The 139,874-nt window shown below is 55.4% G+C and overlaps 4 protein-coding genes and 1 long non-coding RNA gene across 7 annotated transcripts; 3 read left to right on the top strand and 2 right to left on the bottom strand.

Moving 5' to 3' along the window:
• Nucleotides 1-24,440: 24,440 nt before the first annotated feature.
• On the top strand, nt 24,441-31,955 carry LOC139440581 (E3 SUMO-protein ligase ZBED1-like). 2 transcript variants are annotated; one of them, XM_071220376.1, is made up of 2 exons: nt 24,441-24,574; nt 29,280-31,955. In XM_071220376.1, exon 2 carries the CDS (start codon nt 29,335-29,337, stop codon nt 31,423-31,425), a length of 2,091 nt encoding a protein of 696 aa, XP_071076477.1. In that variant the 5' UTR covers nt 24,441-24,574; nt 29,280-29,334; the 3' UTR covers nt 31,426-31,955. The 2 variants fall into 2 exon arrangements, with proteins under 2 accessions (XP_071076477.1, XP_071076478.1); XM_071220377.1 differs by having other exon boundaries at nt 24,442-24,574; nt 29,283-31,955.
• LOC139440582 (polyprenol dehydrogenase-like) lies at nt 24,443-77,154 on the top strand. Its single transcript, XM_071220378.1, has 7 exons — nt 24,443-24,574; nt 35,111-35,218; nt 37,237-37,305; nt 66,379-66,480; nt 71,042-71,249; nt 75,198-75,405; nt 76,891-77,154. Exons 1-7 carry the CDS (start codon nt 24,466-24,468, stop codon nt 77,146-77,148), a joined length of 1,062 nt encoding a protein of 353 aa, XP_071076479.1. The 5' UTR covers nt 24,443-24,465; the 3' UTR covers nt 77,149-77,154.
• Nucleotides 77,155-77,259: 105 nt separating this feature from the next.
• LOC139440580 (uncharacterized) lies at nt 77,260-91,693 on the top strand. Its single transcript, XR_011650815.1, has 5 exons — nt 77,260-79,183; nt 85,763-86,805; nt 88,095-88,262; nt 88,885-89,033; nt 89,169-91,693. It is a non-coding gene; the product is annotated as an uncharacterized lncRNA (long non-coding RNA).
• Nucleotides 91,694-112,191: 20,498 nt separating this feature from the next.
• On the bottom strand, nt 112,192-122,438 carry LOC139440568 (acetylserotonin O-methyltransferase-like). 2 transcript variants are annotated; one of them, XM_071220357.1, is made up of 8 exons: nt 122,253-122,438; nt 119,646-119,820; nt 118,297-118,426; nt 117,317-117,385; nt 115,860-115,982; nt 114,361-114,581; nt 112,902-113,024; nt 112,192-112,569 (listed from the first exon to the last, which is right to left on the bottom strand). In XM_071220357.1, exons 1-8 carry the CDS (start codon nt 122,322-122,324, stop codon nt 112,358-112,360), a joined length of 1,125 nt encoding a protein of 374 aa, XP_071076458.1. In that variant the 5' UTR covers nt 122,325-122,438; the 3' UTR covers nt 112,192-112,357. The 2 variants fall into 2 exon arrangements, with proteins under 2 accessions (XP_071076458.1, XP_071076459.1); XM_071220358.1 differs by having other exon boundaries at nt 114,361-114,501; nt 115,864-115,982.
• A 7,885-nt stretch (nt 122,439-130,323) lies between these two features.
• Nucleotides 130,324-139,005, bottom strand: LOC139440579 (A-kinase anchor protein 17A-like). Its single transcript, XM_071220375.1, has 5 exons — nt 138,865-139,005; nt 136,557-137,334; nt 135,647-135,795; nt 133,195-133,435; nt 130,324-132,191 (listed from the first exon to the last, which is right to left on the bottom strand). The coding sequence occupies exons 2-5, from the start codon at nt 137,316-137,318 to the stop codon at nt 131,256-131,258; spliced, it is 2,088 nt and encodes a 695-aa protein (XP_071076476.1). The 5' UTR covers nt 137,319-137,334; nt 138,865-139,005; the 3' UTR covers nt 130,324-131,255.
• Nucleotides 139,006-139,874: the final 869 nt, after the last annotated feature.

The following is a 139,874-nucleotide window of genomic DNA, read 5'->3' as shown; positions in this document are numbered from 1 at the left end:
CGGGGCCCGGCCCGTAGGATTGCCGCTGCGGCCCCTGCCTAAGCATCGCCCCGAACAGCCCCAGCCCAGGGCTTCCGGGGTCCCCCAAGCGCTCCAGGGAAGACACGCAGGGACCCACCCCGATGTTCGTAGGATCATGTGGACGCCAGAAGACGCCGTGTTCTGCCATCGATGAGTAACCCTACACAATGCGGACTGAGAGCTGGGTGCGTGGAACCAGAGCACTGTGGAAAGTTCTAGAAACACACCCAGCTCAACTGTAAACCATGCCTCGGGCGCTTCCTAAACTGCATCGCGAGTGACAGCGGCCTTGTTGCCAAGGACCCTCGGGCTGGGTTTCCTGAGCTCTGTTGAAAATCCCAAGGGACGCGGTGGGGCTCTGGGTGGGCCCTGCGGGGTGGGGTGGGGGTGGGGGGCGCGAACGTCTCGGTGAGTGTGTGCCTGTGCTGTGCAGCCACCCCCCCATCCCATTTTGTACACGCTCCTGAGCCCGGCCGTCCTTCTGTCCCGCAGGCCTGTCTGTCCTCTCATGGCTTCTGCCTCTCCATCCGCGAGAGGCCCTCCAGTTGGAGCTGACTCATTATGGCTAGTCCAGAAAATAAAATATTTTTGAAACCGCCCGGCTCCGGAGTGGCTCTCTGTCTCGTGCGTATCAGGTGCTGTCCGCAGGCGTGGGGACACGGCGTTTGTACAAGATCACCAACAACTGAGACGCAAAGGCAAAGGTTGATGACGCTTTTCACGCCAGAGCTGTTCTGAGGTCCTATTCTCCTCCACCAGGGGTGGCTCCCGCCTCACAGCGGGCCTTGGGGTGGGGCGACCCCCACCCCGCACTGGAGCCCTCTCCACCTCGCGGTTCCTGGTCTCAGGTGTCCTGGGCACCTGCCCCAGCTCCGAGCTGCCCCGCTCAGCAGAGGCACGTCCCAAAAGGTGCAGGGAACTCTGTGGACCGAGCCCTGGACAGGGTTGAGGGGCTAAGGCTCCCAGTTGGAAAGCGCATGTTTAATACACACACTTTAATCGGATAAATCAAAGATATCCATTGTGCTGATAAGGCACTTATTTTAATATTGATTGCAAGCAGGAAAACAGGGGGACATAGGGCTCAGGGGTTGCTTGGGTGCCTACTTCCCAACGAGAGCAATCTGTGTTCAGGGGGCTGGGGGGGGGCTGCCAGATCCCCTGGAAAGCAGGCGGCAGCATCTTGGGGTGCAGTGGGTCATCGGAGGGACCAGGGGCTGGTCAAGACGCAGTTGTCTAGGTGGGGACATAGGTGGGCTCAGGGCCGGGAGCCCATGCCGCGGTGGGGAAGCACCCTGAGGTGGCCAGCCCCTGCTCCGCTTTGGGAGCGTGCATTTCACTGAGACCCCTGGCAGGCAGGAGCCCCCTGTGTGTCCCCAACACCTGATGACCACATTGCAGACCAGACGCCCCTGCTTTCCAAGGCTCTGGGAGGAGCTGGGCGCAGGCCTTGGTAGAGGGGGGTGGGCAGGGTTCCCCTAGCAGAGTAGACCCCCATCTGCGGTCCTGTCCCCGAGAGTCCAGGTTTGAGTCGCTCATCCCTGGGCCACAGGGGGCCGCCCGGCTCAAACACGGACGGTACCGGGGACCAGACACCTATGGCCCGAGGCCGTTGGGGATGCCGAATGTGTTCAAACAATCACTACGTGCTATACGCCCTCCACCCACACCGCACACGCCGCTATGACGAATATTTCCACCTCACCAGGGAACCAGGTGAGGACCACGTAGATGTGCGTGCGCCCTCAGTGGGAGCCCCGTGGAAGGAAGACGCAGGGTGTCTCGTTAAGTCACGGGCTGTGAACACATCCTGCAGCGCTAGCCAACAAGATCAGTACGGACGCTCTTCCAGGAGACTTACGTTTAAAAAAGAAAAGATCGTGGAAGCTAACACGAGACAAAGGGGCGTTCCTCTGTTGAAATTGAAAAGGCCAGGTCGGAGGTTGGAGGTTTATGTCTTGTGGGAGCTGGACAAGCTGGGAACGTGTGAGAGGCGTGTGAAAGCCCGGCACATGAATAGAAAATGCACACCTTTCTACCTTCAGCAACTCATGCCCGGTGATCAGGGCTGTGCAGAAATCCACCCTCATCCCCAAACTGTCCCAGTGAACCATTCCTTGTTTGGGGGGACCCCCCCGCATCCACAGGGCTACAACCTACTCAGTATTCTTGCCACCGGCTTGAGAAATGACCAAAGGCTCAACAGAAATGTTTAAGGTGGCTCTTGGTGAGCCTTTGGTGCCCATGGGGCTGGCCTGGAGAAGCCTGCTTCCAGCCAAAGGGATTTAGTACCTTTTTACCCTGGCCGAAGGGTTTCAGTTGGTTGGAGAGTTGTCCTGTGCGCTGAATGTTGTAGGTTCGATCCCCGGTCGGGATGCATGCGGGAGGCAACTGGAGGGCATTTCTGACATTAATATTATTCTCTCTCTTGCTCTCTCTCTGAAAGCAATGAAAAAAATATCCTTGGGCGAAGACAAAAAACAATTTAGTGCCTCTTGAAAAAACTTTGTATTGGGGGAAAACCTAAGACAACACCCGCTAGCATACTCCTCATTTCCTTGCAGATAATAATCTGCTGATAATAATTTCCTTGCGGAAAACTCCTCTTCCTGGAAGGCAGTGGATGAGGCACTGATCTGGCATAGACATAGCAACTCAAAGATGTAACAGTCAGACAGCAGGTGTCACTCACTGAGTCCCTGTCACCGCAGCAAGTCCCAGAGGGAGGGTGGTTAGTGGTTGTGCACAGACTGAGGAGCTGATGCCTGTGAGGTGTGTGGCCCCGGTGAGCACAGCCGGGACTCAAACAGCAGGGTGCCCACCTGCAGGAGGCGGGTGTTAACACTCACGGCGTAGGCACGGGCTCGCCGGTCTGTTTTGGTCATCGGTCTGCGTAGACATGGGCATCAGTCCTCTCGTGGCTTGTACGGCATCATTCACCTTCTCTGTTTTGGCGGACGTGTCTGCGTTTTTGTGACATGCCTTATTTTTATGGTTTAATCCTCACCCCAGGATATGTTTATTGATTTGAGAGAGAGAGGAAGGCGGAGGAGACAGATTGAGAGGGAGAGAGAGAGAGAGAGAGCGAGAGGGAAACATCAGTCAAGACATCATGTGTCTTATCGTTGCAGAGAACCGTGGGCTCCAGTTTCTCCTGGTGGAAGACATGCACATTTCAAATTGGGGTCATTTTCTTTCACACCAACAGCTAATTCACAGTTCTCAGTCGCGAAATACCTGACCTAGTTTCGGGGCCACTTGAAGAGCGTCCCCAAATACACTGGTGGGGACACGTGGAACGACCGTCTCTCCATTGTAGTATCACGTATCATTGTCTCAGGATGTCACCTGGACCCTATTTCCACACAAAATCCCCATAACAGTCTCGTGGGGCGGGCACAATGCGTTTCTCCGCTTTGGGGTTATTAGGGTGGAAAGGAGGTGATGGCAAGCCAGGAAGTTGAGAATCTTGCATTCATCTATCCCTCTAGCTTCCACCTCTCTATCCACCCGTCTACCCATCCATCTAGCTAGCTATGAATTCATTCGTTAACCCACCCATTAACGTATCTGTGCATTCATCTATTCATGTAGTAATTGATTCATTAACCTATCCATCTACCCATCCATACATCCACCTATTCACTCATTAATCCCTTCATTAATGTACCCATCCATTTATCTATGTTTTCATCTACACATTCATGCATCTACCTGTTAACTAAGGTATTCATCAATCCATCTATTAAGGTATCCGTCCATTCATCCATCATCCATTTATCCATCCATCCATCCATCCATCCACCCAACCACCCATTAATCCATTCACTTATATATCCATTTTTCCCCCATCCATCCACCCATCCATCCATCCATCCATCCACCCATCCACCCATCCATCCATCCATCCATCCATGCACCCATTAATCCAGTCACTTATATATCCATTTTTCCCCATCCATCCATCCATCCATCCATCCATCCATGCACCCATTAATCCACTCACTTATATATCCATTTTTCCCCATCCATCCACCCATCCATCCATCCATCCATCCATCCATCCATCCACTCACCACCCATCCATCCATTTGACCGTTTCTTCACCAGCCACCCATTATGTTCTGAGATCCAACGTCGGCCCCCATGCACGTTCAGACCTTCCTGCCTTCCTGGCCCAGCCCAAGGAGCCAGCGTTCATTCAATAACTGAACACAGTCAAGAATGGATGCGTTGCCGTTGTCGGGACCGTTCCGCAGATGCACGACGAGGCGATTCTTAGTGTCACCGAGACATCAAGCCGAGGGACAGAGATAATTACGTCGCAGGGAGTCTCCACGACTCTGTGTAGGAGAGACTGAACGCCGAGCATGTGTAATGGTAACACGGACGAAATTACAATTAATTTCTGCTTCGTGAGCCACACTAAACAGGAGGAGTATATTCTCCTCATGGCTCGGGAAGTGGGAAATGGCAGGCGGCTGTATTGCTGCTCCATCCGAGCCCCGTTCTCAACAATCACAACGCATTTCCCTCTACACATTTGGAAAATAGAGGAGTAATGCTCATTCTTATCCGCTGGCAAACATTTGAGCAGGGCTGTGGTAGGTTATATTGTAAACACTGCCTGGGAGATCTCCAGTCTGCCTGTCTTTTTCATACATATAAAAGGCATCTTATATCACAATAATTTTTTTTTAGAATCAACACCGTAATAAACCTTTGACCATGGATAACCAAGTAACGCTGAATACCCACGCTATGCCTCCCATACGTGAGGGGAATATCAGTGCTGAACAGAATCACCTGTTTTGAGAAAGAATATCAGAACTCTATCGCCATTTCTACCCTTGGGCTTTTTTGTCTTTTAAGAAGCATCTCCAGCCCCCAAGGTTTCCTGAGGCTCGGGATCCCGGGGCCTCAGCGCCGCCCTCAGCCCCCGACTGCCTCCGTGGGGAGTTGGCTGAGGTCCGAGAAAACGGTCACCGTTTTCCAACACGAGCCGATGTTCCCAGGAGAGGCTGTGCCGGACTCCCCTGCTCATTGGAGTTGTAGACAGATCCCGGCGAGTAGTACAATTAGAAAGTTAATAATTATCGGAGGTTCCCCTTGGCTGCCGTCTACAACCATCCGAGCAAGTATCGTGTTTCCAAATGTAATGTCTCACAAAGACAGAGGCACGGTGGGATTTTCATTCGCCGGCGTCCTTTGGAGAAATTCGAGGCCTCGGAGAACAAGGTAAAGCACCAAAAGGAGGTGCGTGTTCAAGGAATCTTTCCTGGGAGGTGCATGTGGATTAAAGGGAAGCCCCTAAGCTCCTCTTGTATCTATTGTCCCGTTAATTTAATGGCCAACTGTATGTGAATGAGCACCACGCTTTTCCTGGAAGGGAACTGCAGTGGTGAACATTTTAGTTGCAAGCCCTTGGTTCTGGGCTGACCAAGCAGCAGATGGTTCCGGAACCTCCCTGGGTGTGAACAGCGGGTGGACACCTCCTATCACTTTGTTGAAGATTTGGCACTTGGGCTGAGCTACGAGAAGGTTCTAAAGATGTTTTCGTAGACGAGAGACAAGATTTTGTCACAGGAAAAAGGAAGGGCATTGGTTCAGGGGACACGTCAGTCTCCATAAACGCAAGCTTTTAGCACGTGAAAAAGTTCGCATACATAACATATTATCATGTTATCCCATTAAATGCCAGGATTGTGAGACAATGTTATATTCCACATACCCGTTTGCCTCTCGAACAACCCGGTTTGAACGGTGCAGGTCCACAAACATGCGTGTATTTTCAGTAAATACTGTAAATGCATCTTGTCTATTCTGTGATATCCTTAATAACACGTTCTCCTCTCTAGGCTACTTTAGTGTAAGAACACAGTACATAATACACATAACCCACAAAATAGGTATTAATTGACTCTTTATGGGATCGGTCAGGCTTCCAGTCAACGGCAGGCTGCTCATAGTTACCTTACAGGGAGTCAAGATATGTGGATTTTTCACTGTGTGCAGAGTTGGGGCCCATGCCCCTTTTTAATTACAAAACCTTTTCTTACGAAATCAGAAGCATGTCGTTCGGTAACAGAACACTGTCACCCTGTTCACCGTAGCACATTTTTGGTGAACTGTTCAAATGAGAACATATTTGTATACATAAAATGTAACCCTCCCACTGTGAGTGAGGGCGCCTGCCCCATTTCTATCCCCCTAGCGGTCCCGCCAGCCCAAAATGAGGGCGTTTGGGTCCACGTTTGGAGCAAAGGTACCGTTTTGATTCCGAAATAATGTTTACAAGGTTGGAGAGCAGACACTTCATGGCGAAGGGTATCTAAGTTTGCCGAAACGGGGTGTCAAGAATTATATGCTTGCTCTGAAACTTAGGAAGGAAGTGAGGAGAAGCCATGCATGAGACACGCAGCTCTCAGACCGGGATGAACTGTGGAAAACAGGGACGTGGGCTGAAGGTGGACAGTCACGCGTTGAGATTTCCTGTCGGGTGTGTGTGTGATCTGTGCATGAAGGCGCACCAGCAGGCTGTGTGATTCACGGTGAGGATTAAAGTTCGGAAGGCGGGGGCAAATGAAACAAATAAAACTGTTTGGAGGGGGCTGCTCACCAGTGAAACGGGAGCTCCCTAAACACAGAAAGATGTGGGACACCGTGCAGGTGGGTAAGTTAAACAGCAGAGAGAGAGAGAGAGAGAGAGAGAGAGAGAGAGAGAGAGAGAGAGAGGAGAGGGAGAATTCTGGGTTAAAAAAATGACACCAAATTCATCACTCCCAAGAGCTGGCTTTCAAAGAATCAATCAGAAATACAGGTCAATGACTCAAGGACCCTATGTCTACGGGTCGGCCTCTGTTCTGTTTCTCTATTTTGCTCATCACACTCCGCATGTGAGGGAGACCCGATGGGACCTGCCTGTCCCTGTCTGCCTCACTTCACCTCAGCGCGATGCTCTCTAGGTCCACCCGCGTTGTCCGAGATGGTAAGACTTCATCCTCTTTCCTTGGGGGGGAGTCACTTGGCAAATTATATGGTTGTCTCACCACTATGGGGTACACCTGAAACAAAAATAATATAATAATGGATGTCAGCTGTACTTGAACAATAAAATTAAAAATAAAAATACACACGCACACAACAAAACAACACAGCTGCAAAAACGAGAAAAGCAGCCTGAGGGAAATGTCCCTTTGTTGTCCAGTGGTAGCCTCTGTGTATGGTTTGTGAGTATAAAACATGCAGGAGAGCAATGCTTGGCTCTGCGGCAAGAACGATACCGGCTCCTTTCAGCTGCCACTTTAATTTTCTTGAAGGCGCAGCTGTTGGAACAAATCTCCAGTATTATTCTTCGATTCCGATTAAACAAGCTGTAACTAATTCAACACGGTGACTCATAAAAATGAGCCTGGCTTTCAGGATGGAATGTGTATTAGCAGCTATCTCCCATCTACCACCCAAATTACATTTTAGAAGCTGTTATTAGCAGTCAAACTCCGTGACTAATTGTCCTCGGGTGGGGGGCCAACCACACGGGATCCTGACAGGTGACTTGGGAGCCCGACCCTGGCGGGAAATTGGCAGCCGGTCGCTACACACGGAGCTTTCGACGTTGTTTCTGAGGTTTGCTGTGTTTAACCTCGCCCTGGTCTCTCGGGAGTTTGTCCCTAGAAAACGTATGGGTTTCAGAAAGCAAACTTTCTGAGTGTTTTCTCTTCAGAAAACAAGGGCCAGCTTCAGGTGGCTTGTTTGGTTCAACCAGCTGCCTGGTCCCAAATCGCTCACCATACCAAAAAAAAAAATTATTGTAGCACAACCTACATCATCAGGGGTGGGCAAATGAGGGCTCAGAGCAAACCCAGAATGAGGAAAGGTTTATCTTGAAGTATTTTTTTCAGGAGGTGAAATTGCAACAGGGTCCAAATGCCCACAGTCACTTTCACATTTTTAAACGGGTCCTGCGTGCAATCCCTCATTTTCTCTCTGAGTCTCTAAACGGGAAGATTTGCTATGTGGTTCTCTTAGAAAAAAAGGAGTATCTCGTGTGCCCTGGGGGAGCGGTGATTCGTGCGGTTCTTGGGAAGTTTTTATTTCCCCGAAGTTGTGTTTATGTTCTGTGATCTCGCACTGCGCGTTTAGAGAAACACCATAAGGCTGTCCCTCCTGTTGGAATCCGTCTGAGAAACAGGGTAGGAGAGAAGCACGCTGGAGCCAAACGAGGCGGCAGGCTCCGTGGGCTGGGCGGGGGGCCGCTGTGCAGAGTGGGGAGTCTCCAGAAATCAGCTGGCGAGCAAGTGGTTGCTGCTTGTGCTTGAGGGCTGGACGGGGTCTCAGACAATGAATCGGAGACAAGGAAGTGGCGAGATGAAGGGGTAGGGGGCAGCGGTTGCTTGCGAAGTTTTATGCTAGATGCCTAAAGAACGGGAAAGGCTGGGGGCCATGTGGAAGATTTATAAGCAAAATGGTGTGTTCGTCCCAGTTGTCCAGAGAAGAGAAAATGCAGGATAGATAAAGGACTGACTGGCAGATGGATAGAAAGAAAGAATAAGGAGTTGACTCCTACGATTCGGAGGCTGAAGAGTCCCACAGCTGGTACAAGCTGCAGACTCAGGGTAGCCGCTACCGTGCGTGCTTTCTGCGGCAGGGCGGGGCAGAAGCCCCAGCTCCAGCAGCCAGGCTGGCCGAGAGAATTCTCCCCTTCTATCTTCTTGTTCTAGGCCGACCCTCCAGGGACTGGACAAGGCCCGCCCACACTGGCGGGCATGCTGCTTGACCCAGTCCACCCACCCACTCAACTGCTGCTCTCGGCCACACGCGCCCTCCCAGACGCACCCAGAAATACTGCTTCGCCACATGGCGGGGCTCCCTGGGACCCACTCACCTGGGCACCTGTGCCCCGCCATCTCCGAAGGAAACAGAAGAGTGTTCAGGGGAAGGTGTGCTTCTGTTTGGTGACTTTGCGGGGGCAGCACAATGGTGTGGGGCTTCCAATCATGGTTTGGCGGGAGCTGGTCGAGCCCACAGGAAGGGTCCCATCTTGCAGGGACACGGGGAGAGGGGTGGAGGGTTGGACCAGCTCCATGCCAGGGTGCCGCTGGTGAGGGGGCGTGGACCCCCCTGTCTCGTCTTTCATGGACCGACGCATCCCTCCCCCGATGCTCGGAGCGTCCACTGTGCGATTCCCAGAGCTGGGCTTGCGGCAATGAAGAGCCCAGCTCACCCATGCCCACCCTGGGGTAGCCAGCAGTCAACGCACTGTCCACTATATATGACCCGTTGTGCAGAAGACCCGCTCAGGGCCGCCACGCGGAGCTCCTGAGGGGCAGTCCTGCAGACACTCGGCCTTGCCAGACTCTCCCCTGCCCCGTCCCCCAAACTCTCCTTGGAGCCCCAGAACGCCAGAGACCAACCAAGGTAGGAGCATGATTGGATCCCCGGCAATGGGCCCGTCCACCCCTGCACCTGGCAGACAGAGCCGGGCGCACACACACCGAGCTGCGTGTGGGGGGGTCTCCTCCCTGGGTCCCTCCCTCTATGGCTGCAGTGCAGTGCTGTGTGCGTCTGCAGGAATTTTCCACTTGCAAAATGTGCCACCTCTTCTGTCTAACATTTTTTTAACCAATGCCAAAAAAAAAAAAAGGAAGTTAACCCGTGAGTGTTAATGAGATGCCACATTCAATTTGTCTGCTCCAGAGACATCTGCGTGTTCCGGGCCCGGTGGGGGTGGGGGGCGGGGCACAGATGCGTTCCCCAAGCATCCTTGTCTGTGACCACAGGCTGGGGCTGGCCGGCCGCGGACACCACGTCTCCCGGGACGTCTGCTGGCGAGGAGACAGCTGACTCTGCAAAGAGGCCCGTAGAGATCACACTCATGTTAAAGGGACCTACACAGGCACAAGGAAGACGTGTTGACCCGAGTGTCTGCCTTGGGCCGTGGCGCCCAGGATGCGCTCGGAAAAGCCTTGAGAAATTGGGGCGGGGCGGCGGGCAGCGTGGGCCAGCATCGTCCAGAGACCACTCTGCTCCAAAAGCTTTGTGCCTTCAGGAAAGTTTAACCCAGCCACGAACTCTTCTTGGGGATCTCCTGGGGCACGTTAACCTAATACGAGGCGCCAACCCTCCCCACCCAATACTGTGCGCGTCCTGCTGTTCATATCCGTCACGCAGCATTAAAAAATTCCTGAAACTCGTTTCAAAAGCAACACGCATGTTACAACCTTAGGCACCAGCCGTGAATGGGACTTGCTAGCATCACGGCCGTACTGTACCAGCAGAAGCCACAGCTTCTGACTATTCCCAGGGCAGGGGTGACACAGGGCATGGGTGTTAAGGGGCAGGGTGGCCCAAGGAGCCCGTCCGCCTCCAGAAAACCCCACGCCCCCCGTCTCGGGCAGACCCCTCTCTGCAGAGAGGGTATGGAGGATTCCATGACTACCGTGTTTCGGAGAGTCCCTCAGCAATGTTCTGAGAGCTAACGATGGGATGGAGAAACAGTGAACTTGCTTTATCTTTCCGAAATTTATTATTTTTTAACTTCCAAGTACAGTGGACATCCAGTCATATTTTACTTTCCGGTGTACAAGATCAATTAGCCATAAGTTACGAATTCTACCCCACTAATTCTAGTGCCCGCCTGGCCCCACACACAATTACCACAATATTTTTGCCTGTGTTCCCCGTGCTGGACTTCCCACCCTGGACTGCTGTGTAACTGCCATCCGGGCTTCTCAGTCCCTTCACCTTTCCCCCCCATCTCCCCGCCCCCGTCCCTTCCAGCAGCTGTCAGTCTGCTCTCTGCGTCTGGGAGTCTGTTTCTGTTTTCTTTGCTTATTTAGTTTGTTTTGTAGATCCCACATTGAAGTGAAATCATATGACATTTGTTTTTTTGGTCTGACTTATTTTACAGAGCATAATACCCTCTAGGTCCATTCATGCTGCAAATGGTAGGAATTCATTCGGCTTAATGGCCAAGAAGATGTTCACAAATGGTACATCTGAGGAGGGGTTAGTATCCAAAATTTATAAAGACCTTATAAAGTGCAATACCACAAAAGCAAACAATCCCAATTAAAAAAACGGGCAAAGGACCTGAATAGACACTTTCCCACACCTAAAGATGAGCAATAGACATACGAAAACCTCCTCAGCATCACCAGCCATCAGAGAGATGCAAATTAAAACCACAATGAGATACCACCTCACACCAGTCAGAGTGGCCGTCACCAGTCAATCCATCAACAGGTGCTGGCGAGGACGTGGAGAGAGGGGACCCTCGTGCCCCGTGGGAGGGAACGCAGACTGGGGCGGGCACCGTGGAGAGCGGTACGGAGACTCCTCAGAAAACTACAAGTGGAACGGCCTTTCCACCCAGCACTCCAACTTCTGGAAATACATCTGAAGGACCCGGAAACACTAATTTCAAAGAACACATGGACCCCTATGTTCACGGCAGCGTTATTTACGATCGCCGAGATCTGGAAGCCGCCTACGTGCCTGCCAGTACACAGGTCGATGAAAAGTAACTGGGACGTATGTGCAATGGAATACTACTCGGCCACAAAAGCAATGCGTGGCTTCCCTTGGCCGTGAGCTAACGAGGCAGCCGCCCCGAAGAGAAGGCGGCAGGCCGCTCAGAAGGACAGACGGAAGCGGCAGGGCGCTGGCCACGCGGGCTGTGATCCCCCGTCCTGCTCTCTTGCGCGGGCTTCTGCAGGAAGGAAAAAATGAATTTCCTCACTGTAAAAATGAATGAGAGACGCCACACCCCTGTGTCTTTGTGTGGGTTCAGGTCAAATATTTATACCTCAGCAGGCTGCGTTCCCAGTTCCCACTGCTCTGCTGCTGCTTCTAGTGAGAAAGAGAGAGAGAGATGGAGGGAGAGAGAGAGGAAGGAAGGGAGGGAGGGAGGGAGGGAGGGAGGGAGGAAGGAAGGAAGGAAAAGTAAAGAAAGACAGAAGAAAGAAAAAAGAAAGAGAAAGAAAGAAAAGAAGGAAGGAAGGAAAGAAGGAAGGAAGGAAAAGTAAAGAAAGACAGAAAGAAAGAAAAAGGAAGGAAGGAAGGAAGGAAGGAAGGAAGGAAGGAAGGAAGGAAGGAAGGAAGGAAAAGTAAAGAAAGACAGAAGAAAGAAAAAAGAAAGAGAAAGAAAGAAAAGAAGGAAGGAAGGAAAAGTAAAGAAAGACAGAAAGAAAAAGAAAGGAAAGGAAGGAAAGAAAGAAGGAAGGAAGAATGGAGGGAGGGAGGAAGGGAGGGAGGGAGGGAGGAAAGAAGGAAAGAAGGAAGAAAGAAAGGAAAGAACAGAGGAAGGAAGGGAGGGAGGGAGGAAAGAAGGAAGGAAGGAAGGAAGGAAGGAAGGAAGGAAGGAAGGAAGGGAGGGAGGGAGGGAGGGAGGGAGGGAGGGAGGGAGGGAGGGAGGAAGGAAAGAACAGAGGAAGGAAGGAAGGAAGGAAGGAAGGAAGGAAGGAAGGAAGGAAGGAAGGGAAGGCTGATTTGAGGGGGACGGGGTCAGGGCTCCCCAGCAGAACAAGAAGCAGCGGGATGGGAAGTTGCATCTGGAGCAGGCAGGCAGGTCCAGGACGCGGTCAGAGGCGGACTCCCAGTGGTGAGGGTGGAACGGAGCCCGGAGCACACGTAGACACCAGCATCCCCCTGGGCAGCCGCAGACTTGCCCGAGGGTGACAGAGAGCTGCGTGCGCACCCTGTGGGGCCGGGGCTTCGGAAGGATGTATCCTCACAAAGCAAATGCTCCTGCAAAGAGAATCGAGTGAGAAAAACCCAGCTTCTGGGTGGAAAATGGACAAGAAGGATGAAAAGCAACACGAATTCTGGATATGACAGAGAAGGGTACCAGTCCAGGAAAAACTCAAGAGATCTTAGAGAATTACTTTTTTCTAACTTTAGAGAGAGGGAAAGGGAGGGAGAAAGAGAGGGAGACAAACATGGATTGGTTGCCTCTCCTACACCTTAACTGTAGACCAAACCCAAAACCCAGGCCTGTGCCCTGACCGGGAATCGAACCGGTGACTTTTCTGTGTGCAGGAAAATGCCCAACCAACTGACCAACTGAGCCACACCAGCCAGGGCAGGAATTACTTTTTATATTTAAAAAAAGGAAAAAAAAAAAAAGAGGACCCAGGCAAATATAAAAATCCCTCCTATTTGAAGAAAAAGCACAAACAGATCCCATCAAAGGATTTCACTTGTTGGGGTTTATTCAATGTCAAGCTTTATATTGTAAAGGTTTAAAAAGTGGAATTATTATTGGACTCAAAAGGCAAAGCTCTAGGAAAGTACTGATACCTAGCGGGCCAACAGGGACCTTGTTCAGTTAGTAGGAAAAATGAGTTATAATTAGCTTTCCCAAGACGGTCTCCTCCTGGTGAACACACCGATTTTTTTTTTCTCTAAAGAGTGTATAACTCAGGTAGGTAATTTGACCTCTCTCTCCTACCTGTTGCAAATCCGATGGAGGCTTTATTCTCTCCACACCAACAGGTTCTTGGAATAACGATGAATTTTCCTCAACGCACCAGGACTGGTGTTGGGAATAAGAACAGGCGTGGCCAGGGCGGCTCAGCTGGTTGGAGTGTTGGCCCATACATCAGAAGGTTGCAGGTTTGATTCCCGATCAGGCCACAAGCCTAGGTCGTAGGTTTGATCCCTCATTGTTTCTCTCTCTCTAAAATCAATTGACGTATTCTCGGGGGAGGATAAAACAGATAAAAATAAAATTCAGGCATCGTGTAGAAATTTCCATGGGATTTTGTAAACTTTGCAGAGCAAAGTGCCTGAGTTTGTCGTTACCAGGCAAAAAGCTGAACACCCCGTTCTGATTCCAGCGGCGTGAGGAGAGGAGGGCCCCCAGCTCAGCCTTGGGGGGCCCATGCTGCCCAAACTATGTGTGAGCAGTGGCAGATACGAGACAGCAGACGTCTCCCGAGGAGGAGATAACGTTGAGAACATGATGCGCACAGCACAAACATCCCTTCCACGTGACTGCACAGCGGGACCGCCGGAAATAAGGAGACAGAGGCAGCCAAGCGGGGGGGCATGCGGTCACCGTCGAAATCATCAACGGGGTTCTCCCTCTCTTTGGTCCTCTGGTATGTCATTTAAAAAAAATTTTTAATTGTTCAATGACAGGTGACATTTAGTATTATTTTATATTTGTTTCAGGTGTACAGCATAGTAATTAGACATTGATATGCCTTCCAAAATGCTCCTCCCCGATATTTCCGATACCCACCTGGCCCCATACAGAGGTATTACAATATTCTTTTTCTTTTAAAGATTTTATTTGTTTATTTTTAGAGAGAAGGGAAGGAAAGGAGAACGAGAGGGAGAGAAACAGCTATGTGTGGTTGCCTCTTACACACCCTGTACACCCCCCACTGCGGACCTGCCCCGCAACCCGGGCACGTGCCCGGACTGGGGATCGAACCAGCAACCCTTTGGTTCGCAGGCCTGCACTCAGTCCACTGAGCCACACCAGCCAGGGAGGCCATTACACAATATTACTGACTCTATTCCCTGTGCTGGACTGTCCACCCCTGTGACTCTTCTGTAACTGCCAGTCTGTGCTTCTCAGTCCCGTCACCTTCTCACCAGCCCCCCAAAACCCCCACCCCTCTGGCCCCCATCAGTCTGCTCTCTGTGTGTACGAGCCTGTCTCTATTTTATCTCCTTATTTATTTTGGTCATTAGATCCCCCATGTAAGGGAAATCATACGGTGTCTGTCTGCCCCTGTCTGACTCATTTCGCTGAGCATAGTACCCTCTAGGTCACACGCGGTGAGATTTCATTCGTTTTTATGGCTGATGAAAATTGCTTGTATATACACGGATGCCCCATTTCTTCCTTCTCCCTCACCAGTTGACGAGGAGCAGGAAAGGACACAAGATTGGTGACCCAAACCTTGGGGAGAAGTTGAAAAAAAAACCATGGCAGACCACGTGGGGTTTTTGGCACGTTGGCGGCTTTGGGGTGAGCGGTGCCTGGTGTGTGGCCTTGGGGACCCTCTTCAGGTCCTGGAGACCTGGGCCAGGTGTGTCCTCGGACAACGGGGAAGCTGGAGGAACCCTGTGCAGCACCAGCCTTGTGCCCCTCACGCTGCCATATCGTAATCACCCGAGTGTGTCACCTCCGCTGGACGCCCACCTGCTTTTGGTGCCGGAAGATGCTGGCCGCTTGGGGAGCATGCAAAGGGCTTGTGGAGGAATGTGGCCCCGATGTGTAGGTCCTGTGGGGGCGGATACCACACCCTTCTGTCCAGACGCATTGTGCCCGCCTGGGTCTGGGGCTCCTTCAGAGACACGACTGGGGAATTCTCTTGCATCTTCAGCCAAGTCACAGAGCTGAAACCCCTGCCCTGGCTGCTGCTCTCCGTCAAGAGGATGCTGACGTCTCAGGTCCTCAGTATCTTCTCCTCCTCCTCCTCCTCACAATCGGCTTATCAGCAACCAGGCCCCAGGGGAGCCCGAGGAGCCCCAACAGCCCAAGACCTCTCCTGCGGGGACCGGGTGTCAACGTGACCTCCAGCAAAACAGAACCAGCCCGACCCAAAGTGACGAGTCAGCACCGTCATCTGATAATTGGGAAACAAGCCACACTCCGGAAAATGTTCTCATTCTAAACCACGCGAGGGTTTTAAGGCACACTGGCCTTATTTTTTTTCCTCTTTTTTCTTTAACAGAAGGAAGTACACAAGCAGGAAGCCGCTTTCAGGATGTCAAAATATTTCTGTAGCTTTCCTATGAGCAACAGAACCTTGAAAAAATGTTCCATTGAGTGCCTGGCTGCGCCGCGGGGTAACGTGCCAGGGTTCGTTGCCAAAGACACAGGCTTGGATGTGCCTTCGGCACCCAGGAGGAAACGTCTTCCAGCCCAGAATCCTTCAGGAACGAGAGGGGCGGGCCGGCGCGGGCCGCGAGGGAGAGCATCAGAAAGCACACAGATGTGTCTGGAGTCGTTCCTGATCTCTGTAAACACACAGCCGTTCCAAACAGAAGGCGTAAATGTGCAGGCACACGGGCAGAAACCGAGTTGGGGCTTGCCGCGTTAACCGGAAGGCAGCTACGTGGGCAGACTACCGATCGGTCCTGTGTCATCTGTCCTACGAATCAGCCCTCGTCTGCGTCCGTAAGAACGGTCAGGACTGGAAATAAGATGGATAATTTATTTGTGCAATTCAGAAAAACTCAGGGCCTCTCCACGCACGCCCCAGAGACTGAGCTCCGATAATGAACCCACTGATCAGGAGGGAAATGTAATAAGAAAGAGGACAGCTTATTCCACACGGGGAATCCAGCGACGGAATTTATATTCTCCCTCCGTCAGCTCGCCGGTTTGTAAAGGACACGGCTGTGTCTGCTTCGCAAGGTTGAATGACAATTCGCTTCAAGGGACTTATTGATTTTACTCCGTTCTCCTGCAGGCCTCTTCCCAATTCTGCTTTTGTCCCAGCTCTAACGCTTCCGGGGCTTTTTAAAAATTAAGCTTACTGGGGTGACATTGGGCAATAGGGTTGTGTAGGTTTGAAGAGTACCTTTGCACGATACCTCAGCTGTATATTACATTGGGTGCCCCGCTCCCCAAGTTAAATCTTCTAGTGTCCTCCATCATCCCAGCACACCTCCTTCATCCAGCTGTCCACCAAAGGCCACCTGGGTTGCTTCCACGTCTCGTCTGTGCCCACACACAAAATTTAACTCAAAACAGATTGAAGACCTAAAGATCCAGGGGTTTTAAAAGCGGGAAGGACTCTGGCCACTGGGGCCCATGGGAAGCCCAGTCCCCACGCTGCTCTGGGGGACGTGAACGTCTGTGGTCTCCACCGTGCGGTCTTCAGGTTGTGTGGCGGGGGGCTCGAGCTCACAAAGACCCTGACCCAAAGGGGGAGGGCGCAGGGGACACAGACAGCCGCAGGCGAGCAGAGGTTGGTTTAATGCTCTCGGAGCAGAGGGGACTGCACGCTTTCCTCAGTTCCCCAAGGAAGAAGTAGCCCCTTCCTCCGTGCACAGGGGGCTTGCGTTCTCTCCTGAGCGCAGGACACGGGAGTCCGACTCCGCGAAAGTCATTCAAACCCCCAACGTAGAAAAGACCCAGGGGGCTCTGTGAGGAGCCCCAATCCCAGGGCTGGGGGGTGGGGGGGGCGCTGTCTTCTACCCAGGGAATATTGGCTTCCATGGGCCCCTTCCTCCATTGAAAAGAATTAAAATTATATTTCATACTCTATTCGTATAAAAATAAATATCACTCAGCCTGAGTTCTAGTCCTGATTTTTTTTTTCTTTTCATTTTAAAAGAAATGGGAGGATGTTCCTAGGCCTCGGCCCTGTGCCTCTGTGAGTGATAGACGAGCTGGCCCTAAGAGGAAAAAATGTTAAGGGGAGCATACTGCATGCAAGCCCAGTGTGGAGGGTTAAGAAATATCAAAGACAGTAGCAGAGGTGAAGTCACACTGACACGGACCAAAGCTTTCTGGAGACAAGGTGTTCACACCTGCTCACCTTCTGAGGCTCATGCCCCAACCAGCTCCAGCCGGTGTTGGGTCTGCGTTCCTCCCATCCACCGACCGTCATCTGACCCCAGCCCACGTTCTTCCAAGATACTTCCGACCGCCACCTTGACCTCGGACCAGCTTCTATCTGGCTGGCTGGTCCCCAGGGTCTCCCCACCTCCATGCGTCCTCGGCAGGTGTCCCGCTATTTCAAGTTCGTAGGCAGCAATTTGGCTTCCAAAGAAGGGTCAGAGTTTCATCCCTGACGCTGGGCAGGAACCTCCTGGGATTCCCCAGCGATGGAAGGCTTTTGCTTGTCTATGATGGGCCCTGGTAGTTTACGCTCCTGAGGTCATTCAGGGTGGGGGGTTGGTCACAACCAAAACACCAGCCGTGTCCTGGAAGGGTCTAAGGTTTTGGGGATGCTTGGCTGACTTCTGCGGAGAGGAGCAAAGCTGGAGGCTAACACTGATCAACCCCAAGGGCCGTGGATCAATTGGTCATTGTGCCACGCAATGGTACCCCAATAATGCTCTGGACACGGGGGGGCCTCGGTGGCTCCCCGGTTGGCCCTGCCGTGTATGTGTCATCCTATACCCATGACGATTGAGGAATGGGACCGTCCAAAGCACACGCCCGCTCCATGTACGGGACCCTCTCCGACCTTGTCCTTCGCATGCCTCCCTTTCAACGTACTTTGTGTCTACATTTGTGCTAAAGTGGTAATCATAAGTCTACACCTTTCTTGAGTTCTGTGAGTCCTTCTAGTTAATCATGAAACCTGAAGGTGGTTTGGGGGACCCCCCCGAACTTGCACTTGGTATCTGATTGTAGGGAAGCTCTGTGGGGACCGTTCCCTCTGAGTCTGTAGTTTGCAGGACTGATGGCAGTAAGTGCCCACCTGGGACTTGCTCCCCAGTTCTTAGTGCTTACCAGACATGTGGCAAGATAAGGGAATAGTGCTGGGTATAGTGCTGGTTCCGCTCACCGGGTTGAGCCCATAACCCTAGAGAAAGATCCGACCTTTCTTTCTCTTCTCCATTATCCTACCCGGAAGGTTTTGGCAAGTACTCCACCCGATTTTTGTTCCCTCTTCCCAAATCGTGTGACGAGAAATCCTCATTAACACAAGCACTCACCACAGCCTGGAACAGGCTTAGCTTCGGGGAAGCGTGCTTTGGTGCATTTGCAGAAGGAATCTTGCAAAGGGAAACCATCTTCTTGGAAATCGCCCCGTGGAAAGGGGACCGGGGATGGGTGAGGTTCTGGGGACCGTCTGGGATGCACCCACCAAACCCATCCCCAGCGCCCTTCAGTCCTTGGGCTGCCACATGCACTGAAAACTCAAAACAGACCTTTAAACAACGGTCCCCCTGTTCCCTTCAGCGACGAGTGCGGAGGCCAGTCGAGAAGAAAGTAGGGCACACTATATATAAACGCATCAACAATGAGCAGCGGTGTGTGACTTGGCCGGCTCAGGAAAAACACCTCAGCTTCCAGCTTGGCGTCTGGTGCCCCGTGGGGGCGGGGGAGTGGGGGGGCGTGCAGGTTTCAAGGAGAGTGCCTCTGCTGGGTGGTGCAAGGCTTCCGGGAGAGGCGAGACAGCATTCAATTTGCATAGAGGTGAGGACTGTGCCTTCCTCTGAGGACAGGGCCAGCTCAGATGTGAAACAGGGACAGACTTGCCACGGTGTGAGTGTGCGTGAATTGTGCCTTCTTTCACCACTGTGGAGCTGAGGAGGGAATACAGAGATGCGATACGTATTTTACGAACCTTTCCTTGTGACCGTGTGCCGGTATTATCAGTACATAATGTGCAAATACGAGGGACATAAAGCAGGCCGCTCGAGCCGCTTTTCACTGTGGCATCCGGGGACATTAATTACTTTTCAACGGCTGTGCCGCCAGCACATCTGTTCCCAAGTATTTTTCAGGGAGCGGTCCAGACAGAACACACTGGCTTCCTAAAGATGAAATTGGACAAAGGCTTGGGGGAGGGATGCCAACGGACCTTTCTGAAAACGGTAAACATCGGCCGAGTCCACAGGAGGCCTGTGCATTCGGGAACCAGTGGGCTGTGCTGGGCTCCCAGTTGTCCTATGGTAGGTCTGGCACCCAGGCACCCGTGATGAATGAATGAAGAATGAATGAGTGGATGAGTGAATGAATGGATGGATGGATGGATGGATGAGTGAGTGAATGAATGAATTGAGTGAGTGAGTGGATGAGTGAGTGGATGAATGAGTGAATGAGTGGACGGATGAATGAGTGGATGAATGAATGAATGAGTGAGTGGATGAGTGACTGAGGGGATGAATGAGTGAATGAGTACATGTATGAGTGAGTGAATGAATGAATGAGTGAGTGAGTGAGTGAAAGGATGAATGAGTGAATGAGTAGATGTATGAGTGAGTGGATGAATGAATGAGTGATTGAGTGGGTGAGGGGATGAATGAGTGAATGGATGAATAAATGAGTGAGTGAATGAATGAATGAAAATGTAAAACAAGCAGTAATCCTTCCTACCCCGTATCCTGGCATTTGAAGCATCGGCCCCTCAAAAGGACGTCTGTAATCCGTACGTTGTATTTTAAAGTTATTTTAAATAACTTTAACTCACACTACCTGTCCGTTCCGTGGGCCACCAAGGAAGGGTTCACCCGTTAATTCTCTCTGGGGACCTGTGAGGTCATCCACATGTCCCTGGCCTTTCCCCATCTCTGTGCATCTCGGAACAACCTGGGAAGGGGGGCCCACCCTGGCTGCAAGTCATTGCCTCCATGTTGTAACAATTGTTACCTGGATATTTTTAATATATATTCTTTATTTTGGGTTACAGTTGACATTCAATATTACATTAGTTTCGAGGTGACAGCATGCTCATTCGACAGATAACGTGACCCCCTGATGTTTTCAGCCCCCACCTGGCCCCATACACAACTATTACAATATTTTTGTGTATGTTCCCTGTGCTGGATTTTACACACCTGTGACTGTTCTGTGACCACCAGTCTGTGCTTCTCAATCCCTCCGCCTTTTCCACCCCGTCCCCCAACTTCCCCCCCGTATGGTGAACCTCAGTCTGCTCTTTCTTTCTATGAGTCTGTTTCTGGTTTGTTTGTTTGTTTGTCTATATTATTCTTCAGATTCCACATACAAGTGAAGTTACACAAGATTTGTCTTCCTCTGGGTTATTTCCCTGAGCACAATACCCCAGAGACTCCTCCGCGCTTCTACAAATGGTAAGATGTGGTTGATTTTTACGGCTGCTATCATCTACAATCGATCGACTGATAAAGAGCTTCCCCGACAAGGAAGAGCTAAAGGAGTTCATCACCACCAAACCAGCATTAAATGAAATGTTAAAGGGACTTCTTTAAGAAAAAGAAGGAAGCATAAGAAATATCAGCAATTACACGGAAGAAACTACATATCTATTAACAATTATGTTAAATGGAAATGGATTGAGTGAGGTCATCGTTATACATTTTGTAGGAAAGAGTATGGCATCAGATGATTAAAAAAAAAAAATACAATGAGCCCTGGCTGGTGCGGCTCAGTGGACTGAGCACCAGCCTGCGAACCAGAGGGTTGAAGGTTCGATTCCCAGTCAGGGCATGTGCCTGGGTTGTGGGCCAGGTCCCCAGTAGGGGGCGTGTGAGAGGCAACCACACACTGATGTTTCTGTCCCTCTCTCTGTCCCTCCCTTCCCCTCTCTCTAAAAATAAAATAAATAAAATCTTGAAAAGAAAATACAATGTCCCCCAAGCAGGATGTGCGTTCAGCTGTGCTGTGAAATACTGCATTTTGCCGTGGATGACATGCAGCCACATTTCATGTGCCTTATCCTCAGGACCATTATATTTATGGTATGTAATCAATACACCCATGTATCATGCATACCCTCGTTTTTTCCCCTCAAAAATTTGGGCCAAAACGGTACATATTATACATGGCAAAATACGGAGAGTCAGGAACATGACACTTGGTGCCACCTGGTTCTCCCACAGCCGAAGGGGGATCACCTGGTTTCTGTGACTTTATCGGGGACACCCACCCGGAATCCCCTGGCAGGCGACCGTGCCCCCGAGGCTCGTGGGCAGGCTCCGTCCTAGTCATGACATCGCTGAGCAGCACTAAGAACAAGCAGAGAACCGAGGCCGGGGCCCCTGGACAAGGACAGCGGAGACGTTTGCTGTTGCTGCAGCCTCCGTGTCTGAGGGCCTCAAACGCTACGCTGTGGTTGGATGCACGCGAAGCATCCTTGGAGGTGGTCGGGGGACCGCTGGGCCGGATGACACTTGGGAGAGAAAATGACACACACGCCGTCACCCGCAGATGCAGGCAGCACACCAGCTGTCTCTGTGTCTCTCCTCCTGGCAAAGGGAGGAAACGGATTTCCAAGACAGCCTCTCTGCGCTCCGCGCCACACACTGCAGAGACTCCCATTACTCTCCGGCAGCTGCTCCCGGAGTTCAGGGCCGCGAACGCACAAGGAAGCAAACCACCACGCTGCCACATTCACCGTCTGAGAGCAGGCTGCGCCGTGTGCCGGCGAAGCAACAACGGCAGAGCGTGACCAGCCTTCCCCAAGGTCCTGGGGGCGGGAAACACCGGCCAAGTGCATGCTGACCCAGGAGAATTCACCGTCGTCACCTTGCTCCTTCACAGGCTGTGCATGTCTGTTTCCTGAAGAGCAGGAGGCAGAAGGGACACGGCCACCAGCACCCTGTCCCCGCACGCCCTTCTATGGCTTCTTCCGATTCGGTGCACCGTGATTGCATGGAGAAATCACAGGCTTCTCCGGCTCTCGGAATGTACTTGAACATTCCAGCCGCCACGTCCGCAAGAGCACCCTGCAATTTTGGGGGGCTTCCGAGACTCCCATGCCTCCCTGGGTGGATACACCCAGCTCTGCCAATGTCTGTGCTCCTGGTCCTAAGATTCACAACGGACAGACGGACACAAGGACCTGCGGAAGGTGCCCACCCAGCGGGAGGGCCTACGTCGACCTGGTGGTCTCTCCAGACTAGCTCTCCAAAGACCCCCACATCTCCACCCTCCCACACCGCAGTTCTTAGAAGGAAAAGGCTGACGCCCCCAGGGACGCGAGTGTGGGCTTATAGCAGCGAGAGGGGGTACGATTCCTGGATAGACCAAAGAAGGGCTTTATCAGAACGTCACCCATCTTCACTCCCGTGAGCTGGGGATACTCACGGAGGCTGCCAACGGCCCGGTCGGAGCAGAGACAGCATGGGGTGGGGGTGGGGTTGTAGAAATAGGCCTCTCCAGGTCTGCCTCTGTGGGCGGGTGGGCCCCTTGGTTTTGACCTTGGGAGACCTCGAGCAGCGGACTCCGGGGAGCGGACCGTGGGAGCTTCTCACCCATGCGACTGTGAGGTCACACATGTGGGTTGTTGGGAGCTGCTCCAGGTGGGGTGACGTGTTCCAGGTGCGGCCGGAGTGAAGCATGGGATTTGACAGACAGATGTGCCATAGGGGGCCTTTCCGGCCATTGCTGGGGTCTGCAACCATTGCTCCAAGTACCTCGTGGAGCCCTCAGGTCTCAGCCCCCAATTCTCGGCTCCGGAAACCCCGTATTAAAAGATACTTGGCGGAGATGGGGACGGGAGGAGAGGCAGGGGCCACTCAGGTGGACCCTAGATGTGACCTGGCGACAACTTCCCATCTGACGTGTGGGGGCCTCGTGTGGGAAACCCTTTAGGGTAGGGAGTCACGGGGGCTACTGTGATGTCCCCTGATGCTCTTTGCCAGGTGCACCTGAGCAGGGATGACACACCTGGGCGTACCTGGCCAAGCAGAGCAGCCTGATCCCCTGGTCTCCCAGGGAAATTACGGGAGCGCTGCCTGGCCTCAGTTTTCCTGTTTGTAGGACCCAGGGTTGCAAGGCCGGAAGGGCGTGTCCAAAGCCGGCCTGAGGGTGCGCCCGCAGGGGTGTACCCTAGCGTCTTACTCCCCACGAGAGCCCAGCCCAGGAGGCCCCAGTGGCTTGCAGCCTGGGTGCTCCGCAGCGCCCCCTAGAGCTGGGCTAGGATATCAGCCCCAGCCAGGCCAGGTGGGGTCGCTTCTTAATGGGGGATGCGGGTGGGGGTTAGGAGTCCTGGAGGGTCATGGAGTGGGGCGTCCTGGCTTCTAGTGGCGGCAGCAGGCCTGGGGGTCCTCGGTCCTGGGTCTCGGCAGGGGCTGGGGGTCCCGGTTCGGTGTGTGTGAAGGGTGGCGGCCTGCAGTCCAGCGGGTGTTAGAATTGGCAGAGGGGGTGAGGGGAGGTGCCGGATGGATGCAGCTGGTGTGGAGGTCCTCGTGGGGGCTGCAGGTACCAGACTGAGGAGCTCCGAGGCGGTCTGCTAGGTGTCCCGGTGGGGCTCTGGGTGACGGTCTGGGTGGGGCCTGCTTGGCGGGCTGGATGGAGCTGGTGGTCCCCAGCAGGGGTGTGGGGGGGGATGGAGGGGGGTCCAGGCAGAAGGGTGGGGACGTGCGCAGTCCGGGTCATTACCTGACCTGGACGGGGTGTGTGGTTCCAAGACCCTGTAGGGGTCACCGTGGGAGCCCCAATGGGGGGTGGTTTTCTGGCCCCTATAAGGGTCCGAATGAGGATCCTGGCAGCCGGGTGAGGATTTGGGTGGGGGTCTGTGATCAGGGCGGGGGTAGGGTCTGTGGCCCACGAGGGGTCCTTGCAGAACAGGCGCAGTTCCTGGCGGGGGTCCTTGGCGGGGTGGGGACGTCCGTAATTCGTGGGGTTCCTGGGAGGGGACAGACGTTGGGGTCGCTTCTCCAGCGGGGGAAGGGGCGGAGCGGGCGCGGGGGAAGTGCCCGGTGGGGCGGGATGAGGGCGGGGATGGGCGGGGCGGGGCGGGGCTCTATCGTCTTCTAGTCCATCCCCGCGGCCGTGTCCTGGGCGGGCGTCGCGGAAGCGGTGGCGGGGCAGCCATGTCGCCTTTGTCTGCGGCGCGGGCGGCCCTGCGCGTCTACGCAATGGGCGCGGTGGTGATCCTGGCGCAGCTGCTGCGCCGCTGCCTCGGGGGCTTCGCGGAGCCAGGTCAGCGGCGGCGGCGCGCGAGCCGGGCGCGCGGAGCCGTGGAGGGTGGGCCTGGCGGCAGCAGGGGGCACTTTGGCGGCTGCTGCGATGCGTGACCTTGACTCTGGGTCGCGCCAGGAAGGAGGGGCTGGGCTGCGCGCCTGGGTGGGGGTCGTGCGCTCCATTCCTCCGCCCCGCCCCGCGCGCCCTGGGCCGCGGTCTCACACCCGGAAGGCCCCCTCCTCTGGGTGGTAGCCGGGTCCCGGGGTCCCAGACCTCAGGCGGCTCTTCCACCTCCAGGGGTCGGGCCTTGGCCGCGCCCCCTGGCCGGGGTCGCGTAGGACGGGGCTGGCGCGCGGGCTGCGGCGCTGGCGAGCCTTGGAGGTCCGCGAGGGAGGGCACTTCCGTTCAGTGGTTCAGTGGCAACTTTGTTTCTCTGTCATTAGAGACGCACCGCGCCGCCCCCGTGCAACTTGGCGTTCAGGCCGCTGCAGGGCCTGGGGACCTCCCACCTGCCTGGGGGCGGGTGCCCCGAATCGGCCATTCACGACACGTTTGGGAGCTAAAACCCAGGAACCCAGTGCGTCCACGCGTGCGCTGGAGGGCCGGGAGTAATCCTGTCGGAGTAATCGTACTCTGAGGGGGAAAAGAACCGTTTTCGGAAGCACAGTCCGGAGTGGGAATCACGCTGTGTGGCATTGCAGATCAGCTCCTTGTCCCCCCTGGCCTGTGCACCAGCTCTCGCTTCCGGTGTCACTTCGTCACTTCTGCTCTGCGCTGACCCCTCAGGGCCTGCTGCCTTCTGGAAACCGGCCCCGAAGGATGGGGGTGCAGCCAGGCCAGGGGCGTGTGGGATTGTGAAAACGCTGTCCAATCCCCCTCGCGGAAGGCCACACGGCCGCCCCGAAGCGAAGGAAATACCGTATTGGGCCGTGTATAATGCGCACTGTTTTGGCCCACGTTTTCCAGGGGGAAATAAGGCCCCGCGCTATACACGGGTAGTACCATAGCCGTGTGCAAAATAACACCTTGCCATACGATCATCGGTTTTGTTTCTAAATATAAGTAAATAAAACACCGAATTACAAAATCACAACGGAAGGTTTGTTTTTTTTTTTTTTTGCACTGAAAGTTTGGGCCAAAAGAACGTGGGTGCGCATTATACACAGGAGCGCTTTATACACGGCAAACTACGGTACTCCACGAGGTGCCCCAGCCTCCCAACCTGCCCCCAGGCAGCCCCCAGGCAGACAAATCTTTACTTGGACATGGGCTACGCTTGTGGGTTTTGCCAGGCTGAGGCTTGGGGACTGGGAGGTGGACGTACCTCTTCTTTTATTGAAAAGCACAGTGATTTTCCCAAGGTGACCTTGGTTCGCGACAGAAATTTCACGGACACACTATTATAATTTGATAATCTGTCTACTCTCTGGCATGCACGCCACCTAAATATTAGTTTGTGTCTCTTACCATAAATGTCACCCCTTTTATCCAACTTTTCCCCCCTCCAACCTCCTTCCCCGCTGGTCCCCAACATTCTCTTGTGTCTCGTGACACCTTGCACTTGTGCCTTTTCAACCCGGACTGACCTGTAAACTGTGGGTCCGTGTGGAAAGGCCCCCCAAGCCGCGGAGCGCCGTGGGTTCTGTGCCTGCGGCTGCACACGGGGCCTGCTCAGCTACCTGTGAGCGCGTTCTTGTGTTCAGGGAAAACAGAGAATTACACTGAGAAGGAAATTTAACCGTGGACCCCAGGAACACACACCGGCCTGCTCATCTGGACCACGTGTTTGGGGCGTGCAGAAATGGAGGACTTCGGTGTTCTTTCCCGGTGCTGAGTTAAAAATGAAAATAAGGAAAGTCTTATAAGATAAATCGTAGCCTGGCAAGGGGCTCGGTATCTGCGCACCAGAAGAGGGTCATTTTAGATAAAGGTTAATGTCCGTTCTCGTCCTCGGCAAGCCAGGGCCTCTCTCGGGCTTCGACATAATTTTAGACACTGGATGAGGGGCGGCTTTTTCTGTTGCTCTGCCGGCGTCTCCTTTGTGCCTTTTCACCTCTTTCTGGCCTGAACTCTGGGTGGTGGGGGTAGGGGAGGAGCCTTTGAACTTGGCTCTGGACTTGGAGCTGACCTGTACCAGTTGGGCATTTTGGCTTTTCCTCACAAGTCTGAAACGGAGGGAGCTCCTCTGCGGTTGATAAAGGAGGTTACGCGTGGCGGGGATGACGTGTGAGTCCACTTAGATTGTATTATGGACATGCTGACGCCCCAGCTCCTCGTTGCCCACTTTTCTCGAAACACGTTTCCTGAACCCCAAATCACGACGAAGTCCGGCTCGAACGCCGTCCTGCTTTTCCGGAAATCATGTGTAAACACGTAAAAGAAACCCTATTCCCGCGTTTGATTTCCAAAGTCTCTGCGGGGTGCCCACTGCATCCCCCACGGGCAGACGCGGCTATGAGTCCCGTTTTTATTTTACTTCATTTCCGTAAAGAGCAACCGCATCTTTTAAAGACGCGATTTAATCGCTGTATTGAATATGCAAAGCTGACACCCCAAACATGGGTCTGAAACCTTGCTGCATCGTCGGGGCTGACCTGCCCCGCCGAACAAAGGCATTTTTGTGAGAAATTCCGTTTCTCTGATGCACGCGTGAGTGTTCACAGGCCACAAAGTGGACGAGACCTGTCTCACTCTCTGGTTCACCTACGGCGTGGAATTTTCCTTAAACATCCTTTTGTGAGTACGGGAGCGCATTCCCGCCCATAATGTGCCCGCCAGCCCACGGACGATGCTATTGGCGGAGACCCTGCTTTTCCAAGTACAAGGTTTTTAAAAAAAACCTATAAAGAGCAAGTTCATTCTGGTTGGTTTTGTGCACCTGTGAACAGGTGTGGCCTCTGGGTGCAGGAAGGTGAGTTTCCCAGCTTTTCTATCTCAGGAGCCCCAAAGATCGTTTGCTTACGTGGCTTTATTTTTTGAGGCCTATCAATATTGGCAATTAAACGTACACATTTCCAACGCCACTTAGAATACTTGAAAATGTTCCTTAAAAAAAAAAAACCAATCACAGGCCACATACATGTTGTTATTACCAGTACCGTAACATTTTCACAGGCAAAGTAACTATATTCTCCCACAAGAAAAAGGATGGGGGGAGCCGAGGTCTGTCTTTGGGCGTCTGCACTCTGAGTCATCGGCTGCACGGACAGTAACTCTCCGTCCACCCGTCCTGGAGACCAGGCGTCTGAGGGCCAGGTGTCCCAGGGCCCTGCTCCCTCCACAGGCGCCAAGGGAGGGGCCTTCCCGCCTCTTCCAGCTCCGGGGGCTCCAGGCGTCCCTGGGCTGGTGGCCGCGTCCCTCCCCTCTCTGCCTCCGTCTCCACGTGGCTTCTCCTCTGGGTCTGCGTCTCCTCTTTTGTCCCTTCTCAGGACACTGTCATTGGACGCAGGGCCACCCTCACCCAGGGCGACCTCCTCTCAAATCCTTCACTCATCCCGTCTGCAAAGACCCTGTTTGCAGATCAGGTCCCGTACCCATGGTTGTCCGAGGACTGGAATTTTGGGACAGGCTCTGGTTCCCACCCCCCAACCCCCGTCCCAGTCCTTACCAACCTTTGGCTGTGAAGAGAGTCCCGACAGTTGGGAAATACCTGGTTGGTGCAGGTTGTTAATTAACCCCCTGAGTGCTGCACAGGGAGTAGGAAGGTTTCACACAGAACGCACACCACATATCAAAACTCAGCTGCCCTTTGAGGCGTCCCTGCTCTGCAGGGGGGCTCAAAGGGTGAGGGGCGTGGGCACGAGCGATGAAGAGAACCGAGGGGCCTGGCTCCCAGTAGGGCAATCGTGGCTTTCTCTGCTCGGATGCAACTGCCCACCCTGGGCATTTTGAGACATTCCAGGATGGAGAAGTCCATTCTCGCCCCAATTAGCTTACCCATCCCATCCAGAGGGCACCTTTCCAAACAGAACATTTGTAAAAATCAGCCCTGGCTGGTGTGGCTCCGTGGATTGAATGCCGGCCTGGGAACCGAAGGGTCCCCAGTTCGATTCCCAGTCGGGGCGCACGCCTGGGTTGCGGGCCAGGCCCCCAGTAGGGGGCGCGCGAGAGACAACCACCCATGATGTTTCTCTCCTTCTCTTTCTCCTTCCCCTCCACTCTGTCTAAAAAATAAATAAATAAAATCTTAAAAGAACAAAAAAAGAGTTGTTACTGCCTGTTCACCCATGTTGAGGACCGCTTGGTGCAAACTGCGATCGCGTTTTTGCTTCTTTTTTGCATCTGGGCAGCCTCGCGCGGCGGGCGTCACTCACATGGTGAATGACGGGGAGGTGGCGGGTGGTGGCCTGTCTCCCTAGTACGCAGGCGCCTGTGAACGCGGTTTCCCCAGAAACACCCCGCCCGGCTGCTGCGGGGTCGGTGGACCTGGTAGGACGGCAAACAGCAGCGATGATGGAAGATGTATGAGGCGCACAAAGACGTTCAAAGACACGCATGTTGTCAGGAGTGCGCCGTCGCCACCTATGTAGGAGCGACCCGGACGGAAGCCCGTGCCCGTGCGCCCGACTCTCCCCTTCGCTTTGCCAAAGCCTCGCGCCAAGGAAAGGCGGCCCGCACGGCCCGCGGGCCCTGTTTCCGCAAGCAGAGCAGCTTGGGCGCCTGCCCCCTCTCCGCCACGTGCCTGGGTCCCTTCTCACCCTGTGTTTGTGTTGCTGCTTCTCAGCAGGTGGCCACGCGTGAGAGGCGCCCCCGCCCCCACCCCCGCCCGGGCCTGGACGATGGAGGGGAAGAGTCTGGACAGCTGCCCGCCGGACCTCAAGCTCGTGGCCCACCCGCGCGCCAAGAGCAAAGTGTGGAAGTACTTCGGCTTCGACACCAACGCGGAGGGATGCATTCTGCAGTGGAAGAAAATCTACTGCCGGATCTGCATGGCCCAGATCGCCTACTCCGGCAACACCTCCAACCTGTCCTACCACCTGGAGAAGAACCACCCCGAGGAGTTCTGCGAGTTCGTCAAGAGCAACACGGAGCAGATGCGCGAGGCCTTCGCCACCGCCTTCTCCAAGCTGAAGCCCGAGTCCTCGCAGCTGGCCGCGCCGGACGCGCTGGCCGCCAAGGCCGGCCACAGCCACGAGACCAAGAGGCAGCAGGAGCTGACGGCCGCCGTGCTGGGCGTCATCTGCGAGGGGCTGTACCCCGCCTCCATCGTGGACGAGCCCACCTTCCGCGCGCTGCTGAAGACGGCCGACCCCTGGTACGAGCTGCCCAGCAGGAAGTTTTTCTGCGGCAAGGCGATCCCTGAGAAGTACGGCGCTGTGCGCGAGGCCGTGCGCAAGGAGCTGGCCGACGCGCCCTGGTGTGGCCTGTCCACTGACGTGTGGCGAAGCCACAACCAGAACAGGACGTACGTCACGCTGGCCGCGCACTTCCTCGGCGGAGGGTCCCCCCACGGCCTGTCCCCGGGCTCCCGGTGCCTGAAGACGTTCGAGGTGCCCGAGGAGAACGCCGCGGAGACCATCACGCGGGTCCTGTACGAGGCGTTCATTGAGTGGGGCATCAGCGCCAAGGTGTCCGGGGCCACCACGGACGGGGGCAAGGACGTGGCCAAGGCATGCTCGCTGCTGGACATCACCGTGCAGATGCCCTGCCTGGGCCACACGTTCGACGCGGGCATCCGGCAGGCCTTCCAGCTGCCCAAGCTGAGCGGGCTGCTGGCGCGCTGCCGGCGGCTGGTGGACTACTTCCAGCAGTCCCCGGTGGCCAGGTTCATGCTCCGGGAGAAGCAGAGGCTGCAGCGCCGCGCCCCCTGCATGCTGGTGAGCGACCGCGTGTCCTGGTGGGGCGGCACGCTGGCCATGCTGCAGCGTCTGCAGGAGCAGCAGTTCGTCATCGCGGGCGTGCTGGTGGAGGACAGCAACAACCACCACCTCATGCTGGAGGCCGCCGAGTGGGCCGCCATCGAGGGGCTGGTGGAGCTGCTGCAGCCCTTCAGACAGGTGGCCGACATGCTGAGCGCCTCCAAGCACCCGACGGTCAGCATGGTCAAGCCGCTCCTGCACATGCTGCTCAGCACCACGCTGACCGTCAAGGAGACGGACTCCAAAGAGACCAGCATGGCGAAGGAGGTCATCGCCAAGGCGCTGGCCGAGACCTACCAGGAGACGCCGGAGATCGACATGTTCCTCAACGTGGCCACCTTCCTGGACCCGCGCTACAAGAAGCTGCCCTTCCTGTCCGCCCTCGAGAGGCAGCAGGTGGAGAACAGGGTGCTGGAGGAAGCCAAGGGCCTCCTGGACAAGGGCAAGGACGGCGCGCCCGCCGCGGCCGACGACAAGGCGTTCGGGCTGCCCGAGGAGCCGCCGGCCAAGAAGCTGGGGCTGCCGGCCACGCCGCCGCCGCCGCCCGCCAGCGTCATCAACAGCATGCTGGCGGAGATCTTCTGCCCCACGGGCGGCGTGGAGGACCAGGAGGAGCTGCACGCGCAGCTGCTGGAGGAGCTCAGCAACTTCAAGTCCCAGAAGGTGCTGGGGCTGGGCGAGGACCCGCTGCGCTGGTGGTCGGACCGCCTGGCGCTGTTCCCCGTGCTCCCCAAGGTGCTGCGCAAGTACTGGTGCGTGGCGGCCACGTGCGTCCCGCCCGAGCGCCTCTTCGGCGCCGCAGCCAACGTGGTCAGCGCCAAGAGGAACCGGCTGGCGCCCGCACACGTGGACGAGCAGGTGTTCCTCTACGAGAACAGCCGCGCAGGGGCGGAGCCCGAGCCGGAGGACGAGGACGAAGGGGACTGGGGGCTGGACCAGGAGCAGGCCTTCACGTTTGGGGACGCAGTGCACAGCGGCTTCTTCGGAGTCCGAGACGGCGGCTTTGTGTAGCGCGCGGGGCTCAGGGAGGCGGTGTAGAGGGGCGCTTGGCTGTACGTGCTGACCCCGGGGATGGCCGTGCGCACAGGGAAAGCACAAAAACAGAGACGACGGGACTAGGGAGGGCTCGAAGGTGGTGTGCACTTGCATCCCAGCGGAAGGCACGTCCGCCTCCAGAACCGGCATGCGCATTGTAAATGCGGCCGCGCCAAAAGGGACGAGGGACTCTGTGACCCGTGATTCCCACACCTGCTCCCTTTACGGCCTCGCCACGGGGGCTGGAGACATCTGAGAAAAAGTCGCAGCTATAGGCAGAGGAGGATGAACCCATCCCTCTGAGTCCCGAGCACCGTCTGGGGCGCCCCAGCGCTGGTTCTGGAAGGAACCGAGTGCGCGCTCCCAGTGGGAACCCTGCATCTCGGATGCGCCAGAGAGTCCTGAACCAGACGCCCTGTTGCCGGGAGAGATGCTGTTTGGCCTGGGGTAACAGCTGTCCAAAGTGACCGTCCCCTGTGAGCACGCATTAAAACCCAGAAAAGTGGCATTCGGTGTATTATTGTCTTTTCTGCCATTTGTGAGTCTTTCCGGTCCCCTTCAAGAGTTCCCTTGGTTGACACGGTCCTTCTGAGTGTCTTGGAGCTTTGGGCCCCAAGTTATTTTTCTGTCTGAGGCTGAAAAGGTTTGTTTTCCCCAATCACTTCCCTTGGAGATGAGAAAAAGACCCTTTGTACAGAGCTCCGCTTTTCAATACGAGGAAGCCTAAGGTGCCCGCGGCCTCATTAACATTTGGTGACCGGAGAGACCTGTGAATTCTCCCTTTTAAACACAACACCACAGACACAATTTTAAATGATTGCCACAGATACTTTTACCTTTGAGGGTCGTTCGCGGTTTCTTTGGCTATTCCACCACTTACAATTATTTTTAACTAGTTTTGGGGGGGGTTTTTTTGAAAAGCAACGGCCTCTCTTCCACAGACAGAGGCCTGTCTTGCCTTGCGGGTGGGCGTTCAGACGGCACCTGACGAGGTGAGCCGTGGGGAAGTGACCCATCTCAGCTACCCACAGCACCCTGCCCGGGTCCCCAACGTCGGATCACATCGCACAGCTTTAGGGGGGATATTTCTCTGCGTTAGTGGCCGGCGACATCCGGGGGCTTGGAACAGAACAGAGCAGAGTTGCATCTTTCTGTCACCAGCTGCGTGTGTCTTTACAAGGTCAAGTGCGGAAGAACGTGGTTTAAACCGCGTGTGCTCCTTGAGGGACAGTGACCCACGGCTGATGGAAGACACTCAGCTCTGAGCTCTCCCAGGAAAGGGCCCCCGGCTGCAGCCAGTGCCGTGGGCTTTGGCACTTGACCTCTCTCTGCTTCTGGGGTGGAAAACCATCCCCAAGTCCCAGGTCCCACCTTGCTGGTCACTGTCTTCTAGAAACACAAACAGCCCCCCTTTAGCAAATCCTTGGTTTCTCGTTCCTCGAAATAAAAATGTGTGTCTCTTCCTTTTTAATTTATTGATATGAGAGAGAGCGAGCGAGAGAGAAGCATCGATTGGTTGCCTCCTGTACCTGCCTCGACCAGCATTGTGTCCTGGGCTTAGCTCTGCGCTATTCTGCTACTCACGTAGGTTTGTGGATTCCCCGTCACCCTCAGGGCACAGAGCAGCTCCCTCCGAGCCAGGAGCCCCTGGTGGCCTTTAGGTAGCTCCACCCACCCCCTTTCCCCCGTCACCCCACACATCACCCCAGCAACCACGGACACCCTCTCTGTCTGTCCGACTTCCTCATTTCAACAATGCCTTATAAACGGAGCCCACACAAGGTAGCCCTTTCTTTCCGAAGCTGCTTTTCAAATCCCTGGTGTGCGATCGCTGGAACAGTGTTTGGCGTCTCCCTTTGGAACAATACCTGTAAAAAGTCCCCCGTAAGCTGCAGGTGCTGCTATAATAAACATCTTCGGTGAATGTTTTTTATGGGCTTGCGTACCCGCGGGGGTGCGACTGGAGCTTTAGCTGTCGGAAGTGGGTAGCTGGCTCAGAGCGTGCCCAGCTCTGTCTAAACAGCGGTGGCCCCTCGTCGGCGGGGGAGAATTCATCCAGTGTGCAAGCGTCTGATGTTTTTTTTTTGGGGGGGGCGACCCATTCCGGGAAGCACCGCGCTGTTCTCATTGATGACACTACGAATGTCACTTCTACGTTCTGTAATTATGACTGAGTTCCAACGTCATCTTCTGTGTCTGCATTTTATCCAGTGTCTGCGAAGGCCTCTTCCCTTCCCCTGGGCTGCGTTTGGGGTTCTGGTTATTCTTTTGAGAGCTCTTTCTATATGAAATAAAAGGGTCCTTTTTCATATAGCCTGCCTTTTGCCTGTGGGCTTTTGATGTTATTTGTGGCGATTTGGGCTCTACAGAATTAAACATTTTTTATGTGGTCAGAGGGGTACATTTTTTCCTCCAAGACTTATGCCTGCTCCTTAGAAAAGTCATCTTTGCTATGAAATCATCCATCCCCCCCAAAACAACATCGTACGCATTTTCTTCTCTTTTTAAGACTGAATTTTTTAAAATTCTTACCCATAGATATGTTTTTTGATTTTAGAGAGAGAAAGGGGTGGTAGAGAGAGACAAAAACGGAGAAATAACGACATGAGAGAGAAACATCCATTGGTTGCCTCCCATATGCACCCCGAGTGGGGATTGAACCTGCAACCTAGTTATGTGCCCTGACTGGGGATCGAACCCACAACCGTTTTGGTGTATGACACGATGCTCCAGCCAACAGGGGAGCCGCCTGGCCAGGACTTTTTCTCCCCTTTTGCTTGGTAGGGTATTTGTTTCTTCTTGTTGATTTGCAAGAACTCTTTCCATATGAGGAATCTGGCCCTTTGCATATAGCAGGAGCTGCAAATTTTCTCCCAGCTGATCACATTTTTCCATGTGTTGTTCTTTCTTCCTGGGAGATTTTAGGGTTTCCATTGTTTGATGTTGTTTATGTAGAAGAGGCTTTCGGTGAGGACTGCAAGGTACAGATCTCATTGCATCTTTTTCCAGTTGTGTGTGCAGGTGTCGAACACCCATTAAAAAGTTGCCCTTGGCCACTCTGATCTCATGCTGAAGCTCCTAGGGTTCGGCGGTCCGCAGAGAGAGAGGCGGGCCCAGACTGCTGGGCGCCGACCAGTCCCAGGCCCGCCCGCCCACCTCGTCCGCTCTTTCCTGCAGAAACGCGAGGGGAGGCTCCCGTCCTGGTCCTGTTTCCAGGCTCCTTCTGCCCCTCCTGACCCAGGTGTCCTGGGACCAGTACCGAGCCGACTGCTTTTTCCAATATCAATAACACTTGCACAATAGTGAAACTTTCCTCTAACACACAAATGCACCCAATATATATCCCGGTGCTGCCTGGGACGGTGAAGCCAGGAGTCTCACCCACGACCACAGATACCATATTCTTTGCACCTTTGTGTACGCCGTGCCGGCAACGTATTCTAGCGTGTTACTCCAGAGACATCGGCGGAGGGGGCGGAGGGGTGGGGGGCACCGGCCCTGCTCAGGGGTCTTTCTCCAGCGGAGACCACTCAGGGCTAACGGTCTGTATTCCGTTCATGATGGGCAGCAACACAAGAGGAACCCCAAAGATCGCAGCCCGTTCTGGGCCCCGAATCCTCACAAATGTGACTCCGGTTTTTTTTTTTTTTCCTTTCTGCAGCCTTCCCCCAGCAAGCTGGCCGGGTTGCTGTGGTGACCGGAGGCACGGAAGGCATCGGCTACGCTACCTGCAAGCGGCTGGCGCGGCTCGGCATGCATGTGGTCATAGGTGATGATTTCTGCTCTTGTCCGTGGCGGCTGGTGGGGGGCACACAGGCGTGGGCCGATGCCCGGCGGTCACGACCGATGGGCTTAGAGGGAGAAGAGACGAGGAAGGCGTGAGGAATCATGTTCAACAACTGAACAAAGACAGAAAATATGACACTCTCTCGGATGGGAATATTGTCTCTGTTGCAATGTGGAGGAGGCATTTTTGTGCGCGATTCACTAGGGGAAAAATACAGCAATGACACTGAATTACTTTGCCAGAGCCCACATGACAAACTACCCCAGACAAAGCGGCTCAGAGAGGAGACATTTCTTCCTCCTCATCCTGCAGGCTGGAGGCTGGAGGCTGAGACCCAGGGGCGGGCAGGGCTGGCTCCTCCCGAGGCCTCACAGGCATGGGGGCGACCGTCTCCCCGCTGTGTCCTCACACGGGCGTCCCTCTGGGTGTGTCTGCGTCCCCATCTCCTGTTCTTATAAGGACCCCAGTCCTGTGGGATCACGGCCACCCTGGTGACCTCATGTCACCTAAATCACCTCTTTCAAGTTCATTTCCAAATGCAGCCCCATCCTGAGGTCCTGGGGATCAGGGCTCCAGCCTGTGAATTTGGGGGGCGCAGTTCAGCCCACGTCAGCATTGGAACATGTTTTCAGAATGGCAGCTTCTTCTGTAGCTATGCCTTACAGAGAGTATATTTTGCGTTCTTCTTTTCAAAAGTCTCTAACAGCTCGTCTTGGTGCCTAACGCCTCTTTGAAAATGAGGAAACATTCTCGGGCCGTAACGTGGCAACCCTTCAGATGAACCCCTTTGACTTTCGTTAATAGTCCCAGTCAGTCGGGGATGGAATTGTTCATCCACGGGGGAAGAAACGGATGTGGAGATTAGCTTTGGAAAAAAAAAACTGAATTTGATTAAATCCTCACGATGCCTAAACCTGCAAACGAGAAACTGTAACCTTATACACCAATTATGCTGAAATGCAGATAGGAAAAATACACAAGAAACCCACTAAGTAGCTATGTAATCAATCATATACGTCAACTCTTTCTACAAATGCCGACATGGCCTACTGGGGGGGTTGGCAAGTGTATGTTTGCAGCTATGATGATTAAACTGGATTCCGAGGCATCTTTGGCCGGCGAAGCCTGGTATGACAATGTCTACTGTAGCCCTGGCCGAGTGGCTCACTGGGTTGGAGCATCGTCCCATACACCAAACGGTTGTGGGTTCGATTCCCACTCGGGATGCCTGTGAGAGACAACCAGTCAAAGTTTTTCTCTCACATCAACATTCCTCTCTCTGTCTCTCTCTGCCTTCCTCTCTCTGTAAAATCAGTATATACTTCCTCGGATGAGGATTTTAAAAAAAGACAGTGCCGGGAACACGTCTGAGCCAGCATGTGCCACCCACGGCAGCGAGGACGGAGCTGTGGCTGTTTTAACCTCAGTTAGGTGACGCCAGTTGGGCAACATGTTCCGTGGCTGTCGGCACCAAACGTTTCTTATTTTTTGACTTAAATTGAGAGGGAACCCCGCATGCTCACCTCCCCCAACGTCTGCTTCCCCACCAGGCTGCTGACATTTGTGCTCAGCCTCTCACGTGGGTCACAGTTCCGATCCCCCACTCCCTACGCCATCGTCCACACCGTGTGTGACTTTGAGTGGCTAATTGCGCAGAGGCTGGCGGGGACAAATCTTCATTGTGCAGGACGGTTTGATTAACGGTCACTTCCCGCCACATTACCACGGACACCTGTGGTCACAGCTCGGGCATTCCGTGAGGGGGAGGGTGCGTGTGCCCCAATGCGCCGCTGGCAAGTGCTTCTTTCTGTAGCCCCACGTCCGTGCTGCTGTGCGTCCTGCTGTCCCTGAGCGGTATGGTGCCGCAGGGTGCGCCCCTCTGCCCATCCAGGCTCAGCCGACAGCTCGGCTCAACTCCAATGTTCAGGGAGCCATTTTCAGCAGGTTGGCTCATTTCCAGGTGTCCTGCCCACTCATGGTGAATTCCCTTCTCCCCACAGCTGGAAATGACAGAGCCAAAGCCGAAGCGGCCGTGCGGAGGATACAGGAAGAGACGCTCAATGACAAAGGTAACCCTCATCGCCCACGGCTGTGCTTCCTGATTTTCAGGTTGGGGGGTCACGCCAGTGGCCAACCCCGTGAAGCTGGATTGCGCACAGGCTGGTGGGAGGGGCCTTGGCGGGATGCTTGCACTGTTCCTGGGGGGATTTTCTGCGTGACTTTTTACAAAATCTGAATGAATTAAAGCAAAAACGATCGCTGAAAGAATCGTCCACCGGGACGTGCTGGTGTGAGACACCTACCCAGGCAGGAGCAAAGGTTTCTCTGGGGCCGTATGTGGCTGTGTAAAAAGTTTCAGCGCTGTTAACAAGATGGGGCGATGGCTCCTGTTTTGGGGAGGGAAGCATGTTCTAGAAGGCGTTGTTTCGATGACTCAGTGGCTTCCTTCTGTTGTGTGGAGAGTCAGGCTTCAGTGCATAAGCGGGGCATTGAAGGGCACGTCTTCGTCAGCGTTTCCGCTCTGGGGAGGGGCCACCGGGGCTGGCGGAGGGAGGTGATGATGTGTGATCCCTCCGGGGAGCAGTGACATTCGCCTTCTCACGGCCACTGAGTTTATGGAAAAGACAGACCCTTCCATGCGGAAGGCTGGCTGTGTGGTGTGGGTGAGGGTGGAGGAGGGGGAGCCGGCTCTGCATTGGTCTTTCTGCTTCTCAGATGAGGGCACGCAAAGGACATGGCAGTGGTCCCCAGGTCGCAGGCTCAGCATGCCTTGGGAGTGGACGTGGGGTGTCAGGATGGGACTGGACAGAGCTGGGTGACCCTGGGGTCTGCAGTACCGGTGATCCAAGTGGGGGACCCACGGCTGGTGCTCACCACGCGCAGAATGAGGGGAAGGATCTGAAGTTCCAAGCCAGCAGGACTGTGGTCACTCCAGGAGTCACAGGGGCTGGGAGTCGTCTGTAAGTGGGTGGCCTTCAATTGCACACACACACACACACACACACCACGTAGTTAATCTTGTGAGCGCCGAACCAAATACAAGAGTAATGCTCGCTGTATGTGTTTATGACATTTGCAAGTCGCTTGGTAGAGGCTCCAGGGACACCCGCTTTTGTGGGGTGGGGGCGTCACCAGGTGGCAGGTGGAGGACGCAAGGCCCAGCTGGGTGGCGACGGACTACGGTTATCTCTGAACACAGCTTCTCGTAGGCTGAGTCTGTTCCCAAGCTTGAAGCCCCCTGAGCTGAGATCCCCACAGCCCAGGGACCCCTCCCATGGACGTAGGCATCCCAGCGGCTTGGGTGCAGCTGTGTCTCCCTGCCCTTTGATGGAACAACCCTCCCTTCCCCTTGGGACATCTCTGTCCAAACACACTGGACCCTGTCCAGACCTAGTGCCCACATCTCCTCCCGGAGACCGTGAGACTCTCATCCACACCATGCCCAGTCACCCAGCTCGGTCAAGGTCACGGGGAGACCACCCCCACCCTGTCCTGTGCTCATGGCTGTTCCAAGATTCCCACGTTGGGCAGTCCTAGCTGCATGGATCCTCTGTTTATTTGGGGGGCTCGTACGCACACCCCCTAACAACAACAGCATGCACGGCTGTGAAGAACAGGACCGTCTCTAAATGCCTCACACCTGCCTAGGGGACCACGTCCCTGTCCACCTTGCTCTGAAGTTGATCCTTCTTTCTAAGTTCTTGGTGGAATGGTTTACTCCGCCCACTCTCTGCTGCTTCCCGCCTCTGAAATCACGGGCGATTGAGGTCACATTGAGGTCAGTTTAGGGGAGCATGGGAGGGTCCCTCCATTCAACCAATTGCATGCTGGGAACGATAATTGATAACCGTTGTCAAGGATGCCCGTGTGGTTTATGAACAAAGCTAGACGGTTTCTAGCAAGGAGTTTAACACCGTGTCCCAAGGGTCCGTGGTGCCAGACCCTTGGCGGCTCTTCAGGAATTGCCGGCAGACGGAAGCTCTCATAGTTGCCGTACATTGTCTCACCAATTTGCCAAAGGATCAGAAAGTAAAAATAAGGAAAGAAGACCCTACAAAAACCAAGAAGAAAAAGGCAAAGCAGGGTCCTAATGCTCTCACATGCAAATACCCATGATTTAAATACTCCTAAAAGCATGAAGAGGACCATTTTTAGGTAAATACTGAAAATACTACCCCTTTGAAATGACTAGAGGAAGACTGTGTCTGGGCCATTTTCCCATAGACTCACACAGCTACGGCGGAATTCCTGAATCAGCTCAAAACACGAATTCGAAAAGATATGTTCGTTGTCGTGTCATTTACGATCGCCAAAATCGGGAAGCAGCCCGGGCGCCCGTCAGCAGACACAAGTGCTGCATAAAGACGTGGTTTTTTTTTACACAATGGAACACTATTTGGCCATAAAAATAATGAACAGTCTATTTTGGCAGGAAAACAACACTTGTCAGTTTTTCCGAAGCTTGCCACACGTCAGGGAAGAAAATTGTGTGTGCTCGTCTGCGGAATACTTCCACCTCGGAAATAGTACTCATTTTACAAACCGTCGTGTCTGGCTAATTGGATCGAGCGGGAGACACTTAACTTTCTTACGAAAAAATACCGTGAAGTTAATATTGATTATGGTAATGGGTCATAAAAATCTCGAGAGAGACACCCACGAGTCTCGGCGTCGAAGAGAGAATTTGTGTCTTGACTGTGACCCACCTTGAGGCAAGAAGACGCCTAGAAGTTTTGTCCTACCTGCAGACTGATTTTGTGGAATAATCCAAGCTTGCGGAAACTTGAGTGTTAACTGTACCGATTTCCCCACCCCCCGCCATGTTTTTCTTCTTTTTTTTTTTGAAGAGTTCCTGACACCTTATTTCAATGCCGAATCACTGGACATGACTTTGTTGGCCATCAGGGAACGGTATTTTGAATAGAAGTTTTAACAATATTCCAAGTGTACGTGTAGGTCCAGTATATACTCAACATGACGTGTCTTTGTTATTTAACATAAAATGGTCCTTCTCGGCTGCCTAAGTTTTCCTACCGGAGTCCTGTTTTCCTTTCATTAAAAAGTTTTGAATTTTTCATTTACGGTGGACATCCGATACTCCACAGGTGTTCGGTGTCACGGCTAGACATTTATATAAGTGACGAAAAAATGTCCCCGATGAACCTAGGACCCACCTGGCACCATGCAGTTATTACAATATTGTTGGCCTTATTCCCTGGGCTGGAGTTTATTTTTCTTGTCCTTATTTATTTTAGGTCTCCTTCCCATCACAGCTGACATTTAGCATTGTGTTAGCGTCAGATGTCCAGCGTCGTGATCAGACATTTCCGTAACGAATGAAGCTGTATCATCTCACGTTACCCGCCACATTCTCTGCCCCCACCAACACCGTAGCAATGTTTTTACTCCCCAGCACGGCGTGGGTCACTCTGTTCTCATGGGAACCCATCTCAGATGCTTTCAGATTCAGTGGCCACGGACCCTCCCCTGGCTCTCCCCTCTGCAGATTACACAGTACAATCTCCTACATTATAAACCAGCCATCATCCCTCTCCCCAGCGGGGAAATGCCGTCGACTTCCACGGCTGTGCAGTATGAGCACAGAGTAGGAACGTTTTTTGAAAATGAAATTGGGAGGATTATGTCATCGGAAGCCCTTCCATAAGACACAGAGAGAGAGTCACTCTCGGAGGGGTGGCCTCCTTCAGTGGAAGAGGGGCAGTGTGGGTCTGGAGTGTGTCTCCGGGTGCTGGCGCAGACGGGCAGGTACAGAACCCTCACAGGGCGGGTCGTGCCAGGTCAGGGTTAAGGTTAGAATTAGGGTTACAGTCAGGGTCCCAGTTAAGTCTAGGGACAGGGTGAGCTTCAGACTCAAGCTCAGGTCAAGGCTAGGGTCAGGGTTAGAGCTTGGAGGTCAGAAGTTGGGGTCAGGGTCAGGGTTAGAGCTTGGAGCTCAGAGGTGCTCCCATCTGAACGGTTGAGACGAGGCGGCTCCTTCCCGTGAGCGGCGGCGCCGCCGATCTGGCCATTTCTCAGTTCCGCTCACGTGGACCATCGTACAAGTGAATTACCAGGACCATCACTGAGGGGTTTCAGCAGGGCGTCCTGTCTGCACCATTTAACAGATAAGAAAGGACGTACTGTGGAAAGGGGAAAGGGGAGAGGAGCAGCTTTGTCACCGAGATATGCGTGCCCGACTGCTGTCCCAGTCCCCAGTGCTGAGGGGAAGGCAGGGAGCTCAGGGGTGGCAGGCAGGACAGCCCCTCGGAAGCCACCGCGATCCCCGCTCACCGGAGGGGGGGATGTCTGCCCCCACCACAGACCCTAGGTGCAGCAAGCACCCGACCAGCACCCACAACCTTGGCGTATCGATCAGGACAGTGTTCTAACCCACTGAGCCACCAAGCCAGAACCTACTGTAGCTTTTAGAATGATGAAGTGTCATTGGATAAAGTCGTCATTTATGAAGTGGTGGCCAAGGGAAAATCTGGGGTGATTTCCTCTGTTTTTCACACCCCAGAACCCCAGGTGGCTCCAGACAGGGTGAGGTGCCCATCAGAGTTCCTTTGTCATTTCTTTCCCCAAACTTGTCATCGAGTCCTCCTAGGGCTAAGACTCAGCTGTCACCTGATCTGCCCAGAAGACAAGAAGGAAGGTCCCCACTGAACCCCAGCTCACCCAGGCCGAGTGGACGCAAAGGGGCAGATCCTGTGTGACCCCAATTACATGAGGTCCCGAGAGGAGCCAAATTCACAGAGACAGAGGGTAGACAGAGGGGGCCGGGGGCCGTGGAGCTGGGCATGGTGGGGAGCTGGAGTGTGTTGGGCACAGATGACAGAAAATGTTTTGAGGGCGGATGCTGTGTTTTACCACATGTTTCTTGCCACAGGGGGGTCCTGGTGGCCCCTTTGAGTGACATCAATAATGACTCTGAAGGACTTGCTCTCCTATGTCACCCAAAAGATTGTCACCCCCAGAAACCACGGGATGACAACAGTTCCATCCCCGTGGCGCCCCCTCTGTCCTGCTCTGCCTCTGCTGGTAGTGAGGTCAAAGGAGCCGCCTTTTCATAATAAATTTTACTGGTTAAACTGGGATTTCCAAGTGCCCAAACTCACATTAACTTTTCAAAAGCTGCCGTTTTAAAGCATGTTGACGGGCAAGATTCATCGCCAGGAGTGAAATTGTTTATAAAGAGTAGGAATGGGATAAGCCGCAACCTGTGGAATACAGCGAAAATGTGAAGACAATGTATATTGCTCTGCATTCTTGAACTAATAAGAAATGGGAAAAGGGAATGGCTGACTGAGCACCCAGGGGAAGGAAATGAAAATTAGGATGTAAGCTATGAAAGCAATAATATTGTGCAGAAAAAAATAAAAGTGGAAAGAACAGAAAAGCCACAAGGAAAATCAATAATGATTTACTTAAAAAAAGAAAAAAAGGAAGAATAAGAATTCATGAAACAATTATTTACCTGACATCACACATTTTTAAAAAAGCAAGAAGCAGTTAGTGTGCCTTGGAACAAGGAAGACGAAGTATCATATAATAAAAATGTGATTTATTTGGGGGCAAAAAGGAATTGTTTCTTGATTCTGGGCTAATATATTTGATAACCAGGATGTCTCATTAAAAAAAAAAAAAAAGAATTTTTCACCCTGGCTGGTGTGGCTCAGTGGTTACGCGTGGGCCCACCAATCAAAGAGTCGCCGGTTCGATTCCCAGTCAGGGCACATGCCTGGGTTGCAGGCCAGGTCCCCAGTAGGGGGCGCATGAGAGGCAACCACACATTGATGTTTCTCTCCCTCTGTTTCTCTCTCCCTTCCCCTCTCTACAAAATAAAATAAATAAAATCTTTTTTTAATAAAAGAGTTTTTCCAAATCGATGCAAATAAATCAGACATCACTCATAGACGAGCAGCATGCTTCAGTAGCCAAAGTCAGGACTCTTGCTTATGAAAGGGTTCCTAAATAATTTCTTTCCAAACCTCCAAGGATAATCCAGACCAGGGGTCTGCTCGTTGCACCCACCGTGTGAGAAATCGGGCCGTGCACTTGTTTTTGTCAATAAAGTTTTATCGAAACATGGCTCCACCCACTCATTCACTGCCTACGGGTGTGTCTGGCCCAGCATAAGAGTTGAAGACTTCAGGGTGACGATGGTGGTGATGATGGCGATGATTCCTGATGTGTTATTTACTGTAGTGTCCATCACATAAAATCACAGAAACTCGGAGGTGCCAGCCAGAGACGTTCGTGGGCCCCTGGGGAGTCCCAGCTGCCCGTGGGCACGAATGTCACAGTCTTGTCAGTGTCTTTTTTCTGCCCTGCTACAGGACAGACTCATCCCTCCGGTGACTTCCCCGTGCCCCGTGCTGACATCATCTTTAATTTCCCATCACTGTCACCGTTGAGAGAAGCTAATCTGAGCTGACTGTCTGTCTGTCTGTCTGTCGTTGCACACGGTTTTCCCTTCCCGTTCAATTCTTCTCTGGCGAGCTGAGCCTTTGCAGCATTAGCTCAAAGCGAAAGCACAGGGTTTTTCTGATTGTCCCGGAAACGAGGTCACTGGCGTTCCGACGCGTGTTCGTCCACGCCTCTGCCCCTTGGTAAAGGGGTTTCCGGTGAGAAGTTTTATCTAATGACACCCCTTGTCAGTTTTTGGACTTGCTTGTGCATCGAGCACTTGCCCTGGGCACTCATAGTCCCCACTTGCCCTGGGCACTCATAGTCCCCACTTGCCCTGGGCACTCATAGTCCCCACCTGCCCTGGGCACTCATAGTCCCCACACTCTCTTCAAATGCGTTGTATTGAATAAGTACCGCCTCCCAGGGCGGCGGAAAATAAGGAACTCCGCACTCGCTTCCCCTTCACTTATCTTAGAGCGGCACTTGGAAACCCGTCTCTGTTCTTGTGGCTGGAACTCGCGTGTTATAAAATACTCATTTGTATGGCCATGTTGCCACGAAATGAATTGTGTCTGAGGTAATATTGGCGTGCGCACACCTGGGTGGCAAAGCAGGACTCGGTCTCCAGGGAAATGCGACTCAGCGAGAATTGACTTGCTCTTCATTGTGTCTGTGACAAAAAGGGAATAGCACGCATGCTGTAAAGGGATTCAGGGGGAGTGGCTGGTTCCCTCTCTCTTTCTCTTTCTTTCTTTCGAGCCCTGTTCTATTGAAATCTGAATTAGCATCAATTCCACTCACAGTGGACAGTGTTAGGCAGGGAAAAAAAAACTTTGCAGCATGACTGACTTTGAGGAAGGGTCCTTGAGCCAAGGATGCTGGAAGCTTCTAGAAGCTAGAAAACACCCCCGATTCTCCCTTGCACACCCTTGACCTTATCCCACAGCTCTAAGAGAATACACACCTCTTGTTTTCAGCCACAAAGCTGGTGCTCGTCTGCCACAGCAGCCCTGGGAAACTTGTGTAGAATAGCTTGAAATCTTGAGCCAATGTTTTAGATTCGGCACCGGAAGCACAGATAGAAGCTCTCTCCGTCCACTCATCTCTGATTCCCCGAAGGCCCCTGCTGCCCAGAGCCTGGAACGCTGCCTCCCCGTGTTCTCTACCCGCTCGTCCAGAAGGAAATTGACCTGGGATTTCAAAACCAAGGGAAAGGGCAGACCTCTGGCGTTGCCTGCCAGGGTGCCTGCTACAAGCAATGACAGGGTGCTCTGCCAGTGAATCACCCTCATAATCAGTCTAATTGCTTTTATTCTGCAAGCGTGCCTCCGGGTTCATTAAGACCACAACCCCCCGCCGAGCTCGCGTTGATTTATGGGGCGCACGGGGTGCAGCCACACAGCATGCTCGCTCTGCAAAACAGGGCTGTGTCTCCGTCTCGCCTGCCTGTGATTTGCCTTCCTGCCAGCCCCGGGGATGACTTCCTGACTCCCGTTGACAGAATCGCTCCGAAGGTCAAAGGCTGTCCACAGAACAGCCACGGGCCCCAAAATCTCCCCCGCCAGCCCACGGGGCGCTGATTGAATCAGAGAAAGGAGTTCCGAGGGAAGGAAAATGTTCTCCGTGGAGGCAGTTGTACTTTGTTTTCAATTGTGCCGCTGACCTGGGTAAGTTGACTTCCCAGTGGCTGCTGCAGGTGACGCAGACACCACGGCAGCAGGCTCAGGTGAATTCTCCGTCCCTTCGTCTGCACGTAGGTAGGACTCATTCGTTGTCAGCATCCTACAAAGAGGCAGGTGTCTGTCATGGCCAGGGGACCTCTGTTGATTTCCGGCCGGGGGAGGGAGAGTTCTCAGCCTCTGGCGATTTTTCCACAGTTGTAACGCACCGTTTTCCGTCTTCCGTTTTTCTTTCTTCTTCCCTGGTCCGACGCCGGGTCCGTCTGGCGGGGCTGGGACAACGGCGGTGTGCGTGGCGCCTTTAACCAGGGAGAGCTTTAGGTTGAGACTCGTAGCTAACAGGTGCCCACGCCGAGGACGCCGCAAAGAGCGACGGACTCACAGCGTTGCGTGAGGTCTGGAGGAAGGGGTTTACTGCATACCAACTTATTGTTTACTTTCCCTGGTTCTGCCACAAAGGAGTAGCCATGACTGGGGGGCTTAACCAAGCAAAATTCGTCATCTCCTCGTCCTGGACACCAGGCATCTGAGATCCAGGTCTCCCGGGGCCACGCTCCCTCCACAGGCTCCAGGGAGGGTCCTTCCTGCCTCTTCCAGTTCCTGGGAGCTCCAGGCGTCCCCAGGCTGGTGGCTGCGTCCCTCCTGTCTCTGCGTCCATCTTCACATGGCTTCTCCTCTGGGTCTGCATCTCCTCTTGTGTCTGTTCTCAGCACACTGTCATTGGACACAGGGCCCCCCTGACCCAGGACAACCTCCTCTGAGATCCTCCCCTCATCCTGTCTGCAAAGGCCCTGTTTCCAGATCAGGTATCAGGACAGTCCTGTGTGCACACAGCTGGGGGCCACCATCGGGGTGGACCTTCTAGGCTCTTGATCTGGAAAAAGGAGGCCAGGCGCATTCTCGTTTTTAATTATACAATATGTATTGATTTGCGAGACAGAGGGAGAGAGGAAGAAACACCGGATTTTGTTGTTCCACTTACTGAGGCAACATCACTTGCTTCTTGTATGTGCCCTGACCGGAGATCAAAGCCACAACCTCGGTAAATGGGGACGCTGCTGTAACCCAGTGAGCTACAGGCCAGGGCTCGAGTCAGACCCTTTCTGCCTGACCGATGGTAATAAAGACATCATCCTCGTTAGGTGACAGACACCGGCCTTGAGGAGGGTGCTGGCTGGCGTTTTCCTCCCCTCCCACCATTGTCTTTTGTGCTGTGCTTTCTGACCAGGGACACACACACCCACGCACACCTACCGTCACAATGCCTCCGGCACAATTGCTGCACTCAGCCCTGCCAGTGGCGGCTGACAGAAATTAGGCTTAGCCAAGAACCGGGCCGCGTGATCAGGTAATTCCTCTGTTCTGTCTGAATTGGAGGTGAGAGGGGGTTGTGGAGGGGGAGGGGGGGAGCCCTTTCTTCTACCAGAAAAGAGGACCCCAGGAAGACTGCTCTTTTGATTTCTGTTTTCGCAAAAACATTTTGACCATAATAATGGGTCTGGGCGAGTAAGTAAAAATCACAGAGAGGGAAATTTTATATCCTGTGGATTTTTTTTTTTTTTATAAAAGACCCGTTGAGTGTGTGTTTTTCCTGGGCCCCGACGGAATAGCAAATGCAAAAGCAAACAAAATAAACAGCAGCGGAGGAGGGTCCCTGCAGGCGGAATAAACCAGGGGCCCTCGGGGGTTGCAGAGAAACACAAACAGCCAGGGGAAGGAAGGGGCGTGAGGGAAACGCCGGCTTTTCTGCAGGAGAAACGGGCTTCGCGGTTTTGCCCAACAGCCAAGGCAAGGAGCCCACTTCCATTTCTGTTATTTTTCCTTTCGGATGTACAGCCATCCTAGGCAGGGCCCGGCACAACTAAGGCCCCCTTTCGACTACAAACTCTTTTATGACAAAATCATGGGCATGTCGTTCTGCAACATAACAGCATCGCACACCGTAGGACGTTTTAGGTGAAATGTTCCAATTGAAACTATAAGTTATTACCTGCCTCCCATGGTGACCCTAGCAATCCCACTCACACCGGCGTTCCTTCAGCCTGACCCTGTATTCTACAAAGGTTCGCTCTGATGCACTACGTCTGTGCTCTGTGTTCTCTGAGTCAGGACCTGCCGCCGAGCAGCAGGCTCACCTGGCCGTGGGGCCGTGCGTCACACCTGGACGCCTGTGCCGTGTGCCCTCACAAGACCCCACTGGAAACTCGCCCCGAGCTTCCCAGGACCCGCGGTCGGCCCGCTTCTGCACAGTCAGCACCTTCCGAACAGCACAGGTGCTGTGGGGTGTTTTTAGAAGCCTCTGGTTTATTTTACACGGAACCAGATGTTGGTATTTGGGAGCCGACTCTTAGGTCAAGATCGCCCATCTGCGGGGAGGGTGGTGGATGTTCACCTGGGCTGGACAGGCGGGTGGCAGTTGGGGCCGCCGGTACAGAGAATGTCTTCCTCTCGCTCACTCCCTGCCCGGCTCTCCCTCAGACTTGACCTGTCTGCCTCACGTCCCAGACAAAACCCCTTTCGTCCACGGGGTTTGCACCCTTCCCCCTTCTCGCCCAGCCCCCCAGGGCCCTCCTCTCTGACTGCCTCATGGCCCAGTAGTGTCACTTTCAGGAATGTACCCTACAAACCCTATGAAACACAAGTAGGAAAGGACACAAGCCCCCCTATGTTCGTAGCAGCGTGACTCACAATCGCCGAGATGCGCAAACATGTCCAAGTTAACAAACTGCAGTATGTTCACTCGAAACCTTCTTAAAGACGGAATTCAGGCCAGCATCTCGGCAACACAGAGCGCCTTCTTCACCCCCTTCTTCAACGGCTCTTCGTCTGCTCTAGTCCAGAAAAGAAGAGATGTGTGTTTTCTGCTCTGGTTTCCCATCCGCAAATGGTGCAGCCACTACATGCCAGCTACCTAAAGCAATGGCGTCTGTCTGTCTGTCTGCTGAAGGACGGGATGCAGGGAGGGCGGGGGCTGGGTGTGGGCAGCTTCGTTCTTCCCAGAGTGCAGGCCCATTGCTCTCCGATGGGGCGTCCTTTCCCGAAGCGAAGGCGGCGTCTGCCTGTGTCTGAAATGGCCACACTCAGGCCAAAAGTAGGTCAGGGCATCTTCCCCAAACCTCACAGTCAGCTCTGTGGGGGCCGGGCTGACTCAGCCCTCCCCCTGCAGTGTGCAAACCAGTGCCAAGGAAGGAGGGCGTCGGACATGCAAACGGCCCAGGGTGCCTGTTGGGAACTGCCCTGCCTCGTTTCAGAAGCTGTAATCCCCATGGCTAAGGCTGAATGAGAGACCTTGGGACCATAAGCCACTAAGGAGACAAAGCTTATCTCCCTGGCAGGGGCACCACCTCTGCCCACTTTACCTCACCCTGCTTGGCCCCAGGTGGATGACTAGTTAGCCAATGACGAGTAAGATTCCTCAAGGGAGGGGTGACCTAAGACAGGCACGGTCATGAAGGGGCCCTCAGGGAAGGACTTGGGGGGCTATAGAAAAAGGGGGGGATGGACCCTGCCTCTGTTGACAGCAGCAGGCATTACGTATGTCCTTTGGCTGCATTTGTGTTCTTCGGGGGAGCAGACAGCCCTCACAGCGATGAGTAGCGCGTTGGGGCCGCCATCTGGATCCCTGGTAAGGAATCCATGAGGGGTTCACCCGGGGTCCCCTCTGCACTACCCATGCAAACACAAATGCAGGCAAAGGACACGCGTGTGACCCTGAAAGGCAAGCATTACACCCGTGGTCCCCTCCACGGAAACGAGGAGCACAGCATCCCCGAGAAGCCATGACCTCAGGGGCTCCTTATGCCAGCTTCTGACCGTCTTCCCGTCCCTGACTTCCGTGGGTGTCGCACCTTTCGTGATGCTTTTTGCTTTTTCAAACCGTGGGCAAATGCCCGACACTGATGGGGCAATGCAGTGGTTACTTGGCTGAGTCGGAGTTGGTCCCCTTTTTAATTTTCTCAAGGATCAGCAGGCACGGGGTGCTTCCACGAATGTGGTGGTGTGAGTTAGTCTGGGGGGTTTTCTCTAGGTATGTCTGTGCCAGACTTTGCTTACGGCCATGGGCTTTTCTGTGTGACTGATTTAAGGGAGAGGAAGAGAAGAGAGAGAGAGACAGACATTGATTGGCTGATGCGTGCATGGATGCGTCTTTGGGTGATTCCTGTATGTGCCCTGAGCCGGGATCGCACCTGCCACCTTGGCCTTGCTACAAACCAGTGAGCTCTGTGGGCAGGGAGGGCTCCACGGACTTTGCCTGACTTTCCCCGACTGTGTGCTGGGTGTCTTCGTGTTACTTGTGAGTTTGTCCTGCACTGACAGTATACGGCTGTGTTTCCTATCACACGGGAGGGCGACCTGCTTTGCCCGTTACCCTCCCTGCCTGCTGGGAGAGACAACCTGGCCACTTCGGGGAGTCATTTGCATTGTGTCCGTCTGCTGCCGCCGTGTGGCGTCTCGCTGTCCTGTGACTCAAAGTGCTGAGACGCGTCTCCTCTTGTCCCGTCCTTCACCGTGTCTAGGGGACGTTGGTGAGCCGACAGATACTGAGTCACAGTCACACCCGACGCCAACACACTGCTGTGCGTCCATATGGCTGAAGGTCCCACCTGCGTCTCGTGCACGGCACTGGAAATTCTCTTTCCTCCTTGTCTCCCCCTCTGCACACCTTGTCAATCGCCGAGCCCGTGGCGGCGGTTGGTCAGCAACACCTTCACCTCCGCAGAGTGCGGCTGGGTGTCTTAACTCTTAATAACAAGTTGCTACACACCACAGGATCATTTTGAGTCATTTTGGCTGGACGACCAGGGTGTCCGGTACACAGACGGATCACCGTTCCTATAGGGCCAGAACATCAGCCGTTCGAGAGGGGTGGTCCGTGCCCCAGCCTCCTGCCTGTCCTCTGTGTGTGCTCAGCGGCCCCTGGGTTCTTGTTTGCAGAAGCTTTTTGCAAATCTTGGTCTGGGGGTGAGCCAGGCAGGAGGAAACGTCCACTTGAGGTTCAGAGTCGAATCGGAGGGTCACCACTCGGTGGAAGTCCCCAGTGAGGGCCTGGACACCCGTCCACGTGCTCTTTTGGAGAGAGCAGGCTCCCCTCTCAGACCTGATGCACCTTCGTAAAACCAGCGCAGCCGTTTTGGGAATGACAGAGGCTCCTTGAGTTCCAAGCCACCCCTGCCCCAGTTCTGGGGGAGGGCGCCGCACTCCCGCTGGAGGGGAGCGGCCCAAGCCGCTGCCGTCAGCACCATAGGGCCCTGCAGAGCCTCCGGGGCGCCCCGGGCGGATGGGAGGATGCTGACGGTTGTGGAATTTGTAGCCTGGGGTTCACCACCTCGGCGCTGCGTTAACCCTTTGAGGACGTGGCGGTGGAAAGGTGACTTTGGTGGCCGGCAGACGGAGCCTGACGTGCCCCATCGGGCGGGCGCAGAGCATGAAGCAGACGTGTTGAAGTGGCAGGTCACGCTCTCTGATGTTGTACACGGCCGGGAAGGCTTCTGTTGGGTTTGACAGGGAGCAGGGAGGTGGCCGCTGTGTACTGTGGTAGTTTGCAGTGACCTTCAAGTGTCCTTTGCAGCTCATTTGGCAGGTCATGGGCATTAGAAAGGGAGACGTAGGTAGAGGCAGAAGGAACTGGTTGCCGTGGCTGCTTCAGCTGAGGTTCTCACTTGCCTGGAACTCCCACTTCCGAGAGCAGTTGCTCTGCCTCAACTCACCCCAGTCCGGCAGCTTCGAATCTGCTTTCTGTCCCTCCGGATCTGCCTTCCACGGCAACCCCCACAGCACAGATGGCGCGGCTCTTCCACGGAACCGTCCCCTAAGGGTGCGCCCGCAAACAACAGTTGGTGGAACCGTATCACCAAAGCCCCTGCATTGAGGGTGTCGAAAGTAAATATTCATGAGAAAAAGCCGCAAAACAGCAGCCACCCCAGCCACCACCAGCTCTCACAGCTCCGCCACTTCTGGGGTCTCCTCGAAGTCCTCACTTCTGTAGACTCTTCGCCACGCCAACCCCAGGCCCTTCTTCCTTGAACTTGGGGATGAGTTTTTGGAAGTTCTTCTGGTGCGGATGTGTTTACGTTAAGCTTTTTGCCAGTGCGGGCTGGAGGGTACCTGGGCACCGTCCGCTGGCGGGACTCACGGAATCTGTCCCGGGAAGCCTCGTGAGAGGAGCTCGTGTCACGGAATTGGTGTGTTTTCCTCGGGAAGGCAACCAAGCACTAAGTGAAGAGAGCAAGAGAGGCTCTGAATGCAGAGAAAGGCGGCCGCCCCCTGTAATTAATTTTTTGAAAGGAAAGAAATTTAAATGCTTTGCCCCTGGGTGAAGAGAATTTTTCATTAGATTTTGCATTTTCTGGCGGTTCTGGTACAAATGGCCTCTCATTAACGTGTCAATCACGGTACTTATTCTGCTTCCTTTGTGATTCTTGAATCGTGCTTCCTTCTGTTTACGGGGGAGATGGGCGGACAGGACCGAGGAGACGGCCGGAGCTCGGTGCGTGCCCATGAGCGTTCCTTCTGCACGGGGAGCTGACCCAACTTCAGATGCCTCTCTTTACTCGGGAATTCTCCAATTCAATGAAAATTGAAAGTGTTTTTTTAACTGAGCAACGTCAATTTTTTAAAAAATATTTAAGTATAGCTGGTATGCATTAAGTATAGTTGGTATTACATTAGTTATGTTAGTGGTGTGGTGATTTGAGATTTTTACATGTTATGCTATGATCGTGCTGCTAATGGTCGGAATTCACGTCAGCGTGGAAACTGACCACAACATCATTAACTGTATTTCTCTTCCCCTTTTCACCCATTATCCCCTACCCCCACCTTTTCAGGGACCATCCCCTCGGTCTCTTTAGACGGCTCTGGTTTTGGTGTACTGTGTTCATTAGATTCCACAAATGAGTGGAATGACACGGTATTTGCCTTTCTCTGGCTGACTTATTTCACCAAGTGTAATACCCTCTAGGTCCTTCCGTGTTGTTCCAAGGGGCAAGCTTTCACTTGTTCTTACGGCCGATTAGGAGGCCGTTGCATGTATGGGTCAGAACTTCCTGTGTTAAGTCTTGCATTTTTGTGCTTCTCTGTCGCATCCCAAGTTTCTGACTTCTACGGACTGGTGCGTGTTTAGTTCCCACGCACGGTGCCCCGTCCCCTCCACTCTCTCCGGTCACCCTTCTGCTGCCACTCCAACCTCTCGTCACTTCAAACGCAGAGCTGACCCTCCTCATTTCCCAACGCCAGGAATTAAAGCGTGAGGATGGATTCTGCTCTGTGAAGATAAAATGCAGTCACTCTGCCCTACAACCCGACCACACTCTCTTTTGAGGACGGCTGTTTTCTGGATTTTCATTTGTCTCCGTTGCTCATAGTTTTAACACATACTTAGAAATGGTGTTCTTTTCTCCAGATGTGCCTTATTTTCACTGCGGCCGCCGTACCCCGTTATACAGAAATGGTCCTTGGTGAGAGAATAACCCCGGTTGCTTTGGCGAGGGTCTTGTTCGGTGCTCACCGCCTGTCTGGGGGTGGGCGGCGGAGCTCCCGACCGCTCCCGACCGCGTGGAGCTCTCGTGGGAGCTGGACGGAGCGTGCGTCTGAATGCCTTTGCCGGGGAAACCATGCATTGTTTCATTTCCCGATGCCTTGAGCATTTGACAGTCTCCTGCTCTCCCGCCTGAAAGACCCGTCCCAGGGGTCTGGAAGCATTTGCAATTCAAGAATTGCAAACTGTTTGCAATTCAAGAGGCTGTCTATGACTCTTTTCTGAAATCCAACACTGGGGAAGAGGTCTCCCAACCTTGTTTGATTTTTGTCTTCCTCAACAGCCGTTCAAGGATGGTGGGTCACATTCATCCCACATGAGTGTGTCCCAGGAGACTTCCCTCATCCTCCTCTCTGGGCATGGGGTCAGTTATCCCGCACAGCCCAGGCCCTGAGCTCCCTGTCTTGTCACGTCCCCGGTCCCACTGGCCTCGTGTGCAAAAGGCAACACCCGGAGCTCCTGAGAACTCCGTCTTGCCTTCCTCCTGGCCAGGACCTGCTCTCCCACCGCCAGTCCACAGCCTTCCGAACTGAGGGCTACGGGTGTGCATCGAATCTGTGGGTGGTGTTGGTTTAAAAGTAACATATAGACGGGACTGCCGACGTCTCCCTCCAGGGCTGGCATGATTATTCTGAGACACGTTCAGGTGTTGCCGACCCGCGAATGATGCTTTGTTAGGGATGCCTATCGTGGGCACGATTTCACCGGCCTTTGAATAAGTGCGACTGACTGCCTGTCGCAACAGGGTGCGGAGCATTGCGTCAAACTCCTGGGCTTCTCGTCATCAGCACAACGCAGGGACCGAGAGGCCCAGCATGCCCTGCGTGCCCGAGAGACCCCCCTGTGGTATTGCTGCCGTGGTTCAGCTCTGGGAGGGCGGTGTCCGACCCTCCACCGCTGGTTCCACCAAGATTTTGAGGGTTTAGATGGATCGAGGGCATTGCAGGCTGGGTCCAGATTTTAGGGCCGCATCTGAACACTTTGTTTAAAAAAGTAGATTTATTGGAGTCCTGGCTGGGTGGCTCAGTTGGTTGGGGCGCCGTCCCATAGACCAAAAGGTTGCAGGTTTGATTCCCGGTCAGGGCTAGTGCAAGAGGCAACTGATCAATGTTTCTCTTTCTCCCTCACTCTCTCTCCCCCCCCTCCTCTTCCTCCATCTGTAAAAGCAATTTCCAAAAAAGGTGTAAATTTACTTAAAAAAATTAAGTTCATTGGGGACAGTGGTTCATAAGATGCTCTAGGGTTCGAGTGTAAAATTTGATGACACAGCATCTGTATGTTGCATTGTGTGCTCAGCACCCAAAGTCCGGTCTCTTTCCGTCACCCCATATTTGGCCCCCTTTACCCTTTCCTACCCCCCACCCCTGTTCCCTCTGGTGACCACCCTACTGTCCTCTGTGTCTGTGAGTTTTTGTTGGTTTTCCTTGTTTGCTTATTTTTTAAAAGATTTTGTTTATTTATTTTTAGAGACAGGGGAAGGGAGGGAGAAAGAGGGAAAGAAACATCCATGTGTGGTTGCCTCTTGTGCGCCCCCTGCTGGGGACCTGGCCCACAACCCACGCATGTGCCGTGACTGGGAATCGAACCGGCGACCCTTTGGTTCGCAGTCCACCAAGCCACCCCAGGCAGGGCTCCTTTCTGCTTACTTTCTGCTTTCACTTTCATATCCCACCCATGAGTGAAGTCATGTGGTCCTTCACTTCCTTCTCCTATGAACGCCCTCCTCAGGACCTGTAGGGCCCACCCCTCACGCCCTCCACCCCGTAGGCCTGCTCTTGTTGCCGAAGGTGCTTGGCCTCCACTCACACTGACCCCAGTTGACGTCACCAGAGCTCTGCTGAGTCTCCTGGAGTGGCCAAAATGTCACATTCGTGCCTCAAAGAGCTTCAGGTCTGACTAGCTCCCACCAGGACGTCCTGGTGCCACGGGTCCAGAGACCCATCAGCACCGAGCGTGGGAGGTGATTTATCATCTCTGGGAGGACCCTGCTGAGCCCGTGACAGGCCTCCTGTGTGGTGATCACGGGGTGTGTGGCCGAGGACAGGTCGGGCCCCTGGGCTGCCGGGGCTGGGACCGCAGGTGGGACAGGGTTCTGACGCCCAGCTGGTGGATGACCTTGGACAGCCAACGTCCTTGGAGACGCTCCGGGAGGAAGTTTATTTTAAACAGAATCGTCTAACGCCTGACTCACGTCCTGTGACTCATGCCCTATGATTTCCTTGGAGACGGCACAAATTTGCCAGTTTCCCTTGTTTCCCGGGGCCCACGAAACCAGGCCTCGCTGTCTGCATGACCTCCCGAGAGCGTGGATTTTCCGACAGAGTCGCACCAGCGTTCAGGGGTCCTCATGGGCATTTCTTTGACGTTCCCTGCTGCGTGGCTGAAGAACAGGGTTTCAGTGTCTTGATTTCACTGGTGGCCTCGGGGTTGGGGTTGGGGAAGTCTCCCCCAAATCCTAAATGCACAGCTGTTGGTGGAAGAGTGGGTGTCCTCACAGCTCAGCAGAAAGCTCAGCCCGCCCAGGGCTGGCGTGTCTGCTGATGTCGCCTCCCACTGGAAGATCCAGGCTGAGTGAATTGATTGGTGTTGTCTTTGAAAAGAGGCCCGTTCAGCACCCGCGTCCTTCTCCGACCCCGGCACAGGCTCCAGGCCGGGGGCCCTCATCCAGAGGGACAGCACTGGCAGCGTCGGACGCCGGGGAGCGCAGTCCGGAAGAGTCAGCCGCTTCCTCCGTGGGGCGGGCATTCGGGGCCTTTGGGTGGTGAGCACGGAATGTGATGTCCTTCAGCCTCATCCGAAGACCAGACACCCGGGCCACAGCCTCCCCACGTCCATGAGACTGGATGTTAGTTGAATGGCGTTTCGTTCCGCGTCTGCCACCAGTGTGGTGGCCTGTGTTCTTCCCTTGATTGGAAGCTTTCAGGAGCAACAGTGGGGAGTCTCATCGCTGGCCGAGCCAGGGTCTCCTGAGGTTGGCTATTGACGGGAAGCACCGTTTTTAACGCATTTCTTTTTATGAGAAGCGGTCGTTTGTACTCAAATACTCAGACACAGATGGCAGGTATTCTTATCTACTCCCCAACGCAGATAAGGGCCGGCCGTCGGTCTCATTTGGAATGACATATATTTGCCCGTAAAAGTGTCTTTGCTTTTCTTTTGAATTTTGGTCTTACTGCGGTGGGAACACGTGACGTGAGGTTTTCCGTCTTACACAGTTCAGTGTGCGGTACAGTTTGCGGGTGAGGGCTCAGCAGATGTGTCCGAACTTCCCTGCACCCTCCTGCCACGGCAGGGCTCACCTTTGCCGTTCCTGGTGGTCCCCACTGCTTGGCAGGTTGCGACTGCCCCTCTTCAAGCGCCTGCTTGCACTGGGTGTACAAACCCAGCGTCCGCACGGCTGAGCTTTCACAGGGCTTCCCCGAACGGGCAGCAGGACAACCTGAACTGCCTTCCACGGGACGAGGGGCAAGAACAGGGCCCTGTGGCTCCATTGCCAGCGGTGAACACGGGCCAGAGCCACGCCGGCTGTGCCGAGTCCTGCGGCAGTTCCGTCAGCTGTGCATGAATGACAGCGGCCAACTCCTGCGTCCGGGCCAGCCCAGGCGTCCCTGACTTTCCCAGAGGACTGGCACGGCTCGTGTGCTTGTCAGCTGGCGAGTCGACGCCGTGACGCTTATGATGCTCGGGGCCTGAGGAGTAAGGTCAGGCTGTGGCCACGGGCACACGAGGACACATGAGTGGCCTGCACCCTGCCAGGCCCTCAGTCACCCGCCTGCACAGCTGCTAGAAATAGAAGCAGCCCCGGGACAGCCAGGGAAGACCAGTGTGAGTGCAGCCTGACCCAGGGGAAGCAGGGATGTTTGGGATCGAGGTGTTTGGGGTCGCTGGGCCGGGCCCCCTTCCCACCCCCCAGCACCACCCGGGATGGTCAGGAGGTAGACAGGGAGGGGGGAACCTACCTCTCCAACAGCCTTTATTGTGATTTCTTTAGGAAGAAATGGGCAGGCACAGTGAGAAGGCTTAGCTGCTCCTGGTTGACTGGTCCCGGTCTTGGGGACATTAGGAAGAAGACTGGGAGCCCAGAGAGTAAGCGCTTCATAGAGCAGAGCAAGGCCGTGGCTTCGCATTTGACAAGCTCTCTCACTGGCCAGTTATTTAATTTCTAGAAGAATTGCTTAGCCGTGGGAGAGGCCGTCCCTCCAAGGTGAGCAAGAGCCCAGGTGTCAAAGCATCAAAAACACAGGGGGCAAAAAAAAAAACCCCACTAATACAAACACCTCCGTGTGTTGGAGATGATGAGAAGCTCGTGGGTCAGGGATGCGCTGAATGTGGAGCATGAAAGATTGGAAACTGATGCTGGGCTTTGCTTGTGAGGAGCTTCGACGTGAGGGCACGGCTGAGGACTGAAAGAGCAGAGGTCGTCCTTGGAACCACAGGGCGAAGGAAGAGTGAGACCCGGCGTGCACGGCTGTTCCCGTCTCCACTGAAGGCTGTAGGAATCTCTTAGGGCGGCCATAATAAGTCACAGCGAATGGGAGGTCATACAAAACATAGGGATTCACTCTGTCCCATCTTGGAGACCAGACATGTGAGGCCCAGGTGTCCCAGGGCCGTGCTCCCTTCACAGGCTCCAGGGAGGGCCCTTCCCGCCTCTTCCAGCTCCGGGGGCTCCAGGGGTCCCTGGGCTGGTGGCCATGTCCCTCCGTCTCCCTGTGGCTTCCCCCCGTGTCTGTCTCCGAGGACACCAGTTCTTGGGTTTAAACCCCACCCCGAGTCCAAGACAATCTGACATCCTTGACTTTATCATCTTTTAAGACCCTGTTTCCAAATAAGGTCCCACCCACAGGGAACTGGAACCTGCCTTTTAAGGGCACCAGGCAACCCGCTCCCAAAACAGTGTTGAGTTGGCGGGCAGAGGGGTCATCGAAGGACGTGGCCATGCAGTGGTTGAGAGAGTCAACACCCATCCCGGTTCTCACTCAGTCTCACCGGCCCTATTTCGCTCCTTCTCCCTGTGAGAAAGTGGAGGAAGGGGCATCTTCCAATGCCCACCGTCTCACACTCCCCGCCACCTGCCCGGAATACCAGCTGCACCCCCCACGGATGCGAACCCTGAGTGCGTGGGTTACGAGACATTTACAGGGAAGAGGAAGCTCCTCCTTCTTTTCTGGTGTAAAAAGCACTTCCTAGAACTGGCTCCAACCTTGTTCCAAAGTCGCTGGAGGCTCCGCCATGAGAGACACCCACCTCGTGGGCTTTGCCCGAAGAAGCTGGGGTCATGCCCACACGTGGCCCCCATTTCCTGGCCAGCCTCCAAGCCACACTGGAGGCCCCCAAGTCCCAGAACCAGGGCCAGCGCGGAGACACTGGGTAGCCCTCCGTGAGGGCTACCACAAAGATGACAGGACCTGGTGCCCCCCGTGGCCAGCATAGATTGCTGTGGTGAGCGGGGGGCAACCTGTGTTTATGGCCCTGGCAGCTGCACAGCTTGGGGTGTGGTCTCCTCTGGCGGCTTTGGGTGGGCAGCTCCTGGACGAGCAGCATGTCCTTCTCTCAGGAACTTCTACAAAACGCCACTTCTGAGGCCCCACCCCACACCTGTAAGGGAAAACCTCTCAGGGAGGTTCGCACCTGCATTTCCAGAAGCGCCCCCCCAGGTGGCCCCGTGTGCCATCCCCCCTGGTTCCTTACTCCTCCAGGGACAGGACTGTGTGTATTCCCTGCCGTGGGTGCTGGGAGCACCTCCAGGCTGTGCACCCAGGCAGCCGCTTATATTAACTGAAGCACAGAAAGGAAGGCTGGTCTGGACTCCGCCAGGGGACAAAATGCATGCAGTACGGAGGAGGGTGTGCTCCTCATTTCCCGCTCTCCCTCTCTGCCAACTCAACCTGGCTTTTGTTTTACTCAGAGGCAATTAACCTCATTGCGTGATAAATGTTGGCGCAGATGTGTGGCATAAGAAGAGGCGTCATCCGCCGCGAAATGCTTTTCATAAAGAAAACCCACAGGGGCCGGCAGGGAAGGAGCGAGTGACTGAGCTCGGCGCCTGCTGCAGATAAAAGTCCAGGAGCGGCAGAACAGTCTTCGGAGGCAAAGAACGGGAACAAACACCAGGGCCGAGCGGGCGGGCGTCACGTGAAAACGAAGAATCAAGCCCGGTGTTAAAAAAACACCCCGTGTTCGGTGGCTCAGAGCATCGTCCAGGAGCCTGGAAATGATTCCCCCACTGATGTCAGCTAAGTGCATCCCCGTGGAGCCCTAATAATAACACAGTCCATGGAGAAAGGTTTGGGGCTGAGCACGCACGCCCACAAGCAGCGAATTAAACATTCATGCACCGCGTGTCCTTGTTTGGAAATACGGCAGGCGATGAAGGTGAAACAGGAAAGTCACAGATACAAGTGTCTCGCAAAAAAGCCAGCTTCGATCCAGAGCCAGGGTAGTGTTGTTTAAGGACGGTGGTTCTTGGCCCACGGGAGGACTTCGGGTTGAAGGCCGCGTCTCGGAAATCGTGTGCAGGTGAGCACCTGTCCCCGAAGGATTAACCTAGCCCAGGATGAATGGGAGCTGCTGGTTCCGGTGGGTCCGTTCTGCGCCCTCAGACGGCCCTGCCTCTCAGAAATGTGTCTGTTTCCTCGGTGGTGGCCGTGGCCCATGCCCAACCGTCTCTCTGCTCACTGTGAGGTTGAGGGTAGCGCATTGGGTCACGGGATATCGGCTTCCTCTCCAGAGAGGCTGAAGACCAAGTCAGCCATGTTTGTGGGACTGACCCGCCAGTAAAAACCCTGGACAGCCAAGCTCTTTCGGGGTCCCCGGGTTGGCGATATTGGGGCCCAACTCAGGTGGCAATTCAAAGGCCCCCTGGACCACTGCCATTTTGAAAGAAAACTTAGCCGTTGAACACTCTCGCTAGAGTTCCGAGGAAGAACACCCAAGGTGGTGGGCCACTGCATGAAACCGTGGCAGCCCGGGTACCAGCCCGGGGCGGGCAGGGAGCACACGGCGGCGGTCATGCCCCAGAGTGGCAGCTGCGTGACGATGGGTTGCATGTCACACACACAGTGTGGTGTCCCCGCTTTGCCCCCGTGGGAAGCTCCAAGTGTTTGTCTGATCTCTTTCCCCTGACATCCCACACACCGTCACCCAGCCAGTGACTCACCGGGCCAATTAGCAACCTAATTTTAAAAGCGCCGTGGAAAGATCACCGCACACACCACACTGCTGTGCCCGTCTCTCTCCTTCCTGACATTTCTGGCAGAGCAGTGTTGACTCAGCGTCTCCTCGCGCCCGGGGCCTCCCCGGGACTCCCCAGGCCCTCCGTGTGGCCTCCTCTGCTTTCCCGCCACCTCTTCCCTCTCGTCCGTCCATCATCCTCTTATGAAATGAAAACAGGAGTTGCGGGGTGCACCAAAGCACGGGGCACTCACTACCACAGAGAGCGGGTGGCTTGTCCATGCACCATTGCCATCAGGGGGACGTCCTGAGCTCCACGCCAGGTTTTTCCACGTTGAGGGGCCGCAACCCAGTGTGGAAGCCAGGATTCCAGCCCACGGTGGGGCATCTCCCGAGCTCTCCTCCCAACCTCCGTGCCCTGTTGCCCACTCCGTTGTCTCTACAAGGGGGTCCTTGGGGGGCTCCCCCCTTCCCTCCTTCTCCTCTTCTTCCTCCTGCACAGTGTGAAAGGCCCCACGGCACGTTCTTCTGTCCTGTGTCTCCTCAGCAGGTTTTGCCGAATTTCTCCTCTCGTGGTGACTTCCGCGGCTACGCCTCTGGAACCAAGCTGGTGGCCTCTCACATCCTTGGCTGCAAAGTGCCTCCCGCCCTTGGCCTCTTGCCCTTGGGTGGTTCCGCCTTTTGCATCCCTGGCACGTGGACGGACACGTGGTTTGCGGAGGCTTCGGTTCTCCGCATGGGCACTGCCCTCGGCTGGTGGCTGTGTGGTCCGTGGTTTCTGAGGATGGTTTCACCACCGGCGTGAGGCCTTGGCTGCGTGGAAAACAGCAAAGGCAGCCCAGGAAAACAATCCGACTAAGTTAAGCAGGCATGCTTGGGGTGTAGCATTTGAAAGTCGCGTTGACGTCCCTGGAAGAGTTAAATGCCCAGAGGTGGTATCGCCATGCTGTGCTGATATAAAGGATGACACGCTGTACATTGGGCCCTTCACAGCTTAACTTTTGAAATGATCCAAACACTCCCATCCAGGTTTCAGGAGGTTCTCCGTCACCGTGTCTTTGTCCCAAGGTGGGGGCTGTGCATATGTATTTTGCTGTCCGTTTGCCGGTTGTTGGTGATGTGGTGGCCTCAGCAAGGTGTCCCTGCTGTGAACTGAACCACCTCTCCCGTCCCTGTCCCCACCCCTCTGGTGTTGGCCCTGGGTCCAGCCTTGCCCACGCAGGGGGCGCTCGGTGCTGACGGAAGTGGATACCTGGGTGGAGACCGGCATGGCGCCTGGGCTGTGGGACCCAGAGGTGTCACCAGAAGGCACATCCATACTCCGCTTTGCAGTGACAGCGGTTCTGATTTCTGAATTCATCGTGTGCCTCTTGCCTGAGCCCCAGCGCCTTGCCCCCTCGCCTGCAGAGATGTGGGGCTCCGTCTGTACCTGGGAGGGGAGATGCAGAAGGAGTTGTGGGAAGGAGGCAGTGTGTCCCTCATTTGCATTCTTCTTGGAGAGGGAAGTCCAGGGCCTCTCCTAGGTATCCCGGAGCGGAACTCACAGTCCACCACACAAGGGTTTCCATCAGTCAGCCCTGGCTGCGTGGCTCAGCTGTTGGGAGCCTCGAGCTGTACACCCAAAGGTTGCAGGTTCGATTCCTGGTCACGGCACATACCTAGGTTGCAGGTGTGATCCCCAGTCAGGGCCGTAAGGGAGGCAATTGACCGATGCTTCTTGCTCACGTTGATGTTTCTCTCTCTCTCTCTCTCTCTCTCTCTCTCTCTCTCTCTTTCTCTCTCTCCCTCCCCTAAAATCACTAAACATAGCCTCAGGTGAGGATTATGAAAAGGGAAATCAATGAATCAAAGTGAAGAGCCGGCACTTCAGCAGGTCAGCACTTATAGGGTTGCTTACCTCCGCACCTGGACCAGACAGGGACATTTAAAACCAGCGCGGCTTCCCGTCTGTGCGCGCTTGGAGAACGCAGCGCGACAGCCCCGAACGCCGCCTGCTGTGCGCACAGCCCCGGCTGGCGGCGTGGCCCTCCCCTGGGGATGACAAATTATACCCCCGCGTCTCAGGGGAAGCCCTTACAGAAGTGAGGGCAGCACCTTCTTGCCAGGGCTGCCCGAGCGCATTACGGGTGCCCACAATTGTATCTCGCGTGGCGGCCGAGGTTTATGCGCTCTCCCCTGAGCTGCTCTGACTGTAGAGGCTCCTGGTGTTCTGTGCCAGCCTGCAGACGGGGAGGAACTGCCCCCCTGCCCCACAGAGGCACAGGTCTGCCGTGCGCTGAATATGCACCCCTCCCAAACTCACGCCGGGGGCCGTGACCTTAGCAGAGCGGGTCTTTGGGACAGATGAGGGATTAGGGGGTCCCCTAAAAGGGGGCCCTCCTTATGGGCTGAGTGTCCTTAGAACAGGAGACTCCAGAGAGATTGGTCTCTGTCTCCTTCTGTCTCTCTCTCTCTGCCACGTCACACGCAGCAAAACACAGTTTGTCGCAGGTTGGCGGCTGGCTGGATCCGAGACCACAGAAGGAACGACGGAATCCCGTTAAAACGACATTGGCCCTGGCCCGGTGCCTCAGTTCACTGAAGCACGGTCCCGCACACCGGAAGGTTGGGGGTTCCATCCTGGGTCAGGGCGCGTACCTACATTGCTGATTCTCAACAGCATGTTCCATTCCCAGTCCTGTGCTCATCCGTCCACTCGTTACCCCGTCTGCCTTCCTGTCACCTTTGCAGACAGCTCTTTGGGACACAGGGTGGCTTTCAGCGCCGTGCAGAAGTGACTTTGTCCTGTTTTGACACCCACAGGTAGGAGGCCCCCGACGTGTGAGACAGCTCCTTGGGGGCGCCAGCTCCGGCTGCATTTTAAGCAGGCTTTGTGTGCTTCTTTAAACTCGGGTCGTGGTGGAAAACGGCTCGGAACCAATCACCTCTCTCTCGAAATTATCTTACGTTTTTTCCTGGTGTTCAACACAAGTGCTTTGCCTTATCCCAGTGGAAGCTTATTTGAAAATTGACAGCTGCGTAGTGATTTTTTATCTGCTTTCTGGGGCCGACGGCAAGCTCCTGCTTTCTTCTCCTTCTCTCCCCTGCGCTGCCAATGTCAGGGAAGAAACCGGCTCCGCGTTTTCTGCCCGGGCACCGAGCCAGCCAGCGTTGGGCGCGATTTCCTGTTGTTGGAAGGTCTGGAGGAATTTGCTAACAGACCCCCGGCCCCCGCCCCCTTTGCCGAATGCCGAAGCGTCGTCATTCCTCCATTTCTTGCAGACTCGTTGGTCTGATTAGTCCTCATTTCCTTGATTACACATTATAATCATCGGCCCTTTCTCAGAAAAGCATTCATTTCCTTGGGATGCTCATATTTGAGATATAAATCGAACATGTTATTAGTGCAGCGAGAAGTGGGAACCTATAATTTAGAAATCTTCTTCGCGAGACCAACGTGGCCGTGGTTTTAAATTTGCATTCGTGGCCTCGTCAGGCATGTTTACCCGCGCCCTTGTAGAATGTGGCTTGTCTCCTTCGGAACCGAGACGTGTAAGAAATCTCAGTGATTCTCATGCGTCATCGTGAGCGAGCTTTGGGGCCAGAGAGCACGATCCAGTCGGTCCCGTTAATGTCTGCGTCTTGAATTTTCCGCGTCTCGTGTGAATCAGGCCGAGCCTGCTTTATTTTTCTGATGATTTGCAGCCCTTTTATTTACTTCCTTTTTAAGTGTTTTTAAATATGTTTCGGTTCCAGTGCTCGCGCCATGGGAAATCAAAACCAGTTGAAAATGAAAAAGAGAAGACAAATGGTATAATGTTAATTTAAATTTCACCGCATAGTGATGGAACATTTAGGCAGCTTACGAAGTGATCCCCCGCCCAATACGTCTGGTACCCATTGGTCAGCGTACGTGGGCGCTGTGCCGTTATCGACTCCATTCTGCATCCAACGTCCTCATGTTTAATCCTCACTTAAACAATGTATCATCAGCTTACAGTAGCGTTCTCTTTTTCACACACTCTGACTGCAGTGTTTTTTTAAAAATTATTATTAATTTTTTTCTTTTATTGATTCTAAAGAGAGGGAAAGGGAAGGATAAAGAGAGGGCCCAACCGGCCACCCAGGCGTGTGCTCTGACCGGGATTCGAACCTGTGACCTTTCGGTTTGCAGGATGACGCCCGAGCCAGTGAGCCTCACCAGCCACAGTGGCATGTGGTTTTCCAACAGGGGTACCGTTTGGTTTGTCTCATGGCCGCCAGCTGAGCCCACGCCCCCTCTCTCAAGCTGAGCCCCCAACACTCTCCACAGGACAGACAGTGTCCTGTCCAAGGTCAGCGCGGCTGCCTGCACCCCATGCGGCTTGCCTTGCATCTTCTTGTTCTCAGGGACAGAGCTGTGCGGACCTCCCATTGACAGCGTCCGGCTTGGTCTGGGGGCTTGTATTCCCTGTGCCACGTCACCCGCCCGGTCCTGGGGATGTCACGCCCTGTGGAGGGCAGGGCCGGGGTTGGGGACCGGCTCCTGTGCGGATGCAGACAGCAGGTGTCACGGCAACACTGCGCAGAAAGGGAGCAAAGCGGTGAGCCAGGAACTGTTTCCCCCAAAGGCAAGAAAGAAGCACGTTCTGACGTTTCAAACCACCCCGGCACGTGGCTGGGGCTCTGGAAGCCGAGCGTGAGCGTCCGCCAGGGCTGTTTGTCAGCGGTTCCAGGCCCCAGCAGGTGCGAGGGCTTCCCTCTGGTGTCCCCCCCTTGCGCGTGCTTGCAGGGAAAACCAGCCGGTGTGTCGGGGACTCCCACCCAGATGGCGCCGTTGCAGAGCCGCGAGTCCCGGCTGCGAGCCGCTCGACTGCCTGGTCCCCGGTCTCTCACAGGAGGAGGCTGTTCTAGGTAGCATGGAAACGAATTGCTAGGAAAATGGATGCTAATCACATGCAAAAGGGAAGCTCCCTGTGTGGCCTTTTTTTTTTTTTTTTTAATCAGCGGATTCAGCAAACGTAAAATGAATGTTTTTTCTTTTTTTCCCTAAACACTTCTTGATGATGTCTGAATGGCCAGCTGGCAGGATGGGGCTGGTGTGTTGAGCATGCTTTGAGGTTCTCTGACCAGGGAACGTGCCACCCCCTCCTCTGTATTCCGTTAAGGAAAATATTGGCGATTTTGTCCTCGGGGGTCATGTCATCGGGCACACATTGGGTCCATTGTTGCACACCAGAGGAGCCGGGGAAGTAGATTTTGTGGAAATTATTCCTTCCAGCCCTGGCTGGGGAGGTTCAGTGGGAGCCCCGTCCTACACACCAAAAGGCTGCGGGTTCTATTCCCAGTCAGGTTGCAAAGCGAGCAAACCGATTCATGTTATTCTGTCCCATCCGTCTTTTTCTCTCTCTGTCTCTCTTTCTCCCTTCTTCTCTCTCGAATATCAATGAATACAACCTTGGATGTGGGTTAAACATAAAAACAAACAATCAACCAATAAAACTGTCCCTTCTGAGGGAAAACTAAGACGTACATTTGAGAAAATACATCATCCCAGGGAATAATTTTTGAGCAGCTCTCGGCCGCTGTGATATTTCAAACAATGTTTCAGTGATCCTAGAGCAACAAAACCTCACCCACGCGTCCACCATGGAGGCACATGTCACCGTGGGCGCTTGTCCTTGGTAGGGAGACACCATGCTGTCCTGTGCTCGGGGGTCCCCAGACCACAGACGTCCATGGGAGCGTTTCATCGACAGCTCGGCTTGGAAACCCAGGACGAGCCCTCAGCAAAGCAGATGCTACCACCCGAGGACCCCCTGGCAAAGTGCCCCCAGCTCTGGAGGCGTGTCTGGTCTGAGTCGCTCTCCCCAGCTCAGGATTCCTCCCCAAGCTCGTGCGGTTGTTGGGGGGCACTTAGGGCTTAGAGGCTGCAGGTCTGAGGTGCTGACCTTCCGGCTGGCTGGCGGCCGCGGGCTGTTCTCCGTCCGGACTCCGGCCTGGAGCTGCCTCCTCTCACCCGAGCTCTGTCTTCAAGGACAGCAGGAGGCTGTGCATCCGTCTAGCTGGCTGGCGAGAGGAAGTCCTTGCCCAGGGAACTATAGTCAAGGGATCACATCACATATTGCTTGCTGATAAAGGAACCCCATCACGGGGCTGACACCCCAATGTCTGGCGTATGCTATGGATGAGAAGCCAGTCACGGGCCACCCCCTTGCGTTTAAAGAGGGGGTCCATCGTGGTTACTGGCTGAGGCTCCCGTTCCGGCACATTCCTCCTTTCTCGGGTCCACTCTCAGCTCCCCGGTGGGATAGAAATGAAGTTGTTTAGAAACCAGCTCTGTGCGCACGAGGAAGGTAACCCGGCGTTTCTGTGTCTTTCAGTGGAGTTTTTATATTGCGATCTGGCGTCTTTGGAGTCCGTCCGCGGGTTCGCGCACGAGTTCAAGGAGAAGAAAATTCCTCTGCACGTGCTGGTCAACAATGGTGAGTCCCGGTGAATTCTGGGGGGTCGGTTCGGACAGACACGTGAAACCCCAGCCCCGTGAGAGAAGGATTTGCGGAAAGCAGGAATTTCCGGGGGAATTCAAGAAAACGCATGCTTATTGCCTCATCAGCTTCGTTTCATTCGAGTGCTTGGCTTGCATTACGAGAATCATCCATTTTAACATATTATTTTAAAATGATGGTGTGATACTAGGCTGTGTTCGTCTGGTGTTTTCACGAAGGCGTATTAGGAGCGTGCTGAGGACTAGGTGTGTTCACAAGAATTGTCTTGTCGAACCTTCAGCAAGTCCTCAGGGCCGTCGTCCACGTTTGGGCTCAGCTCTCTCTGGACTTCTTCCCGCAGGCAACATGCCTCAAACACACACGTGGGGTCGCTGTCTCCCGTTCTCCGTAAATACAGAGAACCCAAACTGTCGTAAATGTGCCCGAAACGTGGCTGCCAGTGTCATTCGGCACATTGTTTTCAGACTCGGAGGCCAGACGGACACGTGTGAAGGAAACACACTATTCAATCGGCACAGTGGACGGGATGCACACCCACCAATTAGTGGGTTACGGCCGTGACACTGGACCCTGGGGATGGGGAAGGTCGCTGGGGGTCGGCAGAGTTCCTCAATCTTCTCTCCAGGACCCTCCTCCTGAACGTTACCTCCTCCTGCCAGCGTGATGGGTGGAAAAGAGATGGGTTGCTGGAACCCACTCCGGTGAAGAATCACAGGCGTTAAATTCCGTCAGAGGCCACGCCAGCTACACTCTACAACCAGAGCTCCCAAGGAGAGCTAGACTGTATGCTTCTTTTTCTTTCATATTTTTTAAAGATCTTATTTTTTACAGAGAGGGGAAGGGAGGAAGAAAGACAGAGAAACATCCATGTGTGGTTGCCTCTTGCACGCCCCCTACTGGGGACCTGGCCCATAACCCAGGCACGTGCCCCGACTGGGAATCGAACTGGCGACCCTTTGGTTCACAGCTTGGTGCTCCATCCACTGAGCCACACCAGCCAGGGGTCTTCTTTTATTTTGAAGTTAAATTTACTGGGGTGACAAAGTTAATAAGATTATGTCGTTTCTGGTGCACAATTCTGTCACATATCCTCTGTTCATTGTATCGTGTGCTCACCTCCCAAAGTCTAGTCTCCTTCCACCACCATTTATTGGGCCCCCTTTCCCCTTGCCGCCCCCACCCCCTTCCCTCTGGCGACCTTCACACTCTTGTCTGAGTCTATGAGTACTTGTCTTTTTTGTTCATTTGTGGTTTTCAGTTTTATATCCCACATATGAGTGGGACAGGATTCAGAGCTTTTTCTGTCTGACTTATTTCGCTTAGCATGATGTTCTTAAAGAGACCGATGACGATTTCGCCAATGTGAAGTGTTTGAGACAAGGAACTATTTTTACATTTGCCAGCGCGACGAAAATAGCAGCAGACCGCCTCTTGCTGGCTCTGCGAGCTCAGGAGCGAAGCTGGCAGTGGAGTCAACGCAAGAGGAATCCGTAGCCAACCTCCTCCCGAGCTGGGTCAGCGTGTACAGGTTTTTCACACCCCAGTTTTATTTCTCTAGTTTCCCAGCCCTGCTGTGCACACGAATCAGTCTTTAATAACGGCACCGGACGTACGTTTTTCTGTTGGCAGAATTTCTTCCCCTAACGCTAGTGGATGAAATTCCCGAGATCGAGAGTGACCCACAATCAGTTTTCCTAGTCCCCAAAGTATGGCAGAGATGCTTGCCTGCCTTGATGCTTACAGAACCAAGTTTCCCTTGAAGAAGGCCCTTGTTCATTAGCTCATTCGGGAAATCAGCCCCCCTATGCCGAGCCCAGGGCGTGCCGAGGCCAGGGAGTGCCACAGCGGCAGCCGGCACTGCTTCTTGGTCCCGCACGCCTGGAAGAGCGCAGGAAGCCGAGGTCCCGCTTCGGAAGCCGAGGCCGCGGCCAGCTGTGGGCAGGGCAGCAGCCGTTGTGAAAGCATGCTCTCCCCACACCACTGTTTACCCAGGGAACACGCTCGGATCGAGCCTGAGAATGTCCCAAGGCACCTTGACCTTGCCCTTGGCCGAGACGTCGCCCTTGTCAAATTCTTAGAATCGGGCTCCAGGAGTTTTGCCCTACAATCTGGCACCAGCACTTGGGTGGAACACGCATCCCCGCTGGCATCTGTCCGACCCGGCTGCACCCAGGCCTTGTCACGTCCACGATCGCTGGGAAACGGAACAGACACGGAACGAACAGGGCACTGGAAGCCTTGGGGATACTAGGGGGTGGGTGTCCTTCAGCTCCTGTGACCGCTTTTCCCTGACGAACACGGACATGCACGAGGCCAGCGGCTCAGACCCAAGCAGGTGCGATGCCAAGGGGCGTACCTGGGTCAAGGTGTGTGTGACCGAGCCCCCTGCCTGTTTTCTCAGCTAGCCGAGCACGGCGCGAGGGAGGATCCCGGGGCGAGGGACAACGGGCATCAGCCACCCCTGCTCCAAAGGCTCATCCTCAAGTGACCACACGGCCACTCGACCAGCCTGGTTATTAACACCCTACAATTTGACTGTGAATTTTTATTGAGCCTTCCATCCCCTTCCAACCAGACTGAAGCCTTAGGAACCCGCCCCTGCTAACACCTCAAAATTCAATCAGCAGCCCCATGCAGCCCCACGTCCCCTCCCAACTGCCCTACTCATTTAAGGGGGGGCATTTCCAGTGAATTTTCATGTCACAAGACTGCATGTTGCTGGCTTCTTCCCCACTCCCCCCCCCCACGACAAGGCTGCTTAATGAAAAATATATAATTAAGGCATGCAGATATTCCAGGGACCCCCCCCCCCCCACAACCCCAGGGGCTCCAAACCACTATTTCCTTTTTGTCGGCAACGCGGGTAAACAGGAATTTGTATCTTTTTGGCCCCCAGTGGGGAAGCCCGTGCAGACGTGCGGGATGGCTCCCTCCTGTGGCGGGAGGTAGGTACTGCCAGGCATCCCGGCTCAGTGGGGATGGTCGACCAGATGTCCTGCACGCGGCTGTCACAAAACATGGTCCCAATTGTGTCCATCTTCCCCAAAGATGCTATTCTGGAGATGGAAGCAGGAGCTACATGCTCTTCCAGCTACAAGCACATTTACATATGCAAACGTGCACATAAACAGAAATACATATGCATATCATATGCATACGCTAATACGCAGATCACATGCAAAATCACATGCCTATCCTATGCATGCCAGATAAAAAGTGTGCATGTTTATACACCGATGCACAGAAAAAATGTGTGCGTATATGGGACTGCATGTGCCTGTAGGAGAAAATACACATATACCCAAATACACATATAAGATACACACACGTGTGTATACATAAAAGTACGTATGCACAGAACAAACGCGTACCCATGTATACACACACATCCGAGCAAGTTGGCCTGCTCGAGGTGACGCTACGTCCACGGCTGCGTCCCGCTCACGCCTCCGTGGGGAGACCGGGGGTCTGGGTGTAGCTAGGCTGCACGCGGCAGGGAGGGGGCGCTCCAAACCTGGGCGTGCTCACGGGATGGTGTCCCGTGCAGCTAGTCTATGTGAACACACCGGCCCGCATGTCGCACAGGGCACCGTCGCAATGAATTAATTTGGGGGAATCCCATAAACAGGGGCATTGTGGCAACACGCCCACCCGTGGACCGCTGGACGTCAGAACCCCAACAGGGCAGGGCTGACCCTTCATTCGTGCACACCGCTGCACTCCCCAGAAAATTAACTTCCTCAAGGCACACCTGGTAATCTGCCCTAGGATGTGCTCATTTTGCGTGCCTGCTGCCATTTTATCATGCTCGCCGTTACCCTGATAGTTCCACGCACTGAAGGGCAGAGATGGAGCGTGGGAAAGTTTTGCCCCACGACGGACAGAGCAAGAAAAGCAAAACCAGGACCATCAACCGCTGGTTGATGGCACCAATTCAGCATTGACAGGAATCCCCAACGCTGGGCTGAGTAACAAACAAACCTTACTCAGAACCAAACAGCTCAGCTGCGATGCAACCCTGCGAGCTCACCTTTATAGACACAAGTGCCCACCCCCAGTCTCCAGTTGGTCCATTCTCATGCAAATGAGGGCTCCAAATCCTCGTAGTATGATTGGTCCAGAAGGCCCTGTCCTGATTGGTCAGAATAGAGCTCCCGTGAGAGCTCAGTAAACAGGCTGGTGAGGGTATAGCTGCGCAGCTCTGATTGGTTGGCGAAAGCCTAAGTGCTATTGGCCGAAATAGAATTCCAGGAACTGCTTTATAAGGGCTGCTCAGTGCAGGCTGCTCCCTGGCGCCCGCGGTGTGCAGATGCCCATATGCAGAAGTGGCTGCGAGGCTCTGCTTTGAAATTCGAGCCCAGTGACCCCTCCGGAGGAGGTGTCTTTTTCTGAGGCTGCACAGTCCCAGGAAAGACACCTAACAGCCAGGGCCACAGACCGCCCTGCTGGAGCAGGGCTGTTTCTCCGCCCCCCACCCCCGAGGATGACTTCTGCATCTGCTTCCCTCTCACGCCCCCTCCATCCCCTCTGTCCCCAGCCGGCGTGATGATGGTCCCGCAGAGGAAGACCGTGGACGGATTTGAGGAGCACTTTGGCCTGAACTACCTGGGACACTTTCTGCTCACCAACCTGCTCCTGGACACCCTGCAGGAGTCGGGATGCCCCGGCCGCAGCGCCAGGGTGGTCACCGTGTCGTCGGCCACGCATTACGTCGGCGAGCTGGACTTGGGCAACCTTCAGAGCAGGTGGGTCTGTGCTCCCGGAGCAGGCGGGGCGTGGTTGCAGGCGCCCTGCCCCGGGCGACGCCGCGACACGCAGGGCAGAGCACTCCCCATCAAAGCAGCATGGTGCTCGCCACCGACCGTTGTTTTATAAACCATCTCGCTGTGATAATTGTAACAATATTTGTGAACTGTTTACTGGTTTGCAGTCCCACGTTTAAATGCATTATCCACATGCACCCGTTACCACGTTGGAGAAAGGCTTGTAGATAACCACTCACAGGGCTGCCTCAACTTACCGAGCTGTGGCGTGCTGCCCGGTTGTTATTGTGGAAATGCAATGTTAGGTGCACAGTTACACATCGCCGCGACCTCAGATTAAAACTCTGACCGCAGTCGACAACATCGAGAACTACCCGCCCCCTGCAAACGTGGTCGGAAACAGCCGATCCAGCATACACTGCGGTCCCCCAGCGAAGAGGAGGGCTCACGCACTAGTCCGTACACTGACAGGACAGGGCGTTGCCTCCTATAAAAACAGCTGAAGGTGAAAGAAAGATTTTGGTGCCGTCACGTCCCATCCCTTCGCCCCACAATTAAGACGTGTTTAAGTTCCCACTCCTGGGACCTGGGAATGGGGCCTTATGTGGAAACAGGGTCTCAGCAGATGGGATGAGGGAAAGACCTGAGAGGAGGTCGTCCTGGGTCAGGGGGGCCCTGCGTCCAATGACAGTGTCCTGAGAAGTGATAGAAGAGGAGACGCAGACCCAGACGAGAAGCCACCTGGAGACGGAGGCAGAGACGGGAGGGACGCGGCCACCACCCCAAGGACGCCTGGAGCCCCCAGAACTGGAAGAGGCGGGAAGGCCCCTTCCTGGAGCCTGTGGAGGGAGCATGGCCCTGGGACACCTGAGCCTCAGACGTCTGGTCTGCAGGACGGGGGAGGGTGAATATATGTGGTTTTAATCCCCCAAGTGCGTGGGTCTCTTATAGCCTGCACCAGGGTCCTAAGGGACATCCGAGGTCTGTGGGACTCTGGGAGGTCCACCCCGTGGAGACTCTCAGCCCAGAGGACCAGGAAGACCTGGGCGTCTCCCCTTAGTTAGGAGCCCGAGGGAGGTAGGGAGCGGCTGACTTCCTTTTGCAACACTTCTCTGTTCTCTCCCTTTCTTTTGTCTCTTTAATTCCCCGCTGGCAAACTCCGTGGTTTCCAGGGGCACAAATCCCTAGCAAGATGTGCCCCATGACAGGTGGTCTCCACAGCCACTCATGTCGCTTCAAGGACGCACCCCGGGAAGCCAGCCTTCCCGTTTCCCCAGACTCATCACGTTGCATCGTAATCCCCAGAGTCCAGTCCTCCTGCAAAGGGGCTTGTGGGGAATAGGGCCGGGTCTGTCCCCCGCAGGGGCCACGCTTGGAGTCTGCAGAGAGCGTGCAACCAGCAGATGTTCCCAGAATTCAGCAGGGAAATGACATTGCAGGGCATACGTGTCCGGTCACGCCATGGCCGGTGAATGTATTGGTCTTTGTTCCTTTAAGCAGGAATGAGTTTAAAGACTAAAATCGTACGAACGCAGGACAGAACGCAGATGTGCGTGCGCCTGGCTCTCGATTCCTGCAGTGAGAGGTTCTGGGGTCTCACACAAAACCCCGACCTTCGTAGGGAAGGGGCCCAGGCGTGAGCGTGTCGGGAAGCTGCTGGGAAGCAGCCTCTGTTTGGTTAGTTTCCTGTCCATCCAATGACAGGTGTTTCGTTCTATCGTTTTGTTTTAAAAAGGTTTCTGCAAAGGGGACGAGACCATCTCTTTTTTTTTACTTTTTGAAAAAGCTTTTCAATGATAGTCGACACGCAATATGATTTGGCATTAGTTTCAGCGTTGGGCCCACTGGTTAGGCAGGTGTATCCGTTACAAAGTGACCCCCCGATAATTCCAGCAGCTACAAGGCCCCACACGCAGTTACAACAGTAGCATTGATGACATTTGCCGTGCGGGATTTTACGTCCTGTGACTATTCCATAACTGTCCGTCTGTGCTCATTCCCTCCCCCTGTTCCACCCAGCTCCCCCCGTCCCCTCCCCTGACAACCGTCAGTCTGTTCTCTATGTCTGTGAGTCTGTCTCCGTTGTCTTTGTACATTTATTTTGTTAATCAGACTCCGCAGCTTAGGGAAATCACAGGGTATTTGTCCTCCTCTGTCCGACTTATTTCACTGAGCATCACACCCTCTAGGTCCATCCATGTTGTTGCACCTGGTAACGTTTCACTCTTCTTTAGGGCTGCGTAATATTCCGTTCTATATGTGGGCCACCTCTGGGTATTTCCTGAAGCAATCACAACCACGACTGTATTTTGCTATGTACAATGGGCACCCACATTTTTGCCCCAAACGTTCAAGCAAACCATCTTTCCTATTTATTTTTTAATTCAGTTACTTATTTATTTATATTGAGAAACAAAACCGATGATCGTGTTGCAGGATATCATGTTGCATACGGATATCGTTAGTTGCTTTCTGCAGTTACACTTGCAATGCATAAGCGTAAATAGAAGAATTAAAAGCGTTTCTATAAAATACAGAATTAGCACTGCATGTGTATAACAGGCATCCTTATTTCCCCCTCAAAAATGTGGGCGGAAAGGTGCGCATCACACACAGCAAAATACAGGTGATCCCGAAACGCAGAGATACCCCCACTGCGTTCACCGCGGCGTCGGTCACAGTCGCCGAGCCGTGCAAGCAGCCGAGTGCCCAGCAGTGGGTGGGTGGATACAGAGGATGCGGTGTATTTGCACAGAGGCTCTTGTAACTTTGTCACCCTGCTTTCTTCCGCTGTGCTCACAGGTTGGCCATTACTGAATTGGTTTGCTTAGTGTAGTACCCTGTGTGTCTGTTCCCCCAACTATATCTGTATTGATTTTGAGAGAGAGAGAGAGAGAGAGAGAGAGAAACATCGATCGGTTGCCTCCTGCACGCACCCTGACTGGGGAATCGAACCTGCCACCTTTTGGGTCCGACCAACTGACCCCCCCCAGCCAGGGCTGGTCTATGGCTTATTGTAAACCCAAGGCAGTGGAGAACCAGCAGCTAGGAAAAGCTTCCTCCTTTCCCTTACTAGTCTGAACAGGAAGTGTAGACATCCCCTTTCGTCAAGGAAACTTACATCGGGGAAAGGGCTTTGCATTTACAAAGTTGACTGCGGACCAGGAACAGAGCTTTTGCTGTCGGAAAAAGCATTTTTCCAGCAAAGAAGGACCAGTTCCGGGTATTGGTGGTCACTTCCTGGCCTGAAAACACCCCACAGAGTTTAACGAACAGGCGTCCCCACGAAAGGTCTCTGGCCCCAGGTGTGTGGGTCCCAGCACATCGTGACAAACCCCCGTGGCCACGTTCGTTCTCCTCATGAGACGGTGCTGATGTCAGGGCCCACGCCCAGGGCCGCAGCAAACTTGTGGGCAGAGAGTGGGCAGCAAACTTGTGGGCAGCAAACTTGGGGACCAGGCACTCGGTCCTCACTGGGGTCCAACAGTGAGGTGTTCAGGTTTCCACGCGTTCACTCTGTATGGGCAAATTTAACGCACCTGATCGGGAATGAGGACGGGAAGCGAGCGTCGGCGCTACTCAGTTATCCAAGTCTTCCAGGGCTTTGTGAAAGGGGGGGCTCGCTGGGTGGGTGGCCTCGTGATTCCTTAAGTGGTTGTTTTGCCGGTGACGGGCCTGCCTGCATGGTGGTGGTACGTGTCCTAGGCATCTGCAAGGCAAAGGTGAACCTCAGGCACCTAGGCAAGCCCCATGCCGGGAAGCCACATTTGGGATAAAATGTGCATTTTAAAAAACTCGCACTCATAGGGAGGTTAGAAAACGAACTTCCAAACACCCCCTGGGTACGTGGGGTGGCCAGGGGGATGGGGGTGAAGAATCCGGGCTGCCAGGCCAGTGGCTTTCACACCACCTCCCCGTTCGCCCTCGCAGAGGCTGCTACTCCCCGCACGGCGCCTACGCTGGTAGCAAGCTGGCCCTGGTCCTGTTCACCTACCACCTACAGCGCCTGCTGGCCGCCCAGGGCAGCCCCATCACTGCCAATGCCGCGGACCCCGGCGTGGTCAACACCGGCCTCTACAAGCACGTGTTCTGGGGCACACGTCTGGTCAAGAAGCTGTTCGGCCGGTGGTTGTTCAAGGTGAGCTGCCCACCGATGGTCGGTGGTTTCTGGGTCTGTGGTCTGAGCCCCTCCCATTCCCCGGGGGGCCAGCTCGAGGCCACGTCCACGGTGTTGAGTGCGACGGCCCGAAAGGGGGTGGACGTGTTTGGTCATCCCTCGCGCGTGGGAGCACGCCAGCACCCCTCGTAGCTCTGATAGGAAACCCAGCCCCAACCTCGGACATGCACGCAATTCCTGGTAGTTTTACATCAAAGTTGGGGGTTGGAGAACAGTGCGGAGGAGACGGGATCGGATGCATCAGCCTACGGAGCGTCGAAGGATGGGAGGTGGGGCGGGGGGCACCGCCGTGCAGCTAGAGTCCGTTTTTGCGGAGCACGGAGGGGCAGGACTGGGTGAGGACGGACCTCGAGGCTGTTCTAACAGCGAGTCCACAGATACCATGCATGCGGTTTGCCTGGTTGACGGTAGGAATTCACAGAGGAAAGGTTCCGGGATAAGCGGGGGTGACTTCAGGAACCAGGGAGTCCTTCGCAGAGTGGGCAGGCCACCCAGGGTCTTCCTGGGTGTATATTGATTATTTTCTCTTCAATGAATCTTTTAAAATATGAAACCCATTTTTGCGTTTGTAGCTGCAACAGCCCTCTCTGGGGAGGACCCGTTGCGTCCTCCAGGACCCCGGCTGGACTCAGGAGGCTCCCAAAGCCCGATGCAGAGGAGGCAGCCTTTTCTGGGGGCGGGCAGTGCAGGCAGGGTGAGACCGTTGACCGGGGAGCTGGTGGCTCTGGGTTCGAATTCCGGCATTTCCACCCTCGAGCCGCATGCCGTGGGCAAGTGGCTACACCTCTGTGAGCCGCAGAGCCCCGTCTGAAAAACGGGGTCTGTGACCTCATCCCGGCGGCCACCCCTTCCTCCAGTTCCTCGATATTGTTGATCAAACCCAGTAGCTCAATTCATGCCTCCTTTGAGGCAATTTTATGTATTTTGGTTTCACAAGGAGCTGTTGAACTGATTATGTACATCAGGGATTTTTAATTTTTCTTGATTTTAGAGAGAGCAAGGAAGGACGGGAGGATAGAGAGAGACAGACAGACAGACAGAAATATCGCTTTGTGATTCCACATGCTGAAGCATGATGGGTTGATTCTTGATCCCCTGACCAGGGATCGAACCCACAACCGTGGCGTATTGCAGACGACGCTCTAACCTACTGAGCTACCTGGCCACGGCTGCGTCGGCGATTTGTCTGTGTGTCTGTCTATCAAAATGAATGAGTCCGACGCGGAAATGCGACCCACGTGGACGCGCGTTCCCATTGGCTCATGTTACAAAGAAACCCAGGAGCCACGTGTGAGGCTCCGCACGGTTGCCCACCCCGGCTCTCTGCTTGGGTCTGTGATCCAGCGGCGGGGCCGCGTCCCCCCCCCCAGCATCGGTGGGAGGTGACAACCCTGTGCTCCCCCCTCAAAGCTGACACGTCGCGGCCTTCTTCCCTTCTCCCCACAGACCCCCGACGAGGGAGCCTGGACCTCCGTCTACACAGCGGTCACGCCGGAGCTGGAGGGCCTGGGGGGCCGCTACCTTTACAACGAGAAGGAGACCACGTCACTGGCCGTCACCTACGACCGGGACCTGCAGCAGGAACTGTGGGCCAGAAGCTGTGTGATGACCGGCATCCGTGACGTGACCCCCGACATCCTCGCAGAGGGGCGGCTGCCCCGTCGGGAGACAGCTGCGCTCAGCCCACCCCTCACGGGCGTGTGAAGGATCTCCTGGCTGGGCGTCCATCCCACAGCCGCCACCCTCAGGGTACAGTCCCCAAACAGCTTTGAGGGAAGTTACGGGGCAAAGGCCCCCTGGCGTGTTGCCCCGAGCTGGTGGGCCCTCAGCCTATGTGTTTTAATGCCAAAGTGTGAAAGTGTTCGACGTGCCTTGGATAATTAAACCCTGCCTTCCGCATGTAGGGTGTTCCTTGCTTGGCACCGAGCGGACAAGCGGGCTGGGGTTCACATGCACCCCAGGAGGTGGAGACTTTCAGGGAACGGCCTACTGGTGGGATATCGGTGCTTTGGGGGTCCCGGTTTGCTGTTTCTTCCCACCCTCCTCATTATTTTGGAGATGTGGCTTTGATTCCGGGGCCCCCAAAAGACAGAAGCTTCGGCTTCCCTCGGCCAGTTGCTCAGGGTTGGTGTGACCCACCTTGTCCAGTGCTCGCCTCATGGTGGCCCAAGACACGTCCACGCCGTAACCCGCTGTGGTCATTTTATTTGCAAAGTGGCATCTTGGCACATGTAAGTAGAGCTTCAGATGAACCGATAACCCTGGCTCATCAAGGAGGCCCAAGGCATCCCAAGCTTGCGTAGGAGACACAGGCAGACGGCGACTCGATTCCAGAAGAGGAGAAGCCACGTGGAGACAGAGGCAGAGACGGGAGGGATGCGGCCACCAGCCCAGGGGCGTCTGGAGCCCCCAGAGCTGGAAAAGGCAGAAGGCCCCTCCCTGGAGCCTGTTGAGGGAGCGAGGCCCTGGGACACCTGGATGACCTCAGATACCTGGTCTCCAACAGGGGAGGATGAATTCATGAGATTCACACCATCAGCAAATTGCTGGCGATTTGTTACAAGAAAAATCCAGCGTCTGAATGTTTCAGGCCGTTCACTGGGCCCTGCCCTTGGTGCACCTTCCTCACTCCCCGGTCAGGCGAGGAGGGCTCCTCAGTCTCCCCGAGGGGCATCCCGGACGTGCCAAAGCCCAGCGCACACAGACGAGAAGTGCTCTTGAAACGCCAGCCTGTGCATGTGGCTGGTCTGTGTGCACCCTGCACCAGTGGCCCCTGGGCAGCTGGCTGTCCACTCTCCTAAGTGACCAAATGCCACCAAACGACCCGACAGTGCCTTGGAAGTTCAGCCAGTCGCTCCCCACACCCCGTGGCGGGGTTCACGGAGGAGGCAGGCATCGCTGCTGCTTCTTCATTCTGCGGTGGGTGGCGTCTTCCCATAAACCATGTCACCCGCAGCCACCCTTGTGGAGCGGGAGGGTTACATGACGGCCACTTAGTCGCCCAGGAAGGCCTGTCACCGGTTACTTGAGAACAGTTACTTCAGGTTACTGGACAAAAGCAGTGATAGGCATCAGCCTCCTGCTTCTGAGACCTGGCGTTCCTATGGGCGAAGCTGCTGTGCTCATCAGCATCGGTCAAGACCTCCCCGAACGTCCAGTGAGGCGAGTGGGTCCGGTGGCTCCACTGCAGAACCTCAGGAAGGGACTCGGTGTCCAGGCTCCGTCCGTCTGCCCATCAGCATTTCCTTCCATCTCCTCAAACCATCCTCTCTGGTCCGGCCGCATGGGAGACCCCGGGAACCAGGCACGTGCCAACCTCAGCTTCCTGCCGGCTGGCATCCCCTGCCGCGTCTCGGATGTCCTCCTCAGCCCGGTCTCGTGCGGGTCAGAACCAGAACCGCTTCGTATGCGGAGGCACGATTCGGGCGTGCCTCAGCTCCTGCTTCCCCACAACCAGGACGCTACACCAAAAAAACCCCCAAAACTGCAGATTCTTGAATTCTAGGAGGTCTCTCACCTTGGGATGTTTTCAGGTCCTTGGAGACCCTGGTACCCCTGGAGGTCGCCGTGCGGGAGTGCCAGCTGCTCTTTGTATCGTCACAAAGTGGGTTTTCAGGTGCGGGTCTCAGGTTGAGTCCCGGCCCAGCCGACGTCCTACATCCCTCAAATGCTGAGCCCGCTGGCCCCTGAGAGGTGCTGGTCCCCAGGCTTCGAGACGCTCTGCCCCGTGGATTCCTGGGTGAGTGAGGCTGACCTTGGGGAATGCTGGGTGCTGGGGGTTCTGGGTTCGCGTCTGTCCCTGGCTCTGGGGGCACTGGATTGAGCTCTGTGTCCGGAAATGGACGGCTTTCCTCCCTGCACATATGCAAGTGGCTTCTCCATAAAGCCACTCTTGTCTCCCCCAGTGTGGCATCGGTGAGGTGCTTTCAGGGCCCGCAGTGGGAGGCACCACCCCGTCCATTCATTCGCTCATTCATGCATTTGTGTGAAGCCTTCTGCAGCCCGGCAGCTCAGGGTTCAATGGGATACATCTCTTGCCCTCACACAGTTGGACGTCTGTGGTGGGCTGCCAACGGGACCCCGAAATATCAGACCCTAACGCTGGGACAGGGGAACGTGGCTGTATGTGCTCACAGGGACTTTTAACAGAAAACTGGGGGCACAGCGAAGGTGGAATCGCGCCCGGTTGAGGTGCCAATCTGATTTTGAGGGTGGCTGTGGGCATGGGCTTCTTGGGTACTCTGCAGAAGGGCCCCCCCAAAACCCGGAACTTATTTATAAAACACTGTGTGTTTGTTCTGACATGTTTAAACTTCAGTCCCCTTCAAAGTCGACTGTATTGGATGCAACCCACCTCTTGAGACATTTGTTTGACGGCTCAAAACAGTTCCTGAACTCGCCGATGTTGATGCCTTTTAGTGCTTCTTCTGTTTCTTGTTTTACGACTTCCACATCGGCGAAACGTTTCCCTCGGCGGACTGTTTTCAACCAGGGGAACAGAAAAAGTGGCTCGGGGCAAGATCGGGTGCATAGGGAGGGTGGGACACAGGGGTCATGCCATCTTTGGTCTGCTGACTACTCAGCACAGTGTGGGCAGGTGTGTTCGTAACTCACCCACCATGAAACGGGGAAACATTTTGAAAGAGTCTTCACAAAAAAAAAATTCCCCGAAGCCAAACACAGCCTCTCACAACAACACCAGCTGGTGCACCGATGCCGATGGGATCCCAGAAGACTCACCCAACGAGGGAAGCCTGTCCTCCAAGGGGCCCGCCCTCCAGGAGCTAATTCCAGATTTCTTGGGTCCGTCCTCCTGTATCCTGTTGTATAAAGATTGGCCAACCATCCAGTTTATCTGGTTTTGATTTCATCGGCTCTAATGTAATACAAGCATTCGTTGCCTGTTCCAAACAGGGGCCGTGTGCCTTCCCCTGGGAAGGGCCGATTTCACAGAAAGATATTTCCAGCATTCTCCCCAGGACCCGTCTGTGCCACCGGGAAGGGAGGTGTCCGCCTGCTGATACTCCACAGAAAGAGATGGACAGGACACGGCTCTCAGCTGGACCCTAGAGATGCTCTTCCCGTGCGGGAAGGGCTCCGTGCTCCGAATAGGCCTTAAGGCTGTGCACAGCAGGCTTTACGTTGCTTTTCAAGTGCCAAGTCCAGCTCCGCCGTGTCCACTTGCTTATTTGCGTGCAGAGCAGGCCCCGAGAGGAGGTCGCTCCTGCCGTCCAGCACTGCTCACATTGATTCTGTCCGATTGACAGAGGGAAATGCCTGGACGGTCTCATTTCACTCAGCACCGGCCCCACCAGCAGCCCAACGGGCCCCTTCCCAAAGACTGGACTTGCCCGCCCAGCACCAGGACCGTGGCTGTGCATGCAAATGGCCAAAGCCAGCTTCCCATCTTCCTCTGCCCTTTGCAGGTCTGGCTTCCCGTGAAGTTTCTGCCTCCCTCTCTCTGCAGGAAAATGGCGAGGAATGGAGGCGGGGGGAGCATCCCCTGCCCCCTTCAAAGCGAGCATGAGTAGATCCGAAGTGGGTCCCTCGTGTTCCCTGCATCTTTGACTTGTGACTCATGGGAGATTTTGTCTGTACTGAAGCAGAGCGAAGTGGGGCTGTCGATTTCGTCGGACGTGGGGCCGCATCGGGGCTCGGCTGCGTGGTGGGGCCCCCTCCCCGTGACTGCAGTGAGTTATCCGCTGTCCCCGGCGATTCACGGAGCTCGAGAAGCTCCCGGAAGCCCAGGACCCGCTTCCGGGATGTGCCTGGGTTTCAGGACAAACGGCCCCTGGTGAAGGTGTATTCGCAAAGTAACTCCCGGAGAAAATTTCCACACGTGTCTAGCCAGAGCAAACAGCAGCTCTCCGCTCAGAAATAATCGACAGAAATAATCGACGGGGCAGCTCTGTGCCAGGCCAGGGAACGGCTGTGTCCCTGCGGATTGCAAATCACCCCCGTGACATCGTCACAGCCACAGGAGGCCACCACACCATGCGTTTCTCACCTGCTGGGTTCGTCCGTGTGTTAAAAGGGGGTCAGCCATGAGGGGCCATGGAATTGCCTGCCCAGGGAATCGCCCCCCGGGGGCAAGACTGATGTTGGGGGGTTGTTCTTCCTGTCAGGAGCAGAGGTTGACGTGGGGCCCCGCTTGCCCGGGACCCACACCCTCCACCTTGGGCTGAGGGAGGGCAGGTTGGGGGCTGAGCTCAGTCCAGCCTTGGAGACACAGCCGGATTCAGACTCGGCCTGGGGCTGGAGCGTGGGCGGGGATAAGGGTTCCCCCAGGGCTGCTGCTGTTCCATCAGCAGTTCAGTTTGTTACGATGCCTTGGTTTCAAGAGCGCACTGGGGTCGTCTCGGGCAGGGGGCTCCCCGCTGTGGGGCGTGTGGGAGCTGCTGGCTGTTGGACACCCTCCCTGGTCTGTCTCCACCCAGCGCAGGTGAGCAGCATCACCCCCGACCCCCGGTTTTAACACCCAGACAGTCTCTAGGCATCAGCAAGGAAGGCGGGTCGCCCACCGTCGAGGGCCGGGCCTCCAGAACAAAATACACAAACTTCTCACAATTCCCCGCAGCCGAACACACGCGTGTACCCATAGCTGCCCGCATCACACGCCGAGCCCCCTCTCTGCTCCTGTTCCGGGGCTGACAGGCTCTGTGCACCTTGGGGTCACGTCACGGCCTCAGGCAGCCCACGCAGGGGGGACGTGACGGTCCCCTGAATCCCCCCCAGAGAGCAAGTGCTCAGCACCAAGGCAGGTTTAGGAGCAGGACACGGCCCGTCAATGTGGTCTCCCTGTCCATGAGCCTGTCCCTGTTTTCTGGTTTTCATTTATTCTGCCCTTCCCATGCCACCCATGTGTGACGTCACATGGTATTTGTGTGTTTCTGTCACTCTTGTTCCGCGGAGCACGACGCCATCTAGCCCCGAGTGCTTCGTGGCAAAAGGTAACACTCCCTGTCCACCAGGTCCCGGCCCTTTGGTTCCGTCGGGGTTGGGCGTGGGGGGAGGGACCAGTCCACCAGAGTTCTCCCAGAAGCAGTGCCCACCTTGGCTCTGGGTCTTGGGAGGGGCAGGAGAGGGGCGGTCAGAGCCGGTTCTGCAGGGACAAGAAGTTCGAGGTGGCAGACAGAACACCCTCAGGGCTGCCTATCCTTCCTCCCACGCCCCACGCAGCGCCCTGCAGCAGACGCGGTCAGCGAGACCACGCGCAGAAAAACCCACCCACTATCCACGCCGCTGCTATGTCCCTCCCGCCCGCGTTCCACTGCGCTGCTCTCCGGTGAGACTGCACAGCTCGGCCGGGCTGCCGTGTAGGTAGAGACGCAAAGTCGGTCTCTTCGATGTTTGTACCCACCGGGTTCCCGCCCTCGGGGGGCACGTCCCCGACTCCGGTCACAGGGGCACCACATGTGCCTCACCGAGTTCCTCCTCTCTCGCTACAGCTCCGTAACAGCATGCGGCAATTTATTTTGGATGGATTCCCGAGGTTGAAGTTTGTAAGCCATAATGCTCTCTGCCCGGAAGCTTCCAGGCCCCGTGCGAGGCAGGGAGGGAGGGACTTGGGGGCAGGGGGCCAGCAGTTCCCGCCCCCAGGGTCCCTGGGGTGCTGAGATGGATTTCTGCTTCATTGATCCTCAATAGGAGGCCGTCTGGCCCCGAGCACAGGCAGGCGGCAGCTGGCCCTGAGATCTATATTGGATTATTCCTGCTGCTTCCTGCTGGCTTCCTGCCTTTGCCTGATCTTCCTCGGCAGCCACCCAGAGCTGGGCAGAGCAAGGCCGGGAGGGGGTGGGGGGCCTCCTCTTACTGGTGAGAGTTAGGGGCAGAGCCGGGAACGCAAAACCTTCAGCTGGGGACATAGCAGGGTCTCCTGTGGTGGAGTGGTACTGTGTCTACATGCTGTGTTGTGTCTCCGTGAGCGTGCCATCTCGCACACGCGTGCCGTGTACACGCAGAGCGCTCACTGGGATTTTGTGGGCCCAAGGGATAGTGGTGCATTGTGACTTCTGCAGCCTGTGAATGACTAGAAGCAGGGTGTGGCAGGTGGGATGAGGGGAGGGTCTGAGAGGAGGTCGTCCTGGGTCGGGGGGCCCTGCGTCCAATGACCGTGTCCTGAGAAGAGACAGAAGAGGAGACACAGACCCAGAGGAGAAGCCACGTGGAGACGGAGGCAGAGACGGGAGGGACGCGGCCACCATCCCAGGGACGCCTGGAGCCCCTGGAGCTGGAAGAGGCGGGAAAGACCCTCCCTGGAGACTGTGGAGGGAGCACAGCCCCGGGACCTCAGACGTCTGGGGTCCTCTCGTTCCCCTGTGGCCCCCAGCCCGCCGACGACTTTTGTCCTCTCAGCTTGAATGGGCTTTGCGCAGCTGCGCTGGCCCACACGGGACACTGGCCAGTTTCTTTGTGTTCACAGCCCGAGCCCACAGCTGCACCAAGCTGGGGAGCAGCATTCAAACTCGCCGTTATGTAGAACAGGGAAAGGAATTCCAGCACAGGGGATATCGTCAGTAATGTGATAATAATTACGTGCAGGGCCAGGTGGGGGGACCAGATACATTGGGATGATCACGTATAAGGCATATAAGTGAGCCATCACCATGTGGCATACTTACAACTAATATATATGTTTAAATGTTCTAAAGGGAAATCAGAACGGGTGTCTCAGAGTTGCACTCGGCCATCTGTTGCTGGAATCAGACACGGCCGTGGGGGCCTAGCCGCCGTGCTGGTGTGTGACCCGGAGGCAGGACCCAATCCCCTCCGGCGGTGGCTGAGAGCAAGAGCCGGCTGCTTGCTCTTCTGTCTTCGCTGTGAAAAGCCGGGCTAGCTCAGCTCCTTTGGTGGCAGCTCCGGTAATTTAGAAGTGGGGGGCATGTCCAGACTGCAGAGCCTCCTTCTCACACACAGTCTCCCAGGCGCCTGTGGGCCTCTTTCCCTCCCCGCGGCCCCTGCCACTGTTTATTTTGGGATAAGCAGATGGTTCCCGAAAGCTACACTAAAGCCTTCGCAGAGCTCGGAGAAGCCCGTGGGCAGTGACTGACGGGGTGCTGCTTGTCAGATTGCTAGCCGCGCAGAAGGGCCTCATCTGAGATGGGTTGTTTTGTAACAAGCTCCTGTGTGTGTGGTTTGGGGGGGCGGGGGGACTCTTCATAAAGTCTGCGTCTCTGTTACCACCTCACCACACGAGGGTCTGTCTCACTCTTAAAAATCAGCACAAACGCCGGAGGGTGAAACCCAAGACCTCCCTTCTCAATTCCCACCACGACCTCACCATTCCAGTGGCTGACGATTTCTTTTCCATCGCAACCAAACCCACATGGACAATTGCACCTCTCTGTCCAATGAAGATGCTGCTTGCTCCTTCTCTCTCTCTCTCTCTCTCTCTCTCTCTCTCTCTCTCTCTCTCTCTTGTGCCAAACCCATAGCTCCATTTCTGCACCGTCCAACCGCGACTCAATCCCTCGCAAGTTGCCCTTAACGACGTCTCTTCACAGACATTTGCATCCAAACGCTCTGGGGTTTTACACTAACGTCCGGCGCATCTCCCTGGGCATGCTGGCCACTGCTCGCCAGTCCGCGCCGCCGTGACGCAGCTCCATCGCGTGGCCACCGTCTTCCCTGCCTCAGTTTCCCTTGATGTCTGTCTCTCTGCCCTTTCCCGTTCCTTTCCCTACATGGTAGGATCCCCCCATACCTGGGACTTTTTTCTCTTTCTTGTTGGCCACGTCGATAGTGTAGACGTCTCCACTACAAGTCCCTCGTTCAAGTTCAGAGACTCTCAGGATTCGAGTTCACATCTTCCCCAGGCTTTCTTCGTGAGCTCCAGCTTCCTTCACCTTCTGAGCTTCCCGTGTGTATCTGGAGCTTGGGATAACCTCAGCACCCGACGTGCACGGTTTTTGTGGACATCGCGTGGCCCTCTTGGACAGCCACGGCGGGCTGTGGCTGAGCGCCCAGCACTTCCCGCTCTGTTATGGCAGCCGTTGTTGTCTTGGAGAATCAATTTGGCTTCAGCATCTCAGCCCTCTGATTCTGCAGCGCAGATGAGTCTCAGGAGTGTGACTCTAGCCACCGACTGTCCTTGAGACCTTTAAGGGTCTTCTTAGGGTCTTCTGAAGGTCTTTTCTGTGTGAACCAACGTGGTTTGAAATTGTTGTGTCCGTGTCAATAGGTGCTGACTGCTTCCTCTTTTTCTTCTCCTGCTGCTCCTCCTTTCCTCCTCCTCTGCTGCTTCTTCTTCCTCCTCCTCCTCCTCCTTCATCATCGTCATCCATCGTCATCGTTACCATTATTTTGTTTTTCCCTCCAGGTGTCCAGACCTGGTCCAAAGGACCACCGTTCTCATCAGGAAGCCCACTGGAGTCAGCCCGCATGGCAATTAAAATGTAACTCAATACATATTGTAAACTCAGGAAGATCTCGGCCAGAAGGAACGATCCAATACCAGGAAAGGTCTGCCCAGGAACCCACGTGTGTGAACTCCGAGAAGCCAGCATCTCTAGGGCCAGCGTGCAGTACGCAGCGTCTAACGGGCCAGCTGCTAAAGCAGATGCTGCTCTTCGATGTCGTAGAGGAAACACTATACGCTATGCTGGTCAGGCCGGGTGGCTGCACTGTCTCCGGGTCAGGCTCCTTTGGCCTTGTCCCCCACTGTCCACCGAGTCCGTGGGGGAGGCCCAGCAGGTAGGCAGGACATGGGGAGAACCAGCCAGCCATCACCTCTCGGCCCAGAGAGAGCTCCTACTCACCCGTGAAAGCCCATACAGAAGGGTCCCTGAGTGTGTGTGCTCTTCAGCCGGGGGCCCCCTCACGGGTCATGCCCTCTGAGATCCTCACCTCACCCCACTCACACCACTAAGACCTTTGGGGGGGGGGCTGGAGCCTCCTTCAGCCTGAGAGCCCCTGTGGAATCTTTGGTGCACCTGGCCCCACCTGGCACTTGTTCCATCCAGGGCACTGGGTGGCAGAGCTGTGGCATCATCCACAGCAGAGAAACCTGCTGACTGACCCCCATCGTTAACTAAGTGTCTTCAGGGCGATTGAGTTACCTGTACAACTTACGAACAACCTCCATGTAAACACTTCCTGAGTGCCCTGGGCGTTCTGGGCCATCTTGATCGCAGTTGACTGTCTCTCTTGCAATAACACACTGAGAAAATGTGATTTCAATGGATTCCCACTTACGAAATTACAGTCGCATTGCCCTCTGCGTCCAGGAGAGCGGAACCTGGTCACCGTAATGGACCTGGGGACATTTTCCCAGCTCTTCAATGAAACTCTTGCTTTGCATTCAGCGCTGGAATGCTCGTGCCCATGGGGTGAAACCTGGGTGCAGATTTCACAGTTTTCATTGTAAGGATGTCTTCTTTCTTCTCCTACCAAGGGTTTTTTTGGGGGGGTGTGGGCGGGTTGGATGCTACCCACTAGCTCCCACCCGAGACTTGATCCTGGCCAGGCTGGAACAGACTGGAAACTGTTTCTCACTTCCTTTCCCAGACTGACCCAAAGTCTTTCCGACTCCCCCCCTCTCTGTCAGAACCCGCTCTGCGTCCTCGCTCCCTTCCCCCGTTCTCCACCTTCACAGAAATGGACATTCGGGCGCGGTGTCTCTGCGTTTTCAGCGCTGACCGGGCTCCAAAGTGTCAGCCGTGGTTCGCTCAGAGGGCATCGGACTCTGCACATTGCATCCTTGAAGCTCCGATTCCTAATTGCAGTCAGAGCCTCTGTCTGTGCCGGACTCCCCGTGCGGGGCGCCCGTCACCGCACCATGCCGCCTGTTCCCCCGCCTGCTTGCATTTGTCCCCCTCTTTCGCCCATTCCAGAGAGACTTTACCTGTTCTTCTGCTCCACAGCGGCCTCCAAACGAAGCCGATCCCAAGGGGCTGACTGCGTCCTGTAGCCGGTCACAGCTTGGCTTGTGAAAGTCTCATTTCCAAGACGTCGTTAGGGATCAGTCTCCTTTCCTCAGTCAAGCGTCTCTCCCGTTACCGTGATGGTTTTCATTAGGGCGTTGAGAGCTGCGTGTCTTCTATTATTTTATACAATCTCAGAAACACAGTGGTGTTTTTTTCCCCCCTCAGAGGAAACCAACCATAAGAACCCACCCCTGGGAGGGAGGGAGTTTCAAAGTTTTTTGAATGTTGCTGTCCCTTTGCTCGCTCACCGTCTTTCAAAATCTCTCTGTGCCTCTGCTTCTCTTTCCCCATCTTTATACTATGACCAGTTCTTTCCAAACTTCAGGGACCACAGAGGGCTCCTAACTGCTGGCCCCGACTCTCCCCACTGGGATCCAGGCGATGCAGAACAGCTGCCTTGCACCCCCCACACCTCCTGCAGAGTCTCAATGCCTGCAAGTCAAAGGCCTTGGCCGCCTGTTCAAGCCCTTCTGTCCTCAGTTTCCCCGAGTGCTCCTGTCCACCGCTCATCCCGCAGCTGCTCGGGAGCCCCACGGAGCAAGACCGTGAGGAGTACATGTCTCCCTCTGCATCCTAGATTCCCGCTGCTTCCCGTGTTCTTTCCTGCCCTGCGCAAATGCTACGCGCATCCCACCTTCTCCTCTATCTCCAGTTCACCTTGGCGTCTCACCTTGAACTTCCGCTCTTTTGTTTCATTTGTTTGTCCATTACTTCATCGTGACCCAGAGCCCTGTGCGGGCCCCTCCCTGCTCTGCAAAGAGGCTCCCGTTCCTGTCCGTTTCTAGCTCCGTCCTGGGTAAAGTTGGGTAAAGAAGTGGTGAAGCTGACCGATGGAGCAAGCCCACGTTTCACCTTCGTGGAGAGGGCAGACTGATGTCGCTGCCCGAGAACAGGGTGCGTCTGCGTTACTGGGGCGGAGCTTGTCTCTCTTCTCTCTGTCTCCACGTTCTCTCTTCCGGAAGCCTCAGCGCTCCCTGGGAGCCTGGAGTTCTGTTCACTGGAGCACATCTTTATGTCTTTCTGTTTCCTGAGCACGCATGCATGTTGCCTACATGGATGAGGAGATGCGTGGATGGTGAAGGGTATGCGTGTGGCTGGATGGTGAGTGAATGAATGGGGGTGGAGGTTGAGTGGATGGATGGTGGATGGGTGGATGGAGGGATGGGGGATGGATGGGTGGATGGATGGGTGGGTGGGTGGATGGATGGATGGGTGGGTGGATGGAGGGATGGATGGGAGGCTAGACAGATGGATAGGTGAGTGGATAGGTGAGTGGATGGAGGGATGGAGGGATGGATGGATGGATGCAGGAAGGAATGGAGGGATGGATGAAGGGATGGGTGGAGGGATGGAGGGAGGAATGGGTAGGTGGAGGGATGGAGGGAGGAAGGGAGGAATGGATAGGGAATTGGTGGATGAATGGGTGAGTGGGTGGATGGATGGGAAGCTCGTGCAAGTGGCACAACACTTCCTGCTTTCATTTCTGAAGTTTCCCTGCCTGGCTTTTTCTCACCAGCCTCCATGCACCTGGCCAGACACCTGGGCGTGTCACCTGGGCGGCCCGATGGCACTCATGCCCTTGAACACCTCTGTGAACCTGCCGAGCTCCAGGCTGGCCTGGTTGAGTCACAGCTGTCAGCTCACCGTCTTCCCAGACCGACTCAGGTCTGCATCTCAAGCTCCAACTGGACTAAAAATACCCTGCCAGGCCTTCGGTGGGGGGGGGGGGGGGCGGGCAGAAGAATCGTCAGCCACAGCAGCTCCGAGTGAATTGACAGACTTGGCATGCTTGTTTTTCAGCGCCTCCTGCGTGGGTCCTGGGTGCAGCATCCGCTGTGGCAATGAGGACACTTCTGCCTTCTCTCCGTTGGACACAGTCATGTCGGATCTGAATAATCAGCATTGTTTTTCATTTTCTCCTCCAGCTCTTTTTCCTGCTGTCTTTTCCCAGCACGGCTTTCTGGGGGCCCTTCTCTGACTTCTGCGTAAGCCCAGTCTCCCAGATGCGCACCGCACAGTGAACGCCATTATTTCAAAATTAGCCGAGAGGCCTGAGGGGGTGTTTTACCTTCCAGATGGTCGTACGCAGAGATGGCTCATCCGCACTTCTGTCATTTTTCCCCCCAGAAAGAACAGAGTGACAGGAATGAACACTTCCGTGCCCACACTTGTTCGAGACAGCGAGTCCCTCCCTGGGAGAAGGGAGATGAGAACGAGAGAGAGAGAGAGAGACCACAGGCGGCTCGGGGGCTGGTCATTTATTTCCGGGGAAGCCACACGGTGACAGCTAATGAACGAGTGTGCGGGAACTGGAAATCTTTCAGGAGGCACACGCCAGACCCATTTGTCACAAGGCCACTTAGAAGCTGTCTCCTCAGAGGGCCCGATCGTCACTCTTAGCTGTTCCTTGGCCACCGAGGAGGCTCCACGGCCCCCAAAACGCATCGGTCAGGTCGCCGTCTGTCTGGGGTAAAGGATGAAGGGAAAAGGTCCTTCCAGGCCGGTTTGTTCTCTCAGAATCCCGGTGGCATCTGTGCTGAGTGAGCACGTGGCATTCAGATTCTCACGGATGACAAGGACGAGGGTGATGGGTGATGCTGATAGTTTTATGATCAACATTCCTTTTTTTCTTTAACATTTTATTTATTTATTTTTTCGAGAAAGGGAAAGGGAGGGAGGGAAACATCCATGTGTGGTTGCCTCTCATGCGCCCCCTACTGGGGACCTGGCCCACAACCCAGGCATGTGCCCTGACTGGGAATCGAACCTGCGACCCTTTGGTTCGCAGGCCGGTGCTCAATCCACTGAGCCACACCAGCCAGCACTGTGACCAACATTCTTGGGACCTGACCTTCACTTGGGTCCTTGGGTCTGCTGGAATATTTATCCGACGGCTTCCTGACGACTGTGTTTCTCTTACCCTGTTTTAATTGCTTTCTGTCTTCACTGGTGCATCACTGAGCAATAGTGTCAGGCCATGTGCAAAATACCATCGCTGAGTAGGGTCCAAACTGCGGAGAACTGTTCACGCATGAGCCCTGCCCGCCCCACAGACGTGTGTGAGAGAGCGTTCCTGCAAAGCGCTGGGGAGATTTGCAAGGCCTAATCAATACTTTATTCTTTGAGCAACAGAATGAAAGTAGCGTTGGAGTATTACGCAAAGTGTACGATAAATACCCACCAATCAATACTGATACAAATGGTCGAACTGAGATATGATAAGGAGAAGGAACATATGTATTGGGCTGGCCAAAATATTCCTCCTGGTTTCTTTGTTTTTTCCTCCCTACGATGGCTTTAGTACTGCTTAGTTGTCTTTAACTTCATTCGAAACACTTTTGTTAGACTGTATCGTAACAGCGGTTGTATCAGCGTGATTTAAGAAAACGTATCAGAACTGGTGCATTTTTGCGCAGCCATTTCGATACTGAAGACGGAAGAAGATACGCAATATTTTTGACATAGTACGCTTTATTATTTCAAGAAAGGCAAAAACACAACTGAAACAACAAAAAAAGGTGTGCACGGCGTAGGCAGAAGGCGCTATGATGGTGGATCGGACGTGTCAAAATGGTTTGCAAAGTTTCTGGGTACCATTGACATTTCGGCCACATAATTCTCTGGGGCTGCCTTTTGCAGGGGGAGATGTCCAGCAGCACCCCCGCTTCTGCCCACTAGAAGCCTATAGCGGGAGACAGCTGACATTCTCAAAACATCCCAGTCAATAAAGTTACTGAAATGAAAAACGTGTCTTTTATGTTTCACAAGCAACTAAACAGACGTTTTGGCCAAGCCGATCGTACACTGGACTATTACCCAACGGTACAAAGAATGAAATCTCATCATTTCTGACAATGCGGAGGAGGCTAGAGGGTATTGTGCTCAAGGACATGAATGAGACAGAGAAAGACAAATGCCATGTGATTTTACTGACATGTGGGATGCAAAAAAAAAAACAACCCAGAATAAATGAACAAACAAAATAGAACCTCCTAGATGCAGAGGACAGAGTGAGGGTTACCAGACGCGCGGAGTCTTGGGCGGCTGGGGGAACAAGGAGCAGGGGTTGAGAAGCACAGACGGGCAGGTACAGAGGAGCCACAGGATGTGAAGTCCAGCCCAGGGAACAGAGTCAGTAATAAGGTAATTACTACATGCAGTGCCAGGGGGGTGGGTGCTGGAGAAACTGAGGGACCCCCTTTGTAAGTTGTATGAATGGCTAAACCACTACGCTGTGCACCCACCACGAATGTAATATGTATCAACTTCCATTGGAACAAATGCAATAAAAGTATAAAAACGAAAGCCTACCAAACATGAAATTAGCTCACAGTGTTGCTCACCTGCATCCTGGCTGCGGTCTTGTTTAAACAGCAACTCACAATTTGACTTTATCTTGGAGGCTCCAGGACCCACTGGGCTTCCTCCCCAACAGCCCACGTCCTTGTAAACAAAGTATCAACCTCCAGCAGAGGGGGGGGGGGGTTGCTCACTGTGTTTGCGTTGCAAGTTTGCAGGTGCATGCTCGCTACATTGTAGCTCGCTTTGGCAACTGAAAATCTGTTGTATCACTTTCTTCCCAACCACCTTTAGGCAACCGCACCCCTGGCTGCCTCCAGCCAAATTATTCCAATGCATTCATTAAACCAAGTTCAGTGTTATGGAGGGACCTGGGATAGGAACGGAAATGTTTTCTTTCTCCTCCGTTCTCTGGACTCTGAATTCTTGTTCTGGCTCCTTCCTAACACAATCCTCATTTTCCTGCATCCCTGTGTCTCTGTGACCCTCCAGAGCCTGCGATGCATGGAGGGCAGACCCTGCCGATGTTTTTAATTCCTGTCCCCTAATATGCGCGACGCACTCAGCTGTCACGGATGTGATCGATGTTGGTACATTTCGTCCCGATCGATCCCATCCTGCCTGTGCCCGGCCCCCTCCCCACCCCCGGCAGTATTGACCCCTTGTCCCACGTTTGCATTTGTGGCTGAGCAAAAGAAGCACCCACTGTCATTCCTGGCCCCTCCTGGCCCCCGTACACCATCATTTTAAGCACACCCTCATTGATCTGTCTCTTCTCGTTTTCCACACTCAGCGGGACATCACTGTCATTGGCAAGCGGGCCACACATGGGAGCATATCAGACTCAAGTGTAAGTCAGCGCAGACCCTCGGATTCTTGCTGAGGCCGCTGGGGGGATGTGGGGCCACCACGCAGGTCTCCGTGGGACCGTTGAGCAGGTGGAGGGTGAGGCAGTAGTTGGCAGAAAGCGGGCTGGAGAACGAGCTGCGGATTCACACGACTGCCGCCCCGATGTCCCCTGCAGGCTCTGGCCTTGCAGTGTCTGTGACTTCAGGCCACTATCCTGGGGCCGTTTGTGTTAAATATAGGGCACCTGTCTGGGACCCAGGTACAGGCTCTTTTAATTCATGCAACACACGTGTGTTCTTGTCTGCCACCTTCTGCAGGTGGGACATTCGTCCAGGGTGGGCATGAACACGCAGCGTGGGTCACGGCGTCCCTACTGGGTGCAGACACCCGAGCCTGGGGGCACATCCAAGTTCGGATCCAGGCCACCTTTGAGGCTGCAGGACGCCCCCCCCCTTCCCTGAGGGAACCACCCCACTCAGCCCGATTGCAGGTTAGTGTCCCCATGCAATTCACGCTGGATGATTGCACTGCGCCCCTGGGAACGCAGTGACCTCATCTGGGGCAAAAGGTCCCCTGGAAAAAGCGGGACTGTAACACACAGCTCGCCACCTGGTTTTCAGAGAAGGACCCTGGAGAAGCCAGAGCACGGTGCAGGCAGGGCTGTGGGGAAGCCCGAGGGCGAGGGCGGATGTGGGCAGGGAAGGGAGGGGGACCCACAAAGAGTCTCCCCCTCGGTTCTGAGCCGGTGGGTTTGATCTGGGGGTGTTAACATGTCAGGGACGGGGACTGACCCGGGGTGGACTCTGGCCCCTGTGCTGGGTCCTCCGTGGTGGGCAGGGATGAATCCCACAGCCCTCTCTCTGCATGGGGTGTCCTCGTGTGGGGACTCAATCTCTGTCATCTCTCTTTTCTTTAATCCTCACCCGAGGATATGTTCCTTCATTTTCGAGAGTGAGGAAGGGGGAGAGAGAGAGAAACATCCATCTTTGCCTCTCATACGCCCCCCCAACCCAAGCGGGGATCAAACCCACAACCTTTTCGTGCCTGGGACGGCGCTCCAACCCAGTGAGCTACCCTCCCACAGCTCCCCTCTCTCTAGACTTCTATTCAAACCATATATCATTTCCCAGAGGCTTAAAAAAAAAAAAAACCACCACTCTTCATGCACCATTTAAATGACTTCTTTGCAAATGTGTATAAATGAAGGATATTAGTGAAAACCATTTTTAAAGCAGAGCTGGCTAGAGAGTGGGGGGGGGGTTGCTTTCACAAAGATCGGGTGGGCGGGGAGGGGTGTTTTCCAGGGGAGGATTTCTCACAGGCTGCGGGGGCGTGTTCTCAGAAGGCCCCTCTGGTGCTGGCCCTTTGGAGAATGGGTGGAGGGGAGGCACAGGGCGGGGGACACGGGCTGGAGCCCGGGGAGCCGGGACTGTGGGCAGGAGAGGCCGGGGCAGGGAAGGCACAGGTGTTCAGGCGGTGACTCCGAGGCCCTGGGCACCGGCCGCTGTGGGTGGTGAAGGAACGCAGGAAGGCAACTTTAGCTGCTGGACCGGGATCCCCAGGGCCAGGCAGGAAAGGCAGGGACCAGGGCCAAATAGTGAGGTCACTTACGAACATGGGTTCGAGGACCGTGTGGAAATGTGTAAGGTTCTTCTCCGTCAATGTGCCTGGATCTCCGGAAAAAGACCTAGAAATTGCTCAGTCTTGCTCTGACACATGCCCGTCCAGCGGCTGGGACGAGGGAGCCAGAACACAGGGTGGAGACGGGCTGGCCTCTCCGCCACGCCAAAAAAGACACGGCACCGTACCGTGCACCGGGCACAGGAACCAACTCACAGTGCACAGGAGACTTGCTCGGAAGGTGAAAAGCCATCAAAATACTAGAAGAAAACAGGGCGGGGAGAACCTGCTGGCTTGGGTCTCTGCGACGATTTTACAGAGATCACACCAAAAATACTAGTAGCAAAAACCGATATACAGAAGTGGGAATGTACCAAAGTAAAACACACTTCCAGCCCAGGCGAGGCTGCTCAGTGGGTTAGCACGTGGTCCCAATACACCAAGGTTGTGGGTTCGATCCCCAGTCAGGGCACGAATAAGAATCAGCCAGTGATGTATCAGCAAGTGCATGCACAAATCAATGTTTCCCTCTCTCTCTCTCTCTTTCTTTCTCTCTATCTCTTCCCCTCTCCCTCTCCCATCCTCTCTCTCTACAATCAATCAAAAAATATATATATAATAAAAAATTTAAAAAGTGTTCTGGACACAAAAGGAATCATCAATTCACTGAAGAGACAGCATAGGGAGCCGGACAAAGAATTAGCAAACTCTGTATGTGAGAACATCGAAAATCTCTCCTTTGGACCAAGCAGCCTTCCTTAAAAACTTTGCCTGACCAACCAAATGAGACTGGAGTCCTCAGCTCTGGTATATGTCTCCAGATCAATGCGTGTTTGTGAGTCATTTTGCAAACACACTAAGTCAATGATACTAGTTAGCGACGGATGCAAAGTGTTGCCATCTGTGGGTTGTCAGCGTAGGAAAAGAACTCTTGTTGAACAGGCCGATGTTTCCGATGGCCAGTGTGGTGTCATGGCTCCCAGAAAGCATCCTTCACAAGTTGCGCTTCTAACTGGCGAATGGAAACATTCTTTGTTGGCTACATAGTAGTGGGCAGCCGGCCCCCTGCGCAGGGAGCCTTGCAAACCACAAGCTGTGTGTCTGAGAACAGCCCCAGGCTCTTGCTTTGCTTTTCTTTTTGCTTTTCTTTTCTTTTCTTTTTTTTTTTGGTTTGCCTTTCATCAAATTTCCTTTGAAATTCTCTGACTGGGAGTCTGCCTGCACCAAATGGGCCTGCAGAGAATTTTCAGAGGCAAATTGGGTGCCTGGTAGGGCTTGTCAATGAGGTCGGGAGATAGAAACTTTGCGTGGTTTTTTTTTTTTTTTTTTTTTTTTGGTGAAACTGTGCACACTCTGAAACCCAACTGGAAAGCCAAGAATCCAAGCGTCCTCCCAGCCGGTTTGCCTGGATAAAAAGCTCCCCCTTCCCCACCCCACCCCCCACTGTAGGCCAGCTTTGTGGTCAAGACGCGACAGAGAGACAAAGAGATTAGGCAGATGTGCAGAGAATTAAATTCAGGCCCCAAACTCCTGCCCAGAACGGAGCCTGGAAACCTCGTGTTGGTTTTTCCTGCAAATCACACAGGCCCCCCAAATATTCCATCGCCCGTACACTGCAGGGAAAGAAGGGGGTCGCTGTGTAAAACACTTTGGCCGAACAACGTGGGATTGTGCACGTTAACCGTGCAAGGGGTGAGCTTGGAATTGTGGCCAAGTCTACGAGCTTTTGCTTCTACAAATACGCTGACGTTTTACGTGTGGGATCTACGGGGCCTTGGTAATCCGTCCTTGTTGGTTGAGACGTACTGTAACTTCTGATTTTCAGCAGAAAAGCCTCCTTTTGGGGACAACTGTGGAGGTCAGGGTCTGGGATTTTCCTTCCGGCAACCCCTGTGAACGCCAGTTTGTTAAACTGTGTTTCGAATGATAAATGGAGAGATGTGAGTAAAAGTAAGTGGATTTATAAATTTTAAAAATGCAGAAATAGCCCCGGCTGGTGTGGCTCAGTGAGTTGGGTGTCTTCCTGCAAAGCAAAACAGCACGGGTTCGATCCCCAGTTGGGGCACAAGCCCGGGTTTGCAGGTTTGATCCCACTTTGCAAGCATGTGGGAGGCACCCAGTTGATGTTTCTCTCTCTTTCTCCCTCCCTCCCCCTGTCTCTAAAAATAAATCAGTAAATAAAACCTTTTAAAATGCACAGAAATAAATGGAAGCTTCCAAACTCCAGGACAGAAAGCACACCACGTGTGTTGAACACTGGATGGAACTAGAATTCAGGTTTTGAGAGCCTGTCTGGCTACTGTCCTAGCATATTTTATAAGTCAGTGTGAAAACTCTTAATGTGACCCCAGCAATTCCGCTTCTGGGTATTAACCTGAAGAACACGGAAACAGTGATTCTAATCGACATAATGCCCCTCTGTTCCTTGCACCATTGCTTACAGTCCCCAAGACACGGAAGCACCAACATGTCCGGCGATAGAGGATTGGGTGTAAGCGCCGTGGTGCGGACATGCAGTGGAATACTACGCGGGCATGAAAAAGAACAAAATCCCGCCGTTTGCAACCACACCGGTGGGCCTGAAAGGCATGATGCTCAGCGAGCTAAGTCAGAAAGAGAAAGACAAATGCCACATGATGTTGCTCATCTGTGGCATCGAACGGAGAAAGCAAGCTCAACAGAAACAGCCACAGATGCAGAGAACACGCAAACGGCCACCAGAGGGGAGAGACGGATGCGATGGGAATTTTTTTTAAAAGAGCTAAAGATTATTTTTAAAACACTTACACAAAGTTCTCTACACAGAAATAGTAATAAATAAGATACAAGCTTGAGGGAAAAAACGCCCACATGTCACACAGGGAGTTTTCCTTTGAAATGCCAGCGCTTGGAGCTCTGCGGTCAGTAACTGTTTTCTGACGAGTCTACGCCAGCCTAATGCTAATGCCTGCACAGTGTGCGCTTTTGGGGAGAGTTACGGGAAAAAAGGAAGAGCAAAGATTTGGGGGGAAGACAAGGAAGCACTAAGGGTGAGAGAAGACCCGAATTTTGAATTTCACCCAGGTGGTACCAGCAGCAGGTAACTACCACGGCAGCGATCTGAGGTAGAAAAGGATAATTATACCCATCCGCATCACCAAAACCATCATCAGCATCAGCATCACCATCATCAGCATCATCTGCATCACCATCACCATCATCAGCATCACCATCAGCATCATCAGCATCACCATCAGCATCAGCATCATCATCATCAGCATCATCCGCATCACCATCACCATCATCAGCATCATCAGCATCACCATCAGCATCATCAGCATCACTATCATCAGCATCATCAGCATCACCATCAGCATCATCAGCATCACTATCATCAGCATCATCAGCATCACCATCAGCATCATCAGCATCACCATCACCATCATCAGCATCACTATCATCAGCATCATCAGCATCACCATCAGCATCATCAGCATCAGCATCACCATCAGCATCATACGAGAATCTAACTTGTGTTGTGAAGCACTATTGTTTCATGGTTTCTGTCCCTGCCCAACCAAATCCTTTCTGCCACATTCCAGCTCTGGGCCGCCTGCACACCACCCCTCCTCCATGCGCCCCTGCACACACGCTCACCCCTCCCTTCCAACGCCCCCCCCCCCCCAAGGTGGCTCAGCCAGCGCCCTAATGATTGGCTTCTAATCCACTGGAAGGGATAAGCGCCTTGACCTTCAGGGACAGACCTGAATAAAGCCCATCCGGTCGGAGCCTGTGGGATAAGCATCTGTTTACAAAGCCTCGGCCCTTTGTCGGGAGGTGCGTCTGAGGGTGCCGTTAAAATGTATGCACATGCCCAATGTCATTTCCAGGCCACGTTTGTCTTCTGTGGGCTGTGTGGAGCCCCTAAAGAAAGACCCGTGGCTTGTGCCTTCCTCCATCCCTTGCCCCAAAGAGAGCATCACAGCTCTGCAAGGATAAATGTTTCCACGCGTCTTCTGGCCGTGCTTCCGGGGAAGGGCCTGCTGGCCACCTGCCGGTGGAGCGGTCAGCCGAACGCCGGTGGCTGTTATGGTGTCTCAGCCTCGTTTTTTGGTGACACATGGCCGTCCTCGTGGCAGAGCCAGGTGAGGACCACGGGCCCAGGAGAAAAGCCCTTCACCTCGGGGAGCTTTCCTGGCACTTCGAGGCTAATTTTCAGACCCAGAGATGTTTGCAGCTGGCTGGCCACCGATGAGGGGCAGGTCTTCCTGATTGTCCCAGACCCTCTGCACAGGTTGCTCAGGGCTCGGGATCTGCCCCTGGGGTGCCGAGAGAGGGAGGCACCGTAAATCCTCTGTGATGTTACCTTCCTGTAAAATGTAGGTGGACGAGAGACACCTGTTTTCGTTGTTTTAAATGACAAACATTCTGATGAGTTGGGCAGGGATGAAGGATTTAACCAAGCATTTAATCTAGTTCTTAGAAAATGGGATTAAGCGGGAAAGACGTCACAAAAGCCTGTGGAAATCCTTCCAGAGGGCAGCCTGCTAGGCCTTAGAGGAAGAGCTTTCTCTGGTGCTGTGACGACTGTGTGGGTACTGTGGGTGGCTGGGCGTTTGTGTGAGTGTTTTTCTGTGTGTGCGTGTGCAAGAGCCTCACCGTGCATTTGGAAAGACGCACGCGCAGAGAAGTCACGGGGCTGGAGGGTGCCCCTGCCGGGGGATTTCCTAAACACTCTTAATTCTAGGAGTAAATGCATAAAGTCACTGTTTCCCTTTATCTCTGTATAAAACTGCTATCACGCCGTGGTCCATTGTCCATTCTCATGCCTGCAGAGTGCCTCGGCTCTACCACACGCTTGGACATGGACACACTCAGCAACTCACCCACACTCAGGTCACGCTGCCCCAAGCAGGCACCAGGCACCAGGCGGCTCAGCCCACACAGCTTCGTCTTCTCACCGTTCTGGAGCTGGACGTGCGAGAGGAACCTGTCGGCTGATTTGGTGCCTGGACAGTTTATCTGCTGTGACCCTGTCTTCGTTATGGTATTGCTTTGCATATGGACACCTGCAGACCTACGCTGGCCACAGGCTGCCTGCGTCCTTCAACCAGGAGAGAGACTTTGCTGACAAGCTTGCAGGAAGCATCTCAAGGTGCAGACCCACCCCCGCCCCCAGCCCCGGGCTCCCCCCTCCACTCTCTGTCTGTGTGGGTCTGACTCCTCTGCAGGGCAATCCAGGGCTTGTCCTTTTCCGTCTGCCTTAGGTCACTCAGTATAACACGATTCTCCCACCTTGCAGAGGCTCCTTTTCGTGGCTGTGTAGTATTCCACAGTCCGGTGGACCCCACTTTATCGAGGCACTCGGGGGGTGGCCCCCACCTGTTGGCTACTTTAAATGACACTGCCGTAAACACAGTGTCTGAGTATCTCTTGGGGACCCTAATTTCAATGATTTTCTTCTCACTTCTTTTCACACTGGATTTATTGAGGCAAGCTGATCGGTTTTGTGAACCAAGGTCACATCCGTTCATTCTACCTGTCTTCACCTGCCCAGTTTATAAATGCAGTCAGGCAGTCTCTCCTAAATTCAATTTCCCTTTTGATGCCACAAAAACGATTTCTGCCCAGCCGGTGGCAGACCACTCGCCCTTCCTGGCGTACCTTGATGAGGGATGTATTAACTGCATGAATATTGGGAATCTTATGCCAGGTTCGGCTGCGTCCGTGTCGAGCTTTGTAAATTATTTCAATCCCTTTGGGTTTCCCTCATGGGTTTGCCCATAATTGAAAAAATGCAAATGAGCCTGGTCACCAACACCGGGCCTGGAAAGGTACCCCGGTTACTCAGAAATGGGGTCCCTCATCTCTGCAGCCAGGATGGAGGCTGTAGCCCGGGGTGACAGCAGCCAGCTTCAGCTTCCCACTGCGTCCTCCACTGGTGGCAGATGATCTGTGAGCAGAGCCAGACAGCAGGGCAGAGAGCGAGTGTGGCCTAGTGGGTGGGTTATTTTTCATCAACAGGACGGGGGGGCTGGGGCGGGGGACTCAGTCCTGAGCTTTAGTTACAGAGAGGCAGGCACGCACGGCCATTGCTGGGGTCCTGCAGTCCTCATTCTCCTAACTAAAGGGCCTTTCAAAGTGACCGTGTTTATTGAGATCAATAAGAACAGCCACTGGGGAAGTGGTGATTCAGGTAGGAGCCCACAGAGGGGCTTGATAAGGGGACAAAGGGGGGGCACTTACGAGAAAGGGGAGGGGACAAGGACACCCACAGCAGGAAAGCATGGCTGTGGGTGCAGATGACATGACGTCGTGACGCTGATTCTCGACAGCCTGTTTCATTCTCAGTCCTGTGCTCATCTTTCCACTCATCACCCTGTCTGCCTTCCTGTCACCTTTGCAGACAGCTCTGTGGGACACAGGGTGGCTTTCAGCCCCGAGCAGAGGCTCTGGGAATGGACAGCAAAGCAGCCTCGCTCCGATTTGTGTATCTCAACAATGTATTGTTATTTGTTTCACTGACGGCTGGCCTTCTATATTGTATCACCTTCAGGGGCACAGCACAGTGGTTAGATACACGCTTTCCACAGGGATCCCTGGCATTCCCAGAGCCCACCTGGGCTGATACATAGTTACCACGCTATTGCTGACTGTGTTCCCTGGGCTGGGCTTCGCACCCCGAGACTGTTCCCTAACTGCCCGTCTGTGCTTCTTGGTCGCTTCACCGTTCCACCCAGCCCCCCTCCCCTCCCGTCCAGCAGCCATCCGTCTGTCCTCTGTGTCTGTGTGTCTGTTTCTGTTCCCTTTGTCCATACAACATGCCCATTCCAGCAGCAGAACTCGGGCTCCCTGCTGTCCCCCCCAAAACACCGCAACCTGCACCGCCCCCTTCTTGGCCAAAGGGGCCACGCCTCCCCTCAAAACCGCAGTCCCTAGGAACCCTGCCCAACCTTCAAGTCGTCCTTTGCCAAGAGCACCAGGGAATAATTCCGCGCTCCAGGAAAGACACACACACACACACACAAGTAAATAAAGTAAAACAATAATAAAAAAGAAACGAAGGAAGGCCTCCCAGAGAGGGGCAGAGCAGCCCAGTGAAACAAGTCTCTGGACTCATCTGGGACCCTAAACCAGATCTGAGACGGAGGGCATCGCACGGGATGGAGGATGTCTCCACGTCTGCTCACGGCCCGAAAAGGAAGGGGGCCCTGTCCCCGCGGTTCCCAGTCTCCGTGCTGAGGCACCCCAGGGTGCTGTGCGGGGCTCACAGGGCTTCCACGGGTCGGTTTCCAGTTTCCACGGGAAGCACAGCCAGGTGTCTCGAGCACTAGTGCAGTGTCTGGAGCGCAGCGAAGAGACAGATAAAAGCAGTGTGTTTCTCTGCGTCCGGAGGAAGCTGGGAACATGAGACGGAGGCCGGAAGGAGGCTGTGAACCCGGGACGCGTGGGATCCTCGGTGGTCATCAGCCCCAACACTTCCTCAGCAAAGGCCTCAGGAAGCCTTCAGCAGTCGGAGCTCGTCTCTGCCCAAAAGGAGCGCCAGTCGGTGCCGCTGCAACACCAGGAGCGGGTGCCCCCGTGGGATCCCGCAGGTTCAGCGCCCCATCGAAAACCCAGCGCGGAGACTTCTGCCAAAGAGGGAAAAAGAAAACATAATTGTGTCAAAACTCTGCTGGTGTGGGCACGGACCCAGGCAGCTTCTTCCAGCTCAAAAGGCACAAATTGGAAAGATGTCAGCAGCCAGAAATGATGGCTTTCAGGAAGCAAGTCTGGGTGTGCCGAAGAAGACGCCGGGGTGCTGGCGGGCAGCCTGGAGCGCTCCCTGAGCCTCAGACGAGAAGGCACTTTGCAGGTGGTGGGATTTATCCATCCCCGCGCTTTCATTTGGAAACCATGGGGAAGTGGGCGCCGGGCACCCCTTTGCGACGCAGCAGACGAAGCAGACAGAGCTCCTGCTGTCTGCCGCGCGGGACCAGGGAGGCTGCTCCACACCCTACAGTGCCCAGGACACCTTTAGCATGAGTCCCTGCCTGTCTGTCTGTCTGTCTATCCATCTACATGTACATATATGTGTATATGCATATATACCCACGTTCTGTTTGGCCCTGACTCATACAGAGCCCATCAGCCCTGCGGGCGTTGGGGTTGGAGGGCTCTCGGCTGTGGGGTGTCCTGTGCCCTGTAGGATGCTGAGCAGCGTCCCTCATCCCCACCCACCACATGCCAGCACCGTCCACCACCCGGAGGTGTGGCAAGCAATCATGTCCCCAGATAGGACCGAGTGTCCCCTGGGGTACAGAGTCACCCCGGACTGAGAACGAGGAGCTCAGACCAAACTGTGTGTCTAGGGGCATCTGCGCAGCTGCTCGAAGAAGAACAGCCACCTCCTTCTCAGGGACCGGCGGACGGAGAGATGCCGGAGGCAACATAGGGGCGCGGGGAAAGCAGGGCAGAGCAGTTACCGTAGTAGACATGTCGCCAAGGGCTGCGCCTGCCAAATCCTTCCATTCTGAGAACACCCTTCGGGAGGGCGTGGGCGACCTCATCGGCAAGGCTCACGTTCATTGCACCGGTCCGATGTGGGCCGGGAAGGGGGGTCTTGAAGAACAGGAACCTAACGAGGTCCAAGCAGGCGTTTCCGGCCCTGCCTGCTACTTACCTACAGAGGGTCGGCGTTTTTGTCCTGTGTGGGGGTGCGGGATGAGCCCATGGTCCCCCCCCAAGACGCGGTGAATCTTGGAAGAAATGCAAGGGCGGCCCCTCACTGCTCATTTCCCTGCCCCGACCCGGGAAAGCTCCGTGATACGGTCCCTCCGCCCACAAGCAACCTGCAGCAGCAGAAGCAGATCCGCGGGAGCTCACAACAAGCGCGAAGCAGCAGGGTCTCTGAACGCTGACGCTGTGTTTTAAAAGGGTCAAGACCCTGAGCCCCGGCCGGGTGGCTGAGCTGGCTGCAGTGTCGCCCCGACCACCAAAAGCTCGTGGGTTCGATTCCCGCTCGGGGCACATGCCCGCGTGGCAGGTTTGTTCCCACAAAGCCACACGGATGCCCGTTTTATGTGGCGTCTGAAAGTTGCTGAAAGGCTACACGTGCCCCTGACACACCACACAGGGACAGAACGTTAATTAGATTGTGGGCTCTGCAGAACGGGTGTGAAGCCTGAGCAGGCCCCAAAACGCCTTTGGAAGCCGATGTGTTTGGCGGAGGGGAAGACAGGTCTGCCTGAAACTGTGGAGAAGGCTTTATTTTCTAGGAGAATTTGGAAAAACCTAACAACCCTTATGTCTTGGCTTAAATTCTGGGAGTCTTTCTCTGCAACTTGAAGGCGCCGTTGAAGCTCATCGGTGTAAAAATCGTCTGTCGGCTCTGAAGGCAGGTCAGGTCGGGAAGAGCGCGCTGCTGGGCTTTGCAACAGTTTCAACAAAGCCTCACAACGGGCGCCTGCAAACCCCTCCCTTCCGCCAAGAAGGAGATACACTGTATCTTGTGGTGAGAACAGACAGCACATTTGAAATCATTTTCCTTTATTGGACTATATTTGCCTTCAACATTCTGAGAGTTTGTAGACTTGACTCAGCCGTTACTAAGCATAATTATTTTTATATCAAAAACTGTGAATTTGTGAAAAAAAATAGCATTGCAAAAAATTCAACACAGTATGTCTTTCTTTTTTATTTCTTAAAGAGATGAGACATGTTTTTCCTTTTTGCATTTTGCTGAGAGATCTTGAGTAAGTCCCTCTGCACCCCCCTCAAAAAATTAGGGTCTTTCCTTCCTCTGCACACCTTTGCCCAGGATTTGCTGATGCTGCAGAGGAAAGTTGAATATATATATTGTGACGGGGATGAGCTGGGAATTTTCTTGTGTGTCTGACCTTGAGGTGAACTTGAAGGAGACATGCTGCTGGTGCCTCCTGTCACTCCAGGCCGGAGCCCCTCCCAAGAGCACGGGGACTGGATACTAACCGAACAGTGTCCCCGCAGAGAAGATTTCCATGTTCACGCATCGTAGTCAACAGGAGTGACGAATTGCGGGAAAACTCGTCCCAAGGGATAACGCTGCTCCTGGGCGAGTGAGCGGAAGCAATGACGGAGATGGGAACAGTTCATGTTCCTTTTTTATGTTTATCTTTTTGCAACAGAAACATTTCACTTGTAACCAAAGGCCCTTTAATGGCCTGCGTGTGGTCAGCCAGCAGGTATTCAGAAGAGCGGGTGTTTGCGAGGAACGGGACCCTGAGGAATAAACATTGTTGCTTTTTGCTCATTGTTCTCTCCAAGAGGCTGAGTAAAAAGGCATATCCAGGCGTCCCTTGTAGCACATTTTACAATAAATAAGGCGTGTGAGCGTTTAGGGAGTCAGGGAAGGGATATGTGGTCAGACAAGAACACCACACCCCAAGTGCTTCTCGGAAAGGCCAGGACGCCGTCTGTCCATCGCAGACGGAGGATGCCCCACACCCCGTGGAAAAGGATGTCCAACCAGAAGCAGCTTCTGCCGCAGACAAAGCCCAACTGTGAGCTCATCCATCCAGACCCGAGAAGGGGCACAAAGGTAGGGAAACACTGCTTTTTGGGGGGGGGGGGCGTTGTTTTTAGAGTGAGATTTCTGGCATGCTTCCCTGTGAGCACCTGTGTCGGTATAGGTTCCCCCAAAAAACAGACACTGAGACAGACGAAATGATAAAACCCGGGGCCCTTTTATTGGCTGGTGCTGTCGGTAGCTCTGTCTCCGGAGAAGGGTGGAGTCTTCAGGGACAAACACAGTTTGAAGGACACAGTTTCCTGTGCAAGAACAAGGAGCCGGTGTGCACCCCAAATGGCTTTTGGGGCCTTGACGGGTTGGGAGACCCTGGGCAGAATGTAACACCCCGTTTGGGAACCGATGCTGCCGTGGAAACCAGCTCCCTCTGTGAGATTCCTGGGGTGACCACAACCCAGGGCCACACACTGGTGCCCTCAAACAACAGAAATTTATCCCCACCCCCATCCTGGAGACCAGGCGTCCGAGGTCCAGGTGTCCCAGGCCAAGCTCTCTCCACGGGATCCAGGGAGGGGCCTTCTCGCCTCTTTCAGCTCAGGGGGTCCCAGGCGTCCCTGGGCTGGTGACTGCATCCCTCCCCTCTCTGCCTCTGTCTCCACGTGGCTTCTCCTCTGTGTCTCCTCTTCTGTCCTTCTAAGGACACTGTCATTGGACGCAGGGCCCCCCTGACCCAGGGTGACCATCTCTCTGACCCTTCACTGAATTACAGAGACCCTTTTAACAAACAAGGCCCCATTCACTAACTCTCACCCACAACGGCTGCCATCCAAGGGCCCAGCTGCAACGGACGGCATGCCTTCCTGCCACTCAGCGGCCCCCGCCTTCACGCCCCCTTTGTGTAAGCAGACACAGCGAGATACACATGTTTCGCTCATTGCTGCGAATTTCCCAACCTCTGTGGCAGGTAAATACATTTTCTTCTCCCACTGAAGACAACTTAGCGTTTCCGTGTATAAATAAATTCGCTGAGTCGGGGTGGAAGCAGCGGCCGGGACGGGCTGATCCCAACCGAAACACCGTAGAGACACTCAACCGTGGGGGCTGCCGAGTTTAAATTGGACAGCGAACGTCTGCGGGTTTCCGAAAGACACGCGGGAGAGAAACCCCCCCAACACAGGGGAGCCGTGAGACTATCAGACAGAGGGAAGCGGAAGCAGGTTGCCCGGGGCAGGTGGTCTGGGTTCTCCAGGTTGGTTCAGGTTCACAGGTCGACTCCGTGGACAGCTGAGTTCACAGTCGGGGTTGATTACAGTGAACACACGCAGGACGAAATCAGCGGACAGAAAAACACAGGCGGCGTTGATGTCCAGGGGAACTAGACGGAAGCTTCCAGAGCCCTGCTCTGGGGCAGTCACCAGGGTGCTCCTTATTCGTCTGGCAAGACGTAGCATGCGTGACGTGTTGTCAGCAGGGATGCTCCTTAGAGATTTGGGACCCGGGGCATTCCTGGCCACTGCCCACAGAAGCACCGGCCGCCTGGCTCCTGTGCAAATTTGTCTCCCGGGAGAAAGGTGGGTGTTCAGCCTGAACCATCCTGGACTTGCAGGACACCAGGCACATGCAGCCGCTCTTGCCTTTGAGGGTGGTGGACATGGTCCAAAGTCCATGTTCCCACGTGCTGACCACGGGCCCGCCTTGCAGGCAGCCCTTGCTATGGAGGCTGCTGGGTTTGTCCTTTCTATTTTTCTAAAAACAGCCCGACTGAGATGTAATTCACTTGCCGTACAACTCACCCACATAAAGTGTGCAGTTCAACGGTTTTTTTGGCAACTAGGGTTACTGTCCATTGGAGAACGTTTCATCGCCGCAGAAACAAACCTCTGTATACCTATGTCTCCTGCTCTAAAAAACTCATAATTTACTCTCTGTCCCTGCAGATTGTCCCTGCTCTGGACGTTTCCCACACACGGAATCCACACCACGGGACCGTGGGTGTCTGGCGTCTCTCGCGGAGCCTCCTGTGTTCAAGGTGCATCCATGCTGCAGCCTGAGTCAGAGCCTCGCTCCTCTTCCTGGCTGCATACTATTCCACCGTGTGGATGGACCCCCTTCTGTGTATCTGTTCATCAGCCCGCAGGCACTTTGCACCTTTTCAGCCATTCTAAATAACGCTACTAGGAATGTTCCAGCCATCGTTTCTGTGTGGTCACGTTTCCGGTCTGCTTGGGGAGACGGCCGGGTGTCACACGGTAATGAGATGCTTCCATCATTTGAAGAACTGCCTGTCTGTATTCCACTATAGACAAAGCACAGATTACTTAGCGCCTGCCTGCCTTCCTTCTTTTTCTTCTCCTTCTGTCTACCCATCTGTCGTCTACCAATGCATCTGTCCAGCCTTTGTCTGTATGTGTCCACGGGAGCTGTTCTCCATGTCTTTAGCGGTCATGCACCTCTCTGTGGCCGTGTTTCACATCTGTGGTCGGTTTTCCCAGAAAGGACACTTGTCACCATGTGGGACAGCTTTATCTGTCACTAGTTGGGCTGTGTATTCCTGGCACGTGGTGGCGTTACACGGAGATCGGACTACAATAAATGAGATCCCTGTGGAGAGGTTGGGAGGGGCTGGCTGCACAAGGAGTTTGCTGCAGTGACTGCGGGCGGCCTACGGCGGCGTTGGCTGAGGAGCTGACACCCGCACAGGGCACGGAAATAAAAAGAGAGCTGGCAGCCCTGGCTGGTGGGGCTCAGTGGAGTGAGTGCTGGCCTGCGAACCAAAGGGTCACCAGTTCGATTCCCAGTCTGGGCACATGCCTGGGTTGCGGGCCAAGTTCCCAGTAGGAGGCGCACGAGAGGCAACCGCACATGGATGTTTCTCTCCCTCTCTCTGTCCCTCCTTTCCCCTCTAAACATAAATAAAGTCCATCACGGTTTTGGCCCAAACTTTCAGGAGAAAAATCTTTCGTTTTAATTTTTTAATTCAATTTTTTATTTATATATAAAACCGATGATCGTATTGCGAGGCATTATTTTGCGTATGGATATTGTTTTTTTTTTTTCTAGAGTTAACACTTTTAACACGGGAGCATAAATAAAAGGATGGAAACCATTGATATCGATACGGAATTAGTGCTACCCATGTATAATGCTCATCCTTATGTTTCCCTCAGACATTTGGGCAAAAAGGTCTGCATTATACACAGCAAAATACGGTGTTTGGCGTGGGAAGGAACTCGGGGTGCAGCCTAGGCTCAGGCTGGCCTGGCAGGGTTATTCTTTTTTGCGGTTTCCAGCGGGGACGGGCTGTGAGGCCGAAGTCTGCCATGCTCCCAAAATTGTGTCGTTTTTGTATGTTCTGTCGTTTTTAGTTTGTAAACGAACCCTAGAGAAACAAGGCAAGTAAAGACTCACAGGGAAAAGCTGGGAGAACTCAGGCGTTGGAGTTTAGCCTTAGTTGCTGGGCTGAAGAGTTTAAAGCTATGAGTTCATGGGCTTAAGCATCTGCTTTTGGATAAAGACTCCTGTCCTTCATGACCAAAGCTTTGTCTGTGGAGTTTTTGTCCCCGGGGGCAGAGGACCCCAAGTGCTGTTCGCTGACAGTAGGTGGAGACCCAGGGGGCCCCCTGAGCACCCCACGGCACCCAGGACGCCCCACATCAGACACTCACGGGGTGTCTGTTGTTAAAACAGCTCCAAAGAAAACCCACGACTGTGCATCTTCAGCACGTGGGTTTGGGTTTCTTTAGCCACAACGGACCCCTCTGGGCACCCGAAAACGAGTTTCCAAGGAAATGGCATAGGTGAGTAGGAACAGTTGGAAGACAACCGATGAGGTGGAGAAGGCAACTTACAATGTGGACATGTAGACGCCGGGAGAACGGCGGGAGAAAATTTGGGAAGGGGCGAAACCAGAAAGAGGGCACCGTGGGTCACTTTAATGCCACCCACAGAGCTGGGAGGTGGGTGGGTGGTCAGCCAGGGGCCCGTCTTCCTGGGGCAGCTGAGATATGCTCCCACAGCCTCACAGGATCCCCGGGGCTGGCCAGGCGCAGCCTCACCCTCTCAGGAAGCCGCGTTCTCGCTGCTGAAAATGAACATGGAGACCGTGGGGCCTGGAACAGGGGAGCCGCTGCTAATGAGGACACTGGTGGCCCGGGGCTGCGTTTAATCAAAGGTCGAGATTGCAGGGCGCACCAACCCCCATGGGGATCCCTGACACCCCCTGCTCACAAACGCTCAATTACACAAAACGACCTTTTGCACCCCTTTCATCTCTCCGATTCGCGGTCAGCAAATGTCACGGCCTTTGATTTCAAAGGCATCGGGTCCGCCCTCTGTGGATGCCGGGGCGGGGAGTGGGGGGGTGGGCACCCCAGAGGATGCCCCATGAAAGGGTGAAGGCAGAAAACGCACACAAGCGAGCCTGTGTCTCAAAGCGTCCTCCTCCCTTTCTCCCCAGCCCTAAACCTGTCATGTTGTTGACAGTTGCTAGAACTTCCTATGCATGAAATTTGTAGAAATTGCTCTAACTTTCCATGCGTGAATTTTCTCGTTTTCTACAAATGCAATCATACAGTGTGGTTTCTTGTTGTTCCTGTGGGGCCTCCTTGCCATCAGCATTATTCTGAGGCTCCGTCGGCTTCTCCTGTCCTGCCTGTGCCACATTTTGGTGCAAAGCACTGTGCCTCTCTACCGCCGGCTGCCAAGCACCAGAAACTCAGAGGCAAAGCCGCGTCCCTGAGCAGCAGCCTCCCAAGCAGCCGCACCCAGAAATAGCCCTCCGCAGGGCGCAATTCCCTCGGCAAGAACACGCACCACGCTTCACACAGGTTTCAACAGACACTTGACAAAACCGCCCGTCCGCCATGGATGCAAAATTCCTCTTTTTTCCAGCACAGTTTCATTCTCTGCCTCTTCAAGCCGTGTCTGCATCATGCTCACATTTTCCTGCTTTCCTATAGTTTGCTGTTTCACCACAAAGTGTCTACAGGTCCGCATCTACACTGTTTCTACCTGGTGGGCTGAGTTTCAACCTCCTGCAGAACAGCGTGGGCTCACGTAGCTTCCCGGTCTTCCCAGCAGGAGGCGGTAGAACCCCAGGAGGAATTACACGTTCTGGAAGCAACAGCGCTGTGCCAAGGAGTGGCCGTGGAACCAGAAAAACGCCGGTGCATCTCGGGGGTGCCCGGCCCCACGACAAGCTCCACACAGTAACCCCACGCCGTTTGAAGTGTGAGAAAGGACATAATGGACAAAAAGAAGAGATAGGAGCCCAGTTGCACGATTTCTATAAAGAGAACGTGTTTCTTTCTGCACGCAGTGGGGAAGGGGCGGACCGAAAGCGAGGTTGGCTGGCTTGGGTTTGTTTGGGCACCCAACGTTCAGGTAAAATTAAAAACGGCCTTGGAACCCATGACATAAAAGGAGTTAATGCTCTTGCCGGACCTACATCAACGCAGCTGGACGCCAGCAACACCGAGCACAGGAACCGGTTTTTCCGGCTCCCCTGCACCCTCCCCCGCAGTAGATAAAATCCCCTGAAAACACATGGGACAGACACCAGTGGCCCCTGAGTGAACTCACTGCGTGACTGACAGGTATTTTTGAATTCCTTCTTTCTTTTTTTTTTTTTTAAGATTTTATTTATTTTAGAGAGAGGAGAAGGGAGGCAAAAAGAGAGGGAGAGAAACATCCATGTGTGGTTGCCTCTCGTGCGCCTCCTACTGGGGACCTGGCCCGAAACCCAGGCATGTGCCCTGACTGGGAACCAGCGACCCTTTGGTTCGCAGGCCGGTGCTCAGTCCACTGAGCCACACCAGCCAGGGCTAAATTCTTTCTTGCTTTCTGTACTTCCCCATGTTTCCCACAGGGACGATGTTTAGTGTCGCTTTCTGAACACCCGCCCCCGGGTTATATTAGACACTTTCTTCTCTTGACCAGACACGATTCTTTCAGCACGAATCTGCATCAGCTTCCTGATGGACTTGAGGACACAGCGCTCTGTGGGGCTCATCCGCTGCGGCCCACGGAGCCAGGGAGACAGGGACTCCTCTCTGCACAAAGATGCAATTTCCAGGAGGAAAGAACGTCCCGCGGTTGCCTATTCCAGTACGGGTTTTAGAGCCCGTGGTTGCCTCTGTTCCCACGCAGCCCACACAACCAACCAAAGGAAAACAGAAAATTGAGATTATGCCCATCATTTTCATCAAGTGTTTTGCTTCCCTGAGTCATAACCCACCCACGTGCCTGCGGCCGGTGAACAGAGGCGAGAAGTGCCAACCAGGTGCAGTTTGTTTTCCCAGTTCTTTCCGGTGTCACCTCCGAACTCTGGGACTGGCCCGCTGGACCCCTCGGTGGTCAGATTGCTAACTATGGTACGTGACCACAGTTAGCGACACGGACATAGTTCTACCCCACGGACACAGGCGCACACGCCCGGTCATACACAAAGATCTGGAGACGCACAGACAGCCACATGTCCCTCCCTGACGTCGGACCATGTGACACAGTGCATTGACGCCGTCCCTCGCCACACCAAGGGTCAGCAGGACAGGAGGGACCCAGAAAACAGCCTCGGGACCCAGGTACAGATGACAGATTTCCAACAAATTCACTGACGGGAGCTGAGCAGCTCACCCTGTTCCAGTGCTCCCCGAAACCACGTGCTCCCCGGGGGGCCAAGGCCTGACGTTGTCTAACAGTCTCTTCCAATGATCATGCAGGAAACTCAAACTCACAGTGAACTAGGAAAGAGACTAAAAGGCAAGAGCGGGCGATGGGTAGACACAGGGATGCGCCGTTCTGGGTAATGCCGGTTGTAAATTCTTAGCATCGATGTTTGTCAAAGGGGACAGCATGGCCGCCAAAATGTCAGGTCGCATGTAAGCAACCTGTATTTCCCCAAAAGCCAGGAGTCTGGCTGGTCTGCCAGCCGGTTCACAAGAGGATGAGGCAACAGTGCCCCCTGCTGTCCATTGTCACCACTGCTCTTTCACACCTGGTGGCCTCCCCTGGGGTGTGGCTTCCTGGAAATGACAATTCTATCCCCCTGTCCCTCTCCGGTGGTCCTGAGCACGCCTCCTGGGGGACTGCAGTTCCAGCCCTTTGCCCGACTCCCGGCTCTGGGTGCAGAAGGTGGGTGGGCAGGGTCTGCCCCAGGGGGGCTGAGCCAGGGGCTGGAGGGTGGGGAGTGGGGCGGGGGGGTGTATTATGTAACGCGTGTGAGTTTCCGATAGGGTAGATGAGAAAAATTCACGAATGGGTTGTGCCAATAGGGGAGTGTGGGTAACAGTATCAAACGGGGCCGTTACAAGTCAGGGAAGGCAGGGGACAGTACAGATGGGCAGTTACGGACCAGTCTCAGGGATGTGAAGTCCAGCACTGGGAATTTATTTGGTGTAACTGTGCACGGGGCCAGGTGGGTGCTGGAAATATCGAGGGGACCACTTCCCAGGGCAAATAAATGTGTCACCACTGTGTCGTGCCCCCCAGACTCACATACTGTTGAACGTCCATTGTAATTAAAAAAGAAACATTGAAAAGCTCCCCAAGATTAATGTTACGCTCTCTTTATTTTGCCACAAGGAAAGAAACAAATGACCGTTGTAATGCTACGTGTTCTAGAAGGAGGCAGACGGAGAAAGGCTAACGCTGTGTGTCCGCCACTTCCACGTGAAATAAAAAAGGGAAGCATTGGGCCAGCTGTTCGCAACGGTGTTTGTGATTCGCCGGCAGTGACAGACCCTCGGGGCCGGGGGAGTCACTTCCTGGCCAGGATGGCCCCGTAAATGCCCCAGGTCCTCCGGCAGTGGAAGTCCCGGAAGCCGGCGGCCTCCAGGAGTGCGCGGTACTGCGCGGGGGTCCGCTCCTGGCCCTCGGTCTGCACCAGCATGTTCAGCGAGTACAGCTGCGTGGTCAGCGGGCCCCGGCCGTCTGCATCCAGCAGGCTTTCGATGACCAGGATGCCACCTCCTGTGATGGGAACAGGCGGGCCCGAGTGAGGGACAGACAAGCCTGCGGACCCCCAGCCTCCTCCTCTGTGTCTGCTTTCTGAGCCCTGGCTCCCCTGCCCCCCTGCCCTGGACACAACTTGGTGCTCAGGGGCACAGTGGACTCAATGCTACCATCCCTCCTGCTTTTCCGCTGGAACACACAAGCATGGTCCTCATGGACCACCGGGATGGAAGGGACCGCTGGGACGGTGTCCCCTCCACCCACAGAGGCGGTGCCCACGTCCTCAGGGACCCCCAGGACGAATGCACGTCACAAAACAGCTGCAAGAGCGCTTCCATCGCACCACCTACCTGGCCTGCAGACCTGGTGGACTCTTGCCAGCAGCTGTGAGCACTTCTCATCCGCCCAGTCGTGCAGGACCCTGGCCAGGATGTACAGGTCTGCGTCCGGTAGGGGGTCTCTGAAGAAATCCCCTGTGACAGAGGGCAGGGCCCCGGGGTCAGCCCGCGAGGCAGGCCCCGTGGTCTGCACCCTGCCCGGCATGGGAAGCTCACAGGGTTGCGGGGGGGGCAGTGAGCTTTCCCGAGGTCTTCCCAGCTGGGGATCCCCCCAGACTACACCCTCAACCGAGAGACGGCTCAGTGGAGATGAGGCAGCTCTGAGGATGTGCGGGGCTCTTTCCCTCCATCTCATCTGCAAAAGCATCTTGTTTTTATCTCATTTCCCACTTGCCATCAGCTCTGCGTTTAAAGGAGGCCGTTGGCGACCGCTCAGCAGCTCCCAAGGGATGAGTTGAGCAAAGCCAACAGCCTGAACAGGTTTTTCAGGTGGACGACAAGCGTCTGCGACCACACCCTTACGCATACGTGGTGTCCACCACTCAACTCGTGTGACGTTTTCCCTGCCAAACATGTATCAGTTTGGGAGCAGACCTGGGAGAGCCCTGTGCCCCTCAGGGTTCACTCGGGGCCTGTGTGGACCGAAGTCTGCAAGTTCACAGGAATCGGAGCGGATGTGCTGATGATGTGTTGGCTGTTTCCGGCCCCGTCTGTCCCCTGAGAGACGGCACTTCGGGAGGGAGCGGACCCCCACGTTTGCCAGGCGAGAGGAAGTGCCTGCCGTTCCAGGTCTGGGTTGGCAGTCTTCTTCGTCTGGTGAATCAGTAAGTGTCCTGTGGTGTTGCCTTCAGCACAGTTCCTTTATTGCAATGCACAAAAGCTTTCTGTGTGGAAAGCTGTAGGAGGCTCCTGCACTGTTGGGAAGCAGCACCTGATGGGGGTCCTGGAGACAAGGCGTCTGAGGTCCAGGCGTCTGAGAGCAGGGCTGTGCTCTCTCAGAGGCTCCAGGGAGGGGCCTTCCCGCCTCTTCCAGCTCCGGGGGCCCCAGGCGTCCCTGGGCTGGTGGCCACATCCCTCCCGTCTCTGCCTCCGTCTCTGCGTGGCTTGTCTTCCGTGTCTGTGTCTCTTCTCCTGTCCCTTCTTAGGACACTGTCATTGGAGGTAGGGCCAGGATGACCTCATCTGAGACCCTTCACTTTATCCCATCTGGAGAGACCGTACTTCCAAATAAAACCCTGCTCCCGGATTTTGGGTGCACACAGATTTTCAGGGAGGACTACTCAGCCCGTACAGTCCTCAAGGAAGAATGGATGGTAAGAAAGCGTTATGGCCGTAACACAGGTTTCCATCGGCCCTGAGGAGCCTTCTACATGGAGGGCGGGGATGCTGAGGACGCCCCACCGTTGGCCTCGCATAGAAACATGATGGATCTACGTTTCCCCGCGGACACAGACAGCCTGTGAAAACCCACCTTCACGGAAGCCGATGCGTCCTTCCTCCGAGGACGGGAAGTGCTTCCTTGCCATCTGCACCACTTCTGGGATGTCGAAGACGGTCACCTGACACCCCGGGTACAGAGAAACGCACTCCTTGGCCAGAGCCCCGGAACAGCCTGGAAGTGGACGCAGAGGGTGATGGGCAGAGAGGAACTGTGCGCAGTTGCCATGGACCCAAGAGGGTCCAGGCTGCAGGCTTGGTCGTCACGGTGACAGCATCATCCACCACATGCCCTGAGTCGACCAGGTCTTCCTGGCTGGCCCCACCTGGGATCCAACCTGCAATGCAGTGTCTGAGCTGCGTCCTCCTGTGGCCAGGGCGTCTGGCCACCCAGGGCAGCCTACAGCCTCGTGGACAAGGAAGCAGGATGCCCCAGGCAGACGCCCCCTAGAGGACATTTCCCGGGACCACCGAGATGCGCACACTTCCTGATGCCACCCCATACGCATCCTGCATCTGGGAGACCTCCCTGGGCACTCCTGGCCTGTTTTCTCCCCCCCAGGTCCCCCTCCCCCCCCAGGGAGGGCCATTCCGCCTGATGCTGTCGTTTGCAGAAGTCAGGGCCACGGAGAAAGCAGCCCGTTCCTTGGAGAGCCTTCTGCATTCCTGGCTGTGATCATGGTCATACACACATGGCACGGGATCACCCCGCTTCTCGGGGAAACGGGCTCAGGGGGACAGAGCAACCTGGCCGAGGCCACGCAGCAAGCAAGAGACAGAAGCCCCTTGTTGATCCAGGGTCAGCTCTCCCAGCATGGCGCCTGCTGCCCGTGGAGAGTGAGTTGGACAACTTTGGTTAAGGACAGTCTTACACAGGGACCTCTGTCTGTCTCCTTCCTCCCACCATCTTACAGGATTTGGGGGAACCCCTCTGAGCTGAAGACCAAGGACCGAGGACCTGTCAGATGGGCCTCCCTGGCACTGTGACTTTATCACTGGAAGCCCAGGCAAAGCCACCAAGCCCGCACTCTGTTGAAGGATGGAGGACCCCCAGTTCGGGAGGGTCACCTTGGGCTGGTGTCCGCCAGCAGGTACACTGAACCCAGAATCCTTATCTTAGCAGGCGCTCATGCGAAAGCCTGCATCCCTAGGTTGAGTGGTGCCAACATCGCACCAGTGTGGTCCCCGGCGCGGCCACATCCGCATCTCTGAGAGCTGGCCGGAAGCTCAGCCTCTGAGTCTCAGCCCCATGTGCTGGCTCAGAGCCTCAGAAGCTGGGGCGCTCGCATCTGAGCCATCGTGGGTGCCTCTGTGCCCACATGTCCGGCTCTCTCTTTTGACCTTGTTGGCTGGCTGCAGATGGTGACCAGCTCAGGCCACCGTGGCCGTCGGGATGTGACAGAAGGCCTTGCCCACGGTCCTACGTGGCATTGGCACTGTGCTCCTTCCCTAGGTCACGGGGCACTAGGAAAACAGGGGTAAGGCCCTCCCCACAGAGCGCGTGAAAGGCAGCCCCAGCGCCCGCAGAGACACTCACCACCGAGGTCACAGATGCGGGGGAAGGGCGACAGGTCAAAGGCGGCCATGACGCTTCTGCCCTGGACGCTCCAGATGTCCCGCAGGGCTCGCATGAACTGCAGCCGCTCACCCTCGGACCTGGCACGCGAAACCACGCGTGTCAGAACCGTGCAACCCCCGCTGCGGTCATGGTAAGCGAGGACACGGGGAGCCCCCCGGTGGGCAGAGCTGTGCCCCCAGCACGTGTGAGGGTGGCACTGGAGACGTGGAATCCAGGTTGAGTACAAGTACCCCCTCCCGGGTGGGGAGAGCCCACTGTCGGCCGCTGACGTGTACCCAGCTCCTGGGGTGCGGCGGGAACACACGCCCTTCTCTGGAGCCACGAAGGGTGAGCAGCTCCATCAGAAGAAGAGCTCAGAGACCTTCTAACCAGGGAAGTCCAGACTGCACCCCCACCCCGCAGGGCAGAGGGCGAGACTGTCTGGCGTAGTTTGCATGTCCGCGGGGGATGGGGCAAGGGCTCCAAACTGGCGGTTCAGGACGGTGGGCCACAGAGGGTGGGAGCAGGGGCTGTCTTGGGAGTGGCTGGAGATGAGGAGGAGCCAAGGATGGTGGTCTGGTGAGGAGGTGGACAGACCGCTGGGTGTGGGGGGCACGTTCCTGCCCCATCCTCGCAGTTCCTCTCTCCTGTGCCCCCTCTGTGGAGGCAGCTACGTGGCTGTGGTCTCAGGGTGGGAAAGGAGACAGGGGACGGGAGAGGAAGCATCACTAGTGCCGAAGCTCAGAAACCCTGTCTTAGCCTGAGACACTCAGTGTTTCTGTCTGTCCGTCTGTCTGTCTGTCTATCAACTCTCCTCCGTCTGTCACCCATTTATCTATCTATCATCGTCCATCTGTGTATCTGCCTACCTTCCCACGTGCCTACCCACGGCTCTCAGGGGCTTGACACCCCCTCCCCATCCTTCTCCCCTAGTTGTGCTCTGCCCGCCAGCCAGCTACAAACACTGCAAATCGCTGGCCGTCAATGAACGTCACCATCTCTGAATGTTTGCACAGCTCCGAGTGCAAAAACGACAGCCAAAACCTGAGTTTTATTCCCGGGCTTCCCGCGGCCGAGCCCAACCCGGTGCCTCCGTGGGACACTAACCGGGGTCTGCGCCTAGTCTCCTGAAGGCAGAGCAAACTCTACAACTTCTCAGGAAATCAATCCACACGAGCATTAGAACAGCAACGTCTGTCTGTTTGGTTTTTTAAATTCTGCATTAAATATCAACGTCCACGTGATTTTGCTCTGTTGGGACACATTTAGTCAGCCTGGGAAGGGGAACCCTTTGTAAAGTTTGTGACTGTGCAATTCCTATGCTGTGCCCCTGAAACTCATACAACTGTAGTGGGAAAAAACAATAAAAATAAATGATTGCATCACCTGAGAAAATTAGCACGATACTCTGCGAGTGGTGGGTGAGCGTTACCTGTAGATGGCGCTGAAGAGCTCGTCGGAGGGCACCCCAAAGGCCTCCTGGTACTGGTTCCTCCCCTCTCTGAAATCCAGGAGGGAGGCGGTTACCCTTGCACATCAGCGAATGCACACAGAGCATCACGCACTCGGCCCCGAAATCCCAGATGGCACAAGCGGGGAGCATCCTAAGTGCCCAAACACACACGCACGCATGCTTTCCTTTCTAGGGCAAAATAATGTGCATGTTCAGAATGGCAGCGCCCCCTGCTGGGGCAGTTCTCTGATGCCAGCAAAGGAGGGGGGACATTTAATGGCAATTTAAAGAGCGTGTGAAAATCGTGTGCCACTGGGGACACCAAACTCTGCAAGAACTATTGCCTGACATCTAAAGATGGGAAGTACCTTGTAGCTAGACAGCCTGCTGGTCTACCTGCCACTGGAGGGCCAGCTGGTCTACCTCCAGCTGGAGGGCCGGCTGGCTGGTGTACCCCAGCACTTCTTCCTCCTGCTCTTCTTCCTCCTTTCCCTCCTCCTCCTCCTGCCTCCCCTCCTCCTCCCCTGCAGCCGGGTGAAGAATTCCTTGAGCATGTGATCCCACCTTGAACAACTGTGGCCAGGTGTCGAGGACAATTGTCTCTCTGTGGCTTGTCCCCTCTTGCCCTAGTCACTGGCACCCCTGAAACCGGCCCCTCTCTATGACAGAGACACTGCTCGCAGCCCCAGCTGTCCGTCTCCCTGCTGTGTGCCGAATCACCTCCCTGCTTGGCGTCTGCGGCTCACACAGCTTTCCCCGGGGATTCTCGAAGCAAAGGACTTCTTATCCCAGAACATTTATATGAAGTGACTTCCACAGATGCACGCCAGGTGACTTCACGTCTGCTCTGGGTTTGCAGACCTAGAGGTGTCCCGTTTGCTTCTGCAGCCTGGAGCCTGGCCCATGGACTCCTCCGCACCCCGACGCCAGCCCCGGGGCAGCGCTGGTGTACAACCCACCTCACGGCCTGGGCCAGGTGTGCCCAGCACCGGTAGGTCGTCCGGGCCAAGTACAGCAGCATGTTCTGCTGGGACCTGGGGCTGGACCTCACCAGGTAGGTGCTGGAGAGCTCTGTGTTCTCATATGAGGCTGGAAACAGACAAAAAGAAGAACAACAACAATAAGTTAGGTTTCGAAGCATTGCTGCATGCCATCACCAGCATTGACAACTCCGCGATCTAAGTGTGCTCCTCATCTGTGAGCGTAGAGATCCCCACAGCTTGGGCTCATCCTGAAGGAGCAGGTAACCATGGCTTTGCATGGGTTCCCACCACGGTCCCATTCCCAGCGCAGCAACTTTTCACCCCTGTTCGAACTAGAGGACATTTTCGCCCTGCTCGTGCAAAAGATCTCAGGTCTAGTCTGCAACCACCTCTAAACAACGTCTCATCACTGCTGAATCCCCGCAGGTCTCTGCCACGAACCCCGGCAGGGCCCAGACAACAAGCAGAGAGCCCCGGGGAGCCACCAGGCTCCTGGGCCAGGAGGGCTCATCTGCAAACACTGTTCCCAGTGTGGCTGCCGCGGCTCCAGCTGGCCCTTGCTGGATTTCCAAGCCTGGCTCTCTGAGGATGGTCCCTGCCCCCATGGCGTCTTCCTGCTCAGTTTGGCCCGTGCCAGCCTGGGCACCCAGAACCCCCGCGGGCACGTGACTCCTTGCTTAAGCAAAAGGCCCACCGCCCATCGCCGCTGCATCCAGCCACACACTCCTGTGCTCTCTCACACCAGCTCAAGCTGCGGTTTCTACACTTGGCCACGTCACAGATGAACAGACTCCTAAAAACGCTGCGAAGACTCAAGCTAGGGTTAACAATTTTGCGTTTTGCAAAGTCAGAGCTTTTTTTTTTTTTTTTTTTAAACGACCCTCTCATCTCCCCTAACAGGAAAGCTGGTTCAACTCCAATATAAGAAGAATAGAAGCTCGACATGAGTGACAAATTTTGGACTGGATAAATTTAGCGTAATAAATTACTTTGTTGGGATATTCCCCCCCGCCCCGCATTTCTCTCTTGTTCATTGGATGCCAAGGTGCACACCAGCACAGGGAAAGGTCTAGAACAGACATCAGCAACCTGCAGCCTGGGCGCTACACCTGGCCCCCAGCCTGTTTTTGTAAATAAAGATTCACTGGAAGCCAGCCACGCCCACTCATGTACAGAGTGCTTCCGGCTCCAAAGCGGAGATCAGCAGCCGCTGTAGAGACCACACAGCTCCCAGCACCGATAATGCTCCCAGCCTTCTGGTCCTGCACAGGAAAAGGGTGCGGAGAGTGTGCGTTTCAAATGCCCCCTTCAAACACGCGTTTTACCTTTTCCTCCTCTGGTTTCCACCTGAAGGAGCTTCAGGGACACACAGGTGTCCAGCAGCAGCTCCGTCCCCCGGGAGCTGGTGCCCAGATGTGCGGCCACGGCATCCGAGCCCAGGGGCTCCGGGGCCTCGGCGAGAACATCGAACACCCCCAGCTCGCAGGCAGCAAAGAGAACCTCGGGAGAATGAAAAGGAGGGACTCGAAGGGGTGCCTGTGTTCACAGCAGCATTCTGCACGGTCGCCAGTTCCAGACGAAGACAAGGTCCCGGAGGAGCTGGTGCTGGCGGTTGACCAGATGTCCAGGGACGACAGCATCTGGTGCAGGGATTGGTCCCCGGGGAGGCGCAGGGCCACGATTTGTGGGGAGCTGTCCCCGTAGACACAGGGTCCAAAGGGTGGTTGCTTGTGTGGTCTGCCTGGGAGGAGCATGGTCAAGGGTGGATTGATTCCTTTTGCTTTGCTCTAAGGTAGCATAAGCAATAAAATACACTTTAAAAAAAGAGTTTACCAGTTTGTCCCTGTTACAGTGATGACAGGTAAGGACATCGTGCTCCATGTATGGAAGTGAGCTCCCTCCCAGGATTCACAACGCACCACAACTGAGAGCCAGCCACACTGAACCAACAGCCAGCAGCCCCAGTGGGCTGGGGACATGAAGGAGGGACAGCTAAGTCACTTTTCCAGGGAAGGGGCAGGCAACACCTCTTCCGTAGAAGGACACACATTTCCCATACCCCACTGCCTTTGAAACAGGTCTTCGTAACCCGTGGGGGTCTCTGGAGGGGATTCCATCCACTTCTCCTTTCAGCAAGCTCCACCTGAATCCTAGCAGCCCCTTCAATGATGCAGAAGGCACAGCCACGCAGCGTCACAGCACCCGTGACTTTGTGACCAAGGGAAGCCACAGATACCCTCCTGTGTCATGCTGGCCACTGAAGGGAACTCGAAAGAACATCGGCACATGGGACTCCGCAGTGCTGGGGGTTTGTACCCAGACACCCTGTGGGCCGCTCTCTGCCTGGTGGTTCTGTGGGCACCCGAGGGGGAAGCTGTGTCTTGTGACAATTGGAGACTCATCCGCCCCCCCAAAAAACATGGAGGAATCTGGATGTTCCAGGAGAACTACCACCTTCACCCCAGAAACCAGCTCTGCCTCTGAAATCTGAAATCGTTCACCCACGGAGAAGTCGAATCCCGGAGCCCCAGACAGAGAATCGGCACAGATGGGACCCCTGATGTTGCAGGCGTAAGACCTGAGAAAGACCACCACCCGCTGCTGATGTCCCCATGGGGCAGAGCTGACAGCGATGGGCCTTTAAAGAGAAATCTATCTCTAAGTTGCCTCTATTTTTATGAATGTGAAATTCACACCGATTCACCATTAACCATTTAAACCAAGCAATTCAGGGGCCTTTCGCAGACTCACAATACTGGGTAGCCATGGCCTGCGTCTGGTTCCCGAAGAGGCTCATCGCCCCCCAAATCAGACCCGTCCCTGGGAGCAGTCACTGCTAACCTGTCCCCCAAAACCAAACTCCCCCTGTTGACCAGAAACCCTACCCATGCCCTAAACAGTTCACCACACAGGTTTTGTGTGTTATTTGAAATAAATATTCGATTCTCACAATAAACTGAGCTACAGAAAAGGAAATGTAAGTGAGAAAACCATTCCCTAACCGGGAAGCTCAGCTAATTAGAGCATCATCTCCAATACGCCAAGGTTGCGGGTTCGATCCCCGGTCACAGCACATGCAAGAACCAACCGGTGTTTCGCTGTCTCTCCTTCCGTCTCTCTGTCCACATAGCAATTGAAAGTTGTTAATTAAATATAGAAAATGATAAGGGAAATAAATTCATAGTGTGTATTGATGCAGATAAAAATCTGCGCGTAGGTGGGTCTCCGCAGTTCAAGGCTGTGTTGTCTGACTGTGTGCAAACACCGCGTTGGTTTTAGGGTGTTAATGTACAACCACCTTCATTACGCTATCGGCTAAGGTCTTAAATATTTCAATATCTGTATTTCGATGACCTTTGTCTGCGTGGTAGTCTAATTTTCCGTTAATCTTGCTAAAAACATCATTCAGAGGATGGGGCGATGGATGAAAAAGGGGAAGGGAATGAGAAGTACAAGTTGGTAGGTACGGAATAGTCACGGGGGTGTGAAGTCCAGCCCAGGGAATATAGTCGATAATATTGTGATAAGTACGTGTGGGGCCAGGTAGGGACTGCAAATATCGGGGGGATCCCTTTGTAAGTCATGTAAATGTCTAATCACTACACAGCACAGCTGAAACTAATACAAAATCATATTGGAAGTCAACTGTAACAGAAAAAAATTAAAGAATTTAAATAAATAACGAGAAACTAAATAAAGAAATAGAAACGTCCTCCTGAGAGGGGGTCCATGGGGGCCAAGACACCCCCACAAGAGCCCCGTGCACCCGTGTCCCAGCTTCTGCCCAGAGGTGCGACCATTGCTCCAAAATGCTGCCGTCACCCCAAAGGGGACCCAACCCATGGAGCAGTCACACACACCCCCATCTGCCACCCCCCTCCCGTCCAAGGGTGCCGAGCGTGCCCGGTGTCCCCGTCGGCCCGGGCGCCTACCTGGGAGACCATGAAGCCGCAGGAGCTCTGGTCCAGCAGGCTGAGGGCGGCTTGCTCGCCCGGGGAGCCCATGTCCTCCCCGCCCCCACCTGTGTGGGGCCCCCGTCGGTCCTGGGTGCAGGGAGCTGGGGTCGTTAGCAAGCTTGGGGGCTGCAGCAGGAGGCTCTTGCTCAGACCCAGCAGGGACACGAGACAGCCCCAGCGGAAAATCCCGTGAGTGAGCCTTATGAAGGGGCTGACAGGGCTTACGGGGCCTCGCCAGCTGCCCAGGGCCCTGCAAGAACTGCTGACGTCACTGTTAAATGGTATTACTGTGTGTTTGCTTGAATTCTTCATTGTATTTCCATTTAATAAGAAATTGAGGAGATGACCCACATCAAAGTTTGGGGCCAGTGAAAAGTCCGGGGGCTGGGAAAGGACACGGTCCCCAGAACAAAAATTTCTTTGGCTTCTACATTTCCTATAATGTTCTAACCTTCCCCCTGTCTATTTTCTACCTACCATTTATGCTACTTACTCTCTGTACCTTTCTCCCCTTTCTCCCCCTCGCACTCCCCTGTTGATAACCCTCCATGTGATCTCCATTTCTGTGGTTCTGTTTCTGTTCTAGTTGTTTGCTTAGTTTGCTTTTGTTTTGGTTTTAGGTGTGGTTGTTATTAACTGTGAGTTTGCTGTCATTTTTACTGTTCATACTTTTTATCTTCTTTTTCTTACATAACTCCCTTTACCGTTTCATATAATAAGGGCTTGGTGATGATGAACTCCTTGAACTTGACCTTATCTGAGAAGCACTTTATCTGCCCTTCCATTCTAAATGATAGCTTTGCTGGATACAGCAAATCTTGGATGTAGGCCCTTGCCTTTCATGACTTGGAATACTTCTTGCCAGCCCCTTCCTGCCTGTAAGGTCTCTTTTGAGAAATCAGCTGACAGTCTTATGGGAACTCCTGTGTAGGTAACTGTGTCCTTTTCTCTTGCTGCTTCTAAGATTCTCTCCTTATTTTTAATCTTGGGTAGTGTGATTATGATATGCCTTGGTGTGTTCCTCCTTGGGTCCAGCTTCTTTGGGACTCTCTGAGCTTCCTGGACTTCCTGGAAGTCTCTTTCCTTTGCCAGATGAGGGAAGTTCTCCTTCATTATTTGTTCAAATAAGTTTTCAATTTTTTGTTCTTCCTGTTCTCCTTCTGGCACCCCTATAATTCGGATGTTGGAACGTTTCAAGATGTCCTGGAGGTTCCTAAGCCTCTCCTTATTTTTTTTGAATTCTTGTTTCTTCACTCTGTTCTGGTTGGATGTTTCTTTCTTCCTTCTGGTCCACACCGTTGATTTGAGTCCCAGTTTCCTTCCCATCACTATTGGTTCCCTGTACATTTTCCTTTATTTCACTTAGCATAGCCTTCATTTTTTCATCTGATTTGTGACCAAATTCAACCAATTCTGTGAGCTTCCTGATTACCAGTGTTTTGAACTGTGCATCTAATAGGTTGGCTATGTCTTTGTCACTTAGTTGTATTTTTTCTGGAGCTTTGATCTGTTCTTTCATTTGGACCCTTTTCTTTTGGTCTTGGCACACTTGTTAGGTAAAGGGGCGGAGCCTTAGGTATTCGCCAGGGCGGGGCAACCCACGTCACTGCGTTGTGATGCTGTGGGTGAGGGAGGGGCCTGAAAGGGAGCAATGGCGCTTGCTCTGCTCTCTGCCGGATTTCAGTCACTTCCCCGGCTACCCACAAGCAAAGTGGGCCCTTCTGGTGCTGATTTCCGAGTGGGTGGGTTTGTGTACGTCCTAGGACCCCCTCTCCAACCAGCTCTCCTGTGAGTCAGGGAGTCTCTCGGCTGCCGCCGCAGCAACCCCTACAGGTGTTCTCGGTCAGAGGTTTGAGGCTTCATTTCCCCGCTGGAGCCCTGGCGTGTGGGTCTGTCTCGCTCCCCAGTTGTCCCTCCCGGTTTATTTGCATGCGGATTTGGGACCGTCCACTCCACCACCGGCTGCCTCACTGCAAGTCCTCTCCGCCCGGCTGCCCGTCTCCGCCCCTCCCGCCATTGGCAGGTCTGTATGAAGGCTTCTTTTTAGCTCCTTGGTTTTCGGACTCCCATACAGTTCGATTTTCTGTCAGTTCTGGTTGTTTTTTGTTTTTAAATTGTTGTTCTTTTGGTTGTGCAAGGAGGCAAGTGTGTCTGCCGACGCCTCCCTCTTGGCCGGAAGCCCACTTAAGTATTTCTAATTCATCATTGTTAGGGTATCATTTAGTTTTCTTTTAACGTATTTAACTTATTTAAAGTTTATTTAATCCATTTAATTCTTTGGATTTTCATTAAGTTCATTATTTTAAATGTATTTATGAATTATTTTGAAAATGTATTTATTTAAAAAATGGTGCCACTGTTTTTTAAATTTATTTATTTCCTGACTTTAATGGAATTTAGTTAGTTTAGTTTAATTTAAGTTCATGTGCAGGGGACATCGCTTGTCCCCATGATGCGTAGGCTGTCGGCCTTGTGTGCTGTGAGGTGAATAATATCCCAGCGTCGTTCCCAAGGCCCCGCATTAGCCCACACCTGCCTATGGCTCCATGGTCCACTCCACCTGTCCATCTGGGGGGCCTGGGCCATGCCCACTTCACCCTGCTCTGGACAGCATCCCCGTAAGTCCCCACAGAGCCCCTGGCCCCCTGACCAGCACCGCACACACAGCTGGCTCCCTAGTCTGCTTCACCTGGACCGAACCAGTCCGTGTGGTTCTCTCCACCTCTCCCTGGAAGCGGCCTGTAGTGACCGTGAGTGCCCACGCAGTGTCTCTCTGTGCCCCATGGCTGGACGCCTCCCACCATCACCTCCGGCCATTCGGCGGTCCTGGATGCGGTCCAGGGACACGTCCTGTTCCTCCGAAGGCGGTGCCGGTTGTGGCTTTATCCCTAAACACCCGTGAGCTTCCCTGGACACCAGTGTCTCCATTATGACATTGTTCTAAATCAGGGGCGTCAAACTCACGGTCACTGGGGGCCACATCAGCCTCGCAGCTGCCTTCCAGGGGCCGGATGCCATTTCAACTCCTTACAGGGGAGTCACATGTACACAGTCCTAAAATTATTTCGGCCCTCGGAAGGCAACCCCGAGGCTGATGTGGTTCCCCGGTGACTGTGAGTTTGACACTGCTGCTTTAAGGGGTCACCGCTGACGGGTATGAACACGGCTGATTCTCGTACGTCCTTCTGGACGAAGAAACCGATCGTTTGCCACTGTCTTGAATAAGTCAACTGTGTGTGTGTGATTAAACCATGGCCTCTCCTTCCCAATTCTGAGTCAGGAGGAGGAGGGCGTGCATTCGGGGCGGGTGGGTACGAACGATGTGGAATGCACCTACTACGTCTCCCGTGGTGACTCACACATTCGATTCGATTTCCATGAGCGTGTTCTTATGTTGCCTTCTTCTGCCTTTTCCTGGCTCTGGGCTGAACCAGTCCCGCTCGGGAGGGGCCGTCTGCCTCCCCCCCGTTTCTGACACTGGGTTTCACGCATGCAAAGCTCAGAGGGGGCGGCTGACTTTCCCCACCCGGGAGCCCACCAGCAGCTCACGACCCTACCTATGTGTCTGCCCTGCGTCTGGGGACGGAGCAGCTCACTCATTTGGGGTTGGAGGGCAAGTCCAAAGAGGTGTGAGTTCATGTCTCCTGTGTGGTTGGGTGGGTGACAAGTCCTGTGAGACATCGGTGGGGCCGGGGGGGAGGGGGGGTGGCAGATGAGCTTGCAGGGGAGCGTGGGCAGGAGCTGAAGTTAAGAGTATTGGAGAACTTTCACACCATCTTACGGGAGCGGGGGGAGGACAGGGCTACTGGCCACAGATGGCATTTGCTTGATTAAATTGTCAGCAGCCTTTGCTGAGCCGGCCAATCCCCCGAGCTCCAGGCTCTCTGCAGGAATCTTCCCTTAAGGCGATGAGTTGGATGCAGCGCTGGCAAGGCCTGGGACGCACTCCCTGGAGACTGGAGCCCTGAGGCCCCACAGGCTCCTCCTTGTCGAGGCTGCATTGACTTTCAGAGGGTGGGGGAGGGAGGGAGAGGAATCTCAGGCAGTTGCCCAGGCCAGGAACCGAACCCTCAACCTTTTGCTTTGTGGGACGATGCCCAGCCAACTGAGCCGCACCCACCAGTCAGGGCACCAGCAGAGTCTTGCACCAGGGACAAGATGCCATTGTGAAAGACGAGAGCAGTGGCCGCATGCAAAGCAGACACGCACGGATGCAGACGAGGGTTCTCCAAACGCACACCTGGCCGATGAGCGTTTCTGGGGCGGCACCAATGTCCTCAGATTAGACCGGGCTGGTAGTTACAGTACCGAGTATACCAGAAAAAAGCGTGCTGAACCGTCCAGTTTACATGGGTGGCTATTTGGGCATGTGGATCTTACCTTCATGAGGCTGCTTGTCCAGCCCGTGCTTTTTGAAGACCAGTTTCAGATGCGCGCTACATTGAAGGGGGAAAATGGAGAGATTTCTACAATATACGCCCAGCTGTCCCGGAACTGTAGCCTCCCCAGTAAGGCTGTTTGTAAAGAAAAACCGTATGGGCTCCGTGTGTTAACCCGCCTGCCTGTTTCCTGGGGCCCCCACACCCACAGGGAACTAAGGGGCCCGCGTGGGAGGCCGGCAATGACACCCCAGCTTCCCTGGCGTCTGCGGACCAGCGGGAGGGTACTACGCAGTCAGCCATGCCTGACCGGAGCAGGGACGGTCAGCAAAGTACAGGAGGTCACTGGGACAGCAAGTCCCTCGGGCACAACCGGCAGAACAGGAGTTATAGGCTGGGCCCTCACCCCCAGGGCGAGCTGTGCACCCCTAGCAGGCCGCTGGTCACGGGTTTAGACCCCCGGACGGGAGGAAGGAGGACCCCCACACACACACACACATACGCCCTTGCACGGCCCCTCCCTCAAGCATGCGGCCCTCCGGACAGTGAGGTGCTCACCTACATCCACTACTCTGAGCAGCAAAGCCTGGGTCTGCGGACCATGGAGACCGAGTGTCCGTCAAACTAGGGTCACCTCTAGGCCTCGTCTGTGTTTCAGCTCGAGGCCCAGAAAGTCGAGGGCCAGGCCACAGCTGACGTCAGGACAAGACGCCTTGACGATTGACCCCCCCCCCCACCTCCTGTCCCAGTGCCGGCCAATCAGGAGGCACCACGCCCCTGGAAGGCCACACCTGGAGAGCTGACCAGTATCCTATTGGGATCCCCCCTTGAGACCGCCCCTGAAATCCCCACCTTGGGAAAACAGATAGAAACCCTTGTCCTAAGGACCCAGGGGCCCCTACTCTCTCTCACACCCCCGCACCTTTCTGCACGCCCTTCTTTGCTCAGCCGCGTCGTCTCTGGAGCCCGCCGTGCTGGTTCCCCCTCCTTCCCCTGGGGTGCCTTATCCCTGCCTCTCTCTCTCCTGAGCCCCGAGGTCCCTTTGTCTGCCTCTGACACTTGCGTCCTGGGTGCATGCAGCCCCGCTGGCTTGCTTCTTTGCCCTCCATGACTTCCGAAGTCAATGTCCGACGCCACAGTTCTTGGCTTTTGGTTCTTTGCTGGGCGAACTGAAGGACCGAGGTCCCCCTCCACATTTGCCCGTAACCGTGCAAGACACATTCAGAACGGCACCTCTGGCCAGAAGGGCCTGGGCCACCCTCCCACTGTCCCCCTCTGGTCTCCAAAGAAGTCTGTTTGCCTGTTGAACAGTGACGGCCAAAGCTGCGGCGAATTGTCTTTTCTTTCTTGATTGCTCAGAATGAGATCATCGTCACCTAGGGAGAGGCTTGGGATGAAAAGCTATAAACGAGAGAAGAAGAGAGGGGTGAGAAGAGAGAAGACAGAAGAGAGGCGTTAGTCTCTCACCCCCAGCCCCGAAGTCTGGGGGGGCCCATGCTTCTCGGGTGGAAAGTGTCGCTGTCCCCCACAGACGCAACTGTTGCTCACAGTCCCCTTGCACACCACTGCCACCTCAGAGCTAAGAGAAACACCAGCACGCGTGTGCAAACTCTCATCAGTATCACACATGTGCATTCGATTCGTGTGCACACCCACTTCTCAGCCGTGGTTCGCCGCACAGGACCACTGGGGAAAACGAGAACTTGTAGAAAACCAACGAGACTCCTAATCACATGGACAACGCCACCCGAACTCAGAAAGGTGCCAGTGTCTCGCACCTGAGAAGTTGAGCCCCGATGACGAGGACTGCTGGCAGAGAGCGTGGGCTCCTCGCTGGGCCCCCACGCACATCACCGCCTTCCCGGCTCCCCCTGGCACAACAGGGGCGTCTCGTCAGGGAAGGGCTCCACCCAGGCACTCTGGCTGCCACTGCTGTGCTCCCTTGGGCTCCTTCAGTGCCTCTAAAGGAGCTGCCGAGTCACACCCAGGCACACTGTCCTTCGTCCCTGTCCAGCACAGGACCTGAAGACAAAGAACACGCATGCCTCTCGCCTCCCCCCTCGGGGGCCTGAGTCGCTTTGAGGCGGCCTGTGCGTGCGTTACGGAGACCAGACGGTACGCCACACAGGGCACCTGCTTCTACCACCCGCCCTGACTCCCCACGGACCATGGGAGAGACTGCAGGACTAGAATGACCCAGGGTCAAGCAGGACGTCGCCAACGAGTGCGGAGTCAGCTCTCCAGCAAGACATGATGACCGTTAACTGTAGGCGCCTAATAACGGCGTCCAAACACAAAAGGCAAGAATGAGTAGGCTCGCGAGGAGGGAAAAAAAGACATGTGTCCACTTTTATGGGTGGAGACGTCATCTGCCCGTTTGAGGAAGGCACAGACCCAGCAGGCAGGTCAGCAGGGGTGGACCGGCCCTGAGTGGCCGGCTCCCACTCCACCTTCCGTGGCTCTGGAGGGGGCATCACTGCAAAGCGTGTTCGAAACGCAGATTCCCCAGTCTCTTCCACAGCGCCAGCCTCTCTGTGAGTTTGGGATGTCCGGGAAGCACGCCCCTCGCACCCGACGCACCCAGGTGCTGCCGATTTTGTCTCCCCCCCGTGCCCTCCGCCCCCCAGGCCAGCACGTCCGGGTGCACACCTTTACCACAGCTCCCTCCCCACCCTGCACGCCCCCTCCACGGTGGATGGTATCACTTCCACCCAGCTCGGCATTCTGGCTTGGTGACGTCGCAGCTGTGGGACCTGGTCTATGCCTCTGGCTGCGCTTTGGGTGCCGTTCTCCCTGCGAACACTTCCCCAGCCACTTGCCGCTGACCCGTGAACACGCTCTGTCCATGCCTGCCGTAGGGACCTCCACGTGGGTCACTGGGCCAGTCAGTTCCAGGGGTCTCTCACCCCACACACCTCCCCCAACCCTACAGAGACCCCGTGACCTCACAGAACCCCTAACGTCCCCACCTCTCGGCCACTCGGCCTTCTCCGAGATCCTGGATTTGCGCCTTCACCTTCCCCGGGGTGCAGGGGCCCCCTCACCCAGCACCGTATTGTGGGTGTCCAGAGCGACACGCGGCCCGAGCACACGCTCCGAGTATAGTGCGGAGCCGCAGGGACCCTGCCGCGCTTGCACCAGGTTCCTGAGGGGCATCGCCGATGGCCGGGCAGCCCAGCTCCCCTTGCGCACATGCCGCGGCTGGTGCCGAAGGCAAAGCCGGGCCCCGGGGGAGGAAGGCGAGCGACCGCCGTGCCCACCACAGCTGTGAGGGGTACGGCAGCTGGGGTGGACGACACCCGCGACCCGGCGACTGCACAGTGGGGTGTGTGTTTCCACGAAGGTGAATTATCTCGCTCTGTGGGACCGAGCGGGGGCCCTCGCCACCCGCTGCCTCTGCTCTCCCGTGAGAGAAGGAAGCACTTCGCTGTGGTTCGCTTTGCACAGGCGGTGCCGTAGGCCTTACTAACCCACGTAGTGGCTTCGTCGAGTGTCCTGGGACAGGTCTGAGGACCCAGGCTCCCCCTGCGGGGGCTTATAACAGGCCCACCACAAGCATCGCTGCCTGCTGGCGGCTTCCTGTCCGTTCCCAATCCACTGAGCGAGGCTCAGCTCGGCAACCGAGTCCAGAGGGCGAGAACAGACCACCGGCACACGCAAAACACTGCTTCATTGGAAAAGATTTTATTTCACCATAAAAATGCCAACTGGAATAAACACCATCTTTCCTAACGCAAATGTGACTGCTATGTGTAAGTACTTCTGCGCTTCACATGGAGAAGCAAATCATTACAAAATCGAACAAGTTTGCAGCCTGAAATCGGTTGGAAACGTTTGGAATAAAAATAATTTAGCAAAACAGCTTTTTAAAAAAACCACACACCCACACACGCTAACCTTGACTAGGAACCAAAGCTGTTCACCAATGTCCAGCTACCGAACGTGGAAAACGCGAGTGTCTCTGAAGGGGAGGGCCCACCGACCACCGCGGCCCACGCCCTGTGCCCACCAGCTGGAAAGACCCGCCAGAGCTTCCGCCCTGCGACACTCCCCTTCCCCAGCCACGACTTCCTGTCAAGGTCACTTGGTTCTTCGGGTGTCCCGGCCACGGTGCTTCCCAGTCCGTTAAAGTCACAAAAAGAAAAAAAAAAGGGGGGGGGAACCCCAGCCGGGCAAGGCTTCCCCGTCCTGCCCCACGGGACCGTGGAGTCCCCACGCTGGCCACGTGTCCCCAGAGCCGGCCACGTGCCTGCCGTGACGTGGGTGACGCTGGCTGTTGCCGAGCGCAATGGAGGCTCTGTGCCACCCTGCTTGCGTGGCGGCCCGGCGGCCCCCTGCACGGGCGTTCTGGGCGTTCCTGCTGATCCAGGACTGGCCACGTTAAAGCTACGGGTCGAAAGTCTTACAGGAAACTAAGGGCTAGTGACGGACTGCTGCACGACGGGACCCGGGGCCGCCGGCCACCAATGAGAGGCCCCGTGACACACTGCCGCCTTCCAGTGGAGGCTCCTGGCACGTGTGCTCCTGAGGCAGCTGGAAGAGGAGCCAGGACTCCGCACGGGCCCCAGGCTTCCTGGACAGCGGCGGGACACGCCCTGCACTACCTGTCCCAGGTGCTGCGGTGCCGGCCGGGGGACCCGGAGCGAGACCTCTGGCCATGGCGGTGGCGGCTGTGCTTCCTCCCAGAGCCGCTGCGGCGGTCCCGGCTCTTCTCCCGGTGGCCTGAGCGCTCTCTGCTGTGGGACCTCCGGGACCGAGCGTGGGCAGGGCTCACACTGCGCTGGGGGCTGTCGCGCTGGTGTGAGCGCTTCTTGTGGGAGCGCCGCTCCTTCCGGTGCCTCCTGTCCTCCGGGCTGCCCGCCCGCCCAGGCCGGCTCCGCTCCCGCTTGTGCCTGTCCTCGCTGCCCTGGTCCCCGCCGGTCCGGCCCCGGCTCTTGCTGGGCTCCCGGTTGCACTTGTCTTGCTCCGAATGGGTGTCCTTCCGTGGGGCACTCTGCTCGCAGGCAGGGGGCACGCCCTTGGGGTGCTGGTTGTTGTCGGGGATGCAGGAGAGGACCGCTGGGCACCGCTTCTCCGGGGAGGCGTCATCGGGGGCGACCGGGCGGGAGGGCTGCTGGTCCCTGCACTGAGCGTCCTCGGCCGCGTTCCCATTCACGCTTCTGGGAGCGCACTCTGGGTCCAGCCGCGGTGGGGTCTCCTCGGGGGCGCTGGGGGCCGGCGGGGCCCCGAGGAGATGCGGGGAGGCGGCACGCAGGCAGCCGGCCGACACCGTCTGCAAGATGTCCAACACGGGCCGCAGCAAGTCTGCGTGCGCGACGCCCAGGTCGTCCTGCGCCTGAGGGCCATCCGCCTTCTTGCTCAGCAGGATGCTCAGCAGGCGCTGGCGCAGCTGCCTCTCCTTCCTCTGCAGCCCCAGCGCGCGCTCCTTCTCCTCCTCCACGCGTCGCAGCTCTGCCTCCTGCAGCCGCCGCCGCTCCTCCAGCTGCTGCAGCCGCAGGGCCTGCTCCTTCTGCTCCTGCTGCTGCACCTTCACGGCCTGCGGGAGAGAGGCACGGCCTGAGCGTGGCTCGGACCCGCCGCACGCTCGGGCAGCTCGGGGCTCTCCAGACGCCCCGTGGTCTGGGGTTCTGGACGGCGGCACGGCGCCCATCCCGGCCACGCCCGGCGGTCATGCGTCCGTCCGAGGGAGGCACACACCCCGCGGCAAAGCCACTTGGCACAGCCCCAGGGCGGGCGGGCGGGCGGGCATTGCGGGGCAGCCCTGGCCCCTGCGTGGCCACCGCAGCAGGGAGCTGAGGTGCCGACGGGCACGCAGGCCCAGGGACGTGCTGGGCCTGGCCTGGGTCAGTGTCTTCAATATTCACCATGAGATACGAGCTGAGCGGCCACATGTCTCAGCGCGCCTGCCACTGTCCTTGCCGGGGCCTTATCACCGCTGCAAGCAGACAACAGGTTACGGGTCGCCCCGTGCCGCTCCGCACGAGCGCGCGGCCGCCTGAGTGCAGGTCCGTCCGCGGCCCGGGCCCAGCTCACGGGAGTCACCAGCGAAGCCTCCAGGAGGCATGAGCAGGCTCTCGGGCCCGAGGGACCGTCCACTCGGCACGGACAAGACCCGTCACCATGGCTGTGGGGCAGGCACGCAGCCGGCCGGCTCCGCGGCGCACCCTGCTTTCCCCGAGGACGAGGCTCAGCCCTCATCCTCGTGCCCTGGGCTCCTCGCCTGGTGACCTGACCCGGCCTGGCCAGCATGTCCCAGTAGGAGGAGGGCCGCGGGAGCCAGGTGACCCTGTGCGAGCTCTGCCGCTGGGCCCTGGACACCCCGATGCCACCCAGCCACCACCAGGGAGATGACACTCACTCGCAGCTCTCCCTGCTCCCTAAGCCTGACATCCGGGACGGCGCAGGAACCCAACACACTCCGAATGTCGGGTCGCCCTCCGTGGGAAGCCCACTCCTTCCGGCTCTGGCTGCAGCGAGCCGAGGCCCGGGGCCATGGCGTGGCCCCTGTGTGCCCGCAGGAGGACGGCCGGCCGGGGTACCTTGGCACGGCTCAGCAGCTCTGCGATCAGCCGGATGGACTGCAGGTTGCGCTGGGCCAGCAGCAGCTTCCGCTCCTCCAGCTTGATCTTCTCCTGCAGCTTCTTCTGCTCCTCCGCCTGCAGCTTCTCCAGCTTCTTCTGGTTGCGGCGGAACTCGCGGTCCCTCTGCTTCTGCTCCCTCTTGCGCAGCTTCTCCTCCCTCTTTCGCTCCCTCTCCATTTCTTCCAGTTCCTTCTGCTTCCTGTGCAAACACACGAGGCCGTTAGGCGGATGTGGGGCGGCAGGGGAACACTCGGCACCAACCGAGCGTGTGGGAAAGCGGGTGCTAGGAAGGTGTTCCCACGACCGACCCCTTCAACTTCTCAGCCCCAGCCGCTTCCAAAACACCAGCCAGCTGCCAGAGGGGCTCCCCACGGGGCCAGTCCCCAACCTGGGGCTCTGCGTCACCACCCATGGGGCCGAGGAGAGGAAGGAAACCTGAGCGCGCACAAGCACAAGGAACACCCGGGAGCGCTCCGCCAGGGGAAAGGTGCAGCGCAGAGGGCCGCGTGTCTGACCCCTCCTGTGCCAAAGTCCCGAAGAGGCAAATGCGCAGCGACAGAAAGCCCAGAATGGCTGTCCCCTCACGGCTTGGGAGGGCCCCGCACATGAGCATCCCGATGCCACCAGCCACGACCGGGGCCGGCAGGAAAGCCTGCAGCACCCGCGGGCACGCTTACGCGGCACTCACGCCCCTCCGCGCCTGGGCTGTGACATCGCTCAAACCACCGAGAGACGCGGTGGCGAAGGCAGAGGTGCTCTAGGAAGACCAGACACAGCTGAGACCAGAGCGACGCCCCAAAGAGAGCAGAGTGCGAGGTGCGGACGCTGGGGCCCAAACCGCGCTGCACACCAGGAAGCAGCTGGGCAGAGCGCCAAGGGCCACGCCCCAGACTTCCCGCCACACTCGGGGCCCAGGGCCCCACCGGCCTCAGCAGCAGTGGGTCCCGGAGGCCTCCTGGAGCCTCAGGTGGCCGTCGCTGTGAACACACTGGACTAAAGGCCACGCTGTCCTGCCCCAGAGAATGGTGGCTGCAGCTGCGCCCCACTTGTGAAATCTGAACCGCCCACAGACAGGCTCACCTGCGACACAGCACACACAGCGGACTTGGACGCAGACAGGGCGCGGGCCATCCCGCACGCCCGAGCCCCACGCCCACCAGCTCCGCACAAGGCCCCTCCCACCGCCACAGGGCCAAGCACCCGCCCCCCGCACTCCCGGAACCCTCTGTCCTCAGCGCCCTGCGCCCAGACGGCCTACACCTGTCCTCCAGCAGGGCCAGACGCATCCCACTGCCCGACCCACACTGTCCTCCCGTAAAGCTCGAGGAAGTGCCTTGCTGAGTGGCCCCCGGCGTCGTGTTCCGCAACGCCAGGCAGCCTGGGTGACGAGCAGCACAAGCACAAGCGTAAGCACAGCCTGCGGGGCACTGGTGACACCGGGCACGAGCCCACTGCAGACACAGGCTGGGGGCGGGTCTGCGCCTGCGCTTCCTGGGCCCTGCCCTGCGCCCGTGTCCCCCCGACTTCCCCTCCACGGCCTGCGGCTCCAGGACCACGCTTGCTTGGAGCCACGGCCGGGGCTCTGCGGGGAAGACGGAAACGGCTCCACGCAGACACGTCTTTGCGGCCACCCCATGGACCCAGGTGAGAAGGGAAGGGAAGGGAGGGACCCACGGTGGCCCAGCGTGGCGCCAGCTCCGCAGACAGAGGGACAGAAGGACGGTCGGGAACCGGTGCGGCTACACCCTCGGGGCTGAGCCGCAAGTGTGGCAAACAGCGAGTAGACGCACACATGCACAGACACGCCGGACCCCCCACGTACAGCAGCAGGAATGGGGTACACACAAGGGCCCCTTGTTTCCCAACTGGGAACACGGCACCAGTTTCATCACTTTCCTAAGAAACGAAACACATAGATACAGGGGAAACCGGGACTGAGTCAGCCTCCCAACGCCTCAGCAGCGGGAAGGAGAGGCCGGCACCCTGAAGGCCTGTCTGCCGCAGCGGGTGTCACCAAGCTCAGGCGCCGCCATCAGCTCTCCCACCTGTCCTGTCTACACAGCTGCACCCACATGGACTCGCACGGCAGCCGGGGCGCATGGGGTGTGGGGGGCCCACATGGGGACGTGCTCTGAGGGGCCCACCCAGGTCCAGGCCCTGCTGGGACTGAGCCTGGGGGCGTGACCAGGCACAGACACTTCGAGCCCAGTTCCCAGCAGCCGTGCACACGAGTACACATGGACACACATAAGCACACATGGACGTGCACATGGACACACACCTGGGCACACACGTGATGCAGACACGCACACAGGACGCCCGCAGCGCACACGGGGACACACACGCACACACACGAGTGAGCGGCGGGCACCGGCTGCCCAGGTGGGCACGGTGTGTGCGGGTGGCCCACCTCTCCTCGGCCCTCTGCCGCTCCTCGGCCTCCTTCTCCCGCCGCTTCTGCTCCTCCCGCTGCTGCTCCAGCTCCTGCAGCTTCTGCCTCTCCAACTGCCGCTTCTTGATGGAGGCGTCGCTCAGGTGTTTGGTGGAGTCGAAGGACACCTTTGCAAGGAAACACAGCGCCAGGTAGAGGACCCACAGCGCCACTCCCCAGCACGCAGCCAGGCGCCCACGCTGCACCCACCAGGTCCCTCCGACGGCCAGAGCTGGGGGCGCTTTGCACTCGGGAGCCGCCTAACCCAGGGCCCCAACCTGAGTCAAGCAGAATCTGCGTCCAGACTGAGCCCCCTGCCCCTGCAGGGTCCTCCTTCAACCAGGGAGGATGAACTCACCCTGAGACGCTGACCTGCTCTCACACTAAGCAGAGCAAAGAAAACTGTCCCTTTCCCAAGACCACTTTCCCTTCCTGCTCCCTGGGGCCCTGCCACCCCCCAGACCACGCCCAGGACCCAGAAGCCACAGGGCCTGGGTCTCCACTGATGGGGTGCGAGCTGCCTCCCAGCCACAAAAGCTGGAGTCCTCTGTGAGGCTGGTGTCCTTACCTCCTCGTAGGAACACAGGACAGAGGTGACACCGATAAAGGAAACACCCCACCCCCTATAAAGGGGGGATTTCAGAGCCACCAACTGGCCCGAGCTCCTATAGCTCAGAAGTCCTCCCAGACGACCCCACCTCAGCTACGTTCAAGGGCACGGCCGAGCGCATTCACCTAAACACGCAGACCCTGTGCCGCCCCCGGGGGCTGCTCGCCTGGGTCTGCACCCCCAACGCTCCTGACCACAGGTCAGCTGTGGCGCCCCCTCCCCCTGCCCATCCCAACAGCGGGAGCGCGGCCAGCGTCCCACGTGGAGGCCGGGGCTCACCTTGATGTTGCAGGCCACGGCCTTGCCGTCCTCGCCCTTGTACATGAGCTTCATGCCGCGCAGGGCGCTCATGGCCTGGATGAAGCCGGCGTACTCACAGTACTGCACGTACGCCTCGAAGTTCAGGTGGCCCCCGAAGCTGAAGGTGTGGAAGTTGCGGCCGGTCATCTCCTCGCGGTAGGGGTCCAGCATGGGGATGTCCACATTGCGGATGGCCCCGAACTTCTCGAACACCTTGACCAGCACCTCCTCGCTGGGCTTCTCGGAGCCCGAGTCCTTGAGAGCGAACCACTTGCAGGGCAACCCCTCCAGGTGGACGGTGTCGGGGCGCTCCCCGGGCAGCGTCTCGTTCATGTCCTTGGCGTCACGGAAGAAGGAGTCCCAGTCGTGCCGGCTGGGGAAGTCGACCTTGAACTCGGCGGCGCGCACCTTGAGGATGTCGGAGAAGCCGCTGAGCTTGATGGTCTTGCCATCCAGGCAGGCCAGGAAAGACTTGACCAGGCTCTTGTTCTCCACCTCGCCCTCGAAGCGGATGAAGTCCATGGTGCTCTTGGAGATGCGCAGCGTGGAGAACTGGTGGCTGTGCACCATGCCCTTCAGCCGCTCCATCACCTCCCAGTTGGAGATGGACTTCCCAGGCTGCTTCAGCTGCGGCAGGGCCACGCTGATGGTCATCTTGGTGATGGGCTTCAGGTAGAGCCCGTACACAGGGCACAGGTCCACCGCCTCCGACGTGTCGTGCACGATGGTAGCCGATGCCATCGCCGGGACCGGGGGCCTGGAACACACACCACGGTCAGCTCCCGAGGCCCAGGCAGGAGACGCGAGACCGCCTGCCTCTCTGCCCTCACCACCCGAGACGGCTGTTTGCTTTAAGTCATCAGATTACATGGAAAGGAAAGAGAACTGGATCGACAAAAACTTTTAAGGACAGGTCAGCACCCGAGCCTCCGTCAGGGCTGACCTGCACCAGGCACCCTGGGCCAGCTCCCCACCCTCCGTGCCGCAGCAGGGGGAGGCAGACTAGAGACCGCCTAGCTCCCTGAAGGGTGCAGGCAACTGGCTGGGGAAGGCACACAGCTCAGCTCCAAGAACAAGGGAGGGTCTTGGAGGAGGCAGCCTCGTGTGGGCCTCGATGAAACAGGAAGTTCTGTGCTGATAAAACAATCCCTCTCTTTGCCCGAGTTAGTTAAAGTTGAAAGGGACACAGCCTTTGGCCAGCTTGGGGCTGGGAGTGACCTGTGGCCTCTTCCTCCCCCACCTTCTCCGGGCAAGTCTCTCCTACTGGTCCAACAAGTCCTCTGAGAGCCAGGCTCCAGCCAGGAGCTGACACCAGACACCCAGACAATGCAGGTGGCCTGTCCAGCCACCTGCCCACCACCTCTGCTCACCCACCAGCCCAGCTGGAACAGTTCCGGAGGCACAAGCCCTGAGGCACAGCCGGAGGGTGGAGCCCCAAAGCAGGAGGGTCTGGGCACCCCCAAGACTCTGGGGAACAGGCAGCCGCACCCTATTTCCCAGGTAGGGCCCTGCCCCCATCCCATGGACTGCCCTTCGTTACCCCAGGCCACCCTCAGTCCCCGCTGCGGGGGGAGGGCGCATCTCCAACGCCTCCACCCCCTGCAGCAGCCTCGGGAGCAGCCTGCCTCCCTCAACGGCTCCCTGTCATTTGGGTACCCCCGACAACCCCCTAGGACCCTTGGTACCCCGGCTTCCCCAGCCCCCTGTGGTCCTGGCTCTTCAGGCACAGCCCCTCCCCCAACGCCCAAGCAGCGAACTTCCCACTACCCTCGGTATCCATGGCAACCCCCCAGACCCAGGCCCCCACCGCGCCATCGCTAAACCCAACCCAGGTTACTCTGGCCCACGGTTATGTCCTCACCCTCAAGGACCAACGAACCTCGGTCTCCTGGACTCAGGGTCCCCGATAGCCCAGTATCCCCTGCCCCCCAGACCGGCACCCCGGGGCCGCCAGTACTGCAGGACCCCGGGGACCCCCGCCCCATAATACCCCCAGCGCCCAGGATCCCCCGGGCCCGCAGGCCACAGTGACCCCGACCGCCCGCAGATCCCTGAACCCCCCTCCGAAGACCACCGCCCCACAATACCCGCAGCCCCGGGATCCCCAGAATCCCGCGAACCCCCAGTCACCCAGTACTGCCGACCGCTCGAGGACCCCAACCGCCCACAGACCCCGGCCCCCGCCCCCGGTCAGTCTCCGCCGCGAAGCCCCCTTCCGGCGCCTCGCACATCCCGGCCCCCGACCCCAGCCGCCTCGCAGCGGAAGGCGGTTGCGGGCGGTCCTCACCGCCGCGGGGCTCCGCCTGCGTCCCCAGCCGCCGCCGCCCTGGTCCCAGCGCGCCGCGGTCCGCCGACGACCCCGGCAGCAGCGGCCTGTCGCCCGGAGCCGCCACCGTCCGCCGGAAGCGCCCCCGAGGCTGACCGCTCTTGTGACGCACTTCCGTTTCCGGCGCTCGGGCCGGCGGAAGCGGACGCGCGGCGGCCCCAGGCTTCTCCTCCTGGCCCTGGCCCCGCCCTTTAGGCGGGACTTCCGGGAGCTCGCGGCTGAGCTGGAGCGGCCCTGGGCTCTGCACTGCGCGTGCGCGAGGCCGCCCTGCTCCTCCTGCGGCACCTGCGGGCCCGAGTGGGCGGTCGTCTGCTTCAAACTCGGGGGGAATGGGGGCTGGCGTTCGCCCCCAAATGATCATGCCAAGCCTGTATAACATCGCAGTGCGCCTTAATTACAAATTATTTATTATCCAGTCGTGTGTTGACTGGTTACTTCCTTTATTTCATCATGCAGGTTGATTAATTACACGTTGTGCAATTTAACTTCAAAGTATTATCTAATCAAGCATTTATTGCTTAATTATTTTATTGAATATGTATCTTGATTGTCTCAATTAGACTCTTCCCTCCAGGTGACGTGATGTTCTTGTGTGATACAAATGTGTAATATGATATAAACATAGGCTATTTTAATCTTTTAAATGTTTCATATTGTCATATTGTTTCTACTGCTCCTTTTTCACGACATGAAATTTAAAAGTAAATAGACTACATTTTATGTGTAATGCTCAGTGTCATTGTACGCGTCTGGATAGTGTATTTTTATATGATAACATATTCTTATACGATCGCACTAGTGCATTAGAAATGAGCCCATAATGCGGTTCTGACGCCCCGAATATGTCCCCCGCGCCCCCCCCCCGACGGAAAACACAGGCTTGGGGGACGGGGACCCTCCGTTGCTCACCCCGGGGCGGCCACCCGTCAGCACCGGGGGCCCCAGGGTGGGTACGGGCACCCCGGGCCAAG

This window comes from Desmodus rotundus, chromosome Y, assembly GCF_022682495.2.
Source record: "Desmodus rotundus isolate HL8 chromosome Y, HLdesRot8A.1, whole genome shotgun sequence".
NCBI classification, from domain to species: Eukaryota; Metazoa; Chordata; class Mammalia; order Chiroptera; family Phyllostomidae; genus Desmodus; species Desmodus rotundus.
The sequence above is the reverse complement of the archived record's forward strand: the minus strand, read 5'-3'. Positions and strand labels throughout refer to the sequence as shown.

Bases quoted from the DNA above. Each gene is read 5' to 3' on its own strand.
- LOC139440582 (XM_071220378.1), top strand. From the start codon at position 24,466: ATGTCGCCTTTGTCTGCGGCGCGGGCGGCCCTGCGCGTCTACGCAATG. The intron at 24,575-35,110 runs GTCAGCGGCGGC...TCCTTTCTGCAG, and splicing joins CGGGGGCTTCGCGGAGCCAG to CCTTCCCCCAGCAAGCTGGC. The intron at 66,481-71,041 runs GTGAGTCCCGGT...CTCTGTCCCCAG, and splicing joins GCACGTGCTGGTCAACAATG to CCGGCGTGATGATGGTCCCG.
- LOC139440581 (XM_071220376.1), top strand. From the start codon at position 29,335: ATGGAGGGGAAGAGTCTGGACAGCTGCCCGCCGGACCTCAAGCTCGTG.
- LOC139440568 (XM_071220357.1), bottom strand. From the start codon at position 122,324: ATGGGCTCCCCGGGCGAGCAAGCCGCCCTCAGCCTGCTGGACCAGAGC. The intron at 115,983-117,316 runs GTAACGCTCACC...TTCGCGTGCCAG, and splicing joins CTCTTCAGCGCCATCTACAG to GTCCGAGGGTGAGCGGCTGC. The intron at 112,570-112,901 runs GTAGGTGGTGCG...TTCCCATCACAG, and splicing joins CCACCAGGTCTGCAGGCCAG to GAGGTGGCATCCTGGTCATC.
- LOC139440579 (XM_071220375.1), bottom strand. From the start codon at position 137,318: ATGGCATCGGCTACCATCGTGCACGACACGTCGGAGGCGGTGGACCTG. The intron at 135,796-136,556 runs GTGAGCCCCGGC...TTCCTTGCAAAG, and splicing joins CCGTGGCCTGCAACATCAAG to GTGTCCTTCGACTCCACCAA. The intron at 132,192-133,194 runs GTACCCCGGCCG...TCTCTCCCGCAG, and splicing joins AGCTGCTGAGCCGTGCCAAG to GCCGTGAAGGTGCAGCAGCA.